Consider the following 138,933-nt stretch of genomic DNA (forward strand, 5'->3'; position numbering starts at 1 on the left):
GCAGACACTCACACCGCAAGGATGGTTCTTCGTACCATCCACACACACGCGCGCGCATGTGGCGTGGGCAGTGGATTGTGTGGCGTTTGATGACGCACTTTGCACGGACGTATCGGTGGAAGGCGCCATGAAAGTGCTTTTCTATTTGTATCAAACAGGTTGGAGCGATGATATGGATCTAACGTGGTATAGGTGATATGGAATACAGTCAGCTCCATGTGGCAGTGATGTGGCATCCGTTAGCGATAAGTCAACTAACTGATCGAGCGATTGCATGTCCGATCTCAAGCAGTTTGATCATAGCCGTTGACCAGAGATCCAAGTGATCATACAAATGAGATAGCACCCGATCGTGATCAGGTATGATCAATCAAGACATCTATTCGGTGTGAGAATAATCTGCACTATAGATCATCGATCTAACGGTTAGATCTGATCGGATTCGATCAAGGGACATGACCATTCGATTACATGCATTAAGCCCTATAAATAGGCTGCGAAATCAGCCATTTCAATCCATCCAAAAATCTAGAAAGCATTCCTACAATTCTCTCTCTCTCTCTCTCTCTCTCTCTCTTGATTTAGAGTTTTCGATCAATAGTTTTTTAAGCAAGTTTTTGCTTTTGTTACTGGTAATCAAATTCTACAGACTTGATTATCAATGTCTTGGTTTTCTTGAGTATATCAAGAGTATTCTGATCTACTATCATTAGTGTAAACGTTGATAGACTTGATCCTTAGATCAGGCTTCATTGTATCCTGGAGGCAAATTTATTGTAACCCCCTGCACACCTTTTAGTGGGTACAAATATTGTCATTAGGAAATTGACTAAGTAGCATGACCTGAAGCACCAAATTTCTATTCTACATAGACAAGATCTTCGCCAAGTTTTGAAGACCCGAAGACCACCAACTGAAGAATTCAAGACAAATTGTTCCAACAATCTAAAGACAATATTTAGATATGGCTATCTATTCAGAAAATGACTTAAGATTTCATGAAATTTGACCGATTTGATGAAAGAAATTTCTAACGCTGGCAAAAGAAGATGCACTTTTTGTTCACCACTTTCAAAGTGGTCTATATGTTGACTACCCTCTATTTGGCGGAGCAAGAAGACAAGACGATGGAGCAAACCTGTACCAGAACCAAATGGGAGAATTACGACTACCTTTGTCGAGAACACATTCTGAATGCACTGATAGACTCTCTGTTCGATGTGTATCAACATTTGGAAATGACAAATCAACTTTGGGACATATTGCAGTCAAAGTATCTCACCGAGGATGCCACTAGTAAGAAATTTTTTGTTAGTAATTTTATGCTTTTTACTGTGATTGATACAAAGCCCATTATAAAACAATTCCATGAGATCCAGCATATTCTGAGTCAGTTTTAACAAAAGAATATGAACATGAATGAATCTATTGTAGTTTCATCTATCATAGAGAAACTGATATCTTCTTTGAAGAATTTAAGAAAGCTCTGAATCACAAAAAAGGAAGATCTTACTTTAGAGGAATTGGCTCAACACCTTCGAGTTGAGAAAGAGTCAAGGCTTCTTGAAAGTAAAGATAACCAACTAGCTCAGACTTTAAAGATCCACATTATCATCCCCAAATTTTATTACCCAGATACATTACCAAAACCTTTAATTTAAGTCCAATTGCATAACATGTACAGGAATAACATTACACTTAGGTAAATAGAAATTGTTCTCTCATGGATAATTACAACAATAATAGATGCCAAGGTTTACATTGAAATACTCATGTTAATTAATTACAGGATAAAACACTTATCAATCTGAAATTACATCACATCTTTCATCTACACTTTATATAACAAATACACAAAAGAAAATAGACTTCTCAAATCTTCAAACCGGTGTTTCTGATTCCATTCCTGAAAAAAGTAGAAACAACGTGGGATGAACAAATGTGTCCAGTAGGGATCTACAATGATTCTCAATAATAAGATCGATAGATACATGAGATCATGAATGGTAAAGGATGACATATAAATAAATAATGTGCCTTTTATACTCAAAATACAATACACATAGGTAAAACCTTCCTCATGAAAATCCACTAAACTTTTCAAAGAAACTCTTTCTTTTATCTTCGTATCATTCTTGTATAATTTCAAATAGTTTTTCCTAAAAACCCCTTGTTAACATTACATAGAGATTTAGGTATAGGAACCATACATTACTAATGATTATATATCCTACCTTTAATCTGACAACAAGCCATCACACCACCATAATCCACATAACCACAATATATACATATGCCAACACTTATTTCAACACAAATCAAATAATCAATCCATATAAAACAAATCAATTCAGTTCCATCTGTTCAACCTTATACAATTAAGTTCTTAGTTTCCAATTTTTACAATTACACATACAATCCTATTATAATTATCTCGCTGTAGACGTCCCCGAACGCCCCGGGAGGGAATCCCGTTCTGTTCGTTTGTGGGTTTACTACAGTTCGGACTCAAATTGTCACGGTTCTTAATCTGATCTTGTAAAGTGCAGTGCAAGACTGATAAATCACCAAAGAGTCCAAATCCGGCAAATCGTTTTTGAAAAACAGATTTTAGAAAGAAGTGCCAAACATGGACTGCTTTGCTAGATACAGAGTCGCCACCTAAATGTTTTATTTTTGGGAAATTTAGGAAACCCTGACTCGTTGCCAAAGGCCACATGTCCGTCATCACCAAAGTTGCCTCGGCTCGGGAACTTGGGTACGATTGGGGAAGGTCAACTATGAGCACCCCCAATCGTTCGATCAAAGATCGACCACTACTAAATATGATATCTCGTTTTTGAAAACACATGTGTTCTTATTCTGGTTAATTAGCTAGAATTTACTATGTGATGCGCACAACACACAAGTATAGACTAGATTGCCTAATTTGGAACAAAGCATTGCATATCCATTTGTTTGGAAAATAGTTTGAGGTTCGCTACTCGTAAGTAGGCTAAAGCACGGATTTCGATGAATTGTTCCAATTCAAGCAATCCAACCTTCACCCACAGGCCATCAGACAGTTATATCACATAAGTACATAGCCTCATGGTAAGTGCGCTATCATGGCAGTCACTCACACACATGCAAGGATGCTAAAGCATAAACGCTTACCGAGTACTCCGAGCCAAAACAGAAACTAGTTAGTAATCATATGCATGATCCTAGTTCATGTTAAGATGGCTAATGCAACACATGCAAGATGCAACTAAGCTAGGCTCGACTATTCTAAGATGGCATGTGATGATGCTACAGCTAACACGTATTCAACTTAGAATTGAAATATGATGTAGTTAGTATGATGCGCCGAGCCCGATGTATGCAAGACAGATGAATGAATGCAAACATGCGAGCATAAGTATGCTAATCGAAACATGCCCTAAACTAACCATCATAAGCTAGTAAATAAAAGAGAGAAAGAAGTGGGGGTTGGAAGACATGCATCACACACACGCACGCTTATTACACAATTTGCCCTCTCTCTGAGGGACCGAATGAATAACACAAATTAATCAACTAACAAGCTAATTAATTAATTACAAAACCACCTAACTAATTGACAAATTAATTAAGCTACTAAAGCAGTAAAACAGCCTCGGGAAGAGGGATGAATGTATGCATGCTCGGCTTTGCTCGGATATCCGTCGTCATGCCACAGTTGCCTCTGTTTACACTGCCTTGCACCTCTGAAGACTACACAAGTCCCAAGGTTGGTTCTGGAACGCTCCCTAAACAGTGTGGGATGTCACCGACCAAGAGAGATGGTCACCGGCTATGGAAAAGTGGTCATCGACCAGTTGTGAGGCTCTCGGCCAAAAATGCATGGCCGGCCGGCACTGAATGTGGTCGGTCGGCCATTTCTTCCTGCAGAACCCTGTTTGACAGACAAGACATGGCAATGCATTTTTAAAGCAAATGTTTGCACAACCACCCTCCCCACCATGTTATGGACTCAAAGGAGTGTGGCCCTCGGTCCTCGGGCCACCAATCACGCGTTTCAATGCATGATGGCCCGAGAAGCCAAAGTGTGCAATTTCAATGTCAAATGAAATGCACACAAAACAAACAAGACGCCTCCAACCTCTATCATGGTTTGATCAAGAGGCAAGAGATGCATGATATGCTATGCAACCTAAGCATGCGAGCTAAGTATGCAACATGAACATGTGGACAAACATGCAAGCATGTGACAATATTCAAACAATGAGCATGCAAGACATGGTGCAACCAAAGCATGCAAACATGAAGCAATGTAACAACATTTTACCAACATGCAAAAGATGGACTTAAACTAATATAGACAAGCCTCAGCCATGTCTAAATCAGTGGCCATATGAGATGAGAACAAGGCCCAAGATTCATGCAAACATGCACAATGCAAGGGCTCCAAGTCTAAAGCACAAAATGCAACTTTCCAAGAGCAATGCAAGGATGAAACATGGCATACAACGGCATACATTCCAGCTCTGAAATGGCATACTAAATGATTCCAAAATGACTCCGAAGCATGCAAACGCTCATGCTATGCATGCTAGAAGGCTCAAACACCAAAGACTAGTGAAGTGCTTTACACTATAATCATGCAAAGCTATGTTCAAATGATGAAGCCAGTCCCAAACAAACCTTATGCAGCCCTAAAATAGTGGCAAAATGATATGAGATGGTGGCTCAAAATGCATTTAAATGAAGCTGATGCAAAGGCTCATAAATGGGGCATACAAGCACAACTCTCAAACACATTTAAAGCATGGAAAATAGGGGAGTATGGCACAAGTATAAGCTCTGAAATATCATACACAATGATACTAAAACATGCAAACACCTCGATATAAGCATGCAATCGGCTTCAAAACTCAAAGCTAAGCATGGCTATTACACTACAAGTATGCATGGTAAGCACCAATCGACCAAGAGGCCTAAAAATGGAGCTAAGGAAGCCCAAAATATGAACAAAACATGTTTGGAGTATGGCCAAAACATGCTAGAATGGAGGGCCAAAACAACATGCAACATAGGCTAGTAAGCATGGATTACACTACATGTATATGAAGCATTCAAGGGACCACTAAACCAGCCAAAAACAGATTCATGGCATGCCAAAATATGACCAAATACCCACTGAAATGTGTCCAATACATGCTAGAATGAGGTGCTCCTTTGGAAGGCCATGCAAGGGGTTGTTCTACACATGCAAGAAGGACATCTAACATGGCAAAACCAACTCTAGAAAGGGGTTATGAAGGCCCTAAAACTCACTGAAAAATGCCTAAAACATGCTCAAGAAGTGTGCAAATATAGGCCCCTTTGGAAGGCCAAATATGCTAGTAAACAAGACAACAAAGGAGAGGATCACCCCTCTCCTTCTTAGAACCTCAAAACACCATCCCCACCACTGAAATCCAAAGGGATTTCAGTGGTGAGAGGGCCAATACAAGGTGGTCCCGAAGCTCACAAAAAAGGCACAAAAAAGAGGCCAAACAAGGCCTAAGAGGGGGTAAACAACCCCAAACACAAAAGTGATCTTAAACAAACTTCAAAATCATGCAAAAACAAAAATTTTATCAGTTATAAGTTAAGCTCAAAACAGCATGCAAGATAGGCTAAAAGTCTATGCAAAAATGAGGAATAAAGAGGGTGTTTCTCACCCTTGATGCACAGCTACGAAACCAGCAGGTTCTTGGACCAAAAACCAGTCCCTTAGCCTCTGAAAATGGCCTCCAAGATTCTTAGGTTGATGATGGAGGCGTTAGGCTAAGAGTTGGTGTGCAAAGGGGCCAAGAACCAAGCAATTTGGAGATCAAAATAGAGAGATGTATATTGTTTGCCTTAGCAAAATTTTTGGAACCCTTGCAATGGAAGAGGAGCTCTTCTTTTATAGAGGAACAAAGGTCCAAGCTTCTTGGAGAAGCTTGGAGCAAAGGGGCCAAGCTTCTCTTAGAAGCTTGTAGCAAAAGGGCCAAGCTTCTTAAGGAAGCTAAAGCAAAGGGGTCAAGCTTCCTTAAGAAGCTAAGCAAAGGGTTCAAGCTTCTCTAAGAAGCCAAAACAAAAAGGTCAAGCTTCTTGGAGAAGCTAGAGCAAAAAGGTCAATGCTTCTTGAAGAAGCTAAAAAGGTTCAAGCTTCTTGGAGAAGCTAAAACAAAGGTTCAAAAGGTTCAAGCTTCCTTAAGAAGCTAAAACCAAGGGTTCAAAAGGTTCAAGCTTCCTTAAGAAGCTAAAACTAAGGGTTCAAAAGGTTCAAACTTTCTCAAGAAGCTAAAACAAGGGTTCAAAAGGTTCAAACCTCCTCAAGAAAAGGTCTCGGCCAGAAAAAGTGGCCGATTGATAAAAACAATGGCCGGCTGACCAAAAACATTGCCGACCGGCCAACACCTTTGGCCGGTAGCAAGAAAATAGGGCCGGTGGCCTCAAGCCATGGCCGGTGAGGTGTGGGGATGGCCAACAAGCCGTTCCCTGCCCTCAGAGGCAAAAACCCAAGTGCTTGGTCCACAACCAAGCACAAAACAGATAAGTGAAGAGATCTTGAGGCAAGGCGCGTAGCCGAGATCCCCGAGAACTCAAAACGAACACGAGCATGGATGATCATCGAGTGTTCAAACGATAACGTCCAAGTCTTGAGGACGGTAAAAAATGGGGTGTCTACACTTGCACAAGTCTGCCATCAACAACTGGCTTTATTACCAAGTCATACCAATAAACCACACACTTTTTCAGCCGCTACTTCAGAAGGAATGTAGAACCTCTATCAAGTGCCACGCTTTACTAGTCACAAGCCGGAAGGAATACGGAACCTCTACATATCTCAACAGGCCACACGTTTTTCCAAACGCTGCTCTGGAAAGAATGCAGAGCTTATATCAAGCGCTACGCTTTATCGGTCACAAGCCAGAAGGAAACAGACCCTTATTCCAATATCACCATCCATCAATTCATCATGTTATTCATTATCACAACTCATAGACAAAAACCAACAACATCATTCCTTATTTCCATTACACATTAACCCCACAACACATCCACCAGAAGTATAAAGATTTATCTTTAGAAACAATTACAATTTGTTTTCCATTTCATTCTTTACTTCTCCACGTTAACATCAACTTTGTATACTCAATTACACAACACAATTGTTATCATACTCTTCCCAAGATTTATTGATTCAATTACCAATATTAATTTCTCCAACATAACCCTCATATACCATAATCATTTTCACAACAACTAATTTTCATCATTTATATTCATCTTAACCAAGCATAAACTCAATTTCAAGAATTTAGGGTCAATTAAACAATCGTCCATCTTCATAACAAAGAAACCATAACTAGGGTTTGACAAAAATTAGGGCTTTTTACTCTAAGGCACAAAACTACATTTTAGTAACTCAAATTTGTTCATATTCCACTTCAATCATAAGTTCAACCCCTATAATTTTAACACTCTAACTTCCTTTACATGCTTTTATGAAAATTTCCTCAAGATAAGGTTTTTATGCAATATAAATCTACCACCCATCTATTTATAAGAAAATATTGAAGAGAAGCAAAGAAATCCCTACCTCTAACAAGAAGAAAAGAAACCCGAAATTTCAACTTAGATGAAAATGAGATCCGCTTGGATGGATAGAAAGCCCTAGACGTGCTCTTCATTTTTATACAAGGAACATAGGGTAGGAAATGAGTAGAAATAGATGAAAATCAAGCTTAAAGGCTTGAAACCCTAAAAAATGGTGAAATGGAGGAAGATGAGAGAGAAATACTATAAAAGAATGAAGAAAAGTGGAACAAAAATGGCTTTTAAGGATGTTGATCCTGAACAAACCTCTCAAGTGACCACTCATTCGCTCAAGCATCAAAGACACCACACCGCTCGAGCAACCAATCCTACGCTTAAGAGAACATTAATAGCTCCCAGAATCTCAAACCTACAAAAGTACTGGAGCTTCGTAAGACCACTTGAGCGATCAATCCGTTGCTCAAGCTACGAGAAGAAAAGAAAATTTTTCCCAGAGTGCTACACACATGATGGATGATGGCAAGAGGTTCAACAAAAGGAAGCATAAACGCGACCTCCAACTTGAGAAAGATGCTAAGAAGTTGAAAGGCACTTGCTGGCACTGTGGCAAGCCAGGGCACTTCAGAAATGAATTTCAGTCATACAAGAAAAAGCTAGAAGCATCAATGCCAAGAACAAGTTCGTGGCTGTTGTATCTTAGGTGAACATGCTCGAAGATGCTGGTGACTGGTGGATTGACTTAGGAGCAATGAGACACGTCTGCAACAACAAGAGCTTTTTCACTACTTATGAACAAGTGAGTAATTGAACAAATCTCAACATGGACAACTCTTCAACTGCTGCTATCAAAGGCAAAGGAACGGTGGATCTGGAGTTCATATCTGGAAAAGTCTTAAGTCTTAATAATGTTTATCATGTACCTAATGTAAGGAAAAACCATGTATCTAGAAGCTTGCTTAATAAACATGGTTTTAAGTTAGTAATTGAGTCGAACAAATTTGTCCTGTCCAAGGTGGGATTTTTGTTGGGAAGGGCTACATGTATCAGGGAATGTTCAAACTTAATGTTATCAATAATACATTTTTTACTGCTTAGATTGTTGATTCTCTTTCTTTATGGCATGCTCGTTTAGGTCATGTTAATACTAGGAAAATGCATGATATGGTTAATTTAGATTTGATTCCTAAGTATGACATTGATATGTTTGAAAAATACAAATTTTGTGTGAAATCTAAAATTTCTCGCATTCCATTCCTAAAGTAGATAGAACCACATTTCTACTTGAACTTGTATATAGTTATGTATGTGACATGCATAGTACTTCCACTAGAGGTGGTAAGAAATATTTTGTAACATTCATTGATGATTTTTCTAAGTATTGTCATATCTATCTTTTGCATTCAAAAGATCAGGTGCTTGATAAATTCAAGATTTTTAAGACAGAAGTAGAAAATCAATGTAATGTCAAAATAAAGAGACTTAGGTCCGATTGGGGCAGTGAATATCATTTTTCAGAATATTGTGAAAATGTTGGTATTATTCATGAGAAGTCTGCACCGTATATACCACAGCAAAATAGAGTAGTTGAAAGAAAGAATAGAATATTAAAAAAAATGATTAATGTTATGCTTTCTTACTCAAGTTTAAGTTCTAAGTTTTAGGGTGAAGCGTTGGTCACTGCCTATCACATACTCAATAGAATTGCTCTCTCGAAACCTAATCTAGGTTACTTGAAAACTTGGGGCTATAGAGTAATAGTCAGATTGCCTGAACCTAAAAGGAATAAATTGGGTGAAAAAGGAATTGAATGCATATTCCTTGGCTGTGTTATACATAGCAAAGCATATAGGTTTCTGTTCAGTAGAAACAAATATCATCATTGAGTCACATGATACGGTATTTTATGAGAATCATTTCACAACCATTCCAAGGTTGGTTCCTAATCAAGGAAATGAATCAACTCTTTTGGTGTCTACAGAGGAAAGTGAACGACATGAACCCATTGAGCCTAATGAACCTAATGAGCCTGTTAAGCTAAGAAGGAGTAAGATGGCTAGGACTGAGAAGTCATTTGGCCCTGATTTCATTGTTTACCTTGTAGAAGGAACTAGGAAAGCTTATTATATGCAAATAATGATTTCTTTGAATATGGATTCAGATCCATTAACCTTTGAGGAGGTTATGAAGTCTCAAGATGTTGCTTTCTGGAAAGAAGCAATAAACGATGAGATGAATTCTATCATGGGTAACAGTACCTGGATACTTGCTGATTTGCCACCTAAATCCAAACCAATTGGTTGTAAATGGATTTTCAAAAGGAAAATGAAAGTTGATGGCACATTTGATAAATTCAAAGCAAGATTAGTTGCTAAGGGTTTTACTCAAAAGGAGGGTATCGATTATTTTGATACATATGCTTTAGTGGCCAGAATTGCCACCATTTGAGTATCGATTGCCTTAGTCTCAATCTACAAGCTTGAAATCCATCAAATAGATGTTAAGACCGCTTTCCTAAATGGAGAGTTAGATGAGGAAATCTACATGCAACAACTGAAAGGATTTGTTGTACAAGGTCAAGAACACAAAGTGTGTAAACTCGTTAAGTCACTATATGGACTGAAACAAGCTCCAAAATAGTGGCATAAGAAATTTGACAAAGCAATAGTGTCAACTAGCTCTAGGATACATGAATCTGATAAGTGTATGTATAGTAAGTTTACTAGAAATAGAGGTGTAATCATATGCCTATATGTAGATGACATGCTTATTTTTTATATTGACAATGATGCCATTGAAAATACTAAAAGTTTCTTGTCGTCTAGCTTTAGTATGAAAGACATGGGCTTGGTTGATGTAATTCTGGGTATTAAGATCAAACGATAGGACAATAATTTGATTATTACCCAGTCGCACAATATTGAGAAAATTTTTGAAAAATTTAATCAATATAATTCTACACCCATGTTTACTCTTTTTTATTCAAATTTGAAATTGTATTCTAATATTTGAAGAGTTGTTGATCGGGTAGAATACTCAAAAGTGATAAGTAGCCTAATGTATGCCATGACTTGCACTAGACCTGATATTACATTTGCAGTGGGAAAACTAAGTAAATACACTAGTAATCCCAGTAGTGTGCATTACCATCCTATTAACTGAGTACTTAGGTACTGGAGGAAAATAATAGACTATGGAATAGTCTATAATGGCTATCCAGCAGTACTAGAAGGATTCAAGGATGCCAGTTGGATAACTGACAGTGAAGATCACTAGTCCACGAGTGGTTGTATTTTTAATCTTGGAGGAGAAGCAATCTCTTAGGGTTCTAAGGAGCTATCTCTTGGGGTTCTAAGGAGCAAACATGCATAACAGACTCAACCATAGCGTCTGAGTTTGTAGCATTAGCTTCTTGTAGCAAAGAGGCTAAGGAATCTTTTGTTAGAGATTAAAATATGGCCAAAACCTATGCCACCAATATCTTTGCAGTATGATAGTGAAACAACTCTATCATAGGCCTATAGCCATGTCTATAATGGAAAGTCCAGACATATAGGACTAAGACATAACTGTATCAGAAAGTTAATCACAGAAGGTGTGATTACCATTAGTTGTGTAAAGTCAAGTGAAAATTTGCCTGACCTCTTAACAAAGGGACTTGTAAGGGATTTGGTGTGCAAAACATCAAAGAGATGGTGTAGACACCCTATTTTAACCAGCCCTAAGACTTGGGCACTTTCTTTTGATTACCCGATGATAAAAATAAGAATGTGTTTCTCGCAGAATTCTCAGTAAGAAATATGAAATTTGTGCTTTATTTCCAACCCTAAGTCTGTTTTGGCCAAGTGTTCAAGTCCCGTTCAAAACTGACTTTCAAAACCTTCTTTCCGCGCTTTGTTCTAAATATTTCCGTAGTGTTGCGAGGCTCATTTTTAAACTTCAAAATGAAACATTTTCTCAGAAAATTGAGTAAAGAACAGTGTGAAAATAGGAGAAATAATGATAATTCTGTCAAAAAATCCTATTTCGTGCAAAAGAGTCGGTCACAGCCAACTTTTTTGGCCGGTCGGTCCGCCAAATAATTGGCTGGCCAACCAATAAGTTGGTCAATCGGCCAGCCAAGTTTTTGGCCGACTAGCCAATAAGTTGCCCGGCTGGCTAATTTGTCCAAGAGCAAGGCAATTTCAGCAAAATTCTTGTTTAATGCGTCTGGGTCATGCCAATTCAGATATTATTGATACATTCAGTACACGAGGTATACACCTACCCCCCTCCTTTGGCCTCCATTGTCAAAAGAGCATTTGTCCTCTTCCATAAGGTTGCATCCATTTTAACCACCCTTCTCACCCCATCATCATTGTCTGCCACCTTCTTCTTAACTTAGCTGCCTTCCCTGATTGCTTGTAGAGATAGAGAGTATCAGAATGTAAGGAAAAAAGAAGGGATGAATGAATTAAGAGAAAAGAGAAGAGATATAGAGAGAAAGAGAAAAAGCTTAAGCCTTGAGCCAAAACACTTCCATACATTTATATATCAAGTTTCATTTACTAAAACTAGCCCAGAAATTTTGTTGTAACCATATTCAAGAGCTTTCATCAAAGAGAGAAAAAAAAAAAAAAAAAAAGAGTTAGAACAACTCCCCCCCCACCCCCCCACACATTGTTAAATAGCCCAAAAACACCACTTTAACTAGAATTTTGAATTTTCTGATTGAAGATTGAGAGCACACTTCTTAAACTTGAGGGTGATTAAAAGGAAGTTTAGAAATCAAATCCGTCCTTGGAAGATAAATTTTGCACACCTTTCATTTTCTTTTACTTTCTTGCATTTTCTTTCTTATATTGTTTTTCTTGCTTCAATTTCATGTTATAAAGCTGTTGTACGCTAACTGGAAATGGTTAGTTGAGCCACTTGCATATTTTTCATTTGTTTTTCTAATGTTTGAAGCAAAACAGGGTCTCTGGCCTAGCCTGATTGGCCGGCCAATTAATTGGTCGGTTGGCTACTTTTTTGACTGACCAGCTAATCTTTTGGCCAGCCGGGCACTTTTTCTTGGACAGAACCCCAAACGTGTCCTGGTGTCGAGCAGAATAGTCTCCAACGATCTCCGAGGCCCCCTAAAGCTTTCTGTTTTTCTGTTTTTCTTTTAATTAGAGAGTGTTTGTGAGAATATATTTTGTTGTAATATTTTTTCTTTCTCCTCTATTCGGATTTGTAATATTCAAAGCGTTATAATAATTCCTTATTCCTACTTTTTTAACCCGTTCTTTTATCTTCTTTCCATATTTGTACATATGCATCTTATATTGTCTTGTCATCATATCCATGCTTTGCATCCATATTTCATGCCTTAAGATTTGGCTAAATTTACATTTGTAGGTTTAATTGATTATTATCTGATTTTGTGCGCCACCTCATGTCTTGAGATACTTCACCTGCCATATATTAGAAGCCGGATCTTTTGCATTTCATGAGTGAAGCAAACAAATATTGTGTTATTAGGTGACACAAGTCATGAGTTTCCTAATTTTCCCAAAACATTAGGTGACGACTCTAAGATCTGATGATGCAGTCCATTTTTGGCAAAACAATTTGTACTAAAATAGATTTTCTATAAAAGTTGCCAAATTTGGACTTTTATTTATGTTTCACATTGTACTCGTGAGACTAGATCAAAGAAATCGAGGGTTCGAACTTTTAATGTGCGCGGGTACCCTCCAGGCGATGTTATAGATGGGTTTTAGGCCCACTTAACAAAGTCACTCCTAGTGAAAACTGTAGACACTCCATTTTTAACCGCTCTTAAGACTTGAACGCCTCATGGTGAACACTCGATGATGAAGAGTTACGCTGTACAACCATTCAATTTCTTCAGCAAAAAGCTTTAGTTTTGAGCTTCAAAACCAAACCTTATACCCCATTTTGACCAAAACTATTTTAGAACCCTCATTTTCAAAATATTTTTCCAAATGTTTCTACGATATTCCGAGGCTTGCATTTCGTTTAAAAAATTACATTTTTCGATAAACCGAGTACGGACAAAGTAGAAATAAATGGAAAGGAGGTGAACTCTTTGAAAAATATTTAAAAACATATTATTTATAAGTTTGGAGTTGAAGGAAATAGGAGGGGTTGAAAGAAAACTAGTTGGGGAAAAGGTTGAGCATCAAACCACTAAGAAAGAAACAAGCAGCCTTCACTAAATTAGGCATATACCTTTTTACACTTAGAATTCAAATGTTAAGCCACCACCATTGGAAAATAGACTTCTGGGGCTTCAATTTAGACTCAAGAATCACCTAAAACTGAGTCCGGATGAGAGAGATATGCCCGTTTGAAATCGGGCTTGAAAACATATTTTTTTCTGCAAGTAGCTGGCCGACCAATTAAGTGGTCGGTCAGCTAATTGATGAAAAATCTGGCCAATTAGAGTGGCCGGCCAACCATGTGTCCCAACAAGCAGATATTTACATCCAGTTGTTCCCCCCATGTGCATGCCTTGCACCAGCTGTCTCCATGCAGATATTTCCGACTGAGGAACCTATTTTTATATAAATATAGGTCCATCCCTCTTGATTTTAGATTAGAAAAATTTGTGAAGAACCCAAAACTTGCCAAACACTCTTCCTCTCTATCTTGTAACATACATACACTATACATACACTTCCTAAACCAGAAATCTAAGGCTCCTTGCTGAGGTTCTTGAGCTAAAATCTCAGCCCTTAAGAGTGAGCATCTTGTGGTTTGTGAACAAAAGAGTGTCTTCTCTTCAAAAGTATAACTCTTGCCATCTTTGGCCTACTTTTCTCTTATCTTTTTCTTGGTTTTCTATACTGTTTTGAACTGTTTTTTGTGGGCTAAAAATTGTGATTTAAAGCTACCAAAGGTGGAGGGGTTAACCACCCTTTATTGAACCTTATTCCATAAGCTTTTATCCTTGTGTTTCCCACTTGTTTATCAACTTTTGGCCACTGTTTTTCAGAGTTTTAAAAAGGTTAAAATATGTGATTTTAAGGTCCAAAAAATGGAGGGGTTAGCCACTCTTCCTTAGGCTTGCTTGTTAGCTTTATTCTCTTTCATTTTGTTCACCATTTTTCACTCTTTTAAAATTAATTTTAGCACCGTGTTGTGCTATTTTGGGGCTGTTTTAATTTTTTAGTTAGTTTATGCTTTGAATATTATGCTTGTGTTGTTGTAAGTCCACATAAGTTTGGTGATTTAGGCCTTAGACACCAACCTATTTGAGTTGATAGCTTTTATTTAATAGTCTTCATTCATATGCTCACACTTGTAATAATCATTTCTGCAACGTCTCTCCTTTCTTGGTTTTCTTTATTTAAGAGTTGTTTCAAACAATTTTTTTTAAGGCATGAGAAAGATACCTTCCATGCTTAATGGTTTAATCTCTTTAAAGGTTCATTACTAGGGCATTACATCTTTTTTGTGCCAAGAACAACTAAGAAGTTTGACACTTCTCTTTATTAGTGGATGTAATTATCACTTTTGGACAAAATGATTAAAGAATAGAAAGGTAATAAAAAGAGCTAATAAAATCAGACTAAAAGAGGCACAAGATAACAAAATTGAGTTGGGTTCAATTGGACGTTATATTGAACCCATTGAGTCTTGAGTCATTTCATACTTTTTAGTGATGACAATGATTCAAGAATCAGTATCTACCCCTTCCCTTGAGGTAACTCTATGATAGGGAAGAGGTTTCATTGGTCTTTTATTTTCATTCATTAAGTCTTTGTCCCATCAGTTCATAGATCATCACGTAAACTGATGGTTTGGGAATTGAATCTATCCATCCCTTGATCAGTTTCATGATAGGGAAAGGCGGATAGGATAAACATCCCCTGGAAACATTCTTTTTTTGCTCTATTTTCATTATGTTGCAGTAGGGCAGCACCTAAAAATAGTGACTGACCGGCCACTGTACCGTCCAGCCGACCACTTTCCAAGGCCGGCTGGCCACTTCATTTTAGCCTAGTAGTGTCATTTTCATGACAGAATAGAATAGAAGCTGGGGTAAAAATATAATTATTTTATGATTGCAAGTAGAATAGAATCTGGCAGCAAAACAGAGGAGCTTTCTGGAGGATGTTCTCGGTTGCGCGCATGGTTCTTCGACTACAGTTTGAATTAATTAGCTTAAATAGCTCTTAGATTAATTAGTATGTTGTAATTAATTAGTTAAATTCCTATGAAATATGTAACCTAGTTATTCAATTTGATGTTGTAATAATTAGTTAATTAGGACAGTCATTCGGACCCTTTGTACGAGGGCCAATTTGTAACACTTGTAATATTGTGTATGTCTTCCAACCCCCATTTCTTTCTCCCTTTTGTTTACTCGCTTATGATGGTTGCATGTAGTACCATATTTTGATTTCATGTCATTACCATGTGTAAATATCCATTTTTGCATACATCAGGTTCGGTTTATTATTCTAACAAATATCCTCATTTCTTACTTACTTGAATACGTGTGCTACAGCATGTTTTAAGTTGATCTACAGCATGTTTTAAATTGATCCACATGACATATTAAAAACTGAACCTCATAGTTGCATTTTGTATGTGTTGCATTAGTCACTTGCATAATAGAGCATGCATTTTTCTAACAGTTTCATTTCTTTTGGCTCGCCTCAGTTGAGTACTAGGTGAGTATTTCTTGCTTTAGCATATTACATGTGTGTTGTTGTTGTCATATCAAGCATGTTTACATATTACATGTGTGTTGGTGTTGCCATATCAAGCATGTTTACTATGAGGCTAAGTGCTCAGTTGATATACTTCTTGAATGCCGGTGGATGAAGGTTTTTTTACTTAAATTGAGATGTTTTGATTAATGTACATGTGAGCTACTTTTTCAAGTAGCACATATTCACAAACTCTTTTTCAAAACAAACATGAAATCAAAGCATTCCAAATTTTGTGAAATTGGTCTATATTTGTTTTACTTCACGTAGTAATGATAGCATAATAATCGGAACAAGAGCATATAATATTAATAAGAATCACATCATGATTAGTAGAGGCCGATCTTTGATTGGGTGAGTGGGGTGCTCAATTTATGACCTTTCCCTCTCATACCTAAGTTTCCAAACCGAGACACTTTAGTGATAATGGATAAGTAACCTTTGGCACGAGTCACGAGTTTCCTAAGTTTCTAAAAAATATTTAGGTGGCGACTCTGAAATTTGGCAATGTAGTCCATTTTTGTCATTTTTGATTAAAAATTGATTTTGATTTTTCAAATATTTGCCGGATTTGGATTCTTTTGTATTTTTTTCTGTTTCACTTTGCACTTGTGAAACCAAATTCAAAACTATGGGAGTTCAAACTGTAGGGCTATTGTATCCGAGAAGACTAAACCCCTCCAAGGAGCACAAAAAGCAAGCTACAAAAACTCGACTCAACGTTTGAAGAAACATAAAGTCTTGAGTTCAATGAGCCAAAGTACACCATATGTCGTAATTGCAAGCACTTAGTTTTATTTCACTTTCATCCCAAGGTTGAAGTGCTTGGTACCTGCAATGTGAAAAGAAGAGGATAAGTTAGCAATGTCATGACCCGAACCTGCCTCTAAAAGTTTTTGTCATAACCGGCTAGTAATCACTTGATTACCTTCAGCCTCAAACAAATATACAAAGTAATTATAGTAATGGGGCCATAAGCAGAAGTATACAACAAATGAAGAAATCCATCGAGTTGTGCCAATATGAGCAAAATATAACACAATCACATCATTTACATGCCCATGCAAAAATATAAGTATCAAAGGAAATTTTATACATGCCAATTACATATCCCAAGACCAAAATAGCAAAAACAAAAATAAAGTCAAAGTATAATGGGAGTCAACGACAAAACTCCATCTTGGTGGCATGACTCGACAGGTTCACAAAACTATCTCTTGAAAGCTAACTCTAAGGATGGGCTCCATGTTGCGGATCACCTACATGTGCATACATAATATTGGGTGAGCGAAGCTCAATGAATAATAGTACAGTAAAGTAGTGTAGATAAATGCATATAAGGTTCTCATAATTTCATAGTCATAATATGGAACGGCCTTGGGCCCATCTTATAAGCTGAACGGCCTTAGCCCATCATATAAACAGAACAGCCTTAGGCCCATCATATAAGAACGACCACAGGACCACAAAAGCCTAGAACGGCCTCAGGCCCACATATAAGCAGAACGGCCTCGGGCCTACATATTAACAAGCCCAATCATATTAACAGAACAGCCTCGGCCCAATCATATCATAGCATAGCATAAACAAAACGACCTTAGGTACATGTTGCACATGTCATATAACTTTTACAAATTTCATTCTTTCCATCAAATCACAATGTTAGTATAATTCCCGATTCGTGGCTCAAGGTACAAAATTAAGAACATATATGTACAATATTATTACTCATAGTGCGTTTGATCTTGTGGCGTTTCCTCCGGCACACGACCTACACAAAACATTTCACGCACACATTTGATGAATAATCCGTTCAATTCATAAACTTTCTTTCATTAATTCGTTTTACGATTCGTTTATTTTCCATTCATCTATAGGCATTGCGGAGGGTTAAAACATGCTCATAAACGAATTCACAGGGTCGGGGAAGTTAATAGAAAAAGACAGAGGCTGTGTTTGGTATAGCTCTGGAATCTTAATTCCCGAGTTATTTTCAACACATTGTTTGGTTTAAGCTTTCCAAAATTGATTCCAAGTCACGTTTCAAAACTCATTTGAAAACTTGTTTGGCAGCACAATGAGTTTTTGAATTTTGAAAAGAGCGATTTTGGTCTACCCGATCGTCCTCCCGGTTATCTCCCCAAATGTTCGGCCGGTTGACTGAAACAGGGTTTTTTTTTTTTTAATGCAAATGGCGCCTGTTATTTGGGGGGAAAATGGGAATTTGTTTTTGGTTTTTTTTAACAAAAATAATATGTTTTTTTACATTTTAAATCAAAAATATTTTTAAAAAAATAATTCAAACCAAATATACAACAAAAATTATTTTAAATCAATAATTGAATATATATTTCGAAAAAAAATTTTATTTCCTTTGTAATATTTTCAATTAAAAAATTGATTAATGTTATTTTTTGTTAATAATTAATTTTTTTAATTAAATTTTAAAAAGAATTTGGTTATGAATGTTGATCAGAATTTTCAATAGAGTTTTGAGTTGTGTGTTTGGTTATGAGTTATGACAATTTGAATTAAGTTTTAAAAACTCTTTCCAAAACTCATAACCAAACAAATTTTCTTATTTTACATGTCATATCAAACATTCAAAACTCAATTCAACACTCAACTCAAAACTCAATTCAAAACTCATAACGAAACAAATTTTCTACACACAAATTATAATTCCAAAACTCACAAACTCAAAATACAACTCTATTCTCAAATCATATTTAGAAAACTCTACGAAATGCTACTAGATTTTTCCCTTGATTTCCGCACGTGCGGAAGCCCCTCACTGCCCGTGCGGCACATGTGCAGAAAGTGTGCCACACGTGCGGCCCGCACGTGCTTTTATTTCAGTAGTGAAGTGCAACCTTGCCCTGTTTTCTGCACATGCAGTCCTGGTTGTTCTAGGCAGTCCAAAGCTGAAGAAAAATTTAAGCTTCTAGGTTGATTTTCAAGCCCCCAAATCATGCAAAAATAACTCAAAAACATGTATCAGGATCCTCTGCAATGGGATTCCTAAAGTCATCTCCTAAAGTGAAAGATCCAACGGCTCAAAATAAAACTAACCAAAACGATGTCATTTTGGTTAGTAATTTCAAAAAAAAAAAAAAAAAAGAAGAAGAAAAAAGAAAGAAAGAAAGAAGAGAGATCACACACACACACACACTCTCTCTCTCTCTACAGTTCACTCACTCTCCAACTCCTGTTGTCGGAAACAACCACTTCTCGCTGGAAAACCTCATTTTTGGCCATAACAATGCCATTTCTCTCAACCTGATCTCCTTTCTCTCTCTCAAAAGACAGCTCTTTTTTTTCCAAAAATTCTAACCCTAAAACAACCAATTCAGTGATTTGATTCCAAATAGGAACAATTTGAAAAAAAAAAAGAAAAAGAAAGCTATCTTCTTCATAATTGAGTCACTTTTACAACAAGTTTTGCATAAAAAGAACAAACACAACCACCAAAAGAAAAGAATCAAAGCTACACAGTCACAAACCCACATAGAAATCGTTGATCATATATCGTTTTCATCTTATTTTCTAATATTATATAAGCATTGAACATTCAAATTAACATTCAAAGATCCCCAATTGCAAAATTGAAGTTGAATTAAGCAAATAGATACCTGTTATTCAAAAGATTCTTCATAGCAACACAAGTATTATCAGCCAATACAACACTAGAGACGATACCATAACCACCTTCACCGATCACATTCTCATCAGACAAGCCATTTGTAGCCGCCTCAAGCTCCCTCAATGTGAACCACAGCCCCCACCCTAGATGTGACACCTCCGGCATCGAACCGCCGCCTCCAAACGACGCTGTGTTGTTGTCGCTCGGCTCTCACCGCTCGACGGTCGATCGGAGAAGACGAACCTGTGCTCGGCCTTGATGATATCAATCTAGATCTCTGGCACGGCGATTGGGCGGTGATCTGGTGTGGCGTCATGGACGATCTCCTGGATTTCCTTGGAGACGATCGGAGTGAGATCGAGCTTATAGTGGTGGAGGAGCTTGGCGGATTTGTGGCGGCGAGAGGTGATACGAGTGAACTATAGAGAGAGAGAGAGAGAGAGAGAGAGAGAGACAGTGATCTCTTTTTTCTTTTTTTTTTGAAATTACTAATCAAAACGACGTCATTTTGGTTAGTTTTATTTTGAGCTGTTGGATCTTCCACTTTAGGAGATGATTTTAGGAATCCCACTCTAAAGGATCCTGATACCAAAAACATGATATACTAGCATGATATAAGGGTAATTGGATATCAAACACATCAATCTTGAGCCAATAACAAAATCAAGGTCTCATCTTTTTCATAACTTCATAAATTTCATGATCAAGCTCAAACACATAAAAACATGGGTGTTCCTTCAACAAATCTTTGTTGTATGCACAATCTAGAGCTTATTTCATGCATTACTCACAATATTGGACTCAAATCAAACAAACATGAAGAGATTTCTTGCATTTAGTTCAATCCATTACATAACTCAAACCCTAGCCCAAAATTCCCAATTTCTTCTTGATTCCAAAACAGAGATGAGTTAGAGACAAAGATTATAAGTAGATTATCATACCTTAACTCAAGTCTAAGGTTTGCTCTTTGATTCTCTTCCAAAACCCTAGCTCTTCTTCTTCCTCAACTCTCCATCAAATGAATAACACAAGAGGCCAAACACAAATATGACTTAACTCATAAATTTAATTTAATCATTACGAATCGTAATTTTTTAAAATTTCACCATAAGCTCCATAAATCATGCTAATCACATATATGAAGTCGGTTTTTATTTATCACACCTCTAAGGCTTTCAATTTCAGTTCAAAGTTGCAATTGCAACAAATATTCCTACGTTCAACATATATTATTCCAAATTCACATAATTCACATACTTAAACTTGCAAATTCATATCAAACACATAATCACAGGCATAATTAAGTAGAGTATGGGTTGGGTAAGCAAACTCCTAATAAACTTACAACTGGGTTGTTAGGGTACTATAAATTACAGAGGTACTCTTAGTAAGCTTACCTATGTAAGTGTAGGAGGTGGTGCTGCTTCCTCTGAGTCCAAGGGCTTGACTCTAGAGCGCTTATGAAACAGGATATAGACACAAGGCCAATCTATGTATTTGTTTGTTTGAATACTTGAGGTAACATGTACTGTGTGTGAGACATGTCCGGTTAGTTGTATAAGATCGCTAGTTCAAAGACAAGTCTGTTATGCTATCTTGACTAACTTTGAAGTGTCTTCACTGAGTGAAGGATTCAAATTGTAAGATATCTTCACCTATGCATAAGGATTCCAAGTGAGCCAAGAATCATCATCTGGTATTTTGAAAATAGTGGAGGAATGTTAGGGAATTTTCAAAACGGGTTTTCAAATTTTTTTTTTTAGTTTTTGGGTGTTTTCAAAACCTTCCTTGTTTTTCTTTGGAAAGCTTGAAATAAGCTTAGGGACTTTGTCCCACATCAGAAAGAGAGAAAAACATGGAGCACTTAATAGAATGCTATATAGAATATTCCTTTGAATATGGAATTGTGGAATGGATACTAGTGTACATGCACTCATACCCACCATCCATACATGCACACGCGCGCGCGTAGCGTGGGCAGTAAACTGTGTGGCGTTTGACGGTGCACTTTGCATTTAGCACGGATGCATCGGCGTAAGGCGCTATGAGGGCACTTTTCTATTTGCATCGAACAGGTTGGATCGATGATGTGGATCTAATGTGGCATGGGTGCTGTGGAATACAGTCAGCTTCGCGTGGCAACGATGTGCTGTTCGCTGATGATAAGTCAACCAACTGATCGAACGGTTCCATGTCCGATCTGAAGTTGTTTGATCATAGCCGTTGACTGGGGATGTGCGTGATCATAGGATGAGATGGCACCCAATTGTGATTAGGTATGATCAGTGAAGGCATCTATTCGGTGTGAGAATGATCTACACTATAGATCATTGATCCGACGATCAGATCTAATCGGATGTGATCAAAGGACATGACCATTCGATCAAATGCATCTAGGCCTATAAATAGGTTGTGAAATCATCCATTTCAATCCATATAAAAATCCAGAAAGTATTCTTACAATTCTCTCTCTCTCTCTCTCTCTCTCTCTCTCCCCCTCTTGATTTAGAGTTTTCGATCAAGAGTTTTTAAGCAAGTTTCTGCTTTTCTTTCTGGTAATCAAATTCTGCAGACTTGATCATCAGCGTTTTGGTTTTCTGAGTATATCAAGAGTATTCTGATCTACTATCGTCAGTGCAGATACCGATAGACTTGATCCTTAGATGAGGCTTCATTGTATCTTGGAGGCGAATTTGCTATAACCCCCTGCACACCTTTTAGTGGGTGTAAATATTGTCTTTAGAAAATCGACTAAGTAACATGACTTGAGGCACCAAATTTCTGTTTTACATGGACAAAATCATCGCCAAGTTTTGAAGACCCGAAGACCACCAACTGAAGAATTCAAGACGAAATGTTCCAACAAGAAGTTGGGTCAAGAAAACCTAAGAACCCAAAAAGCAAATATTGTTGGTAAAGCTAATTTCAATAAATAATATTACAATTTTTATTGCTTGCACAAGTATCTTTCTATACTTTGATTTACAGCATAGAGCATGAGTAAGCCAACTAGTCTGCAAGGGTTGAACAACCAACCAAGATGAATACGAGTAAAATGATCAAACCAAAGTGGCTAAACCAATCTAAGAGGAATAATGCACCACAAGAAATAATTTTGGTATATCACTTCAAAGTAAATAATGTTTCCATTATTTTTCAATACACTCACTATCTTGTATACTTTGAATGGCAGCTCTACAAAAGCTACTAACAAATGAATGTTGAGAGAGTTGATCGCCAAAAGTCGTCAGCAAATGAATGTTAAGAGAGCCGACTCACCAACATTCAAGATTTCCAAAGGCTGTCAACAGAGTTGGCAATTTAATACTGATTGATGAATGTTGAACAAGTCGTCTCCCATGTGCAAAATCGCCATAGGCCATCAACAGAGTTGGCAATTAAATGCCAACTGATGAATGTTGAACGAGCCATCCTTCTTGTGCAAGATCGCTAAAGGCCGTCAACAAAGTTAACAATTTAATGCTGACCGATGAATGTTGAATGAACCGTCTTCCATGTGCAAGATCACCAAAGGCCATTAATAGAGTCAATAATTGAATGCTAACCAATGAATGTTGAATGAGCCGTCTTCTATGCGCAAGATCACCAAAAGTCGTCAATGGAGTCAACAATTGCATCCCGACCGATGAATGTTGAATGACCCGACCTCTATGTTCAATATCGCCAAAGATCACCCCTTGGGTCGGCCAAGTTCATAATGCTAACCGATGAATGTTGAACAAGCCATCCTCCATGTGCAAGATCACTAAAGGTCGTCAACAAAGTTGGTATAGTGCTCCGGGCTTAGACCTAACCCATTTATTGCCTTTGAATCTGGGAACCATATCCGTAGCGGTCGTCCTTCTCTCTTCTCTTATTGGATTTTGGCTTAAGGGTTGACACCATCTTTGGTGGTGTTGACATTGCTTTCTTGTGTTTTGTTCAGCTCCTGGGGTCGACACCAGCCTTGGCGGTGTCGACACCAATTGTTGTTGTGCCCTTAGGGTGGCTACTGAAATTTGGGGTCGACACCAGTCTTGGTGGTGTCGACACTTACCCCGTTATTGTGGGGTCGACCCTTCCATCACTGCTTTGTCTTGAGTTACATACTTATATATAGGGTTGACACCTCGAAGTCTTACAATCGACCCTCCCCTTGTTGTTTTGTTCTGGGTTGGATTCGAAAATATAGGGTCAACACCACTGTCTCCTAGGATCGACCTTCGTCTGCTGCAAAATATTAGTGTATCAGCTTTTTTTCCCGAGGGTCGACACCACTGTCGTGAGGGTCAACCCCTATGAGTTATTTCCAGATTTTTGGTTCAATTTTGGGCCTTACTTTTTGGGGGTTTGATTTATTCTTTCCTTTGACTTTAGGGCGATTACTCTACCACCATAAATAGACCCCAAACACACTTTTCTCACTCACTTTTTCCTTTCTCTCTCCCTCTTCTCTCTTTAAATTGTGACTTCTCTCTTTTCTCTCAAAACTCAATTTTTCTCAACTGGATCTTCATATCTACTCACGTAGAGGTACCTTCTCATCTTGGTCCTTTAAAATAGATTGTAGATCATCTCAAGGGCTTCCTTTTAATTCGAGTGGCTCATGATTTTGCGGACATTAAGTTTTTCCGAGTTCTTCTCTTCTACCTTCTAAGCTTGAGGTGGGGATTCTTCGCACTTCCTTATGAGTTTTAACTTAGTTAATTGTTTTTATAAAACCACTTTGTGAAAGAAAAGGGATTTTTGAGAAAATCTTGTGTGTTGGTTAGAAATCAAAGAGAGGGGTTTTCAAATGGTTTATTGAGAATGGTTATGGGTGGATATTTACTTATGAAATATGTTGAAATGATGGGTTTTACCTTGGAAAATGATTTATAAAGGAAAGAGGGTTTTGCCCTCGAAATCTCAAATGTTGATTTTGTAGTGATAAATGGAATTGATATTGAAATGGTGAAATTGAGCTGTTGTGGATAAAGATAGTGGAGTTGAATATTTATTACCACTCACATCTTGGAATTTGGAAAGTTATCGTTATTGAAATTATCTATTTGTTTAGAGATATCTATTTTAGGCTATCAGTGGAGGATAGCTATGATTGTTGTAGAAATTGCATGAGAATTAGGGGAATTGAAAACTAATTTCTCATCCATTTGCGTTGAGCATTGTAACATACTTATTTCATTGAAAATGTATCTTGTGTTGAAAGAGGGGTGAATATGGGAGAAAGTTGTTATTACATCAAATAAGTTGGCTTGTGTGTCCAAGTGAAAGTCCCAAAAACTACGCGTATACATGGGTGCCAATCCCATGGATGAAATATCCGTAAAATGACAAGAGTAGCGCTTGTATAGCTTATGTTTCATAGGTGTTGGTTTATGATTTCCCGCGAACGAAATTTCCGTGAAATGTGATACTTGTATTGAGATTCCTGATTTGTAATTCACCCCCCTATTTTTTGATGTAAAGGAAATAATCCATGAATTATGGAATGAACATGGCATTGCATGGTTTCGAAAAAGGATATAAAAATGTTTTGTCACGAGCAGAAACTGTAGACTCGACTTTCTTCGCGCACCCCTCTTTCGGAGAGACGCGAATTGGTCTTACTACAGTTCGGACTCCTATCATGGTTCTGAATCTAATCTCACAAAGTGCAATGTGAGACTGATAAACACCAAAGAGTCCAATCCGACAAATCATTTTGGAAAATCAGATTTTGAATCAAATAATGCCAAAACTGGACTGCTTTGCTAGATTACAGAGTCGCCACCTAAATATTTTATTTTTGGAAATTTTAAGAAACCCTAACTTGTGCCAAAGGCCACGTATCCGTCATCACCAAAGTTGTCTCAGCTTGGGAGCTTGGGTATGAGAGGGGAAGGTCTTGAAATGAGCACCCCTGCTCGCCCGATCAAAGATCAGCCTCTACTACCATGATATGTTGTTTTATAAACTTCATGTGTTCTTATCCGGTTATTAATCTACCTTTACTATGTGATGCGCACAGCATACAAGTATAGACTAAAATCGCAAGAATTGGAACAAAACAACTCATGTTTGTTTTTGAAAATAGTTTGAAAATGCCACCTGCAAGTGGGCTAAAGGGCGGATTTACCGCTCTCAAGTGGGTTTTAAAACATGATTTTGTCACTTCGCAAAGTGGGCTTAAAAATTTCAATCATTGAGTTGTCCCAATTTAGGCAATCAAGCCTTCACCCACAAGCATTTATGCAGTTAAGCACTTAAGCAAATAGCCTTCTGGCAAGCATGCTATCATGGCAATACTCACACTCATATAAGTATGCTAAAGCGTAACACTTACAGTGTACTCCGAGCTAAGACAAAAGTTAGTTAGAAATATGCATGATCCTAACTATGTTAACAATGCCTAATGCAATACATGCAATAATGCAATTAATAGGCTCGGCTATCTAATATGGCATATGAATTCAACGATTTGATACATGTATTCAAATAGGTATTGAAATACGATGCAATTTGAATGATGCGCCGAGCCCTGTGCATGCAAGACAAATGAATAATGCAAACATGCAAAGCATAGGGTATGCTAATCGAAAAATGCCCTAAAACTAACCATCAAAGACAGTTAAGTAAAAGGGAGAAAGACATGGGGTTGGAAGACATGCACACACGCATGCACCCTTATTGCAACATTGTGCCCTCTCGAAGGAGGGCCCGAATAAATCAGCTAAGCTACACTAAGCTAAGCTAATTATTACAAAACAAACTAATTAACCATTCTAGCTAATTAATTACAACACAATTGAAATTAAATAACTAGTTACACAGACTAATTAAAATATTACAACACTTGAATCAAATAATTAGTTACAACTAACTATTAAAGCGATAAAGTGGCCTCGCGAGAGAGGGAAATATGCATGCTCGGTTGGCGTACGCTTGAAAATCCATTACTTTGCCATCAATTGTCTTTGTTTGCACTCACCTTTGTTTTCTGAACATTGTACCAACTTCAGACTGCCTTTGCCTTAAAACAGGAACATTTTTGAACCAAAATGGACTGGTGGTTGGTCAGCCACCAAAAGTGGCTGTCGGCCACTCCAACTAGCCGGTCGGCTAGTGCAAGTGGCTGATCGGCTACTGCCACTGGCCGATCGGCTACCTCATTTCCCAATATGCTGTTTTTGCTACAACAGAGAACAACAGAGACAAGACAATGTATTTGCAAGGAAATGTGTGCACTGCCATTCTCTTCATCTTGTCTCAAGCTCAAAGGAGTGTGGCACTCGGCTCTCAAGCCACCAACCAAGCATCTCAATGCATGATGGCCCAAAAACCAAGCTTGTACAAGCTTAGTGAATGCACAAATAATACACAAAGAGCCTCCACCCTATCATGCATGATCAAGGGTGTTGGCGACCAAGAAATGTGACACGTTTCATCACTTCGAGTATGAAACATCCCACATTTCTTGTGTTTGGATTAACGTCCAATCCAAACACATGCAATGCAAACAACATGCTTATCTTAGTCATGTTTTACTTGGTCCATTTCTTGTTTACACATTTTAAGTTACCAAACCATTCTTTAATTGATTTGTCTAAATGTGAAAGTCCTCTAATGAGAGAGAGTTCAATCAAAAGATGACTTAAGACATGAGAGAGACCATGCATTTGACTAGGAGGAACCCTCAAAAGAGGGTTAAAGCCATTTAAGCACAAGCCTCAATCTCAAGTTTAAACACAACTTTAGGACTAACCAACCCTCAAAACAAATAGAAAAATGAAGAAATGAGAGAGGTGGCAGAATTTCAGCGCTGAAATGGCATGAAACACAAGACTCTAACATGCAAACAACTCATGTACAACATGTTAGGAGACTTAAGCATTAAAACTAATGAAGAGCTTTACACTAGAACCATGCAATATCAAACTCAAATGACCAAACCAACTCTGGACAGAGCTTAAACATGCCAAATCAGTGGCTAAGTCATGCTGGAATTAAAGCATATAAAGCAAGAAAAATATGCTCATTTGTCGGCTCGTAAGCAAGGCTCAAAGCACAACTCTCAAAAGCAATGAAAGGGTGATATAAGTGAGAGTGTGGCAGAGATATACGCTCTGAAATTACATGCAAAATGATGCTATATCATGCAAACATCACAAGCAAAGCATGCTTGAGGCCCTAAAACTCAAAGCTAGTAAAGGCCATTTACACTATAGCTATACAAAGCAAAGCACATATGACCAAGACCACCCAAAATAGAGCTAAAGCATGCTAAATCAGTAGCAAAAATGTGTTGGAGTTGAGCTAACACAACCTAGAATGATAGGCTAACTCATTAGGCATATTAAGCTACTAAGCATGATTGCACTACAAGTGTAAGAAGCAAGCAACAAGTGACCCAACCAGCCAAAAACAGAGTTGAAGCATGTCAAAAATGTCATAAAAACATGCTGAGATCAAGCCATGAGATGGTAGAAAAAACATGCTCAACTATTAGGCCATCAACACATGCAAACAAAATATGAGGAGGGGGGACCACCCCTCCTATTTTGGTCCTCAAAACCAACTTTCTACCACTAAAATTCCTTTGGAATTCAGTGGTTAAAAGGCCAAGAAAAAGAGGTTTCAAAAGCTTTGAAAGAAGGCTCAAAAGGCTTTACAAGCCAAAGAACAAAGGAGGGGAACCACCCCTTAACCAAACAAGGCTTAAACCAACATTTTTAAACCTTAAAAATAGAGGTTTTTATAGTTGAAAACTAGCTCAAAAACAGTTTGCAAAGGTGGCAAAACAAGTGTGCAAAACAAGCTTAAAGGGTGAGTCTTATACCTCTTGAAGGGAAGACAACACTTAAGCAACAAAACCAAGCCAAATGACCTTCAAGAGCTCCAAGGAATCTCCAAGAGAGATTCAAGCAACCTCAGCCTAAAGTTGAACCACTTTCATCAAGGATGAATAAGCCAAAGTTTGATGTATCCTTTAAGCACTAATGCTCAAGAGAAAGAAATCTAGAGAGAGAGGCTCCCAAACCTTTTTTCTAAATTGTTCTAACCTTCAAAATCATAGAGAAGCCTCTCTATATATAGAAGAATGCATGCCTTGGTCTAAATATCCCAAAATAGACAGCTGGAACAGCTGGAAGTAAAATATCTGCAGAAAACTGCCTTTTTGCATCAATGGCCGACACTGGATCACTGATGGCCGGCACTACATCATTGTTCGCCGGCATGGGATGCTCTTGGACGACAGAGGGCCGGCATAGGCCATTCATGGCCGGCACATGGCCAAAAAATCCCATTTATGGCCAGCATTCTCCATCTCTGGTTGGCCAGAAAATTCAGCTTTTTGGGCCCAACTTCAAATAGGAATATTTCCTTCATCTAGACTCCTTTGTAGGTCATTCTTGAGCCTAAATTGAATCCCTTGAAGTCTTATTTCCAATGGTGGCAGCCTCACATCAAAATTCTAACTGTACAAAAAATTATGCTCATTTGAGTGAAAACTACTCAGTTTCGATCCTACCCGGATTCATGCCAAACTTCTCCTCAACTAGTTTTCTTCTCTCCTCTCCCATTTTCTTCAATTCCAAACCCATAAATAAGGTGTTTTGAAAGATTTTTCAAAGATTTCACCTCTCCTTCATTCATTTTCACTTTGTCCTTGCTCGGTTTGCTGAAAAGCGCTACATTTAACGAAATGTAAGCTTTGGAACATCGTAGGAACTTTTTCAAAAATATTTTGAAAGAGAGGGTTTTAAGGTCTAAAATCTTTAGTCAAAAGGCTTTGGTCCAAAAGGGGGTGTGCATTTGGGATTTGAAGCTCCTCTTGCCGAAGAAATCGAACATTTGCACTGCACATCTTTCATTACCAAGGAAACAATCAGCGGCGCCCAAGTCTTAAAGGCGGTCAGAAATGGGGTGTCTACAATTGCATATGCATTTCAACTTCATATCTTTATTAAGATTCATATGTTGTGTTGGATTATTTCTACTGGGCTTTGGCTCACCTTATGTGAACAACCGTTTTCAGGTATCGATGATATGCCTCTGCTAAGGCAATAGTTTGGGAGGACTTGGAAGTAAGGGCTTCATTTTGTTTACTTTGTTGTATTTAATTGTACAAGCCTAGGGCTTTAACTGTATTGGATTTAAATCCATTTCGTTGTAACCAAGCACTGTCTTGGAAAACTGTAAGCCCTTGTGGCATTTCTTATTTGTTTGATGTTCATTTTATTATGTAACATATGCTATAGATTCAGGGATAAGCTTATGAATGTATACCTGCATATCTAACTCTTTTGTAAACCTAAATGGGAATTAATGGAAGATAATTACTTTATTATTGTTGTTATTTATCAATGTTGTGGATGGATTAATGTATTTATTTCGGGCATTACAGTTGGTAATTTAATGTCGACTGATGAATGTTAAACGAACCGTCTTTCATATGCAAGATCACCAAAGGTCGTCAATAGAGTCGACAATTGAATGCTAAATGAGCCGTCTTCTAAATACAAGATCACCAAAAGGCCGTCAATAGAGTTGGCAATTGCAACTAGATCGATGAATGTTGAATGAGCCGACCTCCATGTTCAACATCGCCAAAGATCACTCCTTGGGTTGGCCAAGTTTAGAAAATCACCCCCCGAGGTCAACCAAGTTCAATGTGGTCATCTCACGAGGTTGGCCAACTTTAGAGTTGTCATCTCACAAGGTTGGCCAAGTTCAGAAGACCACCCCTCGGGGTTGGCCAAGTTCAAAAAACCACCTCTTCGGGTTGACCAAGTTCAGAGTGGTTGTCCCACAAGGTTGGCCAACTTAGAAGGCCACCCCTTGAGGTTGGCCAACTTCAAAATGGTCATCCCAGTAGATCAGTCAAGTTTAAAAGACCAACCCCTAGGGTTAACCAAGTTCAAAATGGTCATTCCACGAGGTTGGCCAAGTTTAGAAAATCACCCCTCGAGATCGAACAAGTTTAGAGTGACCAACCCACGTGGTAATTCAGGATGACCATATATAGATGTTGGCCAAGTTTAGAGGTCATCATTGATGAGAAAGCACAACAGTCACCAAGGAAGAAGATTCGAAAATCACAATGGAAAATAAAATACTAAAGAGCACATTGACAACAAGAAACAATAACGAGAATAGAGGGCCCAACAAGATTGAAGCCTCATATTTCACAAAGATGAATAGTTGAAGAAAAATGCACGAAAGGTTAGATCCTAACTAAATTGAATTCCCAATCATAAGCACCACTTAAGAGTTAGGGACTACTGATACATGCACAACCAAGATGGGCAATCCGAACTTTAATTCCCTTCACTCGACTAAAGCATCACTTGTGAATAAGGTTCTATTAATACATTTATAATAAGTTAAGGTCTAGGTTTGGTAGATCAACCCATATGGCCTATGGCCCAACAAGATTGAGGCCTACTGTGAAAATTGATTTTGGCAAACTGCTTGAGTGGTCATTTGGTCACATAAGCAAAGATTCTTAGCCCTCAGTAGTTTGCCATTTTGCAGGCGAGACCACTCGAGCGGTGATGTGGTTACTCGAGCACAAATTTCATGCTTCTAGTATTTTCACTGTAGCTCTACAAAACTTTTGCGGCATCTCGTTTACCGCTCGAGCAGTGGAAATGTCGCTCAAGCGGTTTCTTCAAATTTGTGTTGTTTGCTTGAGCGATGGAAAGTTCGCTCGAGCGGTCTGTCGGGGCAGCTGACTTAAAAAGTCTATCTTTACTCATTTTCTTTCCACTTTCACATATTTTCTCTCTCTCAAACCCTATTTTCCGTAAACCCCAGCCTAGAAGCACTAAATTTCTTTAACTTTTAACTAAGATTCACTCCAAATCTTTTAAGAAAATTGAAGAACAAGTCAAGCTTTGGATTTTCACCGATTGTTTTGCAATTTTGTTGAAGTTTCACGTGGATTCTCATATCTAGCTTCTATTCTTGAGGTAGGTGTGTCTTTAACTTGTTATATCTTTAATTTGAAACTCATATGTGGTAATGTCATTAGATACTCATTATTTATGTGTGTGTGTGTATATATATATATAGAGAGAGAGAGATTGTTTTGTGTTAGTGAAAGAATTGGACAAAAGTGAGCAATGTTTCATGATTATGGAAGGATTGTGTTTATTATTGATGATTATTGTTATTTGTGATGAACATTAACTTCAATTTCATGAAAGAGAGGAAATCCCTAATTGTTATATAAAACCCTAGTTTTGGAAATTGTTCAATAAAAAGGGGTTTTGCTTAATTGATTTCAAAAACATGAAATCAAAGGTATTTGCTCAATTTTGACGTTGAAATGTATGATTTGAAATGTTTTTCTGTATATACTTGGTGTTGGTGATGATTGCTAAATGAGTAATCTTTATTATTGAAGTGTGAAACAGTGAATTGTTGTGAATTGGAATCATTTTAGGGGAAATCGAGAATTTACAAATTCATGCATTATATGCATTATTAAATTTCTCTTATGATACAATAATGGTGCGAACAGTGGAAAGTTGAAAAGGGATAAATAATCTATGAGTCCGGGTAGTGAGTTGGGGTTAGGTTGTGTATTGTATTTGATACCCGCGCGGGGAGTCAAGGTGCCCAACTGCCCTGTCTGCGCATATCGCCGAACGAATGTGGGAAAATGTTCTTTGGGTGTCGACGAGCTCATCGTTTCTGGAGTCAGCAAATGTGGAAAAACATGGTTTTGGGTGTCCACGTCCCCGCTGTTTCTGGAATTGACAAATGTAGATAGGAAAAAGGTTTTTGCGTGCCCATCGAGCTGCCGTTTTTTAAGTCGGCAAATGTGAGACTATTTTCAAAATACAAAATCTATATCTATGTATGTATTTTGAATTGCGGCTCTTAGAATGTCATAGTATATTTATGGTCCATGAAAAAGCTGGAAATGTTGATTGAATCTTAACGTTGCTTATTTCATACTCATGCATAAACGCACCTATACACTTAAATATAACAAAATTTACCAAATGTTTGCATTGCATGATCATGTGTTTTTCGATTGATGCTATAACCTGTTAAATGCATTACTTACTGAGCTTTTGCTCACCCCAAACTAACCAAATTTCAGGAAAAGAAGATGAAGCCCCTCCTAAGGGACTGTTTTGAGAAGCATAAAAGTTTTGGGATGTGAAAGCTTTTTTTTGAAATCGTATTTTGTGTATGCCAGTTTTGGTGACTATATGTCAATTTATATTTTAGTGTAACAAGGATCAAATTTTGAGGGATAGTCAACTTGTAACAGATTTTGTTGTATCATTCTTTACTTGTTGAACTATTTTATTTTGTTTATGAATGTAATGAGACACTGTTGTAAAGCTTGAAAAAAGTTCAAAAGGGAAGAAATGTTATTGATGTTATTTCATTGCTATTGTCTCGTTCTCGTTGTTGATCGTATATTGGGAATGCCTGGATGAACGAGATCAGGGAAGTTCATTGCTAGGGCGTTACACCCACCACCATCTGTAGCCTAAGACAAATACTTCCTATAAAAGCCAAGGTATGGAACATAAATCCTAAGCTCTCCATCTCTATGCATCTACACCTCTAACAAAGATATCGGAGGGTCTTTGGCTGACACCACATTAGTGCTCCAAAGACATCTTATCCTCTCTTACAGATCATTGGATCGGATTGAAACCATACAAATATGTTTATCAACAATAAATATTGTAGGTAGCATTAGCAGTTCAAGATTGTCTTTGGTTTATAAATTTAGATAGAGATTTGGAAAATGAAAGAAAAAATATAATTGAAATGTAAATGAAATATTTCTTTTTCCAAATTACTTACTAAATTCATGAACTAAACACAACGTAAAAATCATTATGGAGTGATTACATTGGGTTTCCATTGGATTTTTTTGTTTAAAAAAAAAAAATTTCAAAAATTCAACCAGAATTTTGATTTTGACAATTTTATTCCTCTTCGTCATTGCTCTTTTCTCCCTCTTTTATTTATATATTTTTGCATTTTGTAAGATTTATTTTTCTTTTACAAAAGAAAAATCAGACTTTTCAGGCACCTAAGTAATCCCTAAAACACTTCACCCTCGTACTGCGCACACCAAACAATTGCCACTATTTTCAAAACCACCACAAATAAAATTAAAAAAAAAAAAAAAAACAATTACTAAGCAGTGTTCAATAAAAAAAGGACATTTTTTGAAAAGAAATTTGTTAGCATATTTTATTATTATTATTATTATTATTATTATTATTATTATTATTATTATTATTATTATTATTATTATTACTATTACTATTACTATTACTATTACTATTAAGATCGGTCTAAATTAGTACAACCTAAAAATAAATTTTTTTTAATTTTAAAAATGTTTCATTAAGAGGCCAAAAATAAAAATAAAAATAAAAAAACTACTGCTGAAAAATTAATTGTCAAACCAACTTTAATGCCGGAAACAGCAGCGACCATAGATGTATCCAATGCCCTTCCAAGAGCTGAAAGAAAGAAATTAGACTAATAAGAGCCCAAGAAATAAGTTTTGTAACAAAGCCATTTTGAAGGAACGAAAAACAAACCCAAACCCAAACCAAACTAAAACCAAGCCTTAACTCCGTCAAATGGGGTGGGTGAGCGGCATGAAATCTATTTCTTCACTCGACTCTATCCTACATCAAATGGGAACGAAAAACAAAAAAACCAACAAAAAAAAAATTTTGATAACCTGATTTTCATAAACGTATACAATACACCCTGTTTCTATAGTCATACATTAGAACTACAGATCAAAATTTAAACTAATGTACACAAAAACTACAAACATGGCAAAGCCAGGTCACAAAGGTAAGTTAATGTGTCATTTCGCAGCTTGTTAGATACAGCAGCAGCGAGAAAGATGAATTGATGTCAATTAAGGTCCGGGTTGATCCTCCCTGCAATCAATGGGCATATCTCTTTCTTCTCCTCCTCGAGCCAATCCCGGGAAATAATATCAGATCATTTGTGTCTTCCAAGAAATACTCCGAGCTTCAAAAATGGATGTGTGCCCTCTCTCACCAATGAGAAGAGGAAAAAAAATGAAAGAATTACAACAAAAAACACCAATCAGTATCTAGTTCTCCATTAATCACGTTGCTGACAACGATCTTGAATCTTCTGATTTGTTCCTACGGCACATACAATCTGGACAAGGAAATGAATATATCGAGTCACTTGGTCTTTTGAGCTCAATTCCTTTAGAATCACTATGAGCTCGCATATTCAGCATGTTTCGCTTGAAGCTTTTCCACCTGGGGAATGGATGAAGATGAAAAGAAACAAATAAAAAAAATTAAGATCAAGCCATATTTATTATTTTTATTCTGAACAAGCTCTTTCTAACATGCTACCGACAAAAAATAACTGATCATCAAATAGGTTGTATCAATTTTACATGAACACAAGAAATCTATTCTACAACACGGCATGGCTGTGGCTCTCCAAATCGGCCTGAGGTAGCATCAAACTTAATCAGTAGAAGTGCCTTGAACAAATAAATATTACTGTTGTCAGAGATTCTAGTTTTCGAGTACAATCTAAGGTAACATCCTAACAAGTAGAATTGATTAAATAGAAGTTTTGATACTAACATCTAACATGTGGCAATAAATAAATAAAAAAACAAAAATTCCAATAACTTGTACATAATGGATACTTGAACTGAAGGTAAATGAAAGCAATGAGATGAAATATATACCCATTGGTATTATCAAATAATAATGCTAACTTCCGCTTGTCAGGTCTGATTGTCTGGGAGTGTCCACCATATAAGTATCTCCGATGGCCCAACAGAAAATGAGGAAAGTTTCCACCTTGAGTTGTCACAAAAACTTCACTATGAAGACAAACAGTGTAGTCTATGGCAGCCATCCTGGAAGAATAGTTCTAGAAGAAGCAACTCTAGTCAAAAGCAATGACCTTGAATCAGACCTCAAAAAAGAGGAAGTAAAATTGGAAGAACCCCACAAACACAAAGCATTCAAACCTTAAATGGAGCAAGTTCCTCAGGGGATGCCAACATCTCTTTAGTTTGTAAAAGTGGAAACATTTCGAATAGTGGAGCCATATATCTATTGGCATCATATATTGTTCCAGAAGCTAAATAGATAGAAGTACTTTTGTCAAACCCCATTCCCCTAAGGATTAAGCCGACCTGATGAGATACAACAAGAACCATAGAATTAGCTGTTAATATATTTTCATATAGGGCAAATTACCAACACCCCCTTCAAGGTTTGACTAAAATACAGATTTCCCCCCGAGGTTTGGAAAATTACAAATTGCCTCCTAAGGTTTATATTTGCATAACAATAATTTTTATGCAAATATAAACCTCAGGGAGTAATTTGTTATGCAAATATAAACCTCAGAGGGATGTAATTTCTCAAACCTCAAGGGAGAATCCATATTTTAATCAAACCTCGAGGGGGGTATTGGTAATTTGCCCTTTCATATATAATGAGGATACAATCAATAATAACACATTCAACTATTGTCTTTAATTTTTCCATGGCCTGAAAAGGAGAAATAAGTGAACACACACTTGCAACACAAAAGAGAACTTCAAATGCCTTTCAAAATAATACAATATAAATTGGAATATAAATTTCAATAGAAGAATGGGAATCAATAGTGACATAAATTGAAATATAAGCTAAATTTAGTTTTATTCACATAAGTTTTACTTTTTCAGACAAAAAGAAGGTGTTTGATAACTTGATTCAGTACTTAAACTGAATGTATCAAGTGATAATCAATTAAACTCGTTTGATAACTACAATTGATATCACTTAAAAATTTAAGCACCTCGTAAAATATATGCTAAAGATTAAGAAAATTTTAAGTCGTCTGAAACATAATTTTGACTAAATTTATAAATACTAAACGCAAGAATCAATATACACTATTATAAACTCACTACTACAACTACCGCTACTACCACCACCACCACCACTATCACTACTGTTATCACCACCGCCACCGCCACCGCCACCGCCACCGCCACCGCCACCGCCACCATCATCATGCCACCACCATTACCACCACATTCATCACCATTGTCATTGTTGCATAAGCACCACCATCATTTTACTATCACTAACATTGCACTGCTACCACCACCATGCCACCACCACCGCCACCGTCATACCATCACAACCCAACACTACTACCACCATCACAATATAAAAATTAAAATAATATATAATTTAAAAATAATAAATTTCAAATTTGATCTTATATATATTAAACAATTTTCTTTTTTAGTTTAGCACTTAAATTTGAATCAAAAAGCTTTTTAGCTTAAAAACTTCAGCATTCAATTTTCAATACTTAATTTTCAGTCTTCAGTTTTCAGTTTTATCAAACACTACTAAAGTGAGTCCCTTATTTATAAAAGATTTCTTCCCAGTACATCACATTGCTTCAGCATATTCTGCAATGAACTTCTCTAGGAAAAACATTGAACAGAAATTTAAGGTAGAACAAAGTGGAATATCAATATGAAACAGCACAACAGAATAACTATCAATCCTGTGTATAATAATGATCCCTGACGACATCACTTAGTGAATGAGTAACCACTCCGCATGGCAAGTATCACGTATCAATAGAGCAACAACAAAGAAGATATCATCTTCTAGGAGATCACCTTTCTAGGCATTGGGGAAAACAGTTAGTGTGACAACCCCGACATACATATTACTTTTATATATTATATCATCGAGCATATTTGCATAATTATGTGTTTGATTGGTGTTTATCTGTTTGTTTTTGGAATATCTGGGAGAGTACCAACTTTGAATTTGAAAGTGAAATTGAAATTGAAATTGAAAGCTCAAACGGACTCAAAAACCAAAATTGACTAGTTCAATAGATTAATTGGAATATCTAGAATTACACTAACAAGTTTGATTAAAATTTGATTCGGATAAAAATAATTAGATTAAATCAATTAGATTTGATTAGGATTAATTAGAATTAAGGTTAATTAATTAGCCCTAATCTCATTTTATTAGCTTAACCTAATCAAGCCTATATATAGGTCATATAAGCTTAATGAATTCGTTTTTTCTCATCAACTTGGCTGAGATTTAGAGAGAGGAAGAAAGAGAGAAACAATTCCTAGAGAGAGGTTGAAGAATTGAAAGGATTTGAAGGGGAATTGCAGGATTAAGCTAACCAACTCTCAAATTCAAGCTCTAGGTATGGAACTTAACCATAATTCTTGCACATAATTCAAGTAGAAGTTAAATTCATAAAATTTCTAGGAACATTTCCATGTAATTGACAAGAAAATGAAGAAATCAGCTAGTTTATGGAAGAATTGAGTTAATTGTGCACACGCATGCATATTTCATCATTCTTGAGTTTGATTTTCAACAAAAACATTACATGCATGATGTTACGCTAGCTATCTTTGAAGCTTCTTCATGATTTTACACTCCTCATTCCATATATTCATGTTTCGAAAGAGAGCTTAAATTCTTTACAAGCATGGCTAAGGTATCAAGTTTTAAATTTGATTTTGAGAATTGACAATGGTTTTGAGCGATTGATCTTAAATTGGTTATGTTTATATAATATGCAAAGAGTTTCTAAGTGTTCTACTAACTTGTGAATGAGCCATGCAAGTTCATGATTTCAAACTATGGCCCTGTTTGGTAGAGCTGTAAGAAAGTGCTTATAAGTTATGCCTAAACAACTTATAGCTTATAACTATGAACATAAGCTGATTTCTGACTTATAAATTAAGCATCTCCTACCCCACTCAAAGAATAAGTTGATTTCTGACTTCCAAAAAGCTATAAGTTATAAGCTATAAGCTAAACTAAACACATCAAAATAGCTTAAATTAAGCTAAAAGCTGAAATAAGCAGCTTTTAAGCTGCACCAAACAGGCACTATGTATTTGAAGCTCAACTTTGTTCTGGAAATTACAAAATTCTGCTTCACCGCTTGAGCGAACAATCTGTCACTCGAGCATACATTTCATGCAACCAGTATTTTTGCAGACATTTGCAGTTGGCTCGAGCGACCAAGTCACTGCTCAAGCGACCGCTTTTTATTTTGCGCCTTGGCTCAAGTGAACATTCAGTCTAGATTTGGACCATCCAATACTTTTGCAGGCAAGCCTCACAGCTCGAGCAACCAAAGGTGCGCTCGAGTGAACTACCCTGTTTTTAGCATTTTTTAAACACACTCCCATGTGCATGTTTTCATCCTCATGCTCTCTTAAGCATTATTGGACATCGTTTAGACAACATTAATAAGGAAATACATTAGAAACACATAAAAGGAAATTGAATTAGATATAACGTTTGATTGAGACCTGTGTTTCAATGTGTGCTTTGTTATGTGTATTGTGTAGGTGGACGCCCGAGGCCTAATATCGGTACAACCCATTGTGTGTAATGTCTTTATAAAGCTATGTTCGAAAAGTATTTTGAAATTGTTCAAGATTGATATTTTGAATCATATTTTGTTATCTATGAATGAATGTCCATTTTGAAATTGTATTTGTGGCATCTATTAGTGAGGCTCTCGCCTAGGAGAAACAATATCATGACCCATCGATTAAAAGGCCCTTGCCTAGGGGAAACAATACCATGGCCCATCGATTAATAGGCCCTTGCCTGGGAAAAACAATACCAATGGCCCATTGGATTAATTGAAACACAGAGATCTCTGACTTTAGACCTTAATGGTCCACATTGAATTATGAATTATTGATTGACCCGTTGTGGTCCAATTGGATTGACCCTCGTGGTCTTATTGGCTTCGACACATCGTTTCATTGTTACTCTATTGGATGTATCACGTATAATGATTCGAATGATTATTGTTATCACAAAGAATTGATATAATTGTTATTCAAATTGTTTTGCTTATTGAAATAAATTGTTTCGGAAATGAAAGATGTTTTGTAACATGCTAGATTTCATTCATATAAAACCTTTATATTGATATTACTTATTGGGTTTCAGCTCACCCCTCCCTTATATATATATATATATATATATATATGTAGGTGAGCAAGTGGAACGTCAAGCCTAAGGTAGCCTCAGAATCTATCCCTATGAAGCCATTTTTGAAGTGCCTTCGTGACGAGACGTGCTTGGACTCGAGAGGAGTCCAACTTTGTCAACCCTTCTGTTTTACGTTCTTTTGTTTTGTTGTTTAAGAAAACTTGTTTTGAATGGATATTATGTATAAGGAGTTAACTGAATATGGTGTATGTATGCATATAAGATTGTATGTATGAAGTATAAAGTTTTAAATGTATATGAATTTGGCATATATGCATTGCTCAATTGACTATCTTTTATATTCAATATTGCTTCCGCTAAGCCCCGTTATTATATTATTATTGATTTTGTCTTTGAGGCCATAGGTAATCTGAGATTATTGGCCGGTCATGACCTAAATCTATAAGGGCGGGTTTGGGTCGCGACAGAGTAAGTATCAGAGCATGAGTTATATCTCATTGGCTTGTCCATTGAGCAATAAGGTGTCTAGAAAAGATTTAAGGACTGCATTCATATGCATTTTAATGTCAAAATGAAATAACTTTTGTAATTGTGTGTATGTATATCCGTGCGTACACTGTGTCTATGTATATGTATAATACAAGTTTCATATAGATAATGGTGAGAATAAGAGGGGATAAACTAGAGGAGTCAACCTCCTCAAGACTTGACAGAATGAAAAGAATGATGCATGATATGGCTGGAAGCTTAAAACAAAAACAATAATGGCAACAACAACCACCACCGCCCTCACCTCCAATGCCTGCACCGGTATAGGACCATCAATCAGATGACCAAACCATTGCCCTTACTAAGGAATTTAAAAAGATGAAGCCATCTTTATTTCATGCAGTAGACCTGCTCAAAGCTGAAGCTTGGGTCTTAGGGATTGAAAAGCTGTTTGAAGTGTTCCCATGCACAGAAACACAAAAGGTTCTATTAGCTACATTCACTCTAGAGAATGAGGCGAAGAGATGGTGGATGTTAATTCGAGATGATAATAAGGGGATTGGCTGGGCTCAGTTCCTAGAGATTTTCTACGAGAAGTACTTCCCACACTATGTACGGGACAGAAAAGTATCCGAATTTGAGCAACTAAAGCAGGGAAACAAGACAGTGGCCGAATACGAAGCCCAATTTACAGAGTTGGCATGTTTTGCATCGCATATGATTGACACAGATTACAAAAAGGCTAGGAAGTTTAAGGGAGGTCTTCGTGATTCAATCCTGGAGGAGAATTAACGTACTTAAATTGCCAAAATATGTTGATGTACTGGACAGAGCATTGATGTCAGAAACAAATATGGCCGCCCACAACCAGAACTTTGAATGGAAAGGCAAAAGACAATTTCAATAAGAGAATGCCGTCTTCAATGAACAAGAAATCAAAATCAGGGGCATCCAGTAATTCAGGTTCAAATCAGAGTGGCAACTCAATACCCACTTGCACTATATGTGGAAAGAAGCATTGGGATATTTGTTACTGTACTACGGGAGCTTGCTATCAATGTGGGAAAGTTGGTCACATGGCAGGAGATTGTACACAACCTCAACGAGACAGTAACCAAGGCGCTACAAGTTCGACAAGGTCAATCCCAACAGTGAAATCAAATGCAACACCTACTGCAACAAGAAATGATCTAAGACAAGGAAGAGTCTTCGCACTCATTCCATAGGATACTTAGAACACAAAGGCTATGGTTTTAGGTACACTTTCTGTTTGTGGCCAAGCTGTGTATGTATTGATTGATTCGAGTTCCACACTCTTTTTTGTTTCTATGGTATTTGTTGGTAAATTGAATAGACATATGGAATTCTTAAGATATATATTATATGTTGCATCACCAATGGGGGGGATCTATCTTGTGTTCATTTGTTTATTCTACATGTGAATTATTACTTGGAAATGCCACCTTAAATGCTGATTTATTACCCCTTGATATGAGACACTTCAATGTTATTTTGGATATGGACTGGCTATCTAAGTACTATGCAACTATTGATTGTACTTCTAAACGAATGATATTTCGACCTCCGAGTCAAGATTGATTTTATTTTTGAGAGTAAGAGTGTAGTTCCTTCACCATATCTAATATCTACGATGAAACCCCGTAAATTGATTAGTAAGGGATGTCAATGGTACTTGTGCCATGTAATAAATGATCAATCCATGGACATTACCTTAGCATTCTAGTAATAAGAGACTTCCCAAATGTGTTTCCGAAAGAGTTGCCTGGACAATTGATTGATAGGAAAATTGAATTTGTGATTGATGTAATATCGGGTACTCAACCGATATCTAAAACTTCATATCGCATGTCAACTGCTGAAATGAAAGAATTAAAAGTACAGTTGCAGGAATTACTTGATAAAGGGTTTATTCAACCAAGTACATCACCGTGGGGCGCACCGGTCCTCTTTGTAAAGAAGAAAGATGGCACACTCCAATTGTGTATTGATTATCGAGAACTCAACAAGATAACCATTAAGAATAAATACTTTGTCTCAGATTGACGATTTGTTTGATCAGTTACAAGGGACTTAGGTATTTTCAAAAATTGATTTGAGATCGGGATATCATCAGTTGAAGGTTAAAGCCGAAGATAATGAGAAAACTACCTTCCGAACCAGATATGGAGATTACGAATTTTTAGTCATGCCTTTTGGAGTCACTAATGCACGAGCAGCTTTGATGGATTTGATGAATAGAATCTTTAAACCTTTCTTGGATGACTTTGTTGTGTTTATTGATGACATTTTGATTTATTTGAGAAGAAAAGATGCCCATGAACAACACTTGAGAATAATCCTTCAGACACTCAGGGAGAAACAAGATGGGAAACTTAAAAGTGTGAATTCTAATTAGATGAAATTATATTTTTGGGACATGTCAATAACAACGATGGCATTTCAGTTTTCCCGCAAAAAATTGAAGCGATTATAGATTGGCCTACTCCAACTAATGTAACAAAGGTTCAAAGTTTTATGGGATTGGCAGGTTACTATCGGAGATTTGTCAAAGATTTTTCAAAGATTGCTATGCCATTGACTCAATTAACCCGGAAGGGGGAACCGTTCTAGAAGACAAACCAAAGGGAACCCGCATTTCAAGAGTTGAAAGCAAGACTGACTACAGCCCCAATCCTTGCTTTACCGTCAGGTACCGAAGGATTTGTGAATTTTAATAGTGCTTCTTACAGAGGTTTGGATTGTGTCTTAATACAGAATGACAAGGTAATCGCTTACGTATCCCAGCAACTGAAACCACATGAGAAGAACTAACCAACACATGATTTAGAACTTGCCGTTGTTGTATTCGCATTGAAAATATGGCACCATTACCTTTAAGGGGGAAAATGTGAGGTATACACAGATCACAAGGGCTTGAAGCACTTCTTTACACAGAAAGAGTTGAATATGCGACAGAAGAGATGGCTTGAATTGATCAAAGACTAACTTATAAATTCAGTATCATCTAGGTAAGGCCAACACTGTAGCTGATGCACTCAGTAGAAAGAATGTGGGAAATTTGGCTTGTTTGCTTACAGATCAAAGAGAACTCTTGCAAGAATTTGAAAAACTTGAAATAGAAGTAGTGCCTTATGAGCAAGACAGTTTATCAGCCGCAATTTCAGCACAACCAGCAATCATAGAAGAAATCAAACAGAAGCAAATGAATGATGATTTCCTTAAGAAGATATGTGATGAGTTCGAAACCAGGCCTGGACCGGGGTTCACAATTGAAGATCAAGTATTGAAGTTTCAAGGAAGGCCTTATGTACCTAATAATGCGGACTTGAAAAGGAGAATCTTAGAAGAAGCCCACAAATCAATATTCGCTATGCATCCCGGAAATACCAAGATGTACCAAGATTTGAAACAAGTGTATTGGTGGCCAAACATGAAAAGAGAGATTGTCGACTTCAACTCCAAATGCCTTCAGTGCCAACAAGTCAAAGCGGAACACTAGAAACCAACAGGCTTACTTCATTCCCTCCCTATTCCAGAATGGAAATAGGAGCATATAACTATGGACTTCATCGTCGGTCTACCTCGAACATCTAGAGGTATGAATGCTATTTGGGTGATGAAGATCATGAAAAGAAGAAAAAGAACAAATTTGGAATTTCACATGAAGCATATTTAGGGCATCAAGAATTAAAGATTTGTAATAATTTTGAGTCTTCATATCATTATAGTAAGTTTTAATAATTAAGGGTATAATAGTAATTCTAATAATTGTTGGACATGGGTTGTAGGGATCACCCATGAGTTTTATTTTGGGTCAAGTTATTAAATGAGTTATTATACACGGGTTTGATTATATTTAAAATAATCTTAATGGTCAAAAGTCCAAGTTTCCTATTTTGATATTAAAGTAGAATTAGAAGTCATTAAAGTTTCCTATTATGATTGAAGTAGAATTGGAAGTCATAGTTGGTCTAGAATGTTAGTTGTTGCTAAATATTTTTAGTTTCTAAATTTGAGAAATAGTCCTTATAGAATTAGGAGTCTTTAGCCTATAAATATGTGTAATCTCAATGATTCAATAGAAGAGTTAATATTATGAAAATTTGAGATTGTGTTTGTGTGATTGGCCTATTCCTTGCTAGGGTGAAGCACTTCTCTCTCTCTCTCTCTCTCTCCCCCTTCTTCTTCTTCTTCTTCTTCTTCTTCTTCTTCTTCTTCTATCCAGCAAAGTTACTGTTCACATTACTATTCACAATGCTTAGAATAACCACCCAACTGCCCCTAAACACTTGTGTTTTCATTCCCCAAACCCTACCATTTTACAAACCCTTAAACTCGTATTTTTAAATACTTTTGCAGCCATAAAATCCCATCAAATCTAGCCCTACAAGTCTACTATTGTTGCTGCCAATATACTTAATCCGGGCTCACTACTTGCAAGAAAGTAATCCTTACATCATTGGGCTATAGTAGATAGATTGACAAAGTCTACTCACTTTCTTGCTATGAAAACTTCCTTGCTACTATCTATATTGATGAAATCATTCGATTACATGGGGTTCCAGTGTCTATTGTGTCGGATAGGGATCCTAAATTTGTTTCTAGGTTTTGGCAAAGTTTAGAACAAGCGATGGGCACAGAGTTAAGATTCAGCACTGCCTTTCATCCACAAACCAATAGGCAAACTAAGGGAACTATCCAAACGCTGGAAGATATACTTTGTATGCGTGTTCTCGAATTTCAAAGCAATTGGAAAACTTACTTGCCGTTAGCTGAGTTTGCATATAACAACAGTTTCCATGCTAACATCGGCATGGCACCATATGAGGCGTTGTATGGAAGGAGGTGTAGGTCCCCAATTTGTTGGACTGAGGTTGGTGATAAGGCTTTATATGGTTCTGAACTTGTGCAAGAAACAATTGAAAAGATAAAGATCATTCAACAAAGGCTCAAGACTACTCAGAGCCAACAGAAAAGTTATGCGGATCAAAGAATGAGAGATTTGGAATATGAAGTGGGAGATCATGTATTTATCAGAATAACACCAATGAAAGGGCAAAAAAGGTTTGGCAGAAAGGGGAATTTAACTCCACGCTACATTGGACCTTACCAGATTCTAGAAAGGCCTGGCCCTATTGCTTATCGTATTATTTTACCATCAGGAATGGAACAGATACATAATGTGTTTCACGTGTCAATGCTCCGTGGGTATCTCAGGGATCCATTCCATGTTATTGACTACCACCGAATAGCCTTAGTTAATGATATGAAGTACGAAGAATGGCCGGTACAGATCATTAACCGACAAATGAAACAATTGAGAAATAAATTGATTCCAATGGTAAAGGTAGAGTGGAGAGAATATTATGGGAAAGAAGCTACATGGGAGAAAGAGAATGAGATGCGGCAACGATATCCACACCTATTCCCGAATGGAGGTAACTTAAGTTTGGAAGACTTAACTTTCTAAGGGAGAGACAGTGACGACCCCGACATATATTATTTTTATAAATTATTTCATCGAGCATATTTGCATAATTATGTGTTTGATTGGTGTTTATCTTTTTTTCTTTTTTTTTGGAACATCTGCTAGAGTACCGACTTTGAATTTGAATTTGAATTTGAAATTGAAAGCTCAAATGGATTCAAAAACCAAAATTGACTATTTAATAGATTAATTGAAATATTTAGAATCATATGGCAAGTTTGATTAAAATTTGATTCAAATCAAAATAATTAAATTAAATCAATTAGATTTGATTAGGATTAATTAGAATTAAGGTTAATTAATGAGCCCTAATCTCATTTTATTAGCTTAACCTAATCAAGCTTATATATAGGTCATATAAGCTTAATGAGTTCATTTTTTCTCATCAACTTGGTAGAGATTTAGAGAGAGAAAACAAGAGAGAAACAACTCCTAGAGGGAGAGGTTGAAGAATTGTGAGTATTTGAAGGGGAATTGAAGGATTAAGCTAACCAACTCTCAAAATCAAGCTCTAGGTATGCAATTTGAACATAATTCTTGCAAATAGTTCAAGTAGAAGTTGAATTCACAAAATTTGTAGGAACATTTCCATGTAATTGACAAGAAAATGAAGGAATCAACCCGTTTATGGAAGAATTGAGTTATTTGTGCACACGCATGCATATTTCATCTTTCTTGAGTTTGATTTTCAACAAAACATTACATGCATGATGTTACACTAGCTATCTTTGAAGTTTCTTCATGATTTCACTCCTCATTCCATATATTCATGTTTTGAAAGAAAAGAACTTAAATACTTTACATGCATGGCTAAGGTATGAAGTTTTAAATTTGATTTTGAGAATTAACAATGGTTTTGAGCAATTGATCTCAAATTGGTTATGTTTATATGATATGCGAAGAGTTTCTAAGTGTTCTACTAAGTTGTGAATGAGCCATGCAAGTTCATGATTTCAAACTATGTATTTGAAGCTCAACTCTGTTCTGGAAATTACAGAATTCTGCTTCACCACTCGAGCGAACAATCTGTCGCTTGAGCGTACATTTCATGCAATCAGTATTTTTGCAGACATTTGCAATCGGCTCGAGTGACCAAGTCACCGCTCGAGCGACCGCCTACCTTTTATTTTGCGCCTTGGCTTAAGCGAACATCGAGCCGAGATTTGAACCATTAGTACTTTTGCAAGCAGGCCACACCGCTTGAGCAACCAAAGGTGCACTTGAGTGAACTGCCTTGTTTTCAACATTTTTGAAACACACTCCCATGTGCATGTTTTTATCCCTATGCTCTCTTAAGCATTCGTGGACATTGTTTAGACAACATTAATAAGGAAATACATTAAAAACACATAAACGGGAATTGAATAGATAGAATGTTTGATTGAGACTTGTGTTTCAATGTGTGCTTTGTTATGTGCATTGTGCACGTGGACGCCCGAGGCCTAATATCGGTACAACCCACTGTGAGTAATGTCTTCATAAAGCTATGTTTGAAAAGTATTTTGAAATTGTTCAAGATTGATATTTTGAATCCTATTTTGTTATCTATGAATGAATGTCCTTTTTGAAATTGTATTCGCGGCATCACTCAGTGAGGCCCTCGCCTGGAGGAAACAATACCATTACCTATCGATTGAAAGGCCCTTGCGTGGGAAAAACAATACCATGGTCCATTGGATAGATTAAAACACAGAGATCTCTGATGTTAGACCTTAATGGTCCATATTGAATTATGAATTATTGATTGACTCGTTGTGGTCCCATTGGATTGACCCTCGTGGTCCTATTGGCTTTGGCACATCGTTTCATTGTTACTCTATTGGATGTATCACATATAATGATTCGAATGATTATTGTTATCGCAAAGGATTGATATAATTGTTTTTCAAATTGTTTTGCTTATTGAAATGAATTGTTTCAAAAACGAAAGATATGTTTTGTAACATGCTGGACTTCATTAATATAGAACCTTTATATTGATATTACTCATTGGGTTTTAGTTCACCCTCTCCCTTATACATATATGTAGGTGAGTAAGTGGAACATCAAGCCTAAGGTAGCCTCGGAGTCTACCCCTGTGAAACCATTTTTGAAGTGCCTCCATGACCGGGGCGTACTTGGATTCGAAAGGAGTCCAGCTTTGTTAATCCTTCTGCTTTTACGTTCTTTTGTTTTGTTGTTTGAGAAAACTTGTTTTGAACAGATATTATGTATAAGGAGTTGACTAAATATGGTGTACATATGTATATAAGATTGTTTGTATGAAGTTTAAAGTTTTAAATATTTATGAATTTAGCATATATGCACTACTCAATGGACTTTCTTTTATATTCAATATTGGTTCCACTAAGCCCCATTATTATATTATGATTGATTTTGTCATTGAGGCCGTAGGTAACCTGGATTACTAGCCGGTCATGACTTAAACTTATAGGGGCGGATTTGGGTCGCGACAGTTAGAATTAGAAACCTTCTGCAATAAAGGAACATATTGTTGGGTATTATGGACCCGGATAAGTATTGAACACCGAGCCCTGTGCCCAATGGGGGTTTGGAGAAGCCTCCCCCGAGGGTTGGGGGGTCTAGGGGAGGCACAATACCCAATGTGTGAGATTACAACTCTAGGCTTTAACACCAACTGATGAAGGGAAGCTTGTACATACAGGATTTTGAGCAGCAAGATCCACGTAGAAGTCTAATATTTTGTTTAGTTTAGTCTAATATTATCAAGAATATAGAACTTTCTCAAACTTGTTGATTCTCATGCAGAATACTAGGAACAAAGCTTCTAAAGACTTGCTGATTTTACCACAGATACCAGGAATAAAGTCATCAATGTCTTTGTTGATTCCACAAAAATACCGAAGAGATTGGAGTAGGAAGAGAAAACTAATATATTCAACCAAAACTTCCCTTAGCCCTAAGTTCGACAATTATATTTATAATAAGAGAAACATCTAATCTGAATAACATTGGGAGTGATTAAAAAGAAAGTAAAATATTAAGAAATAAAACTAAACCCTAAGAAGCACATGCACGAACACATGACATGACACGACACAGACAAGTGGGGGGGACAGGCATTTTTAAAATATGTCAGAAACGAGACATGAGAGATACATGCAAAATATATAATTTTATATATTTATTATGTCATATATAAAAATAAATATTTATTATATGTCATGTATATGAATAAAAATAAATAATTTATTATGTCATATATAAAAATAAACTCCGCCGAGGTTGTTAACAACTCCGCCGGTCCCAAGCCCGGGTTAAGGAGGAGGGTTGTGTGTTAGGTAGCCAACAGCCAACACATAAAAAAGCTGCTCGGATCCCTTATGAAAATGAATCCTACTTTGAATCGTTTAAATGCTAGGTCGTTCCCCTCAAGTGACGCGTTGCGCCTGCCTCCGGGTGTTGCGAAAAGTGAGCAAGGGGCGCCGCATCGACGCCTGGGTGCGGTGAAAAATGGGCAAAGGTTTCTGCGTTTTTCTGGACGAGCGTGGGTAAAGAAGCTAGTCCAAGACTATAGATTTAGGGTAGCCACTTGGAACATAGGAACCTTAACTGGTAGGACGATGGAATTGGTAGATGTTATGATTAGGAGGAGAGTTAGTATAGCTTGCATACAAAAAACTAAGTGGACGGGAGAGAAAGTCAGGGAAATTGAGGATACTGGTTTTAAACTTTATTATAGTGATAAGGATAGACGCAGGAATGGTGTTGGAATCATAATTGCCAAGGGTCTTGTGGAAAGTGTGGTGGCGATCACTAGGAAAGGAGATAGGATTATGCTAGTTGAACTAATTATTGGAGGGAATATAGTGAACATTATTAGCACTTACGCCCCTCAAGTAGGGTTAGATGATCAGACTAAGAGGGATTTTTGGGAGCAAATGGATGAGATCTTACAAGAGATACCCGTAGGAGAGAACCTGGTTATAGGTGGAGATTTTAATGGCCATGTGGGCATAGATAAACTAGGTTATGAAAGGGTGCATGGTGGATACGGTTTTGGTGACAAAAATGAGGCTGGAGAGAGAATCTTAGATTTTGCGTTGGCTTCTGACCTGGTGGTGGCCAATACTATGTATAAGAAGAGGGAGGAGCATTTGATAACATTTAAGAGTGGATTAGTTAAGAGCCAAATAGATTACTTCTTAGTGAGAAAAGTGAACTGCCTAAAATGCAATGATTGTAAGGTGATTCCTGGAGAGAGTCTGGTCTCTCAACATAGGATTTTGGTACTAGATTTATGTTTTAGAGGGCAATACCAAGCTAGGAAGGATGGTGGGCATCGTAGGACGAGATGGCGGGACCTAAAAGGAGATAAACTAGAAATATTTAAGAATCGAATGGATAAGGAAGGTACTTGAGACTTAGAAGGTGATGCTAACACTATGTGAAATTCGATGGCCAATTGTATGAGGAGAATCTCAAGGGAAGTGCTTGGAGAGTCGAAAGGAACGGGACCCAGCTCTAAGAAAACTGGTGGTGGAGGGAAGAGGTTCAAGCGGTAGTTAAGGAAAAAAAAGAGTGCTTCAAAAAGTAGCAGAAGGATAGAACTGAGGAAAACCTTAAGAGCTATAGATTGGCTAATAAGAAGGTCAAGAAAGTAGTGAGAGAGACTAAGTTGAAAGCTTATGATGACGTATACACTAGACTAGATAGTAAGGAGGGAGAGAAGAGGGTATACAACCTTGCTAAGATACGGGAGAGGAAAAGAAGAGATTTTAATCAAGTAAAGTGCATCAAGAGTGAGGATTCTAAGGTATTGGTGAAGGATGATGAGATTAAAGAAAGATGGAAGAATTATTTTGAGAAACTGTTAAATGAGGAACATGGAAGTACGACAATAGGGGAAGAAATAGCTAGTAATACGATAAACCAAGACTATAGGTTCTATCGCAGGATTAGGAACTTTGAAGTGGAGATTGCACTTACGAAGATGAAATCAAATAAGGCTTTAGGACCCACTGATATCCTTATTGAAGCTTGGAAGGGTTTGGGTAAAACGGGAGTTGCTTGGTTGACTAGGTTGTTTAGCAAAATTTTGTTGACTAGGAACATGCCAGATGAGTGGAGGAAGAGTATTTTAGTGCCAATCTATAAGAATAAAGGTGATGTCCAGAATTGTAACAACTATAGAGGAATCAAGCTAATGTGTCATATAATGAAAGTGTGGGAGAGGGTGATGAAACGCCGATTGCGAGACATAACAGAGGTGTCAGTGAATCAATTTGGGTTTATGCCTGGTAGGTCAACAATGGAAGCGATCTATCTTTTGAGGAGAGTAATAGAAAAGTATAAAGAAAAGAAAAGAGACATTCATATGGCGTTTATCGACCTTGAGAAAGCATATGACAGAGTGCCCCGAGATATAATATGGTGGGTGTTAGAGAAGAAAGGGGTGACTAAAGGCTACATTGACGTGATTAGAGACATGTATAAAGGGGTGGTGACCACTATTAGATCGCCAGCTGGAGAGACAAATGAATTTCCTATCACTGTAGGGTTACACCAAGGATCTACCTTAAGTCCTTATCTTTTTGCTTTAGTTATGGACGAGTTGACGATAAATATTCAGGATGACGTGCCATGGTGTATGCTTTTTGCAGATGATATTGTGTTAGTGGATGAGACTAGAGAAGGAGTTAACACAAAGTTGGAAATTTGGAAAAAAGCTCTTGAATCTAAAGGATTCCGGATAAGCAGAACTAAGACAGAGTACATGGAGTGTAAATTTAGTAACAATAACAATGAAAGTAGAGGAGAAGTGAAAATTGAGAACCAAGAACTGCCTAAGAGTGAACATTTTCGTTATTTAGGGTCGATTATCACAACAGCGGGAGAGATTGATGCAGATGTGGCACATAGGATTAAGGCGGAATGGTGTAAATGGAGAAGTGCATCTGGGGTATTGTGCGATAAACGAATACCCACTAGACTAAAAGGTAAGTTTTATAGAACGGCTATTAGACCAGCTATGTTGTATGAGACGGAGTGTTGGGCAACCAAGAAACAACATGTAGATAAGATGAGTGTGGCTGAGATGAGAATGCTAAGGTGGATGTGTGGTAAGACTAGACAAGACAGGATTAGGAATGAGTGTATTCGGGAATGGGTAGGAGTAGCACCGATAGAAGATAAGTTGAGAGAGAATCGTTTGAGATGGTTTGGTTATATACAACGGAGACCAACAGAGGCAGTAGTGAAGAGATGCGATGCTGTAATGGTAGATGGAAGTGTTAGGGGACGGGGTAAGCGTAGATTAATGTTGACTAGTGTTATAAATAGAGATATGAATCTACTTAATTTGACTAATAAAATGGCCTTTGATAGGGCCTCGTGGAGAAGAAGGATTCATGTAACCGACCCCATTTGATGGGACTTAAGGCTTGGTTTGGTTTGGTTTGGTTTGGTTTGTCATGTATATGAATATTTAAATCAAATATAAATAATTTTTAGAGTCCAAAGGAAGAGTTTAGGTAAAACTTTACATAGTTTTTGTTTTATTATGGATACCAAGTTGTTTTATTCAAGTTTTTGTTTTATTATGGATACCAAGTTGTTTTATTCAAACTTATAATGTGTTTCACATTTGTCTAAGTGTTGGAAAGTGCCCGATCATGTCGTGTTTGACATGGTGTCGGACACAACACATTACCTTCTTAAATGTGCATGTGCTTCGTAGACTAAACCTAAATTTACTCAACTTTAGATTTGACAATTGCCTTAAATAAAGTTGAAATCAAGTAACATAGAAAAGTAACTAAAATAATAATAAAAAATTCCTCAAATATAAAATTTTCCAATTCTTGGTTGCATTAGTGTGAATGGAAGGAGTGGGCCTCTTTGGGAGTCAATATGCCATGTAGCAGGGGGGCTTTGGAAGGGCACCATAATGGTGTGGCATAAGTTTGAGAAGTATGCCAACATGGTGGTTGGGAATGGGAGGGAGAAGAACAAGTTTTGGATTAACATATTATGGTACGAAAACGAGAGGTTAGTGGATTTTTTTTTTTTTTTTTTTTTGGGACATTTTCCCATGATATTGTTGACAAGAATGCCACAGTAGACGAGTACTTGCATAGAAAGGGAAAAGGGTTTTGGGTTATCTTGGTACTTTGAGAGTTCCAAGACTAGGAGATGATTGAGCTCATGGAGCTTCTTAAGAGATTGTATTGCATGTCTAGAATTGTGACGAGAAAAGACTCCTTGAGATGGAGGCTAACCAGATCCGTGTGCTTTAGGTTAAATCTTTCTATGAGGCTTTGATTGGCACTCACAATTGTTATCCCTTGGAAAACATTTGGAGTCCTAAGGATCCTCCTAATGTGGCATTTTCTGGTTTGTATGCAGCTCTTGGTAAATTCTCACTGTAGTTAATTTGATCCAAAAATAGAAGGTGATGTAAATTGTTGTTGTATGTGCAAACAAGACGGCAAATTGCTAAATATTTTCTCATCCACTGCCAAGTGGCAAGAACTCTTTGAAATTCAGATCTATCTTGGTTCAAGATGGCACAGGCATTCCTATGAGTGAGAAAGACATTCTTCATAGATGGCTGTGGGTCTTGATCCCTCGTGTCTTATAAGGATTATTTAGGGCGAGTGAAATCATTTGATGGTATAGATAGTCCTTCATATAGGTTGAAAAGTTCTTTTGTAAGATTTTTGTATAGTAGGGTGTCTCTGATCGTTAATTCCTCTCTTCACCAATTTTTGAATTTTGTGGAGCATTTTGATACAAAACAAAGTGTATAGGATTGTTTTGTTATTTACTCTCCTCTTTTCTATACAGGTGGCATGCCATTAATGTCATCTTTTAATGAAATTATTACATTTACTAACTAAACCCAAAAAAAAAAAAAAAAAAAAAAAAAAAAAAAAAAAGAGGAGTAATTAACTTATCAAAAAAAATTACATATATTAAGAAGCAAAAGTAGAGTCAGTGCTGCTCAAATAGATTCTAGTACAAAAGGGCATGTTTGATTGGCCTGAGTATAGCATATAATTAGGATTATTGATTGGGGCTCACATTCTAGTATTTGGTTACAACTTTTGTTATCCGAATTAGATTATGATCGATGGACATTCTATCCAACAAAACTGGCAATTTTTTAATCCTACAACTGACCATGCAAAATAAACATATAATTGGGATTATATATTTCCATATCTATCGCAAGACAAACGTGAAAAGGAAAATATTATTTATCCCACTAATAACCAATCCTGCACTAATCTCATGATTGTTAATTCCTTCACTATTAATCGTACTAATCAAACAAGGCCAAAGGTCACAGATGTGCACATGAAAAACAGTGAGATAATGATACAAATGGTGACTTTAGATCCATTAGAACAAAATATAGATGTGCAACAATTTATTGCCATATAATGACAATATACAGAAAAAAAAATTGTGAAATAATTATGAACTTTAAGGGCAATAAAAAAAGGGCTTTATAAAGCAATAGATATTACCTCCACAGGAGTAAGGGGGCATTTCCCATTGAGCCTGAATGCTCCAGGACGAATAACTCGACCAGGTTTGGTGAACTTCCCCTTCCAACCTATCTCCCTTGCAGCATCCATGTCTTTCTTCTCTTTGGCACCACCATCAAAGACACAACAAGAGAAAGCAACCATATCCTGCACATGAAAAGATAATCAACACTCCATTTAATATTTTTAAGAACTTCAGTAATTCCTTCTAACACAGTATGGGTGTCGAATCCCTGCCCAACCAGTCCAGGAATGCACGCCATACCACTACTGCTACAAGTTCCACTGATGGAAGATAATCAATACTGCTACCAACATTGATGATATCTTATTGTGGGTGGTCATAATAAGTATCAATCAAAATAAAGTAGTTCAAACAGTGTGAAAACTGACCTCCTCAAAGCGAAGATGCACAGAAACATATTTGCCACTATTATTTGCACTGCGTTCTTTCATTCTTGCAACGAGAGCTTCACCAATAGTTAATATAGGATTTGAAAACCTTAAAGCTTCATAATTTGCCAAGCATCTAAGCCGTTGAACTTCTGGAGGAGCATCAAATGACAATCGATTTGCAAAAGGAGAAATCCTTATGAACCTAAATTAAACATTTACAGGACAGACATTTCAAGTTAATTTAAATGAACACTGCACTCTGTTCACACATAAGAAAGGCGGGAAAAGTTACATGCGGCCAGACAAGTAAAATATATTTTAGCCCAATCATTGGAGTACATATTTTGCAACAACTTGGTAACAGATATGTAAAAACAAAATAAGTCCCTGAAAAATGTACAACCAGAAGAAAGAATGACTAAAACCAGAAGAATACAAGCATACATCATTTATCCATGTATAAATATGTATAAAAAGAGCAAGAAAGTTGGAATTGGAATAGGTACGAGGGCAGGGCCAAAACATCTAGTTCAACTCACTTTTCTTCAAGTAGCTTTGGAAGAACTGTATCCTTATAGTACTGAATGGGTGACCATGCCTTTATCCTGAAGTTGTATACGTTGCTCAAATTGTGGTCAAATCGTTCCATGACATACTCAGGAATCTTGTCAACTATCCGTACATCGTTTTCCAAGGTACTAATGAAATAAGCTTCATCATAGATGTCTTCGAATTTGCTGCACAACAGAGTCAAACATTTCGGGCTAGAAGGAAATGAATCTTCTGTTTTATATGAAGTCTACACAACATATCATTGAACAGTTTAATATTGAACTCTATATAACCAGTGAGAAACATAACCTTATAGTGGAAGAACTATGAGAAACATAATCCTATAGTGAATACTCACAACATATTATTTACACATTGACCATTATATAGCCATGCAATAATGAAACTAAGAATGAAACAACAGAAGGCAGAATTTCTGAACACTATAGGATAAGAAAGCAATGTCAATCAACAACTTCACATTCATTTACTTATCTTCAAGAAATGACTTCCATACAAAAACGAGAATATTCCATAACAGAATGTACTTTAAAGCAAAATACCAAAACATTCTGAAACCATAAGCTTAATCAAATCAATAAAAAAAAAAAAAAAAAAAACACTAAACACTCTCCTCTAATTGCATTCCCCAAACCTGCACAATAGTTCCGTTATCATTCTTCAAAAAAAAAAACTACACCCCTATCCCACACCAACTCTCCTGGATTCCTTAAAGAGCAACCTTCAAAGATGATCTAGATAAAGGTAAGGAGGCTTCCATTGGTCAAGTCAAGCAACTACATGGCAAAGAGAACCAGAAGCCTTAATAATATCTCTCCTGTCGAGGAAAATAGCAGTGGATTCGAGGAACATTGGAAAGAAAATAGCACTCCTGTCTGTAAATAAAATACATTGGAAAGAAAATATTACCAATATCCACATTGGATAAATGCTAGAACCAGCAACCATAACTAAACCTTCAGGCACAAACTCATTCCAATAAACTAAAAAATGTCCAAATTCAAAGGATTATTCGTTTAAAAAGGAAAACGCACCATACCAAACCTAGCAATATACCAGACAACACAAAACTTAACATATATTTCCTCCTAATTGAAATCCCTCCACACCATATATCCCCCTGAAGCCACTATTAACTCGTCTGCCAAAAGCCTCACACCTTTTACATAATACACATTTGTGGAAACTCATGACACCACTAATCAATCATCCTAATAAGAGATCCATGCAATCCATATATCTATTAAGAGAGTAACGTGGGTTTTTCCAGACATGAAGTGCTTCGTCCAAACTGCCACATTTCTTTCCAATTTGCCAATAAAAAACATTTTTCGCTCTAAGGCAGTATGTCATCATAATAACAAACAGGAAGTACAGAACAGTTTATGACAAAATGAAATGCAGTAGGCATGTTTCCATGCCATTGGACTTATCAAGATGGCTCAAAAAAAAAATAAATAAATAAATAAATAAATAAAAAGAAAAAGAAAAGATGGCTCAAAAGGATAATGGAACGGTAAGCAATGTAATTATATAACCCTCTGCATTTGAGAGTATGAGACAAGTATTGAGCTAGAAGTACAGACACATATACACATGTAAGATAACTAAATAGCAATACCCTGACATTAGGCTCCTAGGTTAGAGTTGAATGAAATCACTATGCATAGTTACTCAACAAATAATTCTCATTAGCAGGGATGGACATACGAGGAGGGGAGTGGCAGGTGGTGAGGGACGACTTGGGGGCAACTACTCCCCAAAGTTTCGAAAATAACCCTTATTATTGTATTTGTTATGAATATTTTCAAATTATAAAAGTTTGTCACAATAAGATGTGGATTGCAAGCATAGTGCACAAAATATTAATGGTATTGTCCTTTCTCGTCATAATCTTTCGGCACAAAATTCTTGCTGAATATGATGGTATTAGTAACGTGTATACAAAATGGACTGGATTGGATGGATTGGATTGGATTACTGAACCCAAAAAAAAAGAAAAAAGAATGGACTAGATTGCAAGCTTTATTTCTTTATTTCTTTTTCTTTTTTTTTTCTTTTGTGGTCAATCAGTACTAGAAATTACAAATATCATGATAATTAAATCAAAATGGTATTCAACTATGAAAGAAAGTTCAACACATAACCACTCAAACATGCAACAAACCCAAAAAACACTTAACATGCCTTATTTCTTAATGAGTGACGCTTAGCATATTACGTTCATTTTTTTGTTCATCGACTGTAATTATTGCTGATATCAGCAGCAAGAGAGGTTATACACATTGCCCTTTTTCCCCCCTTCTAATTCGACTCTCACAATCAATCTAGTCAACTTTTCATGCAAAAGGCATGATTAATTGAGAGTTGCATAAATTGCAGAAAAAGTTACCAAGATGAGGTTGAGACTGATAAAGGGAATAATCAAATTGGCACATTGAAACTAGTTGGAGATACTTGTTAGTTAGGGTTCTAAATTGGGCTCCATTTGCAATTTGATAAATATATCAAGTGCTCAGTGCAACTTGTTCATTCTTAAGTAATGTCATTAACAATGGAGCCACTTTTTTTTTTTTTTTTTTTTGATATCCGAGTGTCCGAGCCAGCTTTCTCGCACCTCGGCTAATCTCGGGGCGCTGAAGTTAACGACCAGGCAAACCTCCAGTGGCCCTAAGGTGTGACTGGAACTTGAGACCTGTGGATTTTATCCTCCAGGCTTTACCACTTGGCCATTTGCCTTGGGGTTTATTAACAATGGAGCCACTTCCACACAATGTGCAAATACAAACAAAAATTAAGGTGCGATTACGTCTTTTGAATTTGTGTTTATCTTACATCTTATGAGAGATATTATGAGCATTATGATATTAGCTCAGTTTAGCAAAGTAAATCCCAAGATATATTGAATGCAATGCATCTAGTGTCCACAACAAAAATAAAAAGATGAACGAGCTTCTTTGTTGGAGAAAGTTCAATTATTTTGTGGAAAACATGACATAGATATTCCTGTTATGATTTTTTGGGTGAATAATATTCCTGTTATGATTGCATGTTCTTAGTTCATGTTTAAATCCTATGAATGATTCTAGATCATTCAAAATTGATGATATTTGCATGCTTGCAAATAAATTTTATACCAATCAGTATTGTCAAAATTATACATAGATATTTCCATGCTTTTAGGACAATTGATGTTCTAAAAACTTATAAGGGCGGCTGAATGTTTTTGGCAAGAGAAATAGTAACATGATGGGCACACAATTTTACCAAAATATGATTTACATAGACGTCACATGTCATCAGAACTTTTTCCTTCCAGAATGCTTTTACAAAAAAAAAAAAATGTAGACAGAAAATGGAAATACTGAAAAACCTGGGATCTTTCCAAATGCTGTGATAATGAAAATTGGGAATTAAAAGAGTTGCATTAAGATAGCCAGCCACAGCAACAGCATTGCATATCTACAACACACAGATAGCAACATGCAGAGAATGCAAGTGAATAAAGCTACAACATTGAAATCCTTCAATGGAACACCAATATGAATAAGGCAAAAACTATAATACTATGTAGGCTTAAACATTTAAAAAATATAAAATACGAGCGAAGCAAAAACTACCGATGTCCTTTGCTGATTCAAGCCACCATTTGCCTCAATATATATGTAACCATTTGACTCAGGTAAGCCTATAATAATACAAACAACTTCAAATTAAATTTTAAGAGAACTACACGATACAAATGCATGTACATAGATATTTTTGTACAATATTTGCGACTGCACATAATAACGTCGATACCATAAATAGAAGAGTTTGAAGAATATGAAATATGTCACTACATGTTACTTGGGGTAACACTGCAGCCAAAAAAAAAAAAGGGCAAGACAACTTTTGGCATAGTTCAACCGTGTATATGACAGAGATATGCATACTGTACCAGTTTGTGTACGGTTTCTATAATTGGAATGGTATGAACCAGTACCGGTACCCTTTGGCGTACCGTTTTGGATTTATCATTACAAATATTTATATTTGCTTATTTTCTGTTATACTTAATAAAAAAAATTATTTATATTTTCTAGACAAATCTTAAAAAGCCTAAATAGTAGATACCAAACTTTTCCTCTATCCAGCTCCACTATAAAAGAAACAAAATTTAAAATAAAATAAAACAAAAACTATAGGTGACTTCACAACACTGTTCTTTATTTTGTCAGGTTGTGAAGTCACCAGTGTTTATCTTCTCTATAATCCATATTGTTCTCTAAGATCTCACTCTCCCTAGCCTAATTGTCTTGCAAGAGAGCGAAGTAATTGCTCTTTCAATAAACGCCAATCAAAGAGTTCTTCACCATTTGGAGTATAAATAGTAGACGAGCATCCCAATGATTACCCCTTTATGATTTGGGTCATGTGCTCTTCACCTCTTTACTTCAATAATAGACTGAGAGCCCCCTTGTGGTTTTAACTGTTCAGCACTTTGATCCATTCTGTTAAAAAATCAACACGCGCCTTCTAACAAATTTAAAAGTCAAATTTCAATGCAAAAAGACAAAAATGCTCATTTTTCATCTTCTTCGTCCAAAACCCTAAGCCAAACTATTATCTATTTAGTAATTAATATTAACATGTTCTAGTTATTGTATACATTATAATAAAAATTAAATAGAAATTAGTTTAGTATTTAACTTAAATTAGATTTAATTGAGATAATATTAGATTAAGTACAAAATTAGGTGAAAATTTAAAGGGCATTAATAGACAAAATAGCTTGTGATCGGTGATTCAGAGATCCAAAAGAAATGACAAATATAAATGTAATCCAAAAGAAATGACAAATATAAATGTAAACCAAAGCATAAAAATATCAAAATGGCCTCCCAGAGTGGCAGGTTCAGTATTGACATACCTCCTGTCGATTTGTTTATACAAGCTCTCCACTCATAATCTTTAGGGCGTTTCCATATAGTAGATATCTACAGTAAATGCAACACCTTATGTCAACACCAGTAAGTAAGACGAGAAAACAATAAATGAAAATCCCATAGTTCCTTGTCAAATTCATATCAAAACATAAAATCCCAAGGGACTAGCTGTTATTCAAATACATTATAAAAAATATAAAAAAATATAAAATAAAAACAAAATAAATAAAAAAAAAATTGAAACCATTGTTATATTCATAGAATAGAAGCACAGCAACAATATTTCAATGACAAGTACCACCATTTTTTGGCAGAATATTCTCAAACTACTGTGCGTGGTTCCACAACAAAACATTCTAATAAAGTAAACAGAATTAAAGATTCAGGTATATGCATTGCCAACAAGCAGCAAACTAGTTCCTTTGATGTAAAAACAACACCTCATTCTTCAGTATAATAAACTTATCAACAGATCTATACACAGTAAGAGACCTATATAACACAAATTTCCCTAAATTCTAATCCAAATGTCAATGATTCAGCTTAAAGCCCCAACAGTATATGCATAACGTGATCTTAACTAATCTATAAACATCCCTAACAGTTAAGTAGTAATTTTGTATCCAAAATTGGCACACAATACTCGATTGGATCAAATCAAGAGGAAGAAAGAGAAATGGAATCACTGACCGCATCGGAGGTTGAATTGTCCGCATCCATTTCGGGACGGAGCTTCGCATAGAGCTGGGGACTCCGGTAGACGGAGCCCGGAGCAGGACGGTGATTGATGATCGGAACAACGTCGAAGGAGACAGTTCCCATGTAGAAGAGCATGCCGGAGATGTAAAGAAGCGGAGCGAAGAGGAAGATGCCTTGTCTGCGGAGGAGGACGGAGAGGAGTAGGCCGGCGAGACGCTGGGCGACGGTTCTGGGGGGTTGCGCCGGAGAGAACCGCCCTCCCTTCGACCGGCTGTGCCGGAGCCTCGGCGACCGCAGCGGCGACGACGGCGGCGACGACGGGCTGTTGTGGCCGCTGCTCGGCAGCCTGTTGTATGCCATAACCTCTCTTTTTTAACGCTTCATATGAACAACGCAGAGCCCCTCTCTCGTGTCAATTTTTAGAGAGAGAGAGAGAACGTGTTGATTATTCCAATAGACTAAGACGAGAGAGAGAGAGAGAGAGAGAGAGAGAGAACACAGAACATGGACATAGCTCGCGTGCCTTTAGTCAAAATTGTATTAAAATCCAAATTGATTTTTACTTGCCGTTTGGCAATTGGGTTTTTTTTTTTTTTTTAATTTTTTTAGTTATTTTAGTTTTGATCAAAAAATTTGTTTGAGTTGATTTTTTTGATTTTTAATTTTTGTAAAAGAAAAAATAAAATAATTATAATTTGGATATAAGATTTTATTTTATTGATTTTTAAACTTATTTTATTAGTTTGTGACTAATTTAACTAAAAAATCTATTCTTAATAACATTATACAAAAGAAATTTTTAAAATATTTTTAGTGTTGAAAAAATTGTATAAAATATATTAGAATGTAGGAAAATGTTTGAAATACTTAAAGAAAAATTATATACAAACTCACCTTCTAAAGTCAGTTTTATGTAAAAGAAATGATCGACTATAATTAGAGAAAATATAAAAGAGAGTTGTCTTAGATATTTTAATTGATTGTCAAATCATTATATTTGAAAATTGAGAATAAATTTGGACTGGAATAATAATATATAGATAATGAATTGATATTATAAATATTTTGATATTTTGTGTATCTTATCGACCATTCTTAAAGCTACTCTAATAAAATACCGCAATTTCTAAATTATTGGTAAAATATTCTACTTTCTGAATTCACAATTTCATCTAATTATATTTTAAAATTTGTGATTCTTTCGCTAACTTGGTCAAACAACATTTTAATAAATTTTTATTTACCCAAAAAAAAAAAAATAGGACAATGGGTGACATGAAGAACATGCTTTCTTCTAGTAGAAAATGGCTATTGAACTGGCTCGATGACATTCATGCACGGAGTAAAAGATGTTGAAATGAAGTGCTAAACCATTGTAGGTTTCTCCAAATGTTTGGATAGCTAAAACACCAGTGGAGGGCAAAGTTGTAATTGTATATACTCCAACATTGAAAGGGCAAGCTTTTCAGAGAGGTAAAGTTATAATTGCTAGTGAAGTATTCCAGTTGATTAATGAGATTATTCAACTCAACTTTTTATGTTAAAGGTAAATTATTCTCTATTAGAGTGGTGGAAGAACCTTTTATTTCCATGGATTCTGTAAAAGCATTTTTGTCCTTCCTCGTGCTTTTTTAGTCGGATTCTTTGGTGTCCTATGTTGGGCCAGTTACCTGTTCAAAAGATGAAGTGTCTACAAAGAAATAATAAACAGGATGTCCCAGGGATAATTATGAAGGTGGGTTACAAAGGAGTGAAGTCGAGTTTTTTAATATTTAAATTTGTTTATAAAGAATTAGTCGAGCTTGAACTCAAACTGAGCTCTAGTTGAGTTGCAAAAATCGAGCTCAAACTCGGCTCGTCAAATATTTGTTGAATTCAAGCTCACTCGATTACATAAACGAGCTGAGTTCGAGCTTGAGTTCCAACTTAAAAAAATTAAATTTAAATAATTTACTTATTAAGATAATATATATATATAATTATGAGTAAAATATATAATAATACTTATATTAATAATAAATTTCATCAATTAAATATGTAAATTTACACAAACACCAAAAATAAATAAAAAATAAAATAGGTTACTGAATATTTATTTATTTATTTTTATGTTCACAAGCCTTATTGAACCTAGTTTAGGGCTATTCGAGTTCGGCTCGATTAAAAATTGAGCTCAACCTTGTTCATTTAGTAACAAGTCGAGCTCAAAAGAGCTTTAAATGAGCTGAACTCAAGTTGTTTATAAACAGCTTATTCCTTTGTAACCCTATATGAAGGTAGTAATATTAACTCGATCTATACAATAAATCAAGGTTTGGGTCAATAGATTAACCTATATGGCTCAAAGCCCAACAAAACTAAGGCCTGCCATCACCAATGGCTCAATACAAAGACTCTCTATAAAAGGTCAAGGTACGTACTCAAGCCCTCTTTTTAGGGTCTTTTCCTAATATAAGCCTTTTTTACATTGTATTTCTAAAACTAGGTCAACTTCTGATGGAATTTCAAAACTAAGCTAAAGCGCCATTACTATTCGCGCTTTTACTGTTAGGAGCGCAAAAGTAGATGAACAGGAAAATCGCTATTACAAATAGCAACTTTGATTAAGAAGTCGCTGTTCCGAATAGCGCTTCTAGGGTTAATTTTTTTTCCCAAGGAAAACGCTGTTAAGAACAGCGCTTTTTACACAAAACTGTTTTGCCAGAAAACGCTATTTCTAATAGCGATTTTACACAAAATTTTTTTGCCATAAAAACGCTATTAAGAATAGCGATTTTAACATAATAAACGCTATTACAAATAGCGATTTTAACAGAAATTTTTTTTTTTCGCCCAACGTTTTTAACATAAACTTTGTTGGAATAAAACGATGTTTTCAAGATAAAACAAAAGAAAAAAACATAAAACATATTTTAAAAAATATATTTACACTGTATATTTTAGTACTTGGCTTTACTAAAGCCATTATCATGTTAAAATATGTTTTTTTTTCTTTTGTTTTTGTTTTTGTTTTTGTTTAGAATGTGTAATTCATAAATTTTACATAATATGAAAAAAAAACCTCTTTTCATATATTAATTTTACATACTATTTTTCATATATATAATTTCAAAATCATATTCATGTAGATATTATTAAGCCAATCATGTTCATTTATTTGGCTTTACTGAAGCCGTTGTCATGTTACATTTTTCATTTTTTCTTTTGTCTTTGTTTTGATTTAGAAAATGTAATTAAAATTTTTTTTTCGTCTTCACTAAAGTTGTTTTCATGTAAATTTTTTTTTTGCTTATTGTTTTGTGTTTGTTTTGGGTTAGAAGGTGATAATGTAATTAATAATTTTTTTTTTCGCTTTACTAAAGTCGTTTTCATGTAATTTTTTTTTTTCTTCTGTCTTTGTTTTGGGTTGGAAGGTGTTATTTAGAAAATTATTTTGGCTTTACGAAAGTCGTTTTCATTTAAACATACATATATATTTATTCTTTTGTTTTGGGTTAGAAGGTGAGAATGTAATTCAGAAAATCAATTTAGTAAACCAGTTTAGTAAAACTGTTTTGTACCCGTTTTCATTTATAAAATTTATTTTTTTGTATCGTCTTTGTTATGGGTTAGAATGTGATATGCATGCTGTACAGTTCGAAGCACACCTACACACTGTGCAACTCGACGAGCAACGACGAAGGGTGAGACGCGAAGACCACCGCGGAGTAGGCCAAGAAGACAAAGGCCACAGCGAGAGCTCCTAAAATAAATTTTCTCAACATTTTTGTAATAATACTTAATACATAATATACGAAGTCAGTACTTTACAAAATACTCATACGGACATGAAAACAACATAACTGAAGTTGCAAATGTAATAGTTTTCAGTTACATAGGTAGTACAGACATAATTCTCCCACAAAAATACATTATAGACACCATGAACTGAACACACATTACATATATCCTGGACACTCTTAACTGAACACACAATACATAAACATAACAGTTAGATAGACAAACACCTAATTCATGACCTAATATTGCATATTAATAGCCGTAACATTTAACAGACACAATACATAAACATAAACTTAAACATAAACATAACATAACATAACAGTTATACTTACTCTAACACAGACATTACATATTAATGCAAGTTGTTATATTGCCGAAGTGTAGACATTAACACCTAATTCGCGCTTAAATTGGCAGGTGGCTCAGAGTCTGAACAATCCGAAAGCTCAGCGTCAGAGACAAGTTCAGGATCCTCCATGATAGCCTTGATAGCCGCAACATTTGGTTCTGTTTTGTTCTTCTGGGCATCCTTCTTAAGTATGAGTAGCTGCATATCGCGGGCCAATCTACGACCCATTTGAGAAATCTCACGTTGTAGTGTTTGACATAGTCGATCAACATTATCAGGATCTTCCTTTTGGATCTCAACAGAACGTGCTTTTGGCACCTTCAGTCGTCTTTCCCGACATAATCTTTCGTTTTGCACTCGCTCTATAAATAGTGCGGGCCACTTAAGAAGTCTAGCCTTTGCATAACCACATCCTGTTTGATTTTCTGATGGATCCTCCACCAAACCACATGGATCTCGATAGTACTTGGGCATGACAAAATGTCGCTTCCCAAACCTATCATGATAAGCACAAGAGGCATCCAAGAAAGGAAATGGTGTTTCATCTTGAGCATCGCCACTTCCCCTTCCCCCTCCTCGTCGTGAACTTTCACCCCTTTGCAAGTTCTTACCACCTTTGCGACTCCCACTCCCTCCTATGAACCATGTAGCCGTGCTAATTTTTTAAAACAAATGAATGATAATTTCGTAGGGCGAAATGAGTTGTAAGGTTGTGTCTTCACCTTTACTCGTTTATATAGTTGATTATGAACGGATAAATGAGAATCCCACATATATGCATGCTAACTGTAAGGTAAATGCATGCTGACTGTAAGGTAAATCAATGGATTCACTGTTGCCATGTGACTTTCTGAATTGAGAATCCCACATATATCAATACGAGATGAGTTGTCACTGTAACAAAAAAGTCGAGAAAAAAATGGAGAAAACCAAAGCATGTGCACCAAGTCACATGACTTCACAATCCATCTGCATATACGAACAAAATAAGGGCATGCTGACTGTAAGGTAATTCAGTGAATTCACTGTTGCCATGTGACTTTCTAAGTTGAGAATCCCACATATATCAATAACAGATGAGTTGTCACTGTAATAAAAAAAATCGAGCAAAAAATCGAGGAAACCAAAGCCTGTGCACCAATTCACATGACTGGACCATCCATCTGCATATAAGGACAAAATAAAGGCATGCTGTTTGTAAGGTAAATCAGTGAATTCACTGTTGCCATGTGACTTTCTGAGTTGAGAATCCCACATATATCAATAACAGATGAGTCGTCATTGTAATACAAAAAATCGAGCAAAAAATCAAGCAAAAAATCGAGAAAACCAAAGCATGTGCACCAAGTCACATGACTTGACAATCCATCTGCATATAAGGACAAAATAAAAGGCATGCTGACTGTAAGGTAAATCAGTGAATTCGCTGTTGCCATGTGACTTTCTAAGTTGAGAATCCCACATATATCAATAACAGATGAGTTGTCACTGTAATAAAAAAAATCGAGAAAACTAAAGCCTCTGCACCAAGTCACATGACTTCACAATCCATCTGCATATACAGACAAAATAAAAGCATGCTGACAGTAAGGTAAATCAGTGAATTCACTGTTGCCATGTGACTTTCTGAGTTGAGAATCCCACATATGTAAATAAGAGATGAGTTCTCACTGTAATAAACAAATCAATAAAACCAAAGACTGTGCACCAGGTCACATGACTTCACAATCTATCTGCATATACTGACAAGTCTCTCCACGATTTGACTACTCAATGTGTGAAAAAATGAAGCTTATGAAGCTTACGACCCGCTATTTGTATTTCATTGAAAAGTATGACTATTTGAATTGTTCTTGTCATTTGGGAAGCTATTCACCGACCTACCTGTTATGTTTTATGTGTTGGTGAAGGCAGTAGTTCGATTCACCGAGTTTAGTTTTTTGTCAACCCCTTATTCATTACCGGAGTCATCATTTTTACTGGACTTTCAAGAATTGGAAGGTGACTCTTTCTTCTTTCCCGATGGAGATTGAAATTCGTTGTAATTTCATCCCTATTTCAGCAGTCCCAGTTAAGGGAACCTTTTCTCCGAGTTGCCTGATCTATGTTATGTGTTTTAAGTATTCACATAATTGAACATACATTAATCCATTCATTAATCCAGAATATTCATTAACAAATTGCAATTCAATAAAGAAAGTCATGAACTCATAAATGTGTACTTATAAATGTAGTTATTTCATAAACTTCAGGTTCATAACAGAAATACTTGAAATACATCCGTACGTTAGACCAACAACAACATTGTCTTACACTCCAGTAACGAACATATGAAAGATAACGGTGTTTGATTTCTTATTCCTCATCTGACATGTAGTAGTCAGAGAGATATTTGTCATTGTTTAAGACATTATTTCGCTCAACCATTGTCAAATCTCTGTTGCTTGCTTCTGCCATTTCAGTGGCTAGCTGAAGCATGAAATGTCGACATCTCCGCATCAACATCCTGTTGTTCTCCTTCTTAATTCTGCTAACTGCTTTTTCATAGTCACTCACATTTCGTCTAGCCATGGTCAATGAACGACGATGAGGTACCGGTGCCCCAAAGTTACGTAGATCATTATACAATCCTTCTTGCTCCGTTACCCTGAACGCCCATTCTGCTCGGATTCCAGCATAATAATCCTTCGGACTCGAGTACTTTTCGCTCTTGTAGTCATACATAAATGGAGGTAGCAGCCACACTTTCGGATTTATTTGCCGGCGTGAACTTCCTGCACCTCTTGAAGACATTGTTAATAAAATTAAAAAAAATAATAATAATAGTAATTGTATATATATTACTATTGTTATGACTTCAACAAACATCATACTGGGGTATTTATAGACATCATAGTGGTGCTAGGGCACTATGGAATAAGTGATACACGTGATATTATTTGATGTTATTCATTTCATGTAATTTGATTACCCGTGACTTTGTGTACCTGTGATGTAGTCACGAACGTGGTTGTAAGATAAAATCATAATTGTAGGCCATAGAATCACAATGCAATCCCTTCATATTCGAGCAGTGCGTTGTCAAATAAAACAAAATGCAGTGAGTTGTCACATCGCGACATGAAACTATTTTGTCATGCTTACTTTTGTAATACAATAAGTAGTCACTTGGAATTGACGATTTCAGTACGTATAGGTGTTTTTGAGAAATTATAAATGAAATCGAAAAATGAAATTTTCTTTATATTAAAGTAATATTGTTCATAAACTATCATTGTTTTTCTCACCAACATAATAAAATGGTCACCTGGTAGGTAACACGATTGGAACTTTGGTGCCTATATTTTATCTTATTTTCAGTTAATGAACTTCACAGTCATCCGATTTTTATTGTCATTACACAACCGTCCATCATATTTTTTTACCAACTTAATAGCATTTTCTGCTTCTTTTCACAGTCGTAATAATGTAACTTAGATGAATTCTGAAATGTGCGGAAAAAACAAAGCATGTAAGTTGCACTGCAGAAGTCACATGCATCACGTAATGTCAAAAAAAAAGTCACAACGTATACAAGCATGGCAAAGTAAGAAAGTCACATGCATTACTGCATCACTGCATAAAGTGACATGCAGCATTGCATCACTGCACAAAGTCACATGCAGTGATGCAGTGATGCACAAAGTCACACGCATCACTGTATCACTGCACAAAGTCAGATGCATCCCTGCATCGCTGCACAAAGTCACATACCTCCTACCTACTGTGCCCATTGGAATTATGCACAAAGTCACAGGCATCACTGCATCTGCGGCACAATAGCCGATGCTACAGGCCGTTGATTCGTTCATGACTGCACAAAGTCGAGTCCTGACAGCCGAATGCACTGGATAAGGTCAGTGGCATGCATGTGATCGAATAGGAAATTGCATACATACAACTACCATGTGTATATATGGTATAAATATCGTAGCATACCACAACAAAAGTTTTACAGCTATTTCTAGCGATATCATCATGACATATACGGTGGTTGATCTATATTCAGCAATGGGTCGCTATTGGGTTGCAGATGGAGATGAATTTCAATACCCATTAAATCCAAATTTGCATTACTCACGTGCCACCGTCAATACCATGAGAGCTGAGTGGGAATTTCGCAAAACTCGAGCAAACGTTCTCGTTGAGCTATGCCGTGAAGTTAATCTTAAATTTCCTCGCCGGTTAGCCATGCGTATGCCAACTGACACTCCACAGTTGTTGCAAAGGGCATTGCATCGTATCCGCGACGAGGTTAATCGCATGACCCAACGTTTGCAAAGGTCCGGACTAATAAAGACCGCAAATGAGCGTGCCGAAGATGGGTTAATGGATGATGCACACCAGTACTACGCCTGGAGCATGGATGTTATGTATGAATCTGATATTGAGATGTCAGATGATGATGATAATGAATGAAATTGTTTGGATGAACGCCCAGGGCATTTCTGTAATGCATGCAATTTGTAATGCTTATCCATGACTTATCAATGAAGCGAGATATTTCAATTATTTTTAGCCTTAAACAAACATATTTTTTATAGCTTCTTTACACGTTTTGTTCAAACCAAACGCGTTTGTAATTTATGTTCTCCTAAATTACGGATAATGAGAGAGGGGTAGAGATGTGAAACAGATTTGTGTGATTCATCAATATAAATAAGAATAAAAAATTATGAAATTATAATTGCGAATAAATAAGTATGACACTTACATCAGCTGTACAAGTTTGACACATACAAACAAAAAAAAGAAAAAAAAAACCTATATAGTCCATATCGCAACCGCTAATGCCCTAACCTGCCCCCAGTCCCACAACCCCGACCTTGGATCTCCCTCCTTGGTCTCCTACGGTAGACTCTCTGAATATCTGGCACTCTCTCCCCTGCATGTGGCCCTCCACTGACTGCCTGTGGAGCCTGTGAGTGTGAGTGTGACCCCCCCTCTCCTACATCTGATGCCCCTGATCCTGCCTGTGCCTGTAGATCAGATACTGCTGTGAGCTGTGAAACTCCCACTCCCTCGTCTGGTGCAACTGTATCACGATCTGCAGCTGGACCCCGACCTCTGCCTCTGCCCGCACCCCGACCTCGGCCGCGACGTCCCCCACGACCATAACCTCTCCCTCGCACTCTGGGGGGGCTCAATATGGGCCTTATCATCAATATGGGAGATGTCAGTGAGAACTGCATCATGTGTACTCCTGGGCGCGGTCGAAGTAGTCCCCATAAAAGCAGGTGGTAACTGGATGGGTGGGGTAGCAATATCATGCATGAGCCGGGGCGCGGTCGAAGTACTCCCCAGAAAAGTAGGCTGTAACTGGGTGGGTGGGGTAATAACATCATGCATGAAGCGGGGCGGTGACCAATCAGGGTCAGGGTCAGCATGCTGGGTAAGATGTACGTGTGGGGAATATGGAGAAATGTATGGGGTATCATGTGGTGGGGTGACTGAAGTCGAAGGACCTGCTGTGGCTCGCGCTGAACTGAGAGGCACTGACGTGGACGGGACTGATGTGTCTGGAGCAGCTGCTGCACTGTGTACACCGTAGTCCCCAAAATGCAGACGATCTACCCGATGGGCATGCTGGATCCCCTCGTACAATAACTCTCTGATCTCTACAAGGGCCTGCAGACCAAGCTGTCCATCACGTCTGAAAATGGCGTCCTCAGCCAAGTGATATGACCTCCCAGCTCGAACCACCTGGAAAAAAAATCAGATATATTAGGCTATAGTTGACTGAAAATAATCAATTATGATATTAACAATTATCGGAGATATAGTACGATACTCACCAATGCCTCGAGAGAAGGCCCAACTCCCTGATATCCGGCCTCGGACAGGTGGCTCGGATTACCGACAAGTAGGTGTGTATGTCGCCGATACCATAACATGTAAGGGTCGGGAGAGGGGAGGACCCCATCGCTCCAGTCAGCCTGTACAATAGTGTCGCAACGGGCATCCCACAACTGTATGTATCGCATATGATGCTGACTCCAGTCGGTGCTGGCTCGGCCACGTCTATCCGTCGCATGCAACCGCCACTCGGTGTCACACCGATCCAGCACGGCCTGGACCCGACCAAACTGTCGGAGGACGCGATCAGGGAGATGCCACTCAACCACGTCAAAACGAATGAGTGGTACTCTCGCCATCCATATATCCTCACCTAGGCGGTAGTAGTCTGGGAGCGTCTGGAGGACATCAGCATAAGGCTACCAAATAAACTACAATAACGACAAGTCTATTAAAAATCGCTCATAAACATATACAGTCCATATGACAATTAAAATTTAGGTATTTAAATTTGATACCTGGCCGTCTATCATCCGGTCAAGCTGGTCTCTATACACGACCACTACGTGGGTCGATACGACCTCGTGGCTCATGTCAACCCTCCACCGGCTACCTCGAGGTCCGGCCGGCATCTGCATGTCTCCCTGCCCGATGGGAACCTCACCAGGAGCAACTAGTTGCCGCCTAGACGGGGCAATGCGAATCAATCTCTCCCACGCCCAAATCTGCAATAGTTTGAACGCAATTACAATATTGATATATGCCATACAATATGAATTGACATGTAATAAAATTCTTACTAACTTGTAGCAAGACAAGGGGTCCTCCGATCTGAGTCACACCCACCTGAGTGGCTCGACATAACATCCTATACAAGCATGCCAAAGCCGCGGCGCCCCAGCTGTACTGGCCGATGACGTCAATGTCTCTCAACAGTGGCAAATACATCAACTTGAGCAGGTTCTGTGACTTATCAGGGAGAAGTACCCCCCCAATAAGCCACAGAATATATGCTCGCGCATGCTGCTGTCACGCCCATAACTCGCCCCTAAAAGTTTGGGCATGACCACCTCAGAAAAACGGACATAAAACCTGATGAATATAATCTATGGGGCCTGAACGGAAGCATTTAATAGTATATAATAGCAAACAAAAAAAAATAATAATAATAGTAACAACATATCCATTGAGCTACCACTACCATGCCAGGATCACAAACAGAACATAATGCCGTTAAATATACAGTGACGTGCACCTGAAGATAGCTATGTACATAGACATATGCGCCGATCTTAACAGACATTTAGGGTACAAATTAAAACTAGCAAAACTCCACAACTTGAACAATCAACATCTAAGGGCTTAGATACTCAGGGTTTGACAACTGGGTAACAAAAGCCACAAGTGAAGGTTGATCTCCAGGTTGAGTGCCTACAGAAACAAACATAAAATAGAGTGAGTCAAACTCAGTGAATAATAATACATAACAATTCAATGCTCAACGTGAATTATAATCCATATCCGTGTGTTTATCAATAAAGAGAACATATGGTTTATTTGTTTCTGTATGCATAGCTAAGTATCTTTTTCAGAAAACTTGTCATATCTTGAACATTCGGGGTTCCATAGTGCATCTAGGCATTTTGGGGAAAATTATCCGGCAAGCATATCATATTATAAACATATCATAAGTTCATAGCATTTTTCTCATTTCAGAAGTTACTTATCATATGAAACATTTCGTAACTCCAAATACGGATTTCATCAAAGTCATTTATATTTTAAGTATCTTTTACGGAACGGCCTTGAGCCTAATCTTGAACACAATGGCTTTAAGCCCTTAACAGAACGGCTTGAAATCCTTAACAAAATGGCATGAAGCTCTTATCAAAACGGCATAAAGCCCTTGAAACACATTGGCATTAAAGCCCTGAAACATATGGCATAAAAGCCCTTGGAACATCTGGCACAATAGCCCCTTGAAACATATGGCATAAAAAGCCCTTGAAAAATGGCATATAGCCCTTGAAAAGTTGGCATGAAGCCCTTGGGATGGCATAAAGCTCTTGTAACTTGTGATGGCATAAAGCCCTTGTAACTTGTGATGGCATAAAGCCCTTGTAATGGCATAAAGCCCATGAAACTTGTAATGGCATAAGCCCATGTAACTTGTAATGGCATAAAGCCCATGAAACTTGTAATGGCATAAAGCCCATGTAACTTGTAATGGCATAAAGCCCATAAAACTTGTAATGGCATAAAGCCCATGTAACTTGTAATGGCATAAAGCCCATGAAACTTGTAATGGCATAAAGCCCATGTAACTTGTAATGAGGATGATTTCAGTCTTCTTAAAGTATCAGTATGCAATAATGCACATAAGTTCCCATGGCCTGATTACAAATTAATACAGGTGTCTCGCGAACAACTGGATAATAATAATCATAACAATTATTAACTGAGGCCACATAATAATATTAAACATTGCATGTGTGTCATAGGTTCTTGATGACCTCGGGTCCATAAGTAACACAATAGAATAATCTCAGTTTCATACAGATACTTGGCTTAAAGATGAACATAACTCTATTTATTCATTAAGAAACGACGTAGTTTGCTTATAGATAATAGAGAATTATTATTCGCTATTGATAGAACGAAGTCATTCCAAAGTCATACCGATATATGCCAATCTTTCAACGTTCACATTGACTTTCACTCATCATAATTGTTCATGTAACATGTTTGTGTAACACTTACAAGAAAAAGAGCGTTAGTGATAATAATCATCAATAATAAATAAAATGTACATCTCCGTACTATTACTCACAGTGCATTAGTGGAGCATCTATTCCTCCCGAAGCGTGTCCTACACACATATGAAGTCACACATTAATTCTTTAAATCATTTCCCCTAATTTCCTTTCTCAATTTAACATGATTTATAATGCCCATAACAAGGTTCATTCGTAAATTTTTAACATTATTGCAAAACATCTCAGAAATTCAATTAAACTTGTACACGTATAACTCAACCCACCAATTTCATGATTCTATTTCCAATTTGAGCAAAATCATTCTTTATCATCACAAATTCATCTAGGGTTTCAAGAACATAAAGTTTTCCGTAAAAAAATTCATACTTCTCATACCATGACCTTACATCCCAATTCCCTCCTTGATTATACATCTAGGGATCATACTCCATCACTTTAACCCATCAATTGAACCTTCAATGTTTCAAACTCAAAATTCCCAAAATCTCATAATTTCCTCTATATGCTCAAAATGAAAATTTATACATTTATACAATGAAAATACCTCAAATCTAACCATGGATGTAAGTATTGAAGAGAAATAGAACCCCTACCTCAATAATCAAGCAAAAGAGTGGGCTTGGAAAGAAGCCTTCGCGAAAACATTAATCCTCCCTTGTTCTTCATCCTTGATGCCAAAAACCATGGTGGATCGTGATCAAAGTAAAGGAATTCAAGGGTTTGGGGGCTAGGGTTTCAGACATGGAAGAGAGGAAGGAAGAGGAAAGAAGAAAAACATCTAAAATGATCCAAAATCCCGTTTTTAAAGCTGCTGGTCCCAAAAACCCGCTCGAGCGCACATCTTCACGCTCGAGCGTACATGCATTCAGTACAGATGTCAAAACTTCAAATAGGCATAACTCTCCCATCCGGACTCCGTTTTAAGTCGTTCTTGTGCTCAAATTGAAGCCCCGAAAATAAGCTTTCCAATGGTTCCAACCTCACATCCAAATTCAAAGTGTGGAAAAAGAAAAGGGCAAAAGAGTGACGGCTGATCGTAGACAAAATATTCAAACTAAAGTTTTTGATCCAATCTTACTCTACCATCATATTACCACCACAATCAAGACCCCAAAATAAAATAACGAGGTTCCAAATACACCACTACAATGTCAAGGGAAATCTTACTTCTCACGCTCGAGCGTCGCTTCAACCGTTCGAGCGCGCACAGACCAATAAAGCAGTCCGCTCGAGCGTCAACTTCTCCGCTCGAGCGGAGATTCACAACTCCCAGAATCTCAGGCCGTCTGCAAAATTGCTGAGAACCCCAAAAGTCCGCTCGAGCGTAAACTCCTCCGCTCGAGCGGAGGGAAAAATTCTAGGTCGTCACAGCTGCTGTACTAACTCATCTGCAGCATGATCTGGAAAATCGCCCTGAAAATGCTCCGACAGCCACCTCACCCTCACTCTACCTGCCTGTAAGTCTGCAGGTGTAGGTGCTACTCCCAATAGCTCAGCACATAGCGCTATCCACTGCTCCGTCGTCAATGATGGGTCAAGTCCAGTAACTGCTCGGCTATCAATCCGTAGACCGTATAGGACAGATACGTCCTGCAATGTGACGGTGGCCTCACCGGTCGGGAAATGAAATGTATGAGTCTCTGTGCGCCATCTCTCGACGAGAGCAGTAATGAGTGGGTGGTCCAGTCTGATATGGCCTATACGATATACACCATAGAATTCCGCGCGTAGTAGACACTACAAGACTCTATGGTCCAATGGACGATCCCACAGGCCGGAATCTCCCCGTCGGCATGCCACCACGGTGCGTGACTGGTCCTGCATAACAGAATGAGTATTTTAAATTATAGCATTATCAAGGAAATCAAAAACAAAATGCATTGTATTTTCATTGTACGCGTAAAGTCCAACAAACGTTATTGCATACCGGGTCCTCCCATATACTGTCAGCCCGATGTGGATGACTCAAAAGGGGGACCTCATCAGGTAGATGTGCCATGAAGCCTGTACAGTTGAAAAACAAATACATTTTGAAAAACTGTATTGGTGAGCATGTAATTTAACTATATCAATTAAGCTCAAATTATTATGTACATGACGACTTGGAAAATAAATGTGGTCGATTATTTTAAAAGTATAAATTTGTGTGCCATTAACATGGAAGCAATTAACTAAAATCAGAATTTTGCATATTATGTGCCATTAAATATGATAAGCAATTCAACATAACCTATCGTTATCTATGCTTCGGACTAATGTAAAAATCTTTTACAAAGTCATTTTACGATCTCAGTTACATAAGCTTAATAATGACCAATAACATGTGGATAGTTTTTGTATGTCAATATTTACAAACAAAATGGAATGATCATTTTTTTTTCAAAACTTCATTATTGATTTTGGCATATTTGACATAACCTCATTATTGATTTTGACATATTTGACAAAATTCGTTACATTTATGGCATATTCGACAACTTCATTATTGATTTTGTAATTTTTGTTTTGCAATAAAGTAAAAAATTTGTAAATTACGTACATGTAATTCATAAATTCTAAATGTACAAAATGCTTGAATCAGTCGAAATATTAAAATCTTAAAATGAAAGAAGAATTATGTGATTTTAAATAAAATTCTGTAATAAACATTTTCAATGAAGTAGAGAATAAAAATTATGATAGTTATAAATTTTGTCAAGCAAATAAAACAATTACAATATATAAAGAATTAAACAACAGAAATGATCTATTACAAATAAAAAATGTTCTATTAAATGTATGACCCCGTTTACAAATAATGAATTACAAAAGAAAAGAAAATGATCTATTACAAATAAAGAATTACAAAAAGATCTATTACAATATGTAAGTATTACATAGTCTTCATCGACCAAGTCGCGCCGGACATGTTCGCTTGTCATGACCTGTCTGCTGGCACTCACTGCAACAAGCGGTCAAATGCCTATCTGATATGTCCATCTCATTCGGAATACGAGACATAGATGCACGACCCCGTTTCACTTATCGCAGACGCAGTACATTAGGCATTAAAGTCCACTGCGGATCAGCCCAATAATCTTGATGCGGTATTGGATTGAATTTAGTTTCCCAAATCCTCATGTATACAGGAAGCCTATATACTAGATCAACGCACTCGAATGGATTGTCACCGCATTCAGACATTACAGCGAGCATATGAGAACATGGATAGTGTCGTATCTCATATTTCCCATAACTGCACGTGGGTTGATTCATCCGCACAATTTGTGTATTGCGACCTCGTCCATGGCGAAAAGATGTTTGCACCTCAAACACGCGGCGTGGCCTATAAAAAAATTGTAATAGAAACTAATGAAGTTCATGTTTTTAGGTGCAGTTAAATTGACAACATAATAACAATAATTTAATTTATATTACAAACTAACCTGTCATATGATATCAACTTGAAAGTATTTGCCTTTGCGATGCCATCCTCAATAGTTTTTTGCATCTGTCTAGGGTATTGAAACTCATTTCGTACATCTAGTTCAGCTTGGGCTCCCATCTCGTCAAAATATTTTACAAGCCGCCGAAATGTAAATTCAACCATAGCTGAGATAGGTAAGTTCCTTGCACCTTTCAAGACGCTATTGAAGCACTCTGTATCATTGCTAGTCAATACCCCCCAGCGATGTCCACCGTCATACGAAAGGGCCCACTCCTCAGGATTCATCTTGTAAACCCAAGTGATGGCTTCTTGGTCAATAGCCTGTATTTGTTGTAAGTAACCATTACACTTTCGTCGTTGATGAGCACTTCCTGCTTTCCATAGAAGTTGTTTCAGCTCCTTATTTCTGAACGTAGTGTTAAAGTTACTACAAACATGTCGAAGGCAGTGCCGATGATATCTAACAAATTGGAGCGAGGGATTCAACCAATGCCGCCTCACAGCAGCTAAAATACTCTCAGCTCGATCGGATATCAAAGTCACTCCTTGTCGGTCCATGACAATATGTTCCTTGATATTTGAAATGAAGAACGACCAAGACTCCAAACTCTCCTTGTCGACAACAGCAAATGCAAGCAGTAGTACTTTGCCATTGGCGGTGACAATCGTTGCTACAAGCAACACACCAGTGTATTTCCCATATAAGAATGTACCATCTATGGTTATAACAGGCCTACAATGTCTGAATCCATCGATGACGGGTTTGAAAGACCAAAAAACAAAGTGGAAGACGGGCATAATGGTTGTATTTCCGGTATATCTATGCTTCCATTGCACGATGGTGCCAGGATTAGATGTTTGTAATGCATACATGAATTTAGACAACATCATATATGATTCATCCCAATCTCCGAATACCATTCTAATTGCCTTTGCCCTTGCATGCCATGCCTTCTTGTAATATATAGTATAGTTCATGGACTTTTTTATGTCTTCGATGACATTCTTAATGGGCATATCAGGTTCGTTCTGCATACAACAATACCTATGAGTCAGATTATTTTGGTGTGAACACTTTAAAGACACAATTTTGGTGTGAACACTTTAAATAAACAATGTGTATATAAATGTAAACATTTATTTTGTATACTCACCGCAACTTGTCCCAAAAGATGAGAAGCAATGTAACTGGAGCTAATATTTGTGTGGTCCTTGTTCGTTCGTGGGTATAAACAATGGTGAGGACCCCTATACTGCTTTATTTCAAAAAGCCCATGTCTCTTACTAAGAGATGCACGCAACCACCATCTACAGTCGTGCTTGCAAGCACACACCCAAACGTCTCGCTTGGAGGTTACGACTTTGTACTCTCGATTATTTGTTGCATGGTACAATTTCACAGCATGTACGAGTTGCTTCTTATCAACGAAAACCATCCCTTTGTCCAACTCTAGATTTTCAGCATTCCAGATTCGGTTACGGGGAACGACATCGCGGTTACTAATGTCAAAATTACCACCCATGTGAATGTTTTCAAAGAAAGGGATTTCAGGTCTAGGTGGAATGGGGGCATTCTGAATATCAACGGGAGCGTCGACATCATCTTCTTCATCATCATCATCATCTGATCCGCCCAATAAATTTTTTTCATCACACATTTCATTCTCATCATTGTCTAGGGCGACATCAGGACCGTACATGTCACTGTCAGCAAACTGCACAAAATTAACCGTTTCAGCCATATTACCAGCAACTTCAACTGGAGTCGTATGATGGCTATAGGTGGGCACATCTTGGGTGTTATTGTGAAATTCAGTCTCGTATCCACCATGTGAACTTGATTCTCCACCATGGGCATGAAATGTCTGTTGTGTGTAGCCAGCTGCATAACATTCATTTGATTCATACATAGGAGACTGAAATGCTGTCGTGTCAACCCATGTGTCAGCAATGTAGTGAACGGATGCGAATCCATCTGTGTTATATTCGGAAGATTCTGTACAACCTCTTTCTGAATGTACACTTCCAAACAATTTGGTGGTTCGAAATTTCCACCGATACTTAAAACGGTGTTCAACGCCTCATTGTCATTTATCGGTAATATTTTGTATTTGCTGGTTGCTTGCCACTGGCGACAAGGATATCTACATTTGAAGATCAATCGGACTGTTTCCCCGTAACTTGCGACCTTGGACATAAACATCTCCTCCAAATTGCCAAGTGTGGTGCCAAGTTGCACCATATATATCCCTTTCGGCTCAGCATCATATGACACACCTTCATCGGGATCCCGAATTATGTTTCCCCCCCAGTAAAAGATAATTGGAACAGTTGCCATATACTTGCTTCAATGAAACAATAAATATTAAAATATCAACAATATACATATATCGAATTGTACTTGTAAAATAAACATTAAAATTTGCAGAAGCCACAAATAAAAGCAACCCTCTAATTTTTTATCAATTTATATTTTCCAGGGTTGAAGGAACTGTAGAGGTGAAACATTAATTCAATTTGTATTTTGTCAACTATATATTTGTGTCTCAACTTGATTATTACTGTTTATTTTCTCATTTTTTTCACTTATTTTTTTCGTATAACAGAACAGCTGAGATTTCATCTATACGTGGAGTTATAGATTGTGTCTCATTTACTTCCTATGTGAAGACTCTTATCTTTTCAACGTGAATGTTCTTTGTTGTCATTGCTCTATTGTCTTAATCTAAAAAACACATAACAAGAAGTATACTTGTTGTCTTAATTCTTTCGAATTAGTGGCGAAAAATAAAATAGGTTGAGAGATATTTAGTAGAGGGTGACACGATTGATTTGGACAATATAAAATACAGGGTGCAAACATTGAGAGAGATTTTTTTAACCTGGTGATGTAATTGTTCAGATTTATGGAAAATATAAGTTAATTTGATTTGCTCCAACTTGTGCCATTACGGACCTTAATGACAAAGTTATTTCCTATGTGAACTAGTAACCCTCGTCCATTTTGTAGAGGGCATAGAGGCTTTCTTATAAAATTAAAACAACAAACTGATTTTGGATCATTTTGGATCGTTCTGGAAAGTAAGAAAAAAATTAAATTTATTTACTCCTTTTTTTTCTTACACATACAAAAACAAAAAAAAAATTACAGAGATAATTTATAATGGCCAAAAATTAGAGATAATTAAATTGAAGTTGGTGGTTAAATGTATGGATTACATTTTGGATAGTTATCCATGTGAATCTATCGGGCCATCCGTACCAATTATTTGGTATTACAAAACACATGCTTACCCATCAAAGTGCCAAATTTTTTTTTTCCCTTCTTACGTACGAAATTGCTATGGACTATTAATTAAAATAATTTATTACTCTTTTCATGCATATATGTCTGCACACCTCTATGGACAGAATAATTATGATATTTGCTTCCGCCAACCCCTAATTTTGTAAATGTATTTAAGTGGTCTTCGGTAATCTTAGGATTACTGGCCGGTCATACCTATAGTAGCGGGTTTGGGTCGTGATAGAGTGGTATCAGAGCACAAGTTATACCGTACACATGAGTCCATATAAGCTACAAGATGTCCTAGAAAGAATTAGGGGCATTACATCAGCATGTGTTAGTGTATGTGAAATTATACGACATGTCTGAAACAATTAGACATGAAATGAAATTGAGCATTGTGAAAACTATAAACGAGCTATTTGCCTATGTTTATTAGTGCTCTATTTACCTATAGCAAATGGAGAGAACAAGAAGTGATGATGTGATTGAATCCTTTGATGCCAGAATGGAAAGAATGTTAGAAGCTTTAACCGAGTCCATGAGATAACAACAGAGACAACAACTACCTCTTTCGCCTTCTTCAGTGCAAGTGGAACCGATAATTAATGACATTATCGGGTTGACTCAGAAATTTAACAAAATGAAACCTCTGACTTTTCTAGGTGTTATTGAGCCACTGAAAGTTGAAACCTGGATACTAGAAACTGAAAAATTATTTGAAGTGTTTCCATGTTGGATCATTTTGGATCATTTTGGATCGTTCTGAAAAGTAAGAAAACCTGATTTTGGATCATTTTGGATCGTTCTGAAAAGTAAGAAAAAAATTAAATTTATTTACTCCTTTTTTTTCTTACACATACAAAAATAAAAAAATAATTACAGAGATACTTTATAATGGCAAAAAATTAGAGATAATTAAATTGAAGTTGGTGGTTAAATGTATGGACTACATTTTGGATAGTTATCCATGTGAATCTATCGGGCCATCCGTACCAATTATTTGGTATTACAACACACATGCTTACCCATCAAAGTGCCAATTTTTTTTTCCCTTCTTACGTACGAAATTGCTATGGACTATTAATTAAAATAATTTATTACTCTTTTCATGCATATATTGTAACTACTCTAATAATGACTTCTAATTAAAACATAATGTTTAGATTTTCCTTTTCAATGGTACTGGACAATCACAAAGTGAAAAAGGCGATAAGTCAGTTCGTTCAATACCCATTTCAAAAACTTTTTCAAATTTTCTTCAGTTTTCTCAGAAAATTTTAATTTGTACTAGAATACTATTATATGTATTACAAATTCAGCTCATTAAATTTTTTAATCATATTTTGGCTGCCTGACCCCAAATATAGTGAAATAAACCAAACGAAATTAAACCAATTTTTTTTTTATAAATCAAATAGAGTCAAATTTAAATATTTTGAGAAACCAATAAAAATATTTCTTTTCAATAAAATAGAGTCAAAATTAAATATTTTGATAAACCAATAAAAATATTTCTTTTTAATAAAATAGAGTCAAAATTAAATATTTTGAGAAACCAATAAAAATATTTCTTTTTAATCAAATAGAGTCAAAATTAAATATTTCAAAGAACATGGTCTTTTATTTGAGAGAACATGATCTTTTCATGGAAAGAAAATTAAATATTTTTTTAATCAAATACATTCAAAATTAAATATTTTTTTGTTTAATAATTATATTTTGTAGAAATTAGACATTAACAATTTCTGAACCATAATTTTATTCAAAAAATGTAGACATTTTGATTCACAAGCATAATTTCAAAATTCCAATTTCTGATTTCAAATTTCAAAATATAGACATTTCATAATTCCAATTCAACAATTCTCAATTACATGAATTTCGTAATATGACATTAACAATTACGAATTATATGAATTACAATTTTTACTATTTTTATTCTTAATTAAACAAAATTACTTTTAAAACCATAATTTGAAACCCTAATTTCCTTTTAATTCCTGTTAACAAGCAAAAAAAAAAAAAAACTCACAAGCATCATTTCAAAATTCCATTTTCTGATTTCAAATTTCAAATTTCAAATTTCAAAATATACACATTTCATAATTTCAAATCAACAATTCTCAAATACATGAATTTCATAATATGACATTAACAATTATCAATTATATGAATTTCGGATTTTTTAATCGCAATTCTTAATTAAAAAAAATTACTTTTAAAACCCTAATTTCCTTTTAATTCCTCTTCACAAGCAAAAAAAAAACAATTTCCAATTCAACAAATGTACGTTGGTTTATTCAATATTCAAAATATAGACATTTTGATTCACAAGCATAATTTCAAAATTCTAATTCCTGATTTCAAATTTAAAAATATAAACATTTCGTCATTTCAATTCTCAATTCTCAATTCTCAATTCTCAATTCTTAATTATATGAATTTCATAATATGACATTAACAATTATCAATTATATGAATTGATGATTTACGAATTTCATCATTCCAAATTTCAATTCTCAATTCTCAATTCTCAATTCTCATATTTATGATTTATTTAAAAAATTCAAAAAATTAAAAAAATTCCAAACCCGATTTATGATTCAAAAGCATAAAAATTCAAAAGCATTACAACCCTTAATAATGTGAACCCTAAAATGACATCCTAATTTGAACAATCCTAATAATGTGAACAATCTGATATCGAACCCTAATTTCATCACCACAACCACACTGACAAAGCATAAACATTCATAACCATATTCAATTCACAAGCAACATCCAAAAATTCAAAAGCAAAAAAATTTCACAAATTCAAAACCATTCGCATTTCTGATTTCCAAACCCTGATTTCTGATTTCAAAAAATTCCAAACCCTAATTTCATAACCACAATGATAAAAATCCTAACACATTTAATAATTCACATGTAAAACCCTAACATTGACAGAAAAATACAACACATTTACAAACACAAAAACTAAATACATAAAATTAGGGTTTAATAATTCATACCACGGAGAGAGAGAGAGAGCAGAGACAGAGAGTGAGAGCAGAGAGCGAGAGCAGAGAGCAGAGAGCGAGAGCAGAGAGCAAGAGCAGAGGGTGAGAGCGAGCTGAGATGGAGGAGGGTGAGAGATGGAGAGGCTGAGAGATGGAGAGGTTGAGAGATGGAGAGTGAGCTGAGAGCGAGATGGCCGAAAAACCTAAGTCTGAAAACCTAAGTCTGAAAAACGTATGCAAATGAGGGGGGGCTTCGTATATATGAGGACGTTAAAAACGCTGATTGAAAAAGCGTTTTCATTTAAGTGAACTCGCTATTAGAAATAGCGTTTTTTCGCAAAAAAAATTTGTGTAAAAAGCGCTGTTCTTAACAGCGTTTTCCTTGGGAAAAAAATTAACGCTAGAAGCGCTATTCGTAACAGTGACTTCTTAATCAAAGTCGCTATTTGTAATAGCGATTTTCCTGTTCATCTACTTTTGCGCTCCTAACAGTAAAAGCGCGAATAGTAATGGCGCTTTAGCTTAGTTTTGGAATTCCGTCAGAAGTTGGCCTAGTTTTGGAAATACAATGTAAAAAAGGCTTATATTGGGAAAAGACCCCTCTTTTCATCCCTACTCTCTGTACTTTCTCTCTCAACACCTACATTTCTAACAAAGGTATCAAAAGGTCTTTGGCTGACACTACACCAATACTCTAAAGACTTATCTCATCTTCATCGGATCAAATCAAGACCATACAAATCTGATTATCATCAACTACTATGCACTATACGCAATATTCACTGTTGTGCAGTCTACTCGACTATTTTGATGATTCAAACCATTTCACTTTTTAAAGTATGTCAAGTATAACATATTTGCAAAAAAAAAAAAAGATTAATTAGACATCAATGGTCCTTTGATCAAATTACATTTGTATTTAATTTTATATTTCAAATTACACTTAATGCATTTTTTTTATACAAATATAATTTGACGAAAGGATTATCGATGTCCAATTAATTTGATTTTTTACAAATATGTTTCACTCAGTATACTTTAAAAAGTAAACAATTAAGATTATCGAAATATATTCCAAAATAAGCTAAATAAACCGTACAACAATAATCGTTGTACATAGTGTGTAGCAGCCATTCCAAATCTCGTTTGAAAAATCTCATTGAAGAGGGAGAAATAGAAATGTGAATGAGTTGATGGGTGTTAATGGAGCAAAATTGATTCAGCACGAGATAGAAATATGAACGATTTGGTGGGTGTTAATGGAGCATAATTGATTCCGCTTCCGAGGATTAGTAGGTGTAGCATTGTAGCATTGGTGGGTTTTAATGGAGCAAACACTTGTATCTCCCTCATCGTAACTATGTTTCGCCTCATTTTTGCATAGTTGGATTCACTTCATTCCACCCCTCATACGCCTCGTCGTAACTCCGTTTCGCCTCATTTTTGTGTCGTTGGATTCACTTCATGGTATAATTTTCATTTTACTCCTCATATGTGGTCTAATTTTCATTTTACTCTTCATATGACTTGTTCCATCTCTTTTTGCATGCTGTTGAAACTCCGAAAGTTGGCAAAAAATACAAATTTTCTCTCTTTGGACACAATTTTCAAATTCAAACACACATATTCAAACACTTATATCTCCTTCATCGTAATTTTGTTTCACCTCATTTTTATGTCATTGGATTCACTTCATAACCTAATTTTCGTTCCACCCCTTATAAGTCTTGTTCCAACTCTTTTTGCATACTATTGGAATTTCGAAAGTTGGTTAAAAATAAGATTTTGCATTCTGTTGTATTGAAATATTATATGTCTGTAAGTTAATTTAATGTTAGTTACAATTATTATGGTGCTTAGTTTTGGGCCATTATGATTAAGGGCTACCAAATTATTTAATAAAAATTAGTTACATTCCATTATGATGTTTGATTATATCTCAAAATGGTGTTCGTTACGGCTCAATGTGGTAACTTTGGTTATGACCAAAATAAGCTTTGATTTTGACTTTAATTAGTGTTAGTTACTATTCAATTTGATTATAATCAATGTGAAAAAAATGCTTATACGTTATTATTTTTTTATCATATATTTTGTGCAATATCTAAAAGAAGCTTATTAAAAATTTTCAGCTGATAGACATTTACAAAAAAAAAATATATATATATATATAAATTATGATTATAAAAATGAATATTTCAATACAACATATGTACAAAACTTTTGTGATAATGTGATTAAATAAATTTTGCAATTAATTTTTTATTGTATGTAATTGGATCCCCTCTTAATAAGATTTCTACTGCTCACCGTTATGTAGGAAGGGTACGATGAATAAGAAATCAATTTCAATTAGATCATGTAATCCTTCAATGGCCCGTTTCGTAGAGCTGTGAGAAAATGATTATAACTTATAATTTAACAGTTCATAGCTTATGACTGTGAACATAAACTGATTTTTGATTTATAAATTAAGTTTCTCCTCCCTCACTTAAAGAATAAGTTGATTTTTAACTTACAAAAAGCTATAAGTTATATTATTAAGCTGAACCAAACAGATCAAAATAGCTTAAATTAATTTAAAAACTGAAATAACCTGGAAATAAACCCTACCAAACAAAGCCAATGTTTGATTCAGCTTCTCTTATGTAATAATTTTATTATTATTAATATCTCTTATGTAATAATTTTATTATTATTAATATAATATTACTTTCCTTGCTGATAAAATAAAATCATAACTTGAAGTTCCAAATTTTAAATTAGCAAAAATGTTGGGTTGAGATTTTACATAGGTGGTACCACAAATAAAATATTACTTTCCTTGGTGATAAAATAAACTCATAACTTGAAGTTTCAAATTTTAAATTAACAAAAATGTTGGATTGAGATTTTACATAAGTTATACCACATGAGGGGGTGGCGGATTTGTGGTCGTTGCAGCTAGGGTTGGTGGTTGAGAAATGCTTGTATTTATAATAGTACAATGCATTACCCTATATAATTTATTTAGTCTGAACAATATTATTATTTATCAGTGAAAGTCTCTTAACAATATTATTAAACACACATCTCACACACATTAATCATAATCCACTTGTCCTGGTTGTCTCCCCATTCCAAACAACAAATTATGGACTTCACCCTCTACCGAAGCCACAAATTCAATGATCATGCCACGGGACATGGAATAACTTCCCATAGGATTTCACTGTGTGGAAATATGCTATTTGGAGACTGAAGTGTGTTTTTTTTTTTTTTTATCACAAAAAATGGAGGCTCTGGAGTGTTATCACTGCCTCCGTAGGACCAGGCCCCATGGTAACCGGTTGGCAACCTGGCTTGATCCAACCCAAAGGAAGAGATCTACCACCGCGGCACCAATGAAACTCAACTATACGCCACAGATCGCCGAGGGTTCGAACTGGAGTACAGAGGAGGGTCTGAAAGAGAGCACTTCCACCTCCCCCCAAAATTCAACCCTGGGTCAAGCCTGTGGAGATGAGTTGCTTTCTTCATCAGGCCCCCACCCCCGGTGGTTATTTGGAGACTGAAGTTGTTAGTGTCAAATTGACATTGATAATCTTGAGAATGCAATGTGATAAAAGGTAAGCCAGAGGCTCTACAGCTTGATGCCATCTTGCATGATGGTCACTACCAAGACCCAAACACAAAATGACATAAACCAACAGCTCATTGCCAAAGATGATGTTTGCCCCTCTATTTTCTGAAAAACTCACATGAATTCCCCCAAATCTGCTGTCATTTCCAAATTGACAGATCATAAAAGCAGATCACCACCCACTCTAAAACCCTGTGACTGCCTGCGTAAATTCAATAAGAGTTATGTTAAAAATCCAAAATATTTATTAAATTTTTTAACAAACTTCTAACATAAATGTAAAATCCACACATAAAAATTTGTGTAAATTTCACTTTCATATAAAAGATTTGATAAAAAATTTAATAGATTATTTAAGATTTATAACATTTCTCATTCAATAATGCTACAACCCAAGACATAAAAATCCAAAAATGACCTAAAGGCTTCGTTTGGGAAGTGGCTATTTTAGTAGGCTATTTGGCTTTTTGACTATTTTAGTAGGCTATTTTAGTTGTGTTTGGAAAGATGAGATAAATTTTTAGTTGAGTTGTTGTATTGGAAAGTGTGTTGAAATGATGTTTAAATTTAAAATGACAAATTTGTCCCTAAAAATATTTTTTTTTAAATTGATTTCAAGGGGTAAAATCGTAATTTACTCATTGCCGGCTGTGCAGTGTAGGCTGACAGTGTAGGCATCGGCTGTGCAGCCTATATATATATATATTTTTTTTTGAAAAAACTTTCAACAGTGTTGCTTTTGGACTTTTTTCTCAAATGAGACTATTTTAACCTCATTTATGGCTTCGCAAACAGCGCCAAAATATATCCATAGCTTAAATTCGTTATATATATAAACTCCACACTATATAAATTTATTTCACAATACACTATTTAAAAAAATCTGAGCAGTTATGTATGGGATCAAAGCATTTTTGCTATAAATTTGACAAGGGCAATTCCCTCGTGCCGTTATCCCAGATACTAGATACATTGGAATGTTTTAAAAAGTTAGTTAAAAATAGACTTTTTAATTTTTTTTTAAAAAAATATGTAAAAAAATAAAAAAATGATATAACCTAAAATAAGGTAAAAGCCAAAAATTAACTTAGTAGCCATAAAATGTGTTTTGAAATTTTTTAAAATTATATATATATATATATATATATAATATTATAACAAAACAGAAAAAATTACAATTATAATAATAAAGATGAAATATAATACATAATAATAAAGAAAAGCTACTAAGAGCATCTCCAACGGTTTAACAAAATTTTTACCAAATTTGAGTAAAAAAAAATTGATTTTCTTGATCTGATACGCATGCCTCTAATGATTATGGTTACTGTAGTGTGCATCAAAAAAGAAAAGGGACATCCGGTGAGTCGACCGATTCAAACTTTTTTTGAATCGTTTGACCCAATAATTTAAACCATTTGAACCAGTTCGCACGCCAATTTTTGCATGAGCTTGTCAACTGATTAGTCAACCGGATGGTTGACCAGGTGGTCCACCAGGTGGTCGACTACTGTGTGTAAAATTTTCACAAATTTCTGCTTTAACGACTTTGCACAGTGATTTGGTGAAAGGAGCGAGCCGTCCTCAGTTTGGTGAAACATTTGATGTTTTTTTCAATTTGATACTGTTTTGGTGCAACTGTTGGAGCACAAAAAACATATAACTCTTGGAGCACAAAAAACAGCTTTTTTTCATCAAATTTGAATTTAATGTTGGATTTGGTGAACCGTTGAATATGGCCTAAAGTAACCAAAAACCCATCAAAACAAGAAGTTAAACCCACATATGAAAAGGAAGATTTAGATTCAAGCCATGGAGCTTGAGCTACATCTTGATCATTTTTGCGCAGAATCCCATTTTTTCTTTTTATTTTTACCAAAAATCACCATTTAAAAACATCTCCAATCCTTCATTTTTTTCTCCCATCCAATTTGGGTTAAAAAATGGCTAAAAACTTGATTTTTTAATATGAAATACTCCAATGAATCAATGTCGTGTGGTTTGAAATGTGTACATAGCATTATTGTTCTCTTAAAAGGCCCATTATGTGACAGACAAAGGCTTAGGCAACCCATTAAAACTAACTGCAATGCCAAGCTTCAAAATCAAACAAAAACTTGGACACGCCTTCAAAATCCTGACTACAAGAGGAAAGTGCCATACACAATATGGTGGAATCACATAACTACAATACCTTGAATTGTTCTTTTTGCTGTTCTTGTGGATTGTTTTGTTTTAGATTCTAACTAAGGTAGACGCTTCAAATCAAGACGAACAAAAAAAACTACAAATTGGTGTCAACAAGAAAAGTGTGGAACAAAAGTTCTTCAATCAGCATATAACTAGAATCCAAGTAACATAATTGGCAACAAAGGCATCATAAATCAGTTACATTACTCATTGAAACACAACTAAATCCTCCATAGACAAACCTCATTTGAGGGTAAATCAATCATGCAGGGTGCCCAAAATGTCATCATCCCTGTACAAGTGGTACCTGTGCAAACACCCACGACACCCAGATGCACAATAATAAATAAATAAATTAAATTAAAAAAAAATATATCATTTGGTCAATACTACATTCATATCAAAATCAAATAATAATGCACAGAGGCTCATTTTGATAATTTTTTTAATTCCTTATTTAAAAAACAGTGGACGGCCACATTTATTTTAAAATTCCCTGATTAACACTCAAATCACATTTTTTACCTGATACATAATACTATCCAAACAAGCTTTTCGTATTCTATTTTTTTTCTACGAGCATTTACATTCAAGTGAAAAATAACATCATTTTCAAAAATAAATAACATCATGTAGCTTACTACATTGTAACTTAAGATCCATTTGGTTTAGTAGGCAAGAAAAGAAATGATTACGGTTTCTCATCTAAGAGAAAAAAAAAATGATTGTGATTTCTTACCATTTTGTTTCCATAAACAAGAAGTTAATGAGAATACATGTTCCATTTTATTTTATTTATTTTATATTTAAAGAGGTATTTTTAATTTTTACAAAGAAAAATAAAATAATTGTATTTTCTCACCATTATCTTTTATCTCTTACAATTTCTCCCCAATTCACTTCATCCAAACGTACAGTTAACGCATGTTTGATTGACAGGATTAAAGCATGGAATTGAGATTAATCCGTGAGTCTAATAATTGTGCTTGTTTTGAAATTTTGTTTCAGGAACAAATTTGTAAGATTATTAGTAATGGGGTAGGGATGAGATTATATATCCTGAGCCGAGAAATAAATAAAAAGATTCTTTTACTTACTAATTTAATACAAATCAAACAATGAATAAGGGAATAATTTATCATACTAATTCAATTGAATAGTGAATACCACACTAATTTGATAGAATTATTACCACCTTCACTATTAGTCTTGCCAATCAAACATGACCTTAGTCACAAATAAAACATGTTGTTTCTTAACAATTTTGTGACTTAATTTTTTATTTATTTTTATTTTTTATCATTTCTCATATCTATCATCCAAAATGATGAGATATATATATCGTCCAATTAATTTCTTTTAATTTCGCAACAAACATCTCAATTAAAACATGAAGTTTGATTCATCATTACACTATTTGTTTGGTTAATTTCAAAATTAAATTTAAAAAAAAAAGTGTAGAAAAATCAAAAGCACTAGCAACAGACATACATATACATAGAAATATAAATAGGGCAAACAAAGATGGAGAACATACTCTTTCTCGCCGAGCTTAACTTGAGTACCGCCATATTCAGGCAAGAGAACGGTGTCTCCTTCTTTCAAAGCCACTGGGATCATATTTCCCGTTTTACCAGGCGTTCCTGGTCCAACCGCCACCACTTTCCCCGAGTTCAACTACACTCAATCCCATCCACAAACACCACATAAACACCAAATCACAAAAGCTTCGATTCACAGAGAAACATAGAGAGAGAGAGAGAGAGAGAGAGAGAGAGAGAGAGAGAGAGAGAGAGAGAGAGACCTTGGAAGACTTCTCAGGGAGGAGAATACCGGCGGTGGTCTTGGAGGGAGGTATGATCTTTTCCACCAGAACTCTGTTGAGAGTTGGGATCAGACGCTTTGCCATTTGGGACAATATTTTTGCACTCTCTGCCTTTGATCTCTGTTTCTCTCTGTTTCTGTGACTTAAAACACTGAAACGAGTATTGGATGGTAGTAGAAGCTTCTAGGTTCTAGGGTTTTAGAGGTTTTGGAGGAGGGCCGGAAGGGGCTTATTTTCTCCAACTGTTTGGGCACTCTTTCCCTCTCCCTCTTTCTCTGTGCATGGGTCCTGTCCAGCCCAATAATTTCATGGGCTTACCCATGGCCACACACACCTGTTCCCTCTCTGGTCATGTTTTTTTTTTGTTTTTGTTTTCTGTTTTTTTCTGTTTTTTTTTTTTTGGTTATACTAAGACCTTGGAGTGAGCATAATTTGGATTGATTATGTTTGGAATAAAAATAGGATCAATTCGTTAGTTATGGGTCCATAAAAATTAGAACCAAATTAATTTGTTTAAATCATGGAATTAATTCGAATCAAAGCATTTAAACATGATTTGGATTGGTTTAGAATTACGATTTTACATAATTTCAATATGTACACAGGAAATTTGTTAAAACTACTCTGAATTACAGACTTTCTTACCAAAAGACTGGAACAAAATAGTGACGCATTGAGCAAACAAACAGAAAATTGGCCAAAGTCTAGCAAAATGAGGAAATATTTTCACTCCATCTTACCAATCAAAAACTAAAAAAACAGAACTTTACATGAGATATTGAAATTGTGGGGACATAATTTTTGAATGAAAACACGTGGCCGATGTGTCATCGAAGTGTCAGCCGAGGTGCCACATGTCTTGGTCATGATGCCGAGATGATCTCGACTAGGCTGAGGTTATCTGTGAGAATACCGAAATTCGGGATAAGTGGATAAGGGACAAGAGTCTTAGAATGTGAGAAGATTTCAGTTTGGGTAAAGATAAGACTCTTAGAGAGTTTATCCAAATCCTACTGGGAGTCTAAGATTGGTAGTAATGCTAAGTCCATTGAAGCTAGGCTTCTATTGGGATTAGGTAAGTGTTGGCTATAAAAGAGAGGCACCTCTGTGGGTCTAAAGTATGTTTTTTATACTTTGAATAGTGAGTTAAGCACTTTTATATCTTTGAAAGATAACTGACTTGATCGTCGGAGTGCCCCCGGGTGGACGAACCACCGCCGGAATCTCTTCTTTTTGTGACAGGTCGTTTGGGTTTAATCTATTCTACCAGTGTTCTCCAGCTGAGTGCTTGATTGACAGTGTGGTCGGAAATTGACACACACAATTTGGCGCCGTCTGTGGGAAAGAAAGGAGAATAGATGGCTAACGACAGACAGAAAGATGCCCAGAAAGGGGACAGAACACAGTTTCCTGCAGTCCCTCAGCACGACAAGGTAAAGGGGCATTCTCACCGACCTTCACGGGAGGTCGGGCATGGAGAATGATGCTTGGAAGTTGAAATTTACAAGCTAAGGTTGGTTTAACACTTGTTGAAATTTTAAAAATTTACAAGTTGAAGTTAAATCAAGGACATGTTTAACACTTGTTGAAATTTTAAAAATTTACAAATTAAAGTTAAACCGAGGTCATGTTTAACACTTGTTGAAATTTAAAAAATTTACAAGTTGAAGTTAAACCGAGGACATGTTTAACACTTGTTGAAATTTTAAGAAAAATTTACAAGTTGAAGTTAAACCGAGGTCATGTTTAACACTTGTTGAAATTTTAAGAAAAATTCACAAACTGAAGTTAAACTGGGGTCATGATTAAAGGAAGAAATGATATAGGTTTCATCACCTCAGATGCCGAGGTAATAGAACCTAGGGGGCAGTTGTGGGGACATAATTTTTGAATGAAAACACGTGCCCGAGGTGTCACCGAAGTGCCAGCCGAGGTGCCACATGTCCTAGTCATGATGCCGAGATGATCTCGGCTAAACTGAGGTTATCTGCGAGAATACTGGAATCCGGGATAAGCGGATAAGGGACATGAGTCTTAGAATGGAAGAAGACTTCAGTTTGGGTAAAGATAAGACTCTTAGAGAGTTTATCCCAATCCTACTGGGAGTCCAAGATTAAGTCCATTGATGCTAGGCTTCTATTGGGATTAGGTAAGTGTTGGCTATAAAAGAGAGGCACCCTCATGGGTCTAAGGTATGTTTTTTATGCTTTGAATAGTGAGTTTAGCACTTTTTTATCTTTGAAAGATAACTGACTTGATCGTCGGAGTGCCCCCGGGTGGACGAACCACCGCCGGAATCTCTTCTTTTTGTGACAGGTCGTTCGGGCTTAATCTATTCTGCCAGTGTTCTCCAGCTGAGTGCTTGATTGGCAGTGTGGTCGGAAATTGACACACACAGAAATCATAAAACTTATATTCTAAAATAATTATTTTAAGTTAAGAAATATAGAATACATGACAAAATTATAGTCTTAATAGTTTATAAGGACCATACAAAGACGCACAATTGAAAAATAATAGGCAATTGCTTAGATGGTTTTTTATGTTGAGATCCATGATCAAGCCATGCCTCAAGAGTCTTTAACTGTTACGTGAAACAAGGGCTTGGCTGAAATAAAACAGATGGTTCAGATCAATTCTAATTCGAAATCGTGAATTGAAAATTGGAATCAATTCATGAACTACAGTTTCTCAATTTTCTAATCTAAAACCGAACCACGAATTCAAAAAATTAAACAAAACTTACTGGATTGAACTGGACTAGTTCAATTTGCAGATTATAAGAATTCCTTGCTCAGCTGCCACGACCCCATCCTGCCTCTATAGAGTAGTGAAGTGACTGGCCAGTAATTTTTCATTACCAAAGGCCTAACCTAACAAATACAAAATGGACTAAAGTATAATAGGGCTAAAAGCGGAAACTTCTATTATTAATTCGTTAAGTTCATAGAAAATGTATACATAGATGTGAAATGAAACACACAAACTTTGCTTTATTTAGCTCCTGAATAATTTACATCATGTATATAGATTACAAAAGAAACAAATATTTACATCCACTAGGTACAAAAAACCTATTAGCTATGTTATAAACATCAAAACTCATACTTCAAAGTACAAAGTCTCAAAAAGAGAAAAATAAAAGAAAAGACTCATCAAAACATGTTCCTTATGTCCAAAATCTCTACTACTCCTCGTTCTGATCATTTACATATATATATATATATATAAGAGTAAGCCAAAACTTAGTGAATAATATCAAAGCAAAATGGTAAATGAATGAATTCCAAAAGCATTCAAACATTTCATACGAATAACTTATAGTCAAAAGGATGGTAACATAGTACATCCAATAGAGCAAACAAAACAACTATTTTTGGTCGTCAAAGGGAGATCTCAATAATGGCCATGACACGAAAATAAAAGTTCTCCAATGGTTAGGATTCACTAAAGGATATCACTACTAGATTCATTAAAATATAGAATATTCATTCATTCATTTGGAACAAAATAAGTGTTTCGCAAAACAAAGCATAAATTCAAGTTTTCCAAACAAATTTTCAAACATAACTTTACAGAAATATTACTCACAAATGGCTCGTGCTCGGAGTTACATCTTTATGTTTTTGACCTACATAACAAGAATGCAAGTATCGATAAAGCGAAAGCAAAACAATTAAATTATCTAACTTAGCTTTTCTTTTCTAACTAAACACGTTGCGTTTAACTTTTTGTTTAAGTTCAAAACATGTACAAGGGTGTCTGAGGGTCAAAAGAATCAAATAGAAAAAGAAATGGACGAAAACCTTATTTTTCACATGTGCGGGGGTCAGGGCCACACATGCGGGGCTGGGGCATGTGTGAGCCGTACGTGCAATTATTTAAGAAGTGAAATTGGTTTTAGGATGGTTTGGCCGCATGTGCAGGAATCACTTCCGCACGTGCAGAAATGGCTAGGCTAGTGCACTTTAGGTTCTTAAGCTTCCTAACTCGGTTTCCTTCGGTTCCTAACCTCAAAATATGATGTCCAAGGTACAATAACATATATATATGATGCATAATCCATGGAAAAATATGTATATGCATTGAATTCAAAATTTCAAGGATCAAAATATGATTTTTCTTGAAAAGTCCTTCAAAATCATTTCCTTTCAAACTCTTCCTCTTTTCTTCATTCCTCATACTTCAAATCATGGTGTTCAATGTTTCAAATCATGAACTAATGGTGCAAAACCTAGGAAAACTCATTTATGTGCAAAAATTTCAAGGTTTGGCCAACTAAAAACAAATCTCAATCCTTGAATTCATCAACCTAGCTTGTTTTCATAACTCCTCCATTTTTGTTCATTCTAATCCTTCCAAATCTTAGTTCAAATGAATTTCTAGCTAGATTAAAGCAACAATACTAGGTAGATGATTGAGTTTCTTACATTTTTATGATTTTTCTTTGATTTCCTAAACTCAAATCTTGAAGTTCTTTTGATTTCTCTTTTCTCCTTCATTTTCTCTTCTATAGCTCTCAAGAACAAGACTCCCTCAAATCTTTTGCATCCTTCTCTAACTTTCTCTCTTTTGTAGGACTTGATTAGGTTAATTCACTAATTGCTTCATTAGCCTAGTTAATTAAGCTTAGTTCTAAGTAACCATGTTTAAACCTTAATCTCAATTAGTCCAATTAACCATACTTAGGCTTTAATTAATCCCACTTAACTTTCCTTAATCCCACTTAATTTCTAATTAAGTACTCACTAGGCTCTATTCATTAGACTAATATCATTGAGTTCATCCCTTAAGGTTTTCTAAATCATCTAAGCATTCAATTCTCCAATTCAAATAATTTCCCTAACTTTTCAATACTTGCAAGTTTTCTATCTTAAGGTTTCATGTTCAAATTCTTCAAAACTACTTAGACTGTGTTTGGTTGGAGAATTTCAGAAGAGATTTGGAAAGGGAAAGGAAAAAGATACATTTCACCTAATTTCACATATATTTTTCTTTTGCCTTTCTAAATCTCTCCTTAAATCCCCAACCAAATACAACCTTAGATTTTCTTCTCTTTCTCAACAATTCTGAATTCCTCTCTAGCAAACATATCACATGTATAATGCAAATAAAATAAAGGGATTTCTTAACATGAATGGATGCACAAATATTATATACAACTCAGTTTGTTACATTAGCCCTGCTAAGAACCCTTAACTATTTACAAATATCATCTCATCTCTTCAGTTATGAATCTTTATATTTTGACTTCTTTAAAAATAAAAACTATACAAATGTTTCTTTTCGAAAGGAGATAATAAGATGTGATAATAATATATTTTTATAATTAAAGATAAAAGTGTACGGGTTCATACATAAAAAATAAAATGTAATATTCACTTGTGTGAGTGAATTTCTAACCACACTGCCAACTCAGTATTCAGCTGGAGAGTACTGGCAGAATAGATGGCGCCTGATTGACCTGCAACAGAAAGAAGAGATTCCGGCAGTGGTTCGTCCACCCGGGGGCACTCCGACGACCAAGTCAGTTATCTCTCAAAGATAGATTAAGTGCTTAACTCACTGTTCAGAATAAATTGCGTACCTTCGACCCAGTGGAGGTGCCTCTCTTTTATAGTTAACTCAATCTTAGTCCCAACAGAAGCCTTGCTTCAATGGACTTCAGCTCAGTGCTTATCTTGGACTCTCCAGTAGATAAAGATAAACTCCCTAAGAGCTTTATCCTTATCTAGGTTGAGATCTTCCCTCATTCTAGGACTCTTGTCCTTTATTCGCTTATTCCGGACTCCGATATCTTCGGAGATAACTTTGGCCTATCCGAGATCACATCGGCATCACAACCAGGACACGTGGAACCTTGGCTGACACGTCGACGTCACCTTGGCCATGTGTTTGGTACTCAGAAAATATATTCCCACAACTGCCCCCTAGGTTATATTACATCGGCATCCTGAGGTGATGGAACCTATATCGTCATATCATTTAGCACATCGGCTGTCTTTTTGTATCATCCATTTACCGAGGTCATAATACGTCGGCTTCACACGACTAAGTCCAGCCGAGGTCGCTTGCTTCATTAAACCAAGAACTCCAAGAGTTTTATTACGCATATGAGCTGTCATGCAAAATAAATCAACCGTTTCTGCCACGCGTCTTCCCCTCATTGGATCGTACTCGATACGCGCCAGTAAGTCGTCTGGCGCCTGCATGCGCCATCTGATCAATACATCGTTCTAGGCTCATTGATGGTGTTTTGTCGCCATTCTCCGCGTTTTGATCAAAATCAATTTCTCTCTCTCCGTCTCTTCACTTTGGCATCCTTATTCTCAAGCTCTCAACTCTCTCTCTCTCTCCAATATACGCCATTGTTTTCAGATTTTCAAGCTCTGTAACAGCTTTCATTCTTCTCCTTTGGTGAAACTTTCGCTGTCCTTTTCTGATTGTAACCGTCTCCTGACTCCGGCGTCTTCAACACCGGCTTCACTCTTATGGTAAGTTTCTATTCCCTCCTGGTTTCCAGTTTTTGAGAAAGCTTTACCTTATTATTTGTTGCCATTGTTGTTCTGCTCAAGCTCTTGATTTATAAATCACGTATCTGAGCACATTTATTTTATGATTTTGCTTTTGCCCAATTCGTGTCTTGAATACGCACTTTGCTCAGAAATTTGTTCACTTTTGCCATTGTTTTTGGCCTCACACCCTTGTACACACTTCATCACAGTGTTCTTGATAGTTCATCACTGTTCTTGATTCTGAAACACATTCTTCGTTTTCTATTTTCTGTGTCTTTTCCAGATTCGTGCCTTCAATCTTTGTTTTCATAGATCTAGGTTTGGGATTTGTTTATAGAACCCACAAATTCTATGAAGAACTGAAACGATCCTCACAAATTCTTACCCTAGCTCACATTTAGGTTTTTGCCGAGGTCCCTATAATCTTTACAAAACACCTTCTTTCTGAAATCCAACTCCTCCAATTTAAGCCGACGTTATGGGTATGTGGAAACATAGTGTAGACACCCTGACCAAATTAGAACACTTTAGGCAGGAGTTTGATATTCCAGCCGACGTTCATCTGAGGTTGGCTGTGGAGGAGGACTTCATTATGCCCACAACTGATTCTATGCCTTTCCCTGTTGTAGCTTTTATCGAGTGCGGACTTCAGCTCCCATTCAATATCCTTTTTCGTGAGATAATTCATTACTATAAGTTGAACCCAATGCAGCTTGCCATCAATTCCTACCGAGTCATAAATGGTATAATAGCCTTAGCCAAAAAAGAAAATGCTAGGGTTACTTTAGCCGACATCCAATACTGTTACACCATGTGTGGCCTTAAAAACGAAAAAGGCTATATTTACTACCTCAAGCCGAGGTCCACAAAGTACAAAATTGTTGCTGATCTCCCAGACTCCAACAAGGGAACTGGAGATGATTACTTCATTATTTCAGGGAACTGGGGGTTCGCTCCAGATGAGGACCTCCACCTCTACCCTCTTCCTCGAATAGTTTTTGTAGAGGGTAATGGTAAGAGCCCAGTGTTTATACTTACTTGTTTTTAAAGTCTTCAATACTTCGTTTGTTTATAATGTCTGTTTTTCTTGCAGCCCCTTTGGTACTCAATTTCATCCCAACCTACAAATCAGTACTTCCCGACGTCCCAAAGAGGAAGAAAAACCAATCTCCCCCTTCTACCACAACTCCTCAAGTTGCCTCCTTATCTCGGCCAGATCAAGGATCGTTCTCTGATCCAGTAGAGCAGCCTTCAACCTCAGCTCCATATCTGATCCCACCATCTCAACGCCAACGTCGGCGACGAAATATTTTTTCTGCCGAGATGGGCAGCCAGAAAGCAGTTGCTAAAGATCTCTTGGCCAACATTCTTGACTCAGTTGATGCTCAACTAGCACAAACCCAGCCTCAACCTAAGCCAAAACCAAAACGTCTGAAAAAGGCTCAGCCCAAGGCAACGGTGACTCAGATTGATACTGAAGACACCTTGCCAATTTCCAAATTGGCTGATAGTGATAAGGCCCCATCTGCTACCGAGAAGAGGCCTGCCGAGGCCTAACCATCCGAATCCACAAGATCAAAGAGGCCGAGGTCGTCTTCTGCAACAGCTTCGGGTTCCATGAAGTCTGACTCCCCTTGGGCCCCCCAAATCACACAGAGGACAGGCTGGTCAGAGCTAGTGATAGTGCCGATGACGTTAACGTCGTTGTTGCCCTTAGCATAGCTTTGCTCCTTCCTGGAGATCTTGACTGAAACGCCGAGATGAGCGAGTATGAAAACTTTACACTGATGCTCCAGCGTTCTGTTCAAGTAAGTCTTTACACTCGGTATCTTTCTTTCTTTCTCCTTTTATACTTAGAAAACTTTCTAATAACTTCTGCTCTGTCCATTTTTCTTCAGGCAATCCAGTACGCCCACTCTTTCTCAATGCAATCTTTTGAGATAAGGAAGGCATTGGCCGACAAGACTAGGGAGGCTGCTAGTCTACAGAAAACCAATAAAAGGGCTGATGCAAAAATGAAGACTTTGGCAGACCAGGCCGAGGCTGCTGTCAAAGCTAAGAATGATGCCGAAGAAAAAGAAGATGCCGCTGAGGCCATTAATAAAGTTCTTGAGGCCCAGAAGAAAGAGGCCGAAGGAAAGACGGCTGAGGCTCAGAAAGAGCTGCAGGATGCCTTGGCCACAAAAGACGCTGAGCTCAAGGCCGCCGATGAGAAGGGATACAATGAGAGGGTGGCCGATGTCACGGCGGACTACAAGAAACAGGTAAAGCAGGCACGCAACAAGGGTTTCACCCTTGGTTGGATGGCTTGACTGAAAAAGCTTGAAATCCCTAAGGACTCCCCCCTCAAGAACACCGACGTCCTCGCCCTGCCATTCCCCCCAACTCCAAGCCAATCTGACGACGATTCTGAGTCTGAGGAGGATGCTTTGGTGAGGAAGTCAAAGGAAGTTGCTGGGGCCAAGTCCCCTACTCAAAATGAGCAAGTCCTAGACTTGTCTCAAGATGAGGAGGGTGAGGAGGTTCCCATAGATGCTGCTCCTGAGAAGACAACGTCGGATGCGCCTATTGTCAATAAGAGCCTTGACCAAACCCTTGAAGAAATAGACGCCGAGCTCGCGGCTGAGAAGGCCGCCGGGTTGTCTTCTTAGCAGTCTTTCGAGCTCCAGACCTAACCTGCCAGTGGCGCCGAAGAATCTTAATTTTATGCTTTTCTCTTCTTTTTGTACCTTGTATTTTTTTCTTTCTTTGAAACAATGCAAGCTCTCGATGTGGCCGATGTGCCTTCTTTTGAATGTTGATACAACTTTCCCTCCTGAATGTTTGTATCTTTGTCCTCCTTTTACTGTCTTGTATGACTCTCATACTTAGAATATTTCTACATATCTTTAATGTACACCTTAACTGTGTAATCTTCTCGGGGTGAAATACCTCGGTTATACCCATCAACGGTTTACATCGGCAAGTACATAAGTACTCATTTTAATACAACCTTGGCCTTTACTTGTAAATTTTTTTTTACAAATTTCAACGTGTGTTCAGTTCAACTTCAGCTTGTAAATTTTTCATAAATTTCAACAAGTATTTGACATGATCTCGGTTTAACTTCAACTTGTAAATTTTTCACAAATTTCAACAAGTGTTAAACATGATCTCGGTTTAACTTCAACTTGTAAATTTTTCACAAATTTCAACAAGTGTTAAATATGATCTCGGTTTAACTTCAACTTGAATTTTTTTTTACAAATTTCAACAAGTGTTAAACATGATCTCGGTTTAACTTCAACTTGTAAATTTTTCTCAAATTTCAACAAGTGTTAAACATGATCTCGGTTTAACTTCAACTTGTAAATTTTTCACAAATTTCAACAAGTGTTCAACTATTTTTAGCTTGTAATTTATACTTTTCCAAGAACCATTTTCCAACTTTTTGCCCCCTAATGTGAACTTAAGTTCCACTTGGGTTCTCATTGTGCATGTATTCCAGAAACATCGTCAAGTGCCTTATCAGTCACAAGTATAAAGAATCAAACTAAAACTTTATTTATTACTTCGACTAATAATAAAGAACAAGAAAATTTAATGATAAAAAAAATTTAAGATTGCAAGTATTCTAGGGCCTTGGCAACTCTTTGCCCTCATTATCTTCAAGTTGATATGCCCCATTGCCCAATACCGAGATGATTCTATAGGGTCCCTCCCAATTTGGGCCAAGCTTGCCCTCTCTAGGATCCTTCTTGTTGCCGACGACTTTTCTCAAGACGAGGTCACCGACTTGAAACTCCCTTGGGTTGACCTTCTTATTATAAGCCCTAGCAAGCTGTTGCTGGTATGCTGCCAGTTGAATTGCAGCTCTCTCCCTTCTTTCTTCTAGCAGATCCAGATCTCGGGCTAATAATACATCTTTAGTCACATTCTCTACTCCCTGGGTTCTGATTCCTGGGATGCCGACTTCTAGAGGAATAACTGCTTCTGTGCCATAAGCCATGGCAAATGGGGATTCTCCAGTTGATCTTCTCGGCGTAGTCCGATATGCCTAGAGTAAACTGGGCAGTTCATCCGCCCATTTTTCCTTTGCCACTTGCAGCCTCTTCTTAATTCCATCCAAGATGACTTTGTTGGATACTTCTGCTTGTCCATTGCTTTGAGGAAAACTCGGGGTGGAAAAATAGTTCTTGATTTTGAACTTTGCACAGAAGCTCTTGATTAGCTTACTATCAAATTGTGTTCCATTGTCTGCAACTAGTGCTCTTGGGATCCCAAACCTGGTGATGATATTTTTCCATATAAAGTTCTTCACATCCACGTCTCGGATCTTGGCAAGAGGTTCAGCTCTATCCACTTGGTGAAGTAATCTGTTGCTACCAGCAGGTACTTCCTTTGCCTAGTTGGTTGGGGCAGTTTTCCAACAAGATCCATGCCCTATTGGGTAAACGGCCAAGGACTGGATATTGGGTTCAGGTCTGCTGCTGGTTGGTGTATCAGTGGTGCAAACCTTTGGCACTTTTCACACTTCTTGACATAGGCTTCTGAATCTTTCTGCATGTAGGGCCACCAATACCCTTGGGTAATGGCCCTGTGGGCAAGTGATCTACTCCTTGCGTGGTTTCCACATATTCCTTCATGTATTTCGTATAAAAAATCTTCAACTTGTAAAGGATGTACACACCTCAAAAGGGGTCTGGTGAAGGATCTTCTATAGAGATGTCCCTCTGCTGTCAGACTGAATCTTGCCGACTTCAATCTGATCTTGTGTGCCTCCTTGTGATCATCTGGCAGTTTTCTTTCTTTCAGGAATGCTATTATTGCATCCATCCAACTTGGTTCCATGTCCACATGCATTGCTTCACGCTCTGTAGTCAATGGCTCGATGCACGGGCCCGATAAGTAGTCAACCATTATTGTTCTTGCCTTTCCAGGTTGTATTGCGCTAGCCAAGTTGGCCAGGGCATTAGCGTGACTATTATCATCTCAGTTAATCTGCTGTAGTCGGCAATTCTGGAACATTGCCACCAATCGGCCGACCTCTTTTACATAGGCTGACATCCTTTTGTCTCGGGCTGCGAACATGCCTGTTGTCTGGTTGACTATAAGCTGAGAGTCACAGAAGACTGTCACCTCATCTGCTTCTACTGCTACTGCCACTGCCAGTTTCAGTCTTGCAATTAGTGCTTCATACTCTGCTTTATTGTTTGAGGCCTTAAACCCCAAACAAATGGACTGTTCTAGTATTTGTCCATCTGGAGATACCAGTACTACTCCTGCCCCCGCTCCTTGTCGGTTTGAACTCCCATCAACAAACAGTCGAAAGGAGTCGCCGATGTAAATGCTGCAGGGTCTGAGTTTTTCTTCCTTTCTTTGTTCTGTTGCCCTCGGCTGGGCCCCTCTTTGCCCGCTTGGACATCGTTCACCTCGGTTCAACGGAGCCCGATGTATGATGGATTCTGGTGTGAACTCGGCTACGAAGTCGGCCAAAACTTGGCCTTTGATTGTTGTTCTGGGTCTGAACTCCAGGTCATACTGGCCCAAGGCTACTGCTCATCTGGCTATTCTACCTGTCAGGTCTCCTTGCTGCAACAGGGACTTCAAAGGGTGTTCAGTTAGCACCACCATTTTTGTGGGCTTGAAAGTAATGGTTCAACTTCTTTGAAGCCATTACTAAGGCCAGTGCCAACTTCTCTAGGGGTAAATACCTGGTCTCTGCATCAGCCAGGGTTTTGCTTACATAGTAAACAGCCCTTTGTTCCCCTTTTTGTTCTTGGATTACCACTGCACTTACCGCATGCTTCGAAACTGCTAAGCACAGGAACAGCTCCTCTCTAGGTTCTGGATTTGAAAGAACTGGAGCTGTGGTCAAATACCTCTTCAAGTCGGCCAAGGCAGCTTCGCACTCCTCAATCCATAAGAAGTCTGTGGCTTTCTTCACTAAGCTGAAGAAAGGTTTGCACTTGTCTGAGCTCCTGCTTATGAACCTATTCAAGGCTGCAACCCTTCCAGTCAGCATCTGCACCCGTTTTGTCGACGTCAGGCTCTTCAACTCTAGGATGACCTTGATCTGATCTGGGCTGGCCTCAATGCCCCTTCTGGTCACCAAGTATCCTAAGAACTTACCAGATCCAACTCCAAATGCACACTTTGATGCATTGAGTCGGAGCCGATATGTTTTAAGGATGTCAAAGACTGCTTTAGGTCGGCCAGATGACCTACAGGTTCCTTGGTCTTCACGACCATGTCATCAATGTAAACTTCCACTGTTCGGCCAATCAGGTGTCTGAACATCTTGGTTACCAATCTTTGGTAAGTTGCTCTTGCGTTTTTCAACCCAAAAGGCACACTCTGTAGTAATACAGCCCATTCTCTTCATGTGGAGGGTACATGGCTATCTGATGGTACCCCCTGTAGAAATCCAGGAAGCTCATCCTTCCATGTCCTGAAGTGGCATTCACCAGTTGGTTGATCTTGGGTAAAGGAAAACTGTCTTTGGGACATGCCCTGTTTAGGCTGGTAATGTGATACCCCTGTTCCGTGGTATGCTAATTGGTCATTAATTTGAGTATAATTATGTGATTAATATGATTTTGTGTGCCATTATGTGAATATATGTGGTTTTGAATTTCTCACCGTAGGAATATCTGTTTGACTATTTGCTTTGGAAATTAAATTGAAGGCCTTATCGGCCACAGAACCCGAAATTGATTGCGCCATTATGATTGGCATAATTTTTAGAGCCTACGGTGAAGTTTAATTGAAAAATTGATTTGGACCAGATTAAGTTGATTAAATTGGTGAATTAGTGCCCAACTGTGTAAAATTATTAATTATGGCTAGTGGGATTTGTTGTATTTGAGCACTATACCCTCATTTCTCTCCTTTAGCTTCTTTTGGCTGATGAAAAACTCTAAGAAGAGGGAAAGGGGTCAGTTAGAGAGAGAGAAGGGAGAAACTTGTGCAATTTTTGGCTTAAGCTTGGGGATTTGAAGATTTAACTCAAGATTTTGTTGTAGGTTATGAGAATTAAGCCTCTTGGTGAGTAATTCATGAATTTTGAATTATCATCTTGTGAATTCAAGTTTGAATGATGGTTAAGAACATGGATTAGTTTGATTATAAGGAAATTTAATTGATTTTGTTGTATTGAGACCCATATGTGCATGCATGTGTATAATTGCTTTGAATATTGCATGTTTGAGCTCAAAGGGTATGATCCATGTAAATTTGTAGTTGAAGCTCATGTTTTGATTACCTTTTCATCATCTAAGTTGAGAATGAGAGTAAGAAGCCACATGCATGTGCCATTCAAAAAGGTATAAGTGTTAAATGCATGAATTTGTTATGTTAGAGTGAGTTTGATGAGAGATTGGGGCTTGCATGTGATTTATTTGTGAAATTGAGCCTCATTGAGTTGTAAATTGGGGTTTATACCATGTTAGTATAATTATATCTGAGATTTGAGCCATTGCATGCAAGAAATATTGATTGGAAGGTCGAATTGAGCTCAAAGAACAATTCTGGGTTTTCCAGAATTTTGATGTCCGCTTGAGCGTGGAATCTGCCGCTCGAGCGGGAAATACATGCTCCCAGTACTTTTTGCAAACTTAGTGTCCGCTCGAGCGGGATATTTCACGCTCGAGCGTGGAGCTTTGTAGACAAGCCTTCCGCCTGAGCGCCCTATTTCACGTTCGAGCTTATTTTTCATGCAACCAGTACTTTTGCAGGCCTTAAAGGTCCGCTCGAGCGGGGTAGTCTACGCTCGAGCAGGGACCCTGTCTTCTGAGATTTTGTTTTCGCATTCTGTATTTCATTTTCCATTCTCTTTCACTTGCAAGCACTCTTAGGTATGTGTTAAACATTGTAAATGAGTTAAAGAGATAAGAATAAAGCCTAAAGAGGAAAATGTGAATTTAGAACGGATTGGATTGTTAGTGACCCTTTTGTGTTCATGAAATGTGTAGGGTCGAGCTCCAGGGCAAATCCACAAACCGATCACTGTAAGTAATATCTGAAATATGTTATTGTCCAATTGCTTACTTCTACGTAAGTTTTGTAAAGTTCATTAATGTTGAATGGTGGACAAAGTTTGATATGACAAGTTTGAAAGGCTTAAATGCCAGTCTGATATGACAAGTCTGAAAGGCTTAAATGCTAGTTTGATATGACAAGTCTGAAAGGCTTAAATGCCAGTTTGAAATGAAAGTCTGAAAGGCCTAAAGGCCAGTTTGACATGAATGAATTGGGCCTGAGGCCATCTGATGTATAATGTTCCAATGTATTTACTTTATTTGATATTATTCACTGGGCTTTCGCTCACGCTCATTCATGTGTTTGTAGGTGAGCCAAGAGAGGTCCAGACCCAGCCCCAGTGAAGTTTGTATGGAGCAACTGGGTTTTTGAAGAGTCAGCCCACGTGCCTCAAGCACGAGACTCGCCTTCACCTTCTTGTCATTTTGTTTTATGTTGTCATGTTGGCGAAGTCTTTGTATATGTCTGTGTATAGTTTTCATGGGTTGACTTAGTTTTTGGATGATCCTGTTCATACAGAACTTATGCTACTGTATTTCTGTTGTGAGTTATTAATGTATATGTGTATGGTTTGTTTTAATGTGCCATGTAAGCATAGCTCTAAGGACAAAGTTTTAAATTGCTTCCGTTTGGCCCCCATTAACTCTGTAAAAATGCGTTGTTTTGGTTTGAGGCCGTAGGTAATCTTATGATTACTGGCCGGTTATGTCCTTAACCCACAGGGGCGGGTTCGGGTCATGACAGGTAAAGTCCACGCAGACCTTCCATTTACCATTCTTTTTCTTTACCACCACTGTATTTGATTGCCATGTTGGGTAATCTACTTCTCGAATGGCTTTGGCTTCCAGAAGCCTGTCTACTTCCTCTTCCACTGCTTCAACGTGCATCAATGTCGGTCTTCTTGCTTGTTGGATTACAGGTTTGGCTGACTTGTCTACGTTCAGTTTATGGCAAGTGACCTCGGGGTCAATGCCAGGCATTTCATAAGGTGTCCAGGCAAACACCTCAATGTTTGCTCTCAAGAAAGCCTCCAACTCTTTTTCCTCTTCTTCGGCTAATCCCGAGTCGAGAAGGAAGAAGCGTTCTTCATCCCCCTGCTGGACGAGGATTTTCTTCAGTGCTTCTTCACTCTTCTCGGTTGGCTCCTTGCTGACGTCCTCTAGGACCTCCACGTCCTCGTCTTCGATCTCTACCCTCTCTGGTTCTCGTATCCTGCAGGTGAATTTCATTGCTGCCATGGAGCAATTTTTTGCCTGCAGCTAATCTCCTCTGACCTTGTCTATCCCATGCTCTGTTGGGAACCGCAATAGTTGATGCAATGTTGAGGGAACAGCCCTCATTGCATGCAACCATGGCCTCCCCAGGATAACATTGTAAGGGGAGGGTGTGTCAATTATGGTGAACTCTGTCTTTATCTTCCTGGTGCCAGCCTGCACCTCCAAGCTTGCTGTTCTCAGCGGCTATGTCGGCGTTCCATTGAACCCGATCATGGGGCCATTGGATTGCTCCATATCGTCTAGGTGAAGGCCAAGCTCTTTGTAACACCTGACATACATGATGTCACAAGAGCTGCCTTGGTCAATTAGGATGCGCATCACTTGGTACTCCCCAACTTGGAGGGATACTATCAAGGCATCGTTATGTGGATGCTGTACCATCTCAAGGTCGGCTTCAATAAAGGACACTACTGGTCCCTGGCACTCCTCGGCCCAATGTCGTTTCTCCCTGACCTGGTACACGTGCTGCAAGTGCTTTACCTTCTGGGTTTCCCCTCGTATTTCATTTTCGTTGACCCTCGAGTAAATTACATTAATTACCGGAGGTCCACCTGCCTGCGGTTGCTGTGCTGGGGGAGGTGGAGCTGCTGGTGCCTGAGGCAGGTTTGCCTGCTCTTCCCTTGTCCTGGCCTCATCTACAAGGTCCCTTAAATGGCCTTGTCTTACCAAGTCTTCCAAGTGTGCTTTCAGGGCTCTGCAACCCTGAGTCAGATGCCTATCCTCATTGTGGTAGGCACAGTGCTTACCCAGGCTTCTTCCCATAAATTCTCCTGGCACCCTTGCTGGTGCCCTGAAGTAGGGCTGGGTTCGGATTTTATCCAAGACTTTGTGAATTGGGATTCGGAACACAATTGTGATTGCTTGTGCAGCCCTCAGTCCTATCTCTTGCTTGTTGGATCCATTGTTACCTAGGCCTCGCTTCGGCGAGTTATTTCCTTTCTCTTGCTTTGTCTCCTTAGTCCCTGACGTGTCTTCCTCGGCTCTGGCATATTTCTTAATTTTGGCCATGAGCACTTCCATGCTTTTTGGCAATGTCTTTGCCAAAGACTTTCGTAGTGGACAGTCATCTTTTAGGCCATTCTTGAAAGATACGACTGCCACCTCTTAGTTGCACTCGGGTATTCGGTTGAACACTTCATAGTACCTTTTAGCGTAGGCCCTAAAGCCTTCATCGTTACTGATTCTACGAGCCATCAAGGCGTCTACCCTTAATGGTTGTAGTTTGTTTGTCACGAACCTGACCACGAACATCTCGGCCAGGCCTTCCCAGGTCTTCACACTTCCTTTTGGCAATTTGTGAAACCAATCTGATGCAATTTCCCCAAAGGATGAGGGGAAAACTTTGCAGAGCAACGGCTCGTTCCCAGTGTATAATGCCATCGAGTTCAGGTATAATCCGACATGAAAGTTAGGGTCCGACTTACCATTGTATATCTGGAATCTCGGCATACTAAATCTTTTCGGGGCCTCAAACTTGTCCAACTCCACCGAGAATGGTGTTCTCGGCTTAATAGGGGAAGTTACCTCGGCATTTTGTTGCTTCCTCTTGAGGTAATCTCTCAAGTCCTCTTTGGTCCACCCGGGAGCTCGGCTATCTCCTGATTTCAATCTTTTTGGTGCACTACTCTCAGCTTCGTTATGAGCCCTTTTCGACCTTTCTCCATTACTTGTGTCGAAGCACAGCTCCTGTCTTTGAACATGCCGATGTTCTTTGGGGTCTGTCTCCCTGGTGCGATGTGTCCTTCGAGATTCTTCTCTCTTCGACTTTCCTCGCCCAACCTCCCTTGAAGGCCGGTGAGAGTGTTTTTCGCTCCTGGCGTACTGGAGGGCTACAAGGATTGTTTTCTGCCCTCCCTTGCAGGCATTGGACACTGGAATCGGCGTGTCCTGCAGCGGGAATGGTGGCTACATGACGTTGTTTTGCATCATAAAATTGATGACCGATTGCAGGTCTGCCAATTTGTTCGCCACCTCTTTCACCTCTTCGTCCCTTCGCAGGCATCTATCTTTTTATACCTGGAGGTTGTCCTTATTGTAATACTCGCTTCAATCCGACTTCTTTAGTATGTCGCCCTCCTGGCTGACGTCTTCCTTACCGTGATTCTGGTCCTGAGTCTTCTCGTTGCAACCATCTTCCTCCATGTTAGGGTCAACGTGTTTTTCGTCCTCAGTAGGAATTTCACCCCCAACCTTATCCTTCTGTCCGTCACTGGCCATCTATCCTCCTTTCTTTTCCACAGACGGTGCCAAATTGTATGAGTGAATTTCTGACTACACTGCCAACTCAGTATTCAACTGGAGAGCACTGGCAGAATAGATGACGCCTGATTGACCTGCAACAGAAAGAAGAGATTCCGACGGTGGTTCGTCTACTCGGGGGTACTCCGACAATCAAGTCAGTTATCTCTCAAAGATAGATTAAGTGCTTAACTCACTGTTCAGAATAAATTCCGTACCTTCGACCCATTGGGGGTGCCTCTCTTTTATAGTTAACTCAATCTTAGTCCCAATAAAAGCCTTGCTTCAATGGACTTCAGCTCAGTGCTTATCTTGGACTCTCCAGTAGATAAAGATAAACTTCCTAAGAGTTTTATCCTTATCCTGGTTGAGATCTTCCCTCATTCTAGGACTCTTGTCCTTTATCCGCTTATTTCGGACTTCGATATCTTCGGAGATAACCTCGGCCTATCCGAGATCACCTCGGCATCACAATCAGGACACGTGGAACCTTGGCTGACACGTCGACGTCACCTTGGCCATGTGTTTGGTATTCAGAAAATATATTTCCACATCACTAATAATTAATAAAATTTGAATGTCATTAATGAAAACGAACATGAAGGGATGAATTTTTTCCCCATTACACATAGCACAACTAAGTTAAAAGTCACAATTTATCATCATGAATATGTCATTTGCTCTAACGTTGTGATACGAGTTCGAGTCAGAAAAGAATTAATCCTTTCCACATAAATCGAATACGGTTGTTTATGTACTATTGCTTTAAAAACTCTAATGCTATATTTGAATGGCAAATTTTTTGAGGAGAAACGAGAATATTATTATTAATATATTAAATTTGTGTGCTAATGTTATTCAAGTGTTTAATTTCATGGACTGCACAATGGGGAAAAAAAAAAAAATTATTGTAGGACCATTTATTTTCTATTACTGTTACATTGTGTTTGCATTATGGATTTATAAAAGAATTTGAAAAAAGAAAGAAAAATGATTTTTTTTATATTTTATTCATATTTCACGCACATTTTTCATTATTCCTTCAAAATTTCTATTTAAATTCATAATTGTGGGGACATATTTCTTGAATACCAACACGTGGCTTGATGAAGCCGACATATAAGCCAAAGTGTCACATATCATGGTAGTTACGCCGAGGTGATCTCGGGGTTGCCGAGGTTATCTCCGAAGATATCATAATCCGAGATATACAGATAAGAGACAAGAGTCCTAGGACAAAGAGGAGACTTAGCCAAGATAAGGATAAAGCTCTTAGGGAGTTTATCTTTATCTCTTGAAGAATCCAAAGTCAGTATTGAATTGGAGTCCATAGAAGTCAGGCTTCTAGTGAGACTAGGATTGAGTAAACTATAAAAGAAAGGCACCCCCATGGGTCTAAGGTACACAATTCTATATTCAAGCTTGTGATTTAGCATTTGATTATCTTTGAGAAATATACTGACTTGATCGTCGGAGTGCCCCGGGTGGAAGAGCCACCGCCGGAACCTCTTTCTTTCTGTTACAGGTTACTGAAGCCATCTATTCTGCCTGTGCTCTCCAGCTGGTTACTAAGCGGGCAGTGTGGTCGGAAAATCACCCACACAATTTGGCGCCGTCTGTGGGAATCTTAGAAGAATAGATGGCCAGTGACGGAGAAAGGGAAAACATTGGGGGCAACACTCCTGCTGGGAGTGGCAGACCAATTGATCTTGATATTGAAGGAGACAACCATAATACAGAAAATCATGACCAAGGCCACGGAGAAAAAGACGCCGGCCAGGAGGGCGGCGCTTTAAAAAGAACAGACCAAAGCAAGTACTATAACGAAGATAACCTTCAGGTTTGGAGGGATAGGTGCCTACGATGGGATGAGGAAGTAAAAGACCTGGCAAACAAGCTGGCAGACCTTCAGTCCCTCGTCAGCTTCATGATGCAAAACAATGTTATGCAGCCACCATACCAGCTGCAAGATACGCCGATGCCAGCAATTAACACCTAGAAAGGAGGGAGAAAAGAAATCCCTGAAGCCCCTCAGCACACCAGGAGTGGAAACCGCTCTCACCGACATTCCAGGGAGGTCGGACGAGAGGAACCAAGACAGGGAGAGTCCCAAAGGACACATTGCATGAGGGATCCAGGACCCAAAGAACATCGTCATGTTCAAGGGCAAGCACTCTGCTTCGACACAACCCATGGAGAAAGATCGAAACGAGCCCACCACGAGGCCGAAAGCAGTGTGCCAAAAAGATTGAAGTCCAGAGATAGCCAAGCTCCAGGTAGGAGTAAGGAAGACTTAAGGGACTACTTCAAAAGGAAGCAGCAAAATGCTGAAGCCGAGGTGACTTCAAAAGTTAAGCCGAGAACACCATTCTCGGTGGAACTCGACAAATTTGAAGCACCAAAAAGATTCAGTATGCCGAGGTTCCAAATTTATGATGGTAAGTCAGACCCCAACTTTCATGTTGGACTGTACCTAAACTCAATGGCATTATACAGTGGGAACGAGCCATTACTCTGCAAAGTATTTCCCTCATCTTTTGGGGAAATTGCATCCGATTGGTTCCATAAGCTACCAAAGGGAAGCGTGAAGACATGGGAAGGCCTGGCCGAGATGTTTGTGGCCAGGTTTGTGACGAACAAACTACAGCCCCTGAGGGTCGACGCCCTGATGGCTTTAAGAATTACCAAGGAAGAAAGCCTTAGGGCCTACGCAAAGAGATACTACGAGGTGTTCAATCGAATACCCGAATGCAACCAAGAAGTGGCGGTCGTATCCTTCAAGAACGGCCTTAAAGATGACTGCCCACTACGGAAGTCTTTGGCAAAAACACTGCCAAAAAGCATGGAAGAACTCATGGCAAGAATTGAGAAGTACGCCAGAGCCGAGGAAGATACATCGGGAAACAAAGAGATAAAGCAGGAGAAAGGAAACGGCTCGCCAAAGCGAAGCCGAGGTAACAACTTGCCGACCAAGCAAGAAACAGAATTAAGGGGTAAATAGGCAGTAACGACAGTATTCCGAATCCCTATCCATAAAGTCTTGGACCAGATACGAAACCAGCCCTATTTCAGAACTCCAGTGCGAACACTAGGGGAATTCATGGGAAAAAACGTTGGTAGGCGTTGTGCTTACCACAATGAAGAAGGGCACCCAACTCAGGGTTGCAGAGCCCTAAAAGCACACTTAGAAGACTTGGTAAGACAAGGCCATCTGAGGGACCTTATTGACAAGGCAAGAACAAGAGAAGAACAGGCAAGATTGCCTCAAGCACCAGCAGCCCCACCACCTCCAGCACAGCAACCACAGGCAGGAGGGCCAAGGGTGGTTAACGTGATCCACTCAAGGGTCAACGAGAATGAAGTCAGAGGAGAGACCCAGAGAGTAAGGCATTTACAGCATGTCTACCAAATAGGGGAAAAAAGACCTCGGCCTGAAAAAAGCCAAGGACCAATGATAACCTTCACTGAGGCCGACCTAGAGATGGTCCAACATCCGCATAATGATGCCTTGGTAGTATCCCTCCAGGTTGGGGAATGCCAAGTAAAACGCATCCTAATAGATCAAGGTAGCTCTTGTGACATTATGTACGTCAGATGTTACAAGGAGCAGGGCCTTCATCCTGACGACCTGGAATAATCCAACAATCCTATGGTCGGCTTCAATGGAACGCTGACGTGGCCACTAGGCGCAACAAGCGTAGAGGTACAAGCTAGTACTAAGAAGATCAAGACAGAATTTATGGTGATTGACACACCCTCGCCATATAACATCATCTTGGGAAGACCATGGTTGCACGCAATGGGGGTAGTTCCCTCAACATTGCATCAACTACTTCGGTTCCCCACAGAGCATGGAATTGAAGAAGTTAGAGGAGACCAACTGCAGACAAAAAGTTGCTCCATGGCAGCAACAAAGTCCACTTGCAACATTCGAGAGCCAAAGGAGGCAGAGATTGAAGACAAGGACATGGAGGTCCTAGATGATGTCGGCAAGGAGCCAACCGAAAAGAGTGAAGAAACACTAAAGAAAATCCTAGTCCAGGAGGGCGACGAAGAACGTTTCTTTCTTCTCAGTTCAGGCTTAGACGAACAAGTGGAAAGAGAACTGGAAAATTTATTAAGAGCCAACATTGAGGTATTCGCCTGGACACCTTATGAAATGCCTGGCATTGACCCCGAGGTCACTTGCCACAGACTGAATGTCGACAGAGCGGCAAAACCTGTGATTCAACGAGCCAGAAGACCGACGTTGATGCACGTCGAAGTAGTAGAAGAGGAAGTAGACAAACTTTTGGAAGCCAGGGCCATCCGAGAAGTTCACTACCCGACATGGCTGTCCAACACAGTAGTAGTGAAAAAGAAGAACGGTAAATGGAGGGTCTGTGTAGACTTCACCAGCCTCAACAAAGCCTGCCCCAAAGACAGCTTTCCTCTGCCAAAGATTGACCAGCTAGTAGATGCGACTTCAGGGCACGAAAGGATGAGTTTTTTAGATGCATACAGGGGGTACCACCAGATCGCCATGTACCCACCAGACGAGGAGAAAACTGCGTTCATCACCCCTAAAGGCTTGTACTGTTACAAGGTAATGCCTTTTGGGTTAAAAAACGCAGGAGCAACTTACCAAAGGTTAGTAACAAAAATGTTCAAGCACATGATTGGCAAAACGGTAGAAGTCTACATTGATGACATGGTCGTGAAGATCAAAGAATCTAAGGGACATCTTGCCGACCTAAAAGAGATCTTTGATATACTCAAAACATACCGGCTCCGACTCAACGCATCAAAGGATCAGGTAAGTTCCTAGGGTATTTGGTAACAAGAAAGGGCATAGAGGCCAGCCCTGACCAAATCAAGGCCATCTTAGAGCTGCAGAGCCCGACGTCAGCAAAACAGGTTCAGATGCTTACTAGAAGGGCTGCAGCCCTAAACAGATTCATCAGCAGAAGCTCAGATAAATGCAGACCCTTCTTCAATTTGGTGAAAAAAGCCACAGACTTTCTGTGGACAGAAGAATGCGAAGCCGCTCTAACCGACCTAAAGAAGTACCTGACCACAACTCCGGTTCTTTCCAATCCAGAACCAGGGGAAGAACTGTTTTTGTACTTAGCAGTTTCAGAATACGCAGTAAGCGCAGTACTAATCCGAGAAGAAAAAGGGGAGCAAAAAGCGGTTTACTATGTAAGTAAAACCTTGGCAAACGCAGAAACAAGGTATCTACCACTGGAGAAATTAATGTTGGCCTTAGTAGTGGCTTCAAAGAAGTTGAACCATTATTTTCAGGTGCACAAGATTGTGGTCCTAACAGAGCAACCACTGAAGTCCTTGTTGCAACAAGGAGACTTAACAGGAAGGATAGCAAGATGGGCGGTAGCCCTGGGCCAGTATGACCTGGAGTTCAGGCCAAGAACAGCAATAAAGGGCCAAGTTTTGGCCGACTTCGTGGCGGAATTCACACCTGAGAGAGTCGAACACCGGGCTTCGTTGAGCCGAGATGAGCAGTATCCCAGCAAGCAAGGAGAAACCCAGCCAAAGGCAAAAGAACAAGGGAAGGAAAAACTCAGACCCTGCAGCATCTACATCGGCGATTCATTCAGGCTGTTCGTCGATGGAAGTTCAAACCGTCAAGGAACAGGGGCAGGAGTACTGCTGATATCTCCAGATGGAGAAATAATAGAACAGTCCATCCGTTTGGGTTTCAAAGCCTCAAACAATGAAGCAGAGTATGAAGCATTAATTGCAGGGCTAAAACTGGCAGCAGCGGCAGAAGCAGATGAGGTAATTGTTTTTTGTGATTCACAACTTATTGTTGACCAATCAACAGGAGAATTTGCAGCCAAGGACGAAAGGATGTTGGCATATGTAAAAGAAGTCATTAGATTGGCAGCCCTATTTCAGAACTGCCGACTACTGCAAGTCAGCCGAGATGACAACACCCACACCGACGCGTTAGCATACCTGGAAAGTTCAATACAGACTGGGAAAACAAGAACATTTATGATCGACTATATGTCGGGCCCGAGCATTGAACCAGAGAGCACACAGCAGCAAGCAATGTGTGTGGACATTGGGCCAAGCTGGATGGATGCAATAGTTACATTCCTGAAAGACGGAAAACTGCCAGAAGATCGTAAGGAGGCACACAAAGTCAGATTGAAATCTGCAAGGTTCTGTCTAACAGAAGATGGGCATCTGTACAGAAGGTCCTTCACTAGACCCCTTTTAAGGTGCGTACACCCTTCGCAGGTTGAAGATTTCTTATATGAAATTCATGAAGGAATTTGTGGAAGCCATGCTGGGGGCAGATCATTAGCCCACAGGGCCATTACCCAGGGGTATTGGTGGCCCTACATGCAAAAGGATGCTGAAGCTTACGTGAAGAAGTGCGAACAATGCCAAAGGTTCGCACCTTTGATACATCAGCCAGCTGCTGACCTAAACCCAGTGTCCAGCCCTTGGCCGTTCGCCCAATGGGGCATGGATCTGGTTGGGAAACTTCCCAGGCAACTGGGCAGAGAAAATACTTGTTGGTGGCAACAGATTACTTTACAAAGTGGATAGAGGCAGAACCTCTTGCCAAAATCCGAGATGTGGACGTCAAGAACTTTATATGGAGAAACATCATGACCAGATTTGGGATTCCAAGAGCAATAGTTGCCGACAACGGAACACAGTTTGACAGCAAACTCATCAAAAACTTTTGTGCCAAATTTAAGATCAAGAACTACTTTTCAACACCAAGCTTTCCCCAAAGTAATGGCCAAGCAGAAGCATCCAACAAAGTAATTCTGGATGGAATAAAGAAGAGGCTGCAGGCAGCGAAAGGAAAGTGGGTAGACGAGTTGCCCAACGTATTTTGGGCATATCGGACTATGCCAAGAAGATCAACAGGGGAATCCCCCTTTGCCATGGCTTATGGCACAGAAGCTGTCATCCCATTGGAGATCGGCATCCCAGGGATCAGGACCCAGGGAGTAGAGAATGGCACTAACGACATAGTCTTAGCCCGAGATCTAGACCTTTTGGAAGAACGAAGAGAAAAAGCTGCAATTCAGCTAGCAATATACCAGCAACAGCTTGCTGGAGCTTACAACAAAAAGGTCAATCCAAGAGATTTTCAAGTCGGTGACCTAGTCTTGAGAAAAGTCGTCGGCAACAAAAAGGATCCGAGAGAGGGCAAGCTTGGCCCAAACTGGGAAGGACCCTACAGAATTACTTTGGTATTAGGCAATGGAGCCTATCGGCTTGAAGATAACGAGGGCAAAGCACTACCAAGACCTTGGAACACTTATAATTTGAAATTCTTCTATTATTAGATGTGCAGTATTTTTTGCCGATGTCTTTAATAAAGTTTTCTCAAAAAATTCTTTCAAACACATATGACTGATAAAATTACATACTGATGTTTTTGGAGACATAAATAATGAGAACCCAAGTAGAACTCAGGCTCATATTAGAGGCAGAAAGAAAAAGAATGCGTTTATCACTTGTTGAAATTTGTAGCAATTTACAAGTTGGTCAAACCAAGATAATGTTTAAAAATGAAATTAGACCGAGATGATGCTTAACCAAAGATAAGCCGAGGTGATTCCTTGTCTCCACTTGTTGAAATTTGTAACAATTTACAAGTTGGAGTCAAGCTGATTCCTTGTCTCCACTTGTTGAAATTTGTAGCAATTTACAAGTTGGAGTCAAGCTGATTCCTTAATTCACTTGTTGAAATTTGTAGCAATTTACAAGTGGGAATTAAGCTGATTCCTTATCTTCACTTGTTGAAATTTGTAGCAATTTACAAGTTGGAGTTAAGCTGATTCCTTATCTTCACTTGTTAAAATTTGTAGCAATTTACAAGTTGGAGTTAAGCCGAGATTACTGTTTCTCTTCACTTGTTGAAATTTGTAGCAATTTACAAGTCGATATGAAGCCGAGATTATTGCTAAACATTTGCAGCAATTTACAGGTTAAGGTAAAAGCTAAGTATATTGTTTAAACACTTGTTGAAATTTGTAGCAATTTACAAGAAGATCATTGTTATAACTCGAGAAAAAATTTACAGTATATGTTAATCCTTGCTGAAATTTGTAGCAATTTACAAGTAGGTTAGACCGAGATCACCCTTTAAACGCTTGAGGAAAAGTTTGGCCGAATTTAAATTGAGTAGTATATGTTTCACACTTGTTAGAATTTATGAAAAGTTTACAGGTTTGTATCTTGCCGAAGTAAAGTTTAATATTGATTGTACCCAAGGTACGTAACCCCGAGGAGATTGCACAAAGGTAGCAAAATATAGAAGGCATACAACCAAGCAGAAGCAAATCAAAAAGAAATTAAGGAATTGAAGCATCCATAGAAAAACTATTGTTCAAAAGGAAAGCACATCGGCCATAAAAGGAAGTTTACATTGTTCAGAAGACAAAACAAAGTATAAAAAGTACAGAAAAACATTCGAATCAGGACTCTTCAGCATTAGCAGCTGGAGGGGCTAGGACCTCGGAAGACTTTGGTGGAACCTCCTCGGCAACCTTTTCTGCCTCAATCTCGGCATCAATCTCAGCCAGCGTTTTGTCCAGATTTCTTTTAGCCAATAGAAGGTCGGATGATAGTTGCCCGATGGCAATTTCCTTGGGTGCCTCCCCAACCTCATCACCCTCCTCTTCCAAGGTTAAATCCATGACTTGCTCAGCAGGAGGAGGGGACTTGGCTTCAGCAGCATCCTTGGGTTTCCTCACCAAGGCCTCATCATCATTGTTCTCTTCATCCTCATCCTCGGCATCAGCCTCAAACTCTGATTCGTCTTCAACCTGACTTGGAGGAGGAAATGGTAAAGGAATGGCATCGGCATTACGAAAGGGCGAGTCAACAGGGAGATCAAGCTTTTTTATCAGGGACATCCAACCAAGGGAAAATCCCCTGTTGCATGCCTGCCTGACTTGAAGTTTATAATCCTCTGTGGCGTCGGCCATACCCTAGGCATAGGCCTTTTCATCAGCCTCTTTGACTTCGGCCTGCTTGGTGGCCAAAGCCTGCTGGAGCTCCTTCTCAGCCTGGGCCTTTTTTACTTCGGCCTCTTTCTTCTCAGCTTCAGCTACTTTTCGGATAGCCTCAGCAGACTCCGTTTTCTCTTCGGCCATCTGCTGGGCCTTAGTAGCGGCCTCGGCCTGATCCTCCAGTTTTCTCATCTTAGATTCAAGAGATTTGATCTCCTTCTTCAGGGAAGACGCTTCCCTCTTCATATCAACCAATCTTTGCCGATTTTCAAAAGATTGCATTGAAAATGAATGGGCGTGCTGAATGGCCTGAAAAAAAGCAGAAGTATTAGAGAAACTTCTAGAAGTGAAGCAGAAGGAAAAGTTACAAAGTTCAAACCAGGAATACTTACTTGAACGGAGTGCTGGAGCATTAGCGCGTAGTTCTCATATTCGCTGAGCCCAGCATTTCGCTCTAGATCCTTTGGAAGGAGAAGAGCAGTGCTGAGGGTAACACCGACATTAATATCGTCGGCACTTTCACTTGACATGATAGGCTTATCCTCCAAAGTTAATTGTGGGGCCCAGGGGATGTCGGATTTCTTGGACCCAGAAGTGGTAGCTGAAGCAGACCTTGGCCTCTTTGACTGTGTGGACCCCGAGGGTTGGGTCTCAGCGGATCTTTTTGTGGAAGCAGAGGCAGTCTTTTTGCTCTCAGCCAGTTGAGAGATAGGCAAAGCATCCTCAGCCTCGGCGTCAGTGGCCTTGGCTTTAGGCTGAGCCTTTTTAATTCTCTTCGGCTTTGGTGGGGGCATAGACTGGGTTGGTACAGCGTCAACATTAGTCGGCAGATCGGATAGAAGATTTTGGGCAACTGGCTTTGCACGACCCATTTCAGCAGTTTTAACAAGGCGTCGCCGACGTTTCGTTTCTGGTATTGGGATCAAGTATGGGGCCGAAGTAGGTGGTAGATCGACTGGGTCAGAAGTGGATCCTTCGTCTGCTCGTGATATGGAAGCAATGGGAGGAGTTGTGGCAGAAGGTGGAGAAAGACTCTTTTTCTTCCTTTTTTGGACGTTGGGTAATGTGGATTTGTATGTCGGAATGAAATTCAGCAACAGGGGAGCCTTGCGCTTGTGGATTGGAAGACCAAGAAGCTTCTTTAAGTCTTTTCCAGGGAAGAAGGATTGACGGAAGTTTTTTGGTGGTTGATGAAGATCTGCAGGACAAGCAAACATACATTAGAAACAGACAAAATTTTAAAGACTTAAATAAAACAACTAAGTGTTGGCACTGGGCTCTTACCCTTGCCCTCTTTAACTGTTCGAGGAAGAGGGTAGAGGTGGACATCTTCGTTTGGGCCAAATTCCCAATTTCCCGAAGCAATAACAAAGTCATCCCCAGCCCCTTTGTTGGAGTCTGGGAGGTCGGCTACAATTTTGAATTTGGTAGACCTCGGCTTAAGGTAACTTTCCTTCAGGTTGAGGGGGCACCTTGTATAACAGTACTGAAGGTCGGCCAGGGTGATCCCAACATTCTCCTGCCTAGCTAAAGCTATAATACCGTTAATCACCCTATAGGAGTTGATTGTAAGTTGCATGGGGTTCAGCTTATAGAAATGAAGAACTTCACGAAACAGGGGATTAAGTGGAAGCCGAAGTCCACATTCAGTAAAGGCTACTATAGGAAAGGGCATCGTATGATCTGTGGGCATAATGGAATCATCATCCCCAGCTAGTCTGAGGTGAACATCGGCTGGGATGGAAAACTCCTGCCGAAAGTATTCGAGTTTTGTTGGGGTATTTACCCTATGCCTCCACATACCCATTACGTCGGCCTAAACAAAGAAGAATGTGTTTCAGAAGATGGGCGTTTTAGAAGGGTTACAAGAACCTCGACAAAGGCCTAGGAAAGGACTGATAAGGCTTGTTTCAGTTTTCCCTAAAACTTGAAGGTTCTACACACAAATCCCAAGCCTAAGAACTATAAAGATCAAGATCGAAGGCACAGATCTGGGACAGATACGAAAAACAGAAAACAAAGACGAAGTTTCAGATTCAAGAACAAAGATGGGCTATCAGAAACACGAAGAATACAAAGAGTTAAAGGTCAAGAATTGTGGCAAGAAAAGTGTTGAAACAGTGGAAGTGTTCAAAATATAAGTGAAATCATGAATAGACACATCCAGATAACAGTTCAGCGAATCCAAGGTTTGAACAAAGCAGTAATGGTGAAAGCACATAAAAGAGATTGGGTGTAAAGGGAACAGGACCTTACCAGAACAAATGAAGCCGGAAAGAACGACACCGAGGAATGGTAACGATTGCAGGCACGACGAAACGGAGGAAGCTTCGCTAAGGTGAAGGGACAAAAAATCGCAGAACTTCGAGTTAAAAACAATGGCGGATTTCAGAAAGTTTAGAGAGAAAGAGTTAGAAAAACGAATGCATAAAGCGAAGGAAAAAAGATAGAAAGAAAAGTTTTATCAAAACTTGAAACGGCGGCAAAAATAGGGCATTTATTACGCCTGGAGCAACGCATGCGTCAGACGGCGCAGACGAGTGAAAGACAGCTTTCAGGCACGTCACAGACACGCTCCAATGAAGACAAAGCACGTGAAAGGGGCGGTTAGATGTGCATGACAGCTCATGCGCGTGATGGAGTTCATTTGAATTCTTGTTCTCAGAAGAGAACACATCGGCTTGGAAAAGAATTATCTCGGCCAAACAGTTTCTTAGCCACTATGCAAAAAGAAATATCGATATAGGTTCCATCACCTCAGAATGCCGAGGTAATAGAACCTAGGGGGCAGTTGTGGGGACATATTTCTTGAATACCAACACGTGGCATGACGAAGCCGACATATAAGCCAAAGTGTCACATATCATGGTAGTTACGCCGAGGTGATGTCGGGGTTGCCGAGGTTATCTCCGAAGATATCGGAATCCGAGATATACAGATAAGAGACAAGAGTCCTAGGACAAAGAGGAGACTTAGCCAAGATAAGGATAAAGCTCTTAGGGAGTTTGTCTTTATCTCTTGAAGAATCCAAAGTCAGTATTGAATTGGAGTCCATAGAAGTCAGGCTTCTAGTGAGACTAGGATTGAGTAAACTATAAAAGAAAGGCACCCACATGAGTCTAAGGTACACAATTCTATATTCAAGCTTGTGATTTAGCACTTGATTATCTTTGAGAAATATACTGACTTGATCGTCGGAGTGCCCCCGGGTGGAAGAGCCACCGCCGGAACCTCTTTCTTTCTGTTACAGGTTACTGAAGCCATCTATTCTGCCTGTGCTCTCCAGCTGGTTACTAAGCGGGCAGTGTGGTCGGAAAATCACCCACACAATAATCCAAACACAACTTTAAATGGTTAACATTACTTCAAGAATGTGAAATTTCCATGAAAAAATGGGAGATTCAAATTCCTACATTATTTGAGAATGTTAGCTTAAAGAGTGGAGTAAAAGAAAAGAAAAACGAAATGAAATATTTTTTCTTATATGAATTTGACTAGAATAAAATTTTTGCAAGAAAATAGGAATTCTAATTATAACAAACTATTTTTATAACATATTTTAACTTTCTTGTATTTTCTTATTTTTTTTTGCAAGAAATTATAAGTTTAGTTACTATACTATTATGAGTTGTACATAAAAATTAACTTTCTTGTAATTTTTACCATTTTTATACTAAACACACTTAAAAATATATTATTATTTTTCAATATCTTTCACTTTCTAGCATTTTCATTCTAATCAAACTGAACCTAAGTAAAACCTTGTGTAATGGGTGTACCACATTTAAGAGTGAAAAAAAAACTTATATTTTGCAAGACAAAAGGAAGGGACAATTGCAGAAAAATGGTATAAACTCAAAAAAAATAAAAAATAAAAGTAGTAAAGAAAATGAAACAAAAAGAAAAATAATTAATGAGTCATTTGTTTTTCTTTTATTTGACAATGATAAGGGTGTAAAGCCAATGTGAGTATTTGGTGTAACTGTTAAAACATATTATAAATTATAGATTATTAATTTTAATCAAAAGTTATTAATTTGTTTGATGCAGTTATTGGATTATAAATTTAAGTTGTTGAGTAGTGTTTAGTAAATAAATTGTGAAATAACTTTTAAATGTGCAAATGTTATTTTGACCCCTATCAATTGTAAACTGAATTAGTTTTTGTTAGTTGTAAATTAAATTAACTTTTATTTTTTTGTTATTCACTATTAGTTCACATTTCTCATAAAAAAATAAAATAATAATCCACAGTTCATTTGGGTCTTTTTCTATTTAAAAAAAAAATTCTAAGGGTATAATTGTAAATTAAAATGCACACAAAAAAAGTTGATAATCAAAAGCAAGGGCGAGCAATTTCTTAGAATTAGTTTTTTTGAATTAAAATAAACTGTTAGAATCGAAATTGTTTAAAATAAATTTAATCAAACAATTTAAAATAGTTTTTCAAAAATTAAAATTTATAAGTTAGCTAAAAAAAAGCCACACCAAATCCCCCACAGATCATTTCTACAATTTGGCTTAAAAATAAGCAATTGAAAGTGGAAATGAATGACTTAGTTATTTAGAGCATCTCCAGCTCTTCTTTCTCTCTTTATTTCTTTTTTTTCATTAAATTTGTTCAAGAATTTAAATCAAAAGTTTGATTTGATATAACTTAGTTCAATGGTGAGAATCAAAAAAATTTATCATTTTTTTTTACAACATACCTAACTTATTCCAAAATCCTCCTTTAACCAATTCAAGTGAAAAAAACTCTCCAATCTTTCATCTTTTAACAACTATGTTAGGTTTAATTATTTTATTTTCACAGTTACAAAATGTCCAGTGTTGCATTTGTTTGGGTAGTTTGGGTTATTTGCCTTTTGTCAAGTTGATTGCAACCTGTTCCATATCCGTAACGGCAGTGATTGGTAGCTCTAAAAGTAGAATTCTAAATAGAGCTCTATTGAGTTGACAAATCCAAAAAAACAAAAAAAAAAAAGTCCAAACATCACATCATAAGTGGATTCCACCCCATTAAAACTCTTTTAGAGCTATGTTGTTAGAGCTGCAAAACATTTTTGCATTTGTAACCTATTCCACATCTGTCTTGTAAGGTTTTGACTCCTAAGTACAAAGGGTGTGTTTGATTGGACGGACTGGAAAATGGGGGATTAGAATCCATCGGACTTGAATCCTGGGACTGTGAATCCCCCGGACTATTTGGTCGGATTGGATATGTATCCTGTGTTTGTTTTTTCATGGGATTAGATGTCTGGATAGGACTATTTTCAGTGAATCCAACATTTGGTTGGACGGACTGGATAGGATAAATGAACAAAAGACTATTTTACCCTTTTTCAATTGTTTACTATGTAATAGCAATATTAAACATATCTTTAATATTTTAATTATTTTTAGTAAACATTAAACATACTAATGGTTAAATTTTGTTTAAAGATATTTAAACATACTAATATTGATAAAAAAATTTGACTGGTATAGATTATTTTTATTTAAACAAATAAAAATTTATTGTTGAAATTAAACATACTAATGGTTAAATGTTTAAATTTTTATTTAAACAATTAACATTGAAATTATTTTGATGTACAGATTATGTTTAAACAATTAACAATTAACAATTAAATAAATGTTGACGTATAGATTATGTTTAAACAATTAACAAATGTTGATGTAATTAACAATTAACAAAAGTAGATGTAATCAAATGTTGACGTATTAAAACATAATTTAATAGATGTTAAATAAATATACATGTTGATGTACAGATGTTGAAATAATTTAATAAACATGTTGACGTACAAATGTTTAAATGTTTAAATAAAACATAATTTAAATAAATGAAATTATTTATTGTTGAAATTAAACATTTAATTGTTTAAATAAAACATCTATTAAAACATCTATTAAATTTAAACAATGAAATTAAATAAAACATAAACAAAATTTTAAAATAAAACATCAATAAAATATCTATAAAAAATTATTTTAAAAAATTAAATAAATAAAACATTAATAAAAAGTTAAATAAAATTATTTTATTTTTAAATTGAGACATTTAAATTTTATTGAATTTTATTAAATATAATACATAATTAAATAGTAGAGGGTCAAAATGGTCATTTTCGCATATAATCCAAACAGTGATTAGTCCCCCACTTTCTCTCCCACCCCCCAGGACAGAATAGTCCCCCATATGGGGGACATGGATTCCGGCCGGACATGGAGTCCGCCGGACTAAAAAAAAATCAAACGACGGATAAGGTGCACTATTTGGATTACAATCCAAATAGTGGATAGTCCCCCCTCCTAATCCCCCCAATCAAACACACCCAAAATGTACATAACCTGTACATATCCTCCCACACTTAACACTTTGAAGTTACATGTGTCATGTTTGGTTTAATTTTTTAAACAACAATGCTAGAGGGCCACAATTTTTGTGACCACAATGGCTAAAAACTGTCAAAACGACATCGTTTTAACATGTTTTACACCCAAAACGACGTCGTTTTGGCAGTTTTGAGCCATTGTGGCCACAAAAATTGTGGCCCTCAAACATTTTCCTTGTTTAAAATTATTTTTAGAATTAAAAAAAAATTAAAATTAATTTGACAAAAATAACCATCACAATGATATTTTTAAATTTTTAAAAATTATTTTTACCCTCTCAAAATATAAAACTATATAAAAATAATAAGATTTTTTGCTTTTTAATTTTTATTTCACAAAAATTATTTCTTAGATTTTTAGAATTTTTTTTCTAAAAACATATTTTGAAAACCAAAGCTCAACAGTGGCTCGAGTTAGGGCTGCAAACGAATCGAGCCAAGCCGAGCTTTGCTGAGCTCGAGCTCGGCTCGATAAGGAATTGGGCTCGAGCTCAGCTCGGCTCGTTAATTTTAATGAAACTCGAGCACGGCTTGGCTCGACTCGATAATTTTTTTTAATATTATTTATATTATTTAAATATAAATATTTAAATAAAAAATATTATTTATATTATTTAATATATAAAAAATTATTTATATTATTATTTTTATATATATTTATATATTATTTAATAAACGAGCCGAGCTTAACGAGCCGAGCTCATGCGAGCTCGAGCTCGGCTCGTTTACTAAACGAGCCTAATATTTGAGCTCGAGCTCGGCTCGTTTACTAAATGAGCCGAGCCGATCCGAGCTTGTTCATAAACAGCTCGGTTCGTTTGCAGCCCTTGCTCGAGCACTTGAACGTCTGCAAGGCGCACTCACTATGTGCTCTACAAGAGCTTGAGTGTTGGAATTCTTGCAAGGTTACCTTGCTAAGCACTGTATAGGGACTCAAGCACCTAATTTCCTATGAGGCACGCTCGCTACGTGCTCAATACTCACGTGAGTGTTGGTGGCTTGTAGTAGCGCATTTTTGAAGTCATTTATGACCATTTTCCCCTCAAAAGTGTTTTCTAAACAAATATTATCTCATCCTCTCTCTGGACATTTGGGATTACAAGTTTGAAATATACTTTATCTCTCTAATTCTTCATGTAAACTTGTTCAAGAATCTATAACGGTTTCGGTTTAAACTCGACCCATTTCATTCTCTTAGATTCAGAATTTTGTACTTTTAATTGTTGGTCATGTCCTTTATCGTCTTGTTGGTAGTTGAGTTGGGTTGTTGGTTGTATTTAAAATAGGTTGGGAGTTAGTTTTTCAATAGAGTTGTTGTCCAGATTTCTTCTTGTTCACTCAAGCTGTGTTTTGGTCGTTCGAGCGGGGTCTTTGAGATTTCCCAACATTTTGCAGGTCTGCAAAACTTCTCGGAGTATAGTGATCTTCGCTCAAGCAGTCCTTCTTACGCTCGAGTGGTTTTCTGCAATCTGCAAAATTTCTGAGAAGGGGTCATTGTGCGCTCGAGTGATGTTTTAGTCGCTCGTGCGGTGCCATTTATTGTCTCTAATAGAGAGGTGTTTTGGTCGCTCGAACAATCTGGGCATATATCAGTTCGGGAAAACGGGTTTTTGAATCACTTTTTCACTCTCTCTCTAAAACCTTCCAAACCCTAATTTCTTCACTCCTTCTTTGGTTTTTGTTTAAAACCTCAAATACTCCATTATCTTTTGATTTCTCTACCATTGCTCCTTGGAGAAAAAGATATAGCTCGTCAAAAGCTTCATTTTAATCAAAGAGGATCTCGTTTTCGGCTTCGTCAAAGTTTCACTCTTGCTATTTTCCTCTTATACTCTTGAGGTAGGAATTTCTTCAACTATTGGATGATTTTTAGCCTAATTATTTGCTCATTGAAAGAATTTAGTGATTTGAGAAAATTTGGGTTAAACCTAGGGTTGATTTTGAAATATAAAAGAAGAGTTTTCAAATGGGTACTTGAGAAGGGTTGTGGGAATGGGTTTTATGGTTGAGATATGTTGAAATGTTGGAATTTCTTTACTTAAATGTGATTTTGAAAGTAAAGGAGGTTTTGTTCAAAAATCATTAATATTTAGTTTATGGAAGAAAGGGGAAAAGATGTTGGGTTTTAAAAAGAATGAAATGAATGTATCTATTGCTGATGAGGGTAGAGTTGGATATGTAATATCACTCCTATTTTTGAAAATGACGAGATTTTATCTTTTGTTGGAAATTATTTGTTGAATATCTGTTTTGGGCTATTGATGGAGTATAACTTTGATTGTTGTAGAAATTGCACAACGATTAGGTGAATTGAAACTAATTATTCATACATTTGTATTGAGCATTGTTTCATACTTAAGTATTGAAAATGTATTGTTTTGAGAAAAAATGGGTGAATGCCTTGGTGAATCTGATTAGGGGGTGTGATTGTGGTTATTATGTTAGCTTGTGTGTCCTTGGTGAAAGTCTAGAAATCCGCATGATTAGGTGCCGATCCTTTTAGTTAGCACTGGTAAAATGGCTTTGGTAGTGCTTGTATAGCCTACTGGCAGACAGGTACCTAGAAATTCTTTGTGTTTTGTATCCACTATCCTGTTTTTTGATATAAAATGATATTTTCATGAACTAATACATGATCCTGACAGTGCATTGTTTGGAATGGAAATGTAAAACGTTTGACAAATAACATGCATATGCATTCACCTTATGACTTAGTTAAGATATATAAATTGTGTTAAAGTATCTCTACTGGGTTTTGGCTCACCCTATAGGAAAACAACTTTTAGGTGCTGAGAATATGTATAGACACCCCATTTTTGACCGACCTCAAGACTTAGATGTCATCACTTGTGCACTTGATGATTATGATTGCATATGTTCGCTTTGAGTGCCCGAAGTCCTCGGTGGAGCGCCCTATCTTTGAGCCTTTGAAGCTTGTCCATTTTGTACTTTGTTTTGAACCAAAACCCTGTTGTTTCAAACCTGGAACTTGTGGTGACCTGTCGGCCACCACCATAGGCTGTCGGCCATGGCTCATGGTTGTCGGCCATTGGTGTGGCCGGTCGGCCACCAGTGTCTAGCACACTAAGATGCATCTCCCTACATGTGTATGGTGGGATGTTTCTAAGCTCAAGGCTTGTTTTTCTATATATATGGGGGTTCCTCCCCCATTTTTGAGGGTTAGCAATTTTGGAACAAAATTCTCTCTCTCTCTCTCTCTCTCTATATATATATATATATATATATTTCTCTCTCTCTCTCTCTAGCAATTTTGTGCTTAGTTGCTTGGATACACTCCACTTTTACCTATCAATCCTTAATAAAAGTTACTAATCTTTGGGCTAAGGTAGCTTGGGACTTGTTTGGGGCTCTACGAGGAGGTTTTGGCTTGGATTGTTGGCCAAATTGTGTCTTGGCTTCAAGAGGTATAACACTTGCTTTGTTAGCTAGTTTTAGATACATGCTTTGCCATCTTCTTCTATTGTTTTTGGGCTGTTTTGGGGTTGGTTTTGAACTGTAAAAAACTCTGTTTTTGTGGCCTAAAGGTGGTGGATTGAGGCCATTTTCAGTTGGGGGGTGCTTCACCCTTCTTACTTCTTAGTTTGTAAAGCTTTTGTACCTTTGTTCACCACTTTCAAACCAACTTTTTTGGGCCTTTTAATCACTGAATTTCAGAGGTTTTTCAGTGGAAAAAACTCATTTTGAAGCCCAAAATTGGAGGGGTTAACCTCCCCTCCTTGTATCTTGTTTGCATGCCTAGTTAGCCCCATGTATTAGCTTAATGTTTTAGCTTTTTGTGGCTTAAGTTCAGCATGTTTTGAACCCTGTTTTGAGCTGTTTTGCCACTGCTTTGGCTGTTTGGTACTTTGAAGTTTTGTTTTGCATGCTTTTAGTGTGAGTGTCTTCACAAGTTTGGTCTTTTAGGGTCTTAGACATCTCCTGTTTGAGTTGATAGCATCTTTTGGTGTTGTTTTTCACTCCATTTTAGTACTTCAATCTCTAGAATCTCCCTCTTTGCTTCACTCTTTCATTTGCTTTTAGGGTTGTTTCAAGCTTGGGATCCTTTAAGCTTGAGATTGAGGTTATGCTCAATGGTTTAATCCTCTTTGAGGTTATGCTCAATGGTTTGCCTTACATTATCCATCTCTTGCCTTACATTATCCCTTGGTTGACACTTCTTTCATCTTAGAAGAAACTCACTAATGGACAAATTGATTAAAGAATGGTTTGGTAACTAAAATGTGTAAACAAAATTGGCAAATAAAAGTGGCAAGATAAGCATTTCTTTGTGTTGCATTGCATGTGTTCAAATCTAAAATGAACATTTCATACTCAAAAGTGATGAAATGTGCCACTGTCCTAGGTACCCGTTGCCCCTGATCATGCATGATAGAGTGACGGTCATTTTGGTCTCATTTTGGATTTATTAAACTTGAACAATTGGTTTCACAAGCCATCATGCAATGAAATTGCTTGATTGATGATTTATGAACCAAATTTTGTCCCTCCTTTGATTTCCCCATGAAAAGGAGAGGCAAAGTGTCATGACCCAAACCCGCCCCTATAGGTTTAGCGTTGTAACCGGCCAGTATTCCTAGATTACCTTCGGCTTCAAAGACAAAATTTCAAAATATTTAAATTATATCGGGGCCTAAAGCGAAAGTAAAACAAAAATAACAATGTCCATTGAGCTTGTGCATACATGATAGCTAAAATAATTAAAACATTTAAACACAATAATAATTTATATACAAATCTTATATATATCTCACACACATATACATTTAAGACTCAGCAAAATTTAAAGCTCTGACAAAGCTAAGGGCTGATTTTCTTGGCTTTACTCGAGCCTAACTTGCTTCATTCTGAAAGCTCTTCAAAAGGCTGACACGGGTAGACTCTGAGACTTTCTCTATCCTTATTGCTCAGTTTGCTCATCTACATATACATATAAATAGTGAGCTAAAGCCTAGCGAGTAGTAACAGAATAAAGAGGTTAAATGAATGAAGTTCGACAGCATAGTACAAAAACATGTCTTACAATTTTGAAATGAATCTTAAATCATTTTCAAAATAAGGCATTTGCCATATTATATCAAATTTATAACAAAACATTTTCCATATCAAATCCCTCATCAGAACATATGTTTCATTTCCTGAAACAATCCATTTCAATAGGAAAATCAATTCAATTAGCCATCATATTAATCCCTTGCAATAATAAAACCATTGTTCGATAGCATTTTCAATACAATTTCGATTTCAATTCAATTCTCAATGATCCATGTTATCCCAATAGCAATTCTCATTCAATGACAATTTATGTGGTACATCCAATAGAGTAACATTATTTTAATAACAATGGACCACGAAAGGTCAAACCAATGGACCACGAAGGGTCAAACACTAGAGATCTCTGTGTGCTTTAATCAAGTCAATGGCCTTGGTATTAATCTCCCCCAGGCAAGGGTCAATAGCCTTCTTATTAATCTCCCCTAGGCAAGGGTCTCACTAAAGGATGCCACAAATACATTTTGAAAAGTGAACTTCATTCATCATTACAAAATAACTTTTCAATAAACCATTCAATCAATCATATAATGTTTTTGAAAACGATAATCATTCGAAAATAAATATAATTTGAATATATCTTTATAAAGTTACTACTCACAGTGGGTTAAGTCGATATTAGGCCTCAGACGTCCACCTAAACAAATCACATAACAAAAACACAATAGAAGCACCATTCAATATTCATTTCATTTTAATTCAACTCTCTTTATGTTTCTACCTTATTCCATGACTCTATAAGTCCAATTGGTTCCTAAAAAAATACTTAGAATGTCATGAGGATGCAATTCTGCATTTAAAAGAGTTAGTAAAAAATTATTGAAAATAGGGTTCTCGCTCGAGCGCCACTTTGGCCGCTTGAGCGGACTGTAAAATTTTGAAAAACTTATGGGAGCTCGATTTTCACGCTCAAGCGGCACTCTCTTCGCTCGAGCGGACACGACGAATTCTGGAATTTCTAGAACTATGTTTGAACTTCAAAGTTGATATTCAAAGGTCCAAAACTTGTGTTTTTGATAAAAAAAAGTTGGAAAAATATTGTATAACATAAAAATACTTCCAATTCGAAACCATTTATTCAAAATCATGCTCTAATTGTCCGTATTTAGATTTAATTTATTTTCTCCATATCAAACCTAATTTCAAACCCACAAATTTTAAAACATGAATTAAACTTTCAAAACTCTTGTAAAATTCACGATGCATGTGCAATTGAAATTCTAATTTAGTTTCTACAATTTGAATTTAATTCAATTCCTTTACCCTTTTACTAATTTCTTTGAGATTACATGAAATTGATTCTTAATTCTTTTGTATTTTCCTTTAAATCATGAAATTGGAGTTATGAAACTTTGCATGTATAAAATTAAGATCAAAACTAAATAATTTTAATTAGAATAGCTCTAATTTGGATTATTATTAATTTTCTTCACATCAAACTCAAATTCAAATCCATAAACCTTTTAATCATGAATTAAAATCTCAAAACCATGAAATCCTATGATGCATGTTTAATTAGAGTATTAAACTTGTAGAATTTGCCCATGCATGTAACAATGAGGCTTAATTTTATCCAAGACTACATCATCAAACCCAAAATAATTAATTTCCAGAACCATGAATCTACCTTAATTTCTTCATCTTTGTTTTCTAATTTCTTCTTAATTATATGAAATTGAACCCAAACTCATCTTTAATTCAAGTGTAATACAAGGATTCTACAAAATTCAAGCTTGAAATCCTTACCTTTAATCTTCAATTTGATAAACTTCTTGATGATCTTCAATTCTTCCTTCTTGTTCTTCTTCCTTTCTTTACCCTAGCCTTTCTTCCAAATCTTCCATCAAAATAGCTCTCTCTCTCTCTCTCTCTCTCTCTCTCTCTCTCTCTCCTTTGGCTGTTCTTGTTCCAGCCAAAAACAAAAACATAAATGATGTATAGCTACACCCATTTCTTTATTCTACTTTCTTTTTCATTTATTTTTATTTTTTTATATATATTAAAATAGTGGGACACTTGTCCATCTTAAATTAATCCATGGGGTGATGTATATTAGGATTAGTTAGCACACTAATTATACATTAGCTTAATTAATCACTTCTTAATCTTGATCAATCCAATTGACTTCCATTAAGGCCCAATTTATTATATTTAAATTATCAGTCTGAATCAGATTTTTAATCAAACTCCAAACATGTTTCAAATATTAAATTAAACATATTTCCATTATCAATTTTGATTTCTCAAACCATTTAGGCCTTCAATTTCTAATTTGACTTCAAATTTTTGTCAATAAATTACATATTCAAATTGGACACCCCATAAATAAATTTAATTCGTAATAATCACAATTCTCAATCCTTATAATTTAATTAACTTAATTAACTCCAATTCGGACCTAATTAATCGAATCTCAATTTTACTAAACTGAAATGAATATTTAATTAAACTTCCAAATGGGTCCGTAATTAAAATCAAATTGATTTAACTTTTTAATTTCACTTCCTTAAGCCATTTGGACCCTTAATTTCTAATTTCAAAATAAATCTTTTATAGAATCATATACGAATCAGATTTCCAATTCTCACAAATCCCAAATCTCCTTAATTAACCAAATATAAAATATTATATGTGGCGGGGTCGTCACACAAAGTGTGCAAACAACCCTTGAGAAATACACTGTTTTGCTTTGTTTGCTCTCTGTTGCAGCAAGGAAGACCAGGTTATCAGTGACCGACAACCACCAACAGTAGCCGATCGACCACCAGTGGTAGCTGATCGGTCCCTTGTCGGCCATCAGTGAAATTTGCACAGTGTGTTGGTAAGGTGGAGCAGAGGTGTTCTGGAAGTGGGTAGAATTGTTAGTGTTCAATATGCAAACAGAGACATTCAGCAGCAAGGCAGTGGCTTTTCGGGTGGAAACCGAGCATGCATGGGCCTCCCTCGCTTCTCGGGATTAGCTAATTAGTTTAATTAGCAATAGATCAAATATGTGTTGTAATTAATTAGTTGTAGCTAATTAAGTGTTGTAAATAATTAGTTAGTTTAACTAGTTATTCAATTTCATTTTGTAATTAGTTAACTAGAATAGTTAATTAATTCGGTTTGCAATAATTAGTTAGCTAGTATAGCAAGTTAATTAGTTTCAAGCTTTGTATTAGTTAGCTTAATTAGCTTAGTTAGCTAGTTTCATTCGGACCTCCTTCGCGAGGGCATAATGTTGTAATAAGTGTGAGTGCGTGTGTGTATGTTTTCCAACCTCAAGTCTTTCTCCCTCTTATTTAATCGCTTTTGATGGTTAGATTAGGGACATATTTCAAATTAGCAAACCTTATGCTTGCATGCATTCATCTTGTTTTGCATACACCGAGGCTCGGCGTATCATTCAAACTGCATTGTTATTTTAATAAATCTTTGAATACGTGCTTAGATCGCATGTCTTGGATTGCTTCATATGCCATATTAGTAGCCGAGCCTATTTATTGCATTCTTCGCATGCGTTGCATTAGACATCTTGTATAGTTAGGATCATGCATCTTTCTAACTAGTTTTTGTTTTAGCTTGGAGTACTAGGTGAGTTTTTGTGCGTTAGCATACTTACATCGGTGTGAATGTTGCCATGATTAGCATGCTTGCTATGAGGCTATGTGCTTAAATACTAAAACTGCTTGAATGCCTGTGGATGAAGGCTCGTTGTTTGAATTAGAACAATTCAACAAATGTAAGTTTTAATCCCACTTTGTTGAGTGGCAAATCATGTTTTAAGCCCACTATGTTTGGTGGCAAATCCGCAAACTTTAAGCCCACTTGAGGTGACAAATTCAAACCATTTCTGCAAACAAACATGAGTCGAATTGTTCCAAATTGAGCAAACTAGTCTATACTTGCTTGTGCGCATCACATAGTAATACTAGTTTAATAACCAAAATAGGAGCACATAATATTTATAAAATATCATATCACGGTTAGTAGAGGCCGATCTTTGATTGGGCGAGCAGGGGTGCTCAATTCGTGATCTTCCCCTTTCGTACCTAAGTTCCCGAGCCGAGGTAACTTTGGTGATGACGAACACGTGGCCTTTGGCACGAGTCATGGGTTTCGTAAATTTCTCCAAAAATAAAATATTTAGGTGGCGACTCTATATCTGGCAAAGCAGTCCAATTTTGACACTTTTTGATTCAAAATCAATTTTCCAAAATGATTTTCCGGATTTGGACTCTTTGGTGATTATCAGTTTCACATTGTACTTGTGAGATTAGATTCAGAACCACGGGGGTCCGAACTGTAGGGCTTTCTTTCAAACCTTTCGAAAGGGGGCGCGAAAAAGGCGAGCTACAGTTTCTGGCGACTTCACCGGGGATTTAGAGAACTTGACTCAAACTCATGATATGACATTTTCTAGCGATCTCGGTTTTGACCGGTCTCTTTGTGGTGTTCCGGGCTCGGGTTAGTATGGTTTTGAATGGTGTTATGTATCTTAGTTCCCTGTATTCCCCTTATTTTGGTTATCGGGTTGTAGCGGTGTGTTTGGAACAAGTAATGTCTCATGCTTGTATTGGATTGTAGCGTATCTTTCGTGTTTTGCCACTTCGCTGACTACGTTGGGGATTGAGCTGCCCGGTCAGCTCGCGGGAGTCGGGGGGGCAGTGCCCCTTGGCGGGTCCGAGTGCCGTGTCCTGGCGGGGTCGAGGGGCAGCGCCCCCAAAGCAAAAATGCAAAATGCATTTGAAGTTGCTTGTGCACTTGAGCGACCGTTTATGCGCTTGAGCAGAAAATGTTTGGTTCCAGAAGTTTGACCTGTCTGCAAAAGTACTGGGAAGGTGTATTCGACGCTCGAGCGGGGCTTTCCATGCTCGAGCGGACCATGTTATATCAGTTCGTGAACATGGTATTTCAGATCACTTTTGTATATTTCTCTCTCTCTAAAAACATTTCCTCTCCCTTCTCTCTACATTTCTTTACACAAACTAGATCAAAAACCTTGATTTCTTAAGATCCATTTGAGTTTTGCCATTGCTTCTTCATCAAAGTGGGTTATCATCTCGAGGGCTTCGTTGTGTGCGGTGAAGATCGAGTTTAGGCATTGTTGATTTTGGGGTTTCATCTTTATTCTTCTTCAAACTTGAGGTAGAGATTTTCTTTGAGTTATATATATTTTTGCAAGATCTAGATGATTTTCGAAATCATCCTTTGATAGCTTTTGAAAATTGATTGTTGATTCGAGAAGTTGAGCGATTTTGAAAGTGGGTTTGTCTCTTGTTCTTTTAAAATGATCTTATGGGTCTTGATCTTCGTTGATTGAAGAAAAGATAATTTTGGAAAGTTTTCTTTCAAAAGATTTTGGTTGTGTAGTTTTGGAGAGAAAACCTAGAAATTGAAATTTTTTAAAAGAGATTGAAAATCCATAAATGATATTGTTATATTTATTTTGTGTGTCAAAATAAATGGATGTTTGGAAAATTTATTATTTATATTTATATAAATGATGAATTTCATGGAATATGAGAATTGTTGTTCATTTTGAAAATTATTGTTCAAAATGTTGATATAGTCTTGAAATGACTAATTGTTGAGGATATTTGAGAAGAGGAAATTGTGTTATTCCTTGGATGATGAATTGGAATAAAAGTATTTATATTCATCTTGTGAAATTGGCATATCAATTTATTTGATTACATTAAACTTTGAAAATTGATTTGAAAACTTGCATTGAGAAAAGAATGTTGAGAAACAAGTTTCATGGAATGGTTTTGGGGTAAATACATTGGCAAGTCCTGATAGTGGTGTAGATGATATTGAATAAGTTGGCCTGAGAGTCCGGGGTGAAAGACCGAAAACCCGTGCGGATAGGTGTCGAGCCTTCCGGTTAATATCGATAAAAATGACAATTTGATAGTACTTGTATAGTCTATTTGCAGACACCGACCTAGGGATTACCAGAGTCGTATTTACCGCCCTTGAAATAAATTGTTAAGTTTTGAACAATTGAAATTGCATGACATCATTGAGCATGATGGTTTTCAAAAGATAAAAATGTGATTTATCTTCAAAAAGGGCATAGCATGGCATGTGCATTTCATCTCTTGAGACTTGTATAAAATGTATATACTCTGTTAAGAATTTCCTACTGGGCTTTATGCTCACCCTACGGGATTTTTGTGTAGGAAAAGATGTGGTGATCCTAACTAACTAGGGGCGTGGAAATATGTAGCGTGACTCTGTTTTGTAAGCCAAGGGCTGTATTTGTGTGGGTTTGAATAACCGTTTTGTATAATCGGGCCTAAGCCTTGGAAACTTGTAAACCCTTGGGGGTATCTATTTTTTTATTTATTTGGTTTTGGATTAAACATATAATCGCATTGAGGAATTAATTGTATCATGTAATGCAAGTGTGGAGAATTATTTCTGTTTTCCTTTAAGGAGGCATGATGGTTGTGTTATCATTTGGGCATAGGAAATTGGGACGCTACATATTTTATCTACACTCATATGTTTCTTTGCATTTGCATTTGCATCGGTGCGCCTAAGTCATAGTGTTTGCCATTTGCTAATCCTGAACAGTTTGCCGGAGCCTTGCTTGGAAAAGCTTGCTAAAAGGCTGACCGGTTACGGGCTCTGCCATGATTGGAACACAACCCTTGGATCTGGACTACCGTTGTACCGTGTGATCCTCTTTTTACTTCTCGATGTTAGGTGTGAGAGGTATATTAGGTAGTTTTGCTGAGGTACCTTTCTTGACCAATCAACCTAGTTGCATATCGGAAACCATAGAGGCTGTTCCAAACTAGGACAGGTTACTTACCCAAATGCAGGAAATGTGTGAAACCGCTTGTTTTGCATTGTGAAACCCGTAGTTCCTGATGAAATTAGGATAGGGTAACCCTACGCCATCATAGAGGTGTTTTGACTCTCACTTGCTTGATATGTGTTTTTAGAGAGAAACTTTACGGGAATGTATGTATCAGTTGCAAGTTTGGGTATCAGTTTTTGGGTAGTAGAATTCAATATTGAGCATGGTTCTCCAGCTTTGATTACATCAGTGTACTGATCAGAATCTGAGCAGAGGTGTTGTGCGGTTTCTGATTTTTATTTTTCTTTTTGCTTTATTTCCTTTTGCAAGGTAGTGTCTCACAATTGCTTCAGACGATTCTATTACCTCCTAAGCACTCCGGACCCGTGTAAGGAGACTTTATAGATTCGGGGATATTGTCAGGGGACAGCTAGTGTTTGTTTCACTCCCACTGGTTACCAGACGGAAGAGGATCAGGCAGAATTCACCAATCCAACAGTCACCTTTTACTTCACCTGCCCCTAGTCAGGCCCAGTCTTCTACTTCTATTTCTACTCTAGAAAGAGAGTATTCGCCAGTTCTGGTAGCTCAACATCCTCCAATCAGCATGGAAGATATGCTTCGTTAGCTTCAGTACACCATTGAGACTATGCAGCTAGATGGTGCCCGCCAAGCTGAGGTCGCAGCTCGCCAAGTAGAAGTGATAGATAGGCTTCAGCAATAGCAACCACAACTGGTAGTAACCGTTACGTCTCATGCACCCCTAGCGGGTATGGCGGCACCCGAGGTCACAATCAATGTCCAAGAGATGTTTTCCAACCCCACGTCTTTCTCCTTTTTATTTAATCGCTTTTGATGGTTAGATTAGGGACATATTTCAAATTAGCATACCTTATGCTTGCATCCATTCATCTTGTTTTGCATGCACCGAGGCTCGGCGCATCATTCAAACTGCATTGTTATTTCAATAAATCTTTGAATACGTGCTTAGACTGCATGTCTTGGATTGCTTCATATGCCATATTAGTAGCCGAGCCTATTAATTGCATTCTTCACATGCGTTGCATTAGACATCTTGTATAGTTAGGATCATGCATCTTTCTAACTAGTTTCTATTTTAGCTTGGAGTACTAGGTGAGTTTTTATGCTTTAACATACTTGCATAAGTGTGAATGTTGCCATGATTAACATGCTTTCCATGAGGCTATGTGCTTAAATGCTAAAACTGCTTGAATGCCTGTGGATGAAGGCTCGTTGTTTGAATTGGAATGATTCAACGAATGTAAGTTTTAAGCCCACTTTGTTGAGTGGAAAATCATGTTTTAAGCCCACTATGTTTGGTGGCAAATCCGCAAACTTTAAGCCCACTTGAGGTGGCAAATTTAAACCATTTTCGCAAACAAACGTGAGTCGAATTGTTCCAAATTGAGCAAACTAGTCTATATTTGCTTGTGCGCATCACATAGTAATGCTAGTTTAATAACCGGAACAAGAGCACATAATGTTTATAAAATACATATCATGATTAGTAGAGGCCGATCTTTGATCGGGCGAGCAGGGGTGAACAATTCATGACCTTCCCCTCTCGTATCTAAGTTCCCGAGTCGAGGCAACTTTGGTAATGACGGACACGTGGCCTTGGACACGTGGCCTTTGGCACGAGTCATGGGTTTCGTAAATTTCTCCAAAAATAAAATATTTAGGTGGCGACTCTGTATCTGGCAAAGCAGTCCAATTTTGGCACTTTTTGATTCAAAATCAATTTTTCAAAATGATTTGCCGAATTTGGACTCTTTGGTCATTATCAGTTTCACATTACACTTGTGAGATTAGATTCAGAACCACAGGGGTCCGAACTGTACGGCTTTCTTTCAAACCTTCCGAAAGGGTGGGTGAAAAAGGCGAGCTACAATATGCCTCTATCAGGGACATAGCTTAGGAAGACTTGGAGCCAAGAGCTTCTTTTGTTTTTCTTTTGATGTAATTATTTTTGTACAAGCCTTGGGTTTTAACTGTATTGAGTTAAACTCATTTTGTTGTAACCAAACATTGACTTGGAAAGATGTAGCCATTAAGGTATAAAATTACTTGATTCTCCTTTTATTTCAATTCATGAACACATGTCATATGCTATAGATTCAGGATCTAGGATTTATGAATGTATACATATATTTGTCAACTTTTGTATGATCAAGGAGTATAAATGGAATATTATGATACGAGGTGGTTGTTATTATTTTGGGGCATTACATGTTGGTATCAGAGTAACCGAGTTTAAATAGTTTGGGATCGTGGGACGTGGTTTTTACCACAATGGGTTTGTCTCGCTAGATAGTATTAGAAGTAGATTTGGTATGCTATGTGATAATATGTTTATGTGACTAGATGAGTATGTAATTTGGTTCCTAAGATATTGCTTAGATCTTCGAGTTTTTGGAAGTCCTATTAAAAGAGCACTTGATCATTGCTTATTCTAACTGAAACTCTAGCAATGTCGTGGAATAATTTAT

At 37.4% G+C, this 138,933-nt stretch overlaps 3 protein-coding genes across 6 annotated transcripts; all 3 read right to left on the bottom strand.

Annotated features, from left to right (window-relative positions):
• Positions 1 to 34,608: 34,608 nt before the first annotated feature.
• On the bottom strand, positions 34,609 to 62,182 carry LOC114273133 (protein ESMERALDA 1). 4 transcript variants are annotated; one of them, XR_014343971.1, is made up of 10 exons: positions 61,022 to 62,182; positions 60,316 to 60,382; positions 59,024 to 59,091; positions 58,777 to 58,865; positions 55,370 to 55,567; positions 54,828 to 55,032; positions 54,414 to 54,581; positions 35,918 to 36,085; positions 35,630 to 35,832; positions 34,609 to 35,183 (listed from the first exon to the last, which is right to left on the bottom strand). XR_014343971.1 is itself a non-coding variant. In XM_028214891.2 (10 exons), exons 1-10 carry the CDS (start codon positions 61,388 to 61,390, stop codon positions 35,021 to 35,023), a joined length of 1,683 nt encoding a protein of 560 aa, XP_028070692.1. In that variant the 5' UTR covers positions 61,391 to 62,182; the 3' UTR covers positions 34,609 to 35,020. The 4 variants fall into 4 exon arrangements, 2 of the variants coding, with proteins under 2 accessions (XP_028070692.1, XP_028070690.1); XR_014343970.1 differs by having other exon boundaries at positions 55,370 to 55,594; XM_028214891.2 differs by having other exon boundaries at positions 35,630 to 35,817.
• A 7,643-nt stretch (positions 62,183 to 69,825) lies between these two features.
• LOC145801993 (uncharacterized) lies at positions 69,826 to 71,428 on the bottom strand. Its single transcript, XM_082894044.1, has 2 exons — positions 70,997 to 71,428; positions 69,826 to 70,904 (listed from the first exon to the last, which is right to left on the bottom strand). Exons 1-2 carry the CDS (start codon positions 71,354 to 71,356, stop codon positions 70,242 to 70,244), a joined length of 1,023 nt encoding a protein of 340 aa, XP_082750170.1. The 5' UTR covers positions 71,357 to 71,428; the 3' UTR covers positions 69,826 to 70,241.
• Positions 71,429 to 89,426: 17,998 nt separating this feature from the next.
• Positions 89,427 to 91,504, bottom strand: LOC114273134 (10 kDa chaperonin, mitochondrial). Its single transcript, XM_028214893.2, has 3 exons — positions 91,109 to 91,504; positions 90,842 to 90,981; positions 89,427 to 89,611 (listed from the first exon to the last, which is right to left on the bottom strand). The coding sequence occupies exons 1-3, from the start codon at positions 91,211 to 91,213 to the stop codon at positions 89,563 to 89,565; spliced, it is 294 nt and encodes a 97-aa protein (XP_028070694.1). The 5' UTR covers positions 91,214 to 91,504; the 3' UTR covers positions 89,427 to 89,562.
• Between the last annotated feature and the right edge of the window lie 47,429 nt (positions 91,505 to 138,933).

The sequence above is a fragment of the Camellia sinensis genome, chromosome 11 (genome assembly GCF_055761805.1).
Source record: "Camellia sinensis isolate YWXY chromosome 11, ASM5576180v1, whole genome shotgun sequence".
Lineage (NCBI taxonomy): Eukaryota > Viridiplantae > Streptophyta > Magnoliopsida > Ericales > Theaceae > Camellia > Camellia sinensis.

Bases quoted from the DNA above. Each gene is read 5' to 3' on its own strand.
- LOC145801993 (XM_082894044.1), bottom strand. From the start codon at position 71,356: ATGGCGAGAGTACCACTCATTCGTTTTGACGTGGTTGAGTGGCATCTC. The intron at 70,905-70,996 runs GTGAGTATCGTA...TTTTTTTTCCAG, and splicing joins GGCCTTCTCTCGAGGCATTG to GTGGTTCGAGCTGGGAGGTC.
- LOC114273134 (XM_028214893.2), bottom strand. From the start codon at position 91,213: ATGGCAAAGCGTCTGATCCCAACTCTCAACAGAGTTCTGGTGGAAAAG. The intron at 90,982-91,108 runs GTCTCTCTCTCT...GATTGAGTGTAG, and splicing joins TCCCTGAGAAGTCTTCCAAG to TTGAACTCGGGGAAAGTGGT. The intron at 89,612-90,841 runs GTATGTTCTCCA...GTGTTTGCACAG, and splicing joins GTTAAGCTCGGCGAGAAAGA to GTACCACTTGTACAGGGATG.
- LOC114273133 (XM_028214889.2), bottom strand. From the start codon at position 61,390: ATGGCATACAACAGGCTGCCGAGCAGCGGCCACAACAGCCCGTCGTCG. The intron at 58,866-59,023 runs GTAGTTTTTGCT...TGTGTGTTGTAG, and splicing joins TGAATCAGCAAAGGACATCG to ATATGCAATGCTGTTGCTGT. The intron at 54,582-54,827 runs GTCAGTTTTCAC...TTTCATGTGCAG, and splicing joins TGCATCTTCGCTTTGAGGAG to GATATGGTTGCTTTCTCTTG.